The following is a 144,179-nucleotide window of genomic DNA, read 5'->3' as shown; positions in this document are numbered from 1 at the left end:
ACGTATCGTTCCAATAGAATTCTAATGCTACTTAGTTCGCGATATCGCATCTCATTTATATGTTTCGTGATAAGATATAATATTCATTGCGCAGTGTCATGTATAACTCGCATTCACTTCAAAAGAATGTAAATGCGACTATTCCTTGCCAGGAAATAGCGATTACAGATGCCTACGTATCGTAGCAATAGAGTTCTAATGCTACTTAAATCGCGATATCGCATCTCAATTATATGTTTCGTGATAAGATATAATATTCATTGCCAAGTGTCATGTATACCTCGTATTCACTTCAAAAGAATGTAAGTGCGACACCTCCATGCTAGGAAATAGCGTTTGCAGATGTTTCCGCATCGAGGCCATAGAGTTCTAATGCTTCTTAAAACGCGATATCGCATCTCTCTTCTATGTTTCATGATAAGATGTAATATTCATTGCGAAGTGTCATGTATACCTCGTATTCACTTCAAAAGAATGTAAATGCGACGTTTCCATCCCTGGGAATATCGCTTGCAGATGTTTACGTATCGTAGCAATAGAGTTCTAATGCTACTAAAATCGCGATATCGCATCTCATTTATATGTTTCGTGATAAGATGTAATATTCATTGCGAAGTGTCATGTACACCTCGTATTGACTTCAAAGGAATGTAAATGCGACACTTCCATGCTAGGAAATAGCGTCTCTAGACGTCTACGCGTCGAGGCCATAGAGATCTAGTGCTTCTTAAAACGCGATATCGCATCTCACTTCTATGTTTCATGATAAGATATAATATTCATTGCGAAGTGTCATGTATACCTCGTATTCGCTTCAAAAGAATCTAAATCTGACTATTGCTTGCTAGGAAATAGCGTTTGCAGATGTCTACGTATCGTAGCAATAGCGTTCTAATGCTACTTAAATCGCGATATCGCATCTCATTCATATGTTTCGTGATAAGATGTAATATTCATTGCGAAGTGTCATGTACACCTCGTATTGACTTCAAAGGAATGTAAATGCGACACTTCCATGCTAGGATATAGCGTTTGCAGATGTCTCCGCATCGAGGCCATAGAGTACTAATGCTTCTTAAAACGCGATATCGCATCTCTCTTCTATGTTTCATGATAAGATATAATGTTCATTGCGAAGTGTCATGTATACCTCGTATTCACTTCAAAAGAATGTAAATGCGAATCTTCCTTGCTAGGAAATAGCGTTTGCAGATGTCTACGTATCGTAGCAATAGCGTTCTAATGCTTCACAAAATGCCATATCGCATCTCATTTCCATTTTCGTGATAAGATATAATATTCATTGCGAAGTGCCATGTACACCTCGCATTCACTTCAAAAGGAAGTAAATGCGACTATTGCTTGCTAGGATATAGCGATTGCAGATGTCTACGTATCGCAGCAATAGAGTTCTAGTGCTACTTAAATCGCGATATCGCATCTCATTTATATGTTTCGTGATAAGATGTAATATTCATTGCGAAGTGTCATGTATACCTGGTATTCACTTCAAAAGATGTAAATGCGACACTTCCTTGCTAGGAAATAGCGTTTCCAGATATCTACGTATCGAAGCAATAGAGTTCTAATACTTCTGAACACGAGACATCGCATCTCATTTCTATGTTTCATGAAAAGATATAATATTCATTGCGAAGTGCCATGTATACCTCGTATTCACTTCAAGAGAATGTAAATGCGACACTACCTTGCTATTAAATAGCGTCTGCGGATGTCTACGAATCGTAGCAATAGAGATCTAACGCTTCATAAAACGCGATATCGCATATCAATTCTATGTCTCATGATAAGATGTAATATTCATTGTGGAGTGTTATGTATATCTCGTTATCGCTTCAAAACAATGTAAATGCGACACTTCCTTGCTAGGAAATAGCGTTTCCAGATATCTACGTAGCGTAGCAGTAGAGTTCTACTGCTTCTCAAAATGCAATATCGCATCTCATTTCCATGTTTCATGATAAGATATATTATTCATTGTGTTTTGTTGTGTATAGCACGTATTCACTTCAAAAGATTGTAAATGCGACACTTGCTTGCTAACAAGTAGCGTTTGCAGATGTCTCCGTATCGTAGCAATAGAATTCTAATACTTCTTAAATCGCGATATCGCAACTCACTTCTATGTTTCATGATAAGATATAATATTCATTGCAAAGTGTCATGTATACCTCGTATTCACTTCAAAAGAATGTAAATGCGACACTTCCTTGCCAGGAAATAGCAATTGCAGATGTCTACGTATCGTAGCAATAGAGTTCTAATGCTACTTAAATCGCGATATCGCATCTCATTTATATGTTTCGTGATAAGATATAATATTCATTGCGAAGTGTCATGTACACCTCGTATTCACTTCAAAAGAATGTAAATGCGACGTTTCCATCCTTGGGAACATCGTTTGCAGATGTGTACTTATCGTAGCAAAAGATTCCTAATGCTTCTTAAAACGAGATGTCGCATTTCATTTCTATGTTTCGTGATAATATATAGTATTCACTGCGAAAAGTAATGTATATCTCGTATTCACTCCAAACGAATGTAAATGCGACACTTCCTTGCTAGGAAATAGCGTCTACATATATCTACGTATCGAAGCAATAGTGCTCTAATGCTTCTTAAAACGCGATACCGCATCTCATTTCTATGTTTCATAATAAGATATAATATCCATTCCGAAGTGTCATGTATACCTCGTATTCACTTCAAAAGAATGTAAATGCGAATCTTCCTTGCTAGGAAATAGCGTTTGCAGATGTCTACGTATCGTAGCAATAGAGTTCTTATGCTTCTCAAATCGAGATATCGCATCTCATTCCTATGCTTCACGATAAGATATAATATTATTGCGAAGTGTCATGTATACCTCGTAATCACTTCAAAAGGAAGTAAATGCGACTATTGCTTGCAAGGAAATAGCGTTTGCAGATGTCTACGTATCGTAGCAATAGAGTTCTAATGCTACTTAAATCGCGATATCGCATCTCAATTATATGTTTCGTGATAAGATATAATATTCATTGCCAAGTGTCATGTATACCTCGTATTCACTTCAAAAGAATGTAAGTGCGACACCTCCATGCTAGGAAATAGCGTTTGCAGATGTTTTCGCATCGAGGCCATAGAGTTCTAATGCTTCTTAAAACGCGATATCGCATCTCTCTTCTATGTTTCATGATAAGATGTAATATTCATTGCGAAGTGTCATGTATACCTCGTATTCACTTCAAAAGAATGTAAATGCGACGTTTCCATCCCTGGGAATATCGCTTGCAGATGTTTACGTATCGTAGCAATAGAGTTCTAATGCTACTAAAATCGCGATATCGCATCTCACTTCTATGTTTCATGATAAGATATAATATTCATTGCGAAGTGTCATGTATACCTCGTATTCGCTTCAAAAGAATCTAAATCTGACTATTGCTTGCTAGGAAATAGCGTTTGCAGATGTCTACGTATCGTAGCAATAGCGTTCTAATGCTACTTAAATCGCGATATCGCATCTCATTCATATGTTTCGTGATAAGATGTAATATTCATTGCGAAGTGTCATGTACACCTCGTATTGACTTCAAAGGAATGTAAATGCGACACTTCCATGCTAGGATATAGCGTTTGCAGATGTCTCCGCATCGAGGCCATAGAGTACTAATGCTTCTTAAAACGCGATATCGCATCTCTCTTCTATGTTTCATGATAAGATATAATGTTCATTGCGAAGTGTCATGTATACCTCGTATTCACTTCAAAAGAATGTAAATGCGAATCTTCCTTGCTAGGAAATAGCGTTTGCAGATGTCTACGTATCGTAGCAATAGCGTTCTAATGCTTCACAAAATGCCATATCGCATCTCATTTCCATTTTCGTGATAAGATATAATATTCATTGCGAAGTGCCATGTACACCTCGCATTCACTTCAAAAGGAAGTAAATGCGACTATTGCTTGCTAGGATATAGCGATTGCAGATGTCTACGTATCGTAGCAATAGAGTTCTAGTGCTACTTAAATCGCGATATCGCATCTCATTTATATGTTTCGTGATAAGATGTAATATTCATTGCGAAGTGTCATGTATACCTGGCATTCACTTCAAAAGAATGTAAATGCGACACTTCCTTGCTAGGAAATAGCGTTTCCAGATATCTACGTATCGTAGCAGTAGAGTTCTACTGCTTCTCAAAATGCAATATCGCATCTCATTTCCATGTTTCATGATAAGATATATTATTCATTGTGTTTTGTTGTGTATAGCACGTATTCACTTCAAAAGATTGTAAATGCGACACTTGCTTGCTAACAAGTAGCGCTTGCAGATGTCTCCGTATCGTAGCAATAGAATTCTAATACTTCTTAAATCGCGATATCGCAACTCACTTCTATGTTTCATGATAAGATATAATATTCATTGCAAAGTGTCATGTATACCTCGTATTCACTTCAAAAGAATGTAAATGCGACACTTCCTTGCCAGGAAATAGCAATTGCAGATGTCTACGTATCGTAGCAATAGAGTTCTAATGCTACTTAAATCGCGATATCGCATCTCATTTATATGTTTCGTGATAAGATATAATATTCATTGCCAAGTGCCATGTATACCTCGTATTCACTTCAAAAGAATGTAAGTGCGACACCTCCATGCTAGGAAAGAGCGTTTGCAGATGTTTTCGCATCGAGGCCATAGAGTTCTAATGCTTCTTAAAACGCGATATCGCATCTCTCTTCTATGTTTCATGATAAGATGTAATATTCATTGCGAAGTGTCATGTATACCTCGTATTCACTTCAAAAGAATGTAGATGCGACGTTTCCATCCCTGGGAATATCGCTTGCAGATGTCTACGTATCGTAGCAATAGAGTTCTAATGCTACTAAAATCGCGATATCGCATCTCATTTATATGTTTCGTGATAAGATGTAATATTCATTGCGAAGTGTCATGTACACCTCGTATTGACTTCAAAGGAATGTAAATGCGACACTTCCATGCTAGGAAATAGCGTCTCTAGACGTCTACGCGTCGAGGCCATAGAGTTCTGATGCTTTTAAAAACGCGATATCGCATCTTACTTCTATGTTTCATAATAATATAATAGAGTTCTAATGCTTCTTAAAACGCGATATCGCACCTCTCTTCTATGTTTCATGATAAGATATAATGTTCATTGCGAATTGTCATGTATACCTCGTATTCACTTCAAAAGAATGTAAATGAGAATCTTCCTTGCTAGGAAATAGCGTTTGCAGATGTCTACGTATCGTAGCAATAGAGTTCTTATGCTTCTCAAAACGAGATATCGCATCTCATTTCTATGCTTCACGATAAGATATAATATTCATTGCGAAGTGTCATGTATACCTCGTAATCATTGCGAAAGAATGTAAGTGCGACACTTCCATGCTAGGAAATAGCATTTGCAGATGTCTCCGCATCGAGGCCATAGAGTTCAAATGCTTCTTAAAACGCGATATCGCATCTCTCTTCTATGTTTCATGATAAGATATAATATTCTTTGCGAAGTGCCATGTATACATCGTATTCACTTCAAAAGAATGTAAATGCGACTATTGCTTGCTAGGAGACAGCGTTTGCAGATGCCTACGTATCGTAGCAATAAAGTACTAATGCTACTTAAATCGCGATATCGCCTCTCATTTCTATGTTTCGTGATAAGATATAATATTCATTGCGAAGTGTCATGTATATCTCGTATTCACTTCAAAGGAATGTAAATGCGACACTTCCATGCTAGGAAATAGCGTTTGCAGATATCTCCGCATTGAGGCAATAGTGTTCTAATGCTTCTTAAACGCGATATCGCATCTCACTTCTATGTTACGTGATAAGATATAATGTTCAATGCCAAGTGTCATGTTTACCTCGTATTCACTTCGAAAGAATGTAAATGCGTATCTTTCTTGCTAGGAAATAGCGTTTGCAGATGTCTACGTATCGTAGCAATAGCGTTCTAATGCTTCTCAATATGCCATATCGCATCTCATTTCCATTTTCGTGATTAGATATAATATTCATTGCGAAGTGTCATGTATACCTCGTATTCGCTTCAAAAGAATGTAAATGCGACTATTCCTTCCTAGGAAATAGCGTTTGCAGATGTCTACGTATCGTAGCAATTGTGTTCTAATGCTTCTTAAATCGCGATATCGCATCGCATTTCTATGTTTCGTGATAAGTTATAATATTCATTGCGAAGTGTCATGTATACTTCGTATTCACTTCAAGGGAATGTAAATGCGACACTTCCTTGCTAGGAAATAACGTTTGCAGGTGTCTACGGATCGTAGCAATAGAGTTCTAATGCTACTCAAATCGCGATATCACATCTCATTTCTATCCTTCATGATAAGATATAATACTCATTGCGAAGTGTCTTGTATACCTCTTATTCACTTCAAAAGAATGTAGATGCGACACATCCATGCTAGGAAATAGCGTTTGCACATGTCTACGTATCGTAGCAATAGAGTTCTAATGCTTCTTATAACGAGATGTCGCATTTCATTTCTATGTTTCGTGATATGATATAATATTTATTGCGAAGTGTCATGTATACCTCGTATTCACTTCAAAGGAATGTAAGTGCAACACTTCCATCCGAGGAAATGCGTTTCCTGTTGTCCACGTACCGAAGCAATGGTGAAATATTTCCCAGCAAGGAAGTGTGGCATTTATTTTCATTCGGAGTATAGACGAAGAATACATAATACTTCGCAATGAATATTATATCTTATCATGAAACATCGAAGTATGGTGCGATGTCGCGCTTTAAGAAGCATTATAACACTAATGCTTCGATTCGTAGACATCTGCAAACGTTTCTTCCTCGTAAGGAAGTGTCGCATTTACATTCTTTTTAAGTGATATACATAACACTTCGCAATGAATATTATATCTTATCATGAAACATAGAAATGAGGTGCGACATTTCGTTTTAAGAAGCATTAGAGCTCTATTGTTTCGGTACGCAGACAACTGGATACGCTATTTCCTAGCAGGGAAGTGTCGCATTTACGTTCTTTTGAAGTGAATACGAGGTATACATGACAGATCGCAATGAATGTTACATCTTATCATGAAACATGAACCTGAGATACGATATCGCATTATAAGACGCACTGCAACTCTATTGCTTCGATACGTAGACATCTGGGAACGCTATTTCCAAGCAAGGAAGTGTGGCATTTACATCCTTTTGAAGTGCCGACGAGGTATACATAACACTTCGCAATGAATATTATAACTTATCACGAAACTTAGAAATGAAATGCGATATCGGGATTTAAGAAGCATTAGAACTCTGCTGCTTTGATACGGTGACATCTGCAAGCGCTATTTCCTAGCAGCGAATATTCGTATTTTCATTCTTTTGGAGTGAATACGAGGTATACATGACACTTCGCAATGGATATTATATCTTATCATGAAACATAGAAATGAGATGCGATATCGCGTTTCAAGAAGCATTAAAGTTCTATTGCTTTGATATGTAGAGATCTGCAAACGCTATTTCCTAGCAAGGAAGTGTCGCATTTACATTCTTTTGAAGTGAATACGAGGTATACATGACACTTCGCAATGAATATTATATTTTATCATGAAAATTGGAATGAGATGCGATATCGCGTTTTAAGAAGCATTAGAACTTTATTGATTCAATACGTCGACATCTGCAATCGCTATTCCCTAGCACGGAAGGGTCACATTTACATTCTCTTGAAGTTAATACGTGGTATACGTGACACTTCGCAATGAATATTATATCTTACCATGACACATAGAAATGAGATTTGATATCGCGATTTAAGAAGCATTAGAACTCTATTGCTAAGATACGTAGACATCTACAAACGCTATTTCCTAGCAAGGTATAGTCGCATTTACATTCTTTTGAAGTGAATACGAGGTATACATGACACTTCGCAATGAATATTATATCTTACCTAGAAACATAGGAATGAGATGGGATATCGCGTTTAAAGAAGCGTTAAAACTCTATTGCTACGATACGTAGACATCTGGAAACGCTATTTCCTAGCAAGGAAGTGTCGCATTTACATTCATTTGAAGTGAATACGAGGTATACACAACAATCCACAATGTATATTATACCTGAACATAAACATAGAAATGAGATGCGACATCGCGTTTTAAGAAGCATTAGACTTCCATTGCTACGATACGTAAACATCTGCAACCGCTATTTCCTAGCAAGGAAGTGTCGTATTTACAGTCTGTTGAAGTGTATGCGAGGTATGTATGACACTTCGCAATGAACATTATATCTCATCATGAAACACAGAAATGAGATGCGATATCGTGTTTTAAGAAGCTTTAGAACTCTGTTGCTTTGATACGTAGACATTTGCAAACGCTATTACCTAGCAAGGAAGTGTCGCATTTACATTCTTTAGATGTGTATACGAGGAATGCATGACACTTCGCAATGAAAATTATATCGTGACATGAAACATGGAAATGAGATGCGATATCCCGTTTTAAGAAGCATTAGAACTATTGCTACGATACGTAGAACACTGCAAACGCTATTTACTAGCAAGGAAGTGTCGCATTTACATTCTTTAGATGTGAATACAAGGTACACATAACACTTCGCAATGAATATTATATCTTATCACGAAACATATAAATGAGATGCGATATCGCGTTTTAAGAAGCATTAGAACTCCATTGCTACGATACGTAGACATCTGAAAACGCTATTTCCTAGAAAGTAAGTGTCGCATTTACATTCGTTTGGAGTGAATACGAGGTATACATGACACTTCGCAATGAAAATTATATCTTATCACGAAACATATAAATGAGATGCGATATCGCGTTTTAAGAAGCATTAGAACTCCATTGCTACGATACGTAGACATCTGAAAACGCTATTTCCTAGAAAGTAAGTGTCGCATTTACATTCGTTTGGAGTGAATACGAGGTATACATGACACTTCGCAATGAAAATTATATCTTATCATGATGCATAGAAATGAGATGCGATATCGCGTTTTGAGAAGCATTAGAACTCTATTGCTACGATACGTTGACATCTGCAAACGCTATTTCCTTGCAAGGAAGATTCGCATTTTCATTCTTTTGAAGTGAATTCGAGGTATACATGACACTTCGGAATGAATATTATAACTTATCACGAAACATAGAAATGAGATGCGATATCGCGATCTAAGAAGCATTATAAATCTATTGCTACGATACGTGGACATCTGAATACGCTATTTCCTAGCATGGAAGTGTCGCATTTACATTCTTTTGAAGTGAATACGAGGTGTACATGACACTTCGCAATGAATATTATAACTTATCACGAAACATAGGAATGAGATGCGATATCGCGATCTAAGAAGCATTAGAAATCTATTGCTACGATACGTGGACATCTGAATACGCTATTTCCTAGCATGGAAGTGTAGCATTTACATTCTCTTGAGAGGAATACGATGTATACATGACACTTCGCAATGAATATCATATCTTATGATGAAACATAGAAATGAGATGCGATATGGCGATTCAAAAAGCATTAAAGCTCTACTTCTTCGATACGTAGATATCTGCAAACCTTATTTCCTAGCAAGGAAGTGTCGCATTTACATTCTTTTGAGGTGAATACGAGGTATCACTTCCGGTGAAACTATTTTCAGTTGCTACGGAGGCTTTACGACACGAGCCTATTTTCCGGTAATTCGGTCCGCGGGAACGCGTTAAGACCGGGTCCGACAATTTCGGCTGACGCGACACTAGCGAAAACACTCGCGATAATAAGGGAATGACCCTACCTTTCGATGATTTCTCTCTCGATTTGTACGTAGAAACGGCGTGGAGGGATCGTTTGCTGGGATCGTAGCGGATTACGTTCTGTTGGCTGCTACGGAAATCTCGATCAGTCGCCAGCGAAGAGGAGGACGGCGGTTGGAATTCAGCGATGATGCTGAATGTGACATAATCGGCGTGATGTGTCGTGGTGTCTGGATCGGAAGCGTCGACTGTCGCTTGGGAAAGGGGCGGCTGAGCTAGTGCGAATTCAGGTCGCTGGTATACGAGGACTCTCGGAACGTCCTCCAAATATTCAGGCACAAGTGATCGTAAGAAATTCTTCCTACCCGCACGTCGCGTTCTTCACAAACCGGAAGCACGATTCATTTCACCAGGTTTTTCTGTACTTTCGACTATGATCTGAAGGATAAGCGGTGATCCGCTCTATCTCAACGTCACAAAGCCGTTTTCTATACTCCTTCAATTTGATGTAGATCAACCCCAGTTGTATGGAAGAACCCGTGGAAGAATTCGTAGCTAAATGTAATGTTAAAAGTAGAACTAGTATTATAGACACTTGATAAAATTAATGGATGTGGAAATAGTAGACTTGGTAAAAGAACTTGTACTTGGATATAGTAAAAGTAAAAATAAAATATATTCTAGGTTTAAAGTATACAAGAACTGTAATCTAGAACTAGAGGTATCGACTCCTCGGTAGGAGATCTCGAGTCAGAGTGTGTGTTCTGGAGACGCGTCTCTGACCTCCTCGGTTAGCGCGGCGCTACGGTCGCGGACGCACGTGGCAGGGAGATCGGAGGAATTCTTATATACGAGTCATGATATGGTATGTATGTCCTAGCTTAGAAGTAATATATAGGTTCTAGCAGATCCTGTTCCCGGAATTGGAAAGGACCCCATTCAGGTGATGGGCTGCGGCTACGTCTTCCTGCAGGACGGAATCCTCGGTGCGAGGGAGATAGGGCTGCCCGTCCTTGGTTCGGGCGAGACAGGCATACTCGGTGGAGCGAGTGAGACACTGGTGCCCGGTACGAGCGAGACAGGTATACTCGGCGGTGCGAGTGAGGCAGCGGAACACGGTGTGAGTGAGACACCGCTCTGTTCCAGTTGCTGGTTCTGCAGGTAGGTTTGGCTGGTTGCATGCGTCCAGGGGTTGATGCTGGGGGGTGCGAAGAGGTTGATGGGTGGCAGGCGGTACGCCAGACGTCACAAAATGCGACACTTCCTTTCTAGGAAATTACGTTCCCAGATATCTCTGTATCGAAGCTATAGAGTTCTAATTCTCCTTAAAACGCGATATCGCACCTCATCTCTATGTCTCATGATAAGATATAATATTCATTGCGAGGTGTTATGTATTCCTCGTCTACACTTTAAATAAATGTAAATACGACACTTCCTTGCTAGAAAGTAGCGTTTGCAGATATCTACGTTTCGAAGCAATAGAGTTCTAATGCTTCCTAAAACGAGATAACGCATCTCATTCCTATGCTTCATGTTAAGGTGTAATATTCTTAGCGATGTGTCATGTATACCTCGTATTTACTTCAAAAGAATGTAAATGCGACACTTCCTTGCTAGGTAATAGCATTTACAGATGCATACGTATCGTTGCAATAGGCTTCTAATGCTTCTTAAAACGCAATATCGCATATCATTTCTATTTTTCATGATAAGGTATAATATTCATTGCGATGTGTCATGTATACCTCGTATTCACTTCAAAAGAATGTAAATCCGACACTTCCTTGCCGGGAAGTTGCGTTTGCAGATGTCTACGTATAGAAGCAATAGAGTTCTGATGCTTCTCAAAACGCGATATCGCATCTCATTCCTATGTTTCATGATAAGGTATAATATTCGTTGCGAAGTGCTATGTACTCCTCGTCTACACTTGCAATGAATGTAAATGCGACACTTCCTTGCTAGGAAATAGCGTTCGCAGATGTCTACGTATCGAGGTAATAGTGTCCCAATGCTTCTTATAGCGCGATATCGCATCTCATTTCTATGTCTCATGATAAGATATAATATTCGTTGCGAAGTGCTATGTACTCCTTGTCTACACTTCCAATGAATGTAAATGCGACACTTCCTTGCTAGGAAGTAGCGTTTGCAGATGTCTACGTATCGTAGCAATAAAGTTCTAATGCTACTTAAATGGCGATATCGCATCTCATCTATATGTTTCGTGATAAGATATAATATTCATTGCGAAGTCTTATGTATACCTCGTATTCTTTTCAAAAGAATGTAAGTGCGACACTTCCATGCTAGGAAATAGCGTTTGCAGATGTCTCCGCATCGAGGCCACAGAGTTCTAATGCTTCTTAAAACGCGATATCGCATCTCCCTTCTATGTTTCATGATAAGACATAATATTCATTCCCAAGTGTCATGTAAACCTCGAATTCACTTCAAAGGAATGTAAATGCGACTATTACTTGCTAGGAAATAGCGTTTGCAGATGTCTACGTATCGTAGCAATAGAGTTCTAATGCTTCTCAAAACGCGATACCGCATCACATTTCTATGCTTCAAGATAAGATATAATATTCATTACGAAGTGTCATGTATACATCGCATTCACTCCAAAAGAATGTAAATGCGACTATTGCTTGCTAGGAAATAGCGTTTGCAGATGTCTACGTATAGTAGCAATAGAGTACTAATGCTACTTAAATCGCGATATCGCATCTCATCTATATATTTCGTGATAGGATATAATATTCATTGCGAAGTGTCATGTATACCTCGTATTCACTTCAAAAGAATGTAAATGCGACGTTTCCATGCTAGGAAATAGCGTTTTCAGATGTCTACGTATCGTAGCAAAAGAGTCCTAATGCTTTTTAAAACGAGATGTCGAATTTCATTTCTATGTTTCATGATAAGATATAATATTCATTGCGAAGTGTCACTTATACCTCGTATTCACTTCAAATGTATGTAAATGCGACACGTCCTTGATAGGAAATAGCGTCTGCAGATGTCTCCGTATCGAAGCAATAGTGTTCTAATGCTTCCTCAAACGAGATGTCGCATCTCATTTCTCTGCTACATGATAAGGTACAATATTCATTGCGAAGTGTCATGTATACCACCTATTCACTTCAAAAGAATGTAAATGCGACACTTCCTTGGCAGGAAATAGCGTTTGCTGATGTCTTCGTATCGTAGCAATAGAGTTCTAATGCTTCTTAAAGCGCGATATCGCATCTCATTTCTATGTTTCATAATAAAATAAGATATTCATTGCGAAGTGTTATGTATACCGCGTCTACAGTTTAAAAGAATGTAAACGACACACTTCCTTGCTACGAAATAGCGATTCCAGATGTCTTCGTATCGAAGCAATAGAGTTCTAATGCTTCTTAAAACGCGATATCGCATCTCATTCCTTTGTTTCATGATACGATATAACATTCAGTGCGAAGTGTTACGTATACCTGGTCAACACTTCAAAAGATTGTAAATGCCACAATTCCTTGCTAGGAAATGCACTTCTATGTGTCTACGTATTGAAGCAATAGAGTTCTAATGCTTGTTTAAACGCGATATCGCATCTCATTACTATGTATCATGATAAGATATAATGTTCATTGCGAAGTGTTATGTATGCGTCGTCTACACTTCAAAAGAATGTAAGTGCGACACTTTCTTGCTGGGAAATAGTGTTTCCTGATGTCTACGCATCGAAGCAATAGATTTCCATAGCTACTTAAATCGCGATATCGCATTTCATTTCTATGTTTCATGATATGATATAATATTCATTACGAAGAGTCATGTATACCTCGTCTACACTTCAAAAGAATGTAAATGCTACACATCCTTGCTAGAAAATGCATTTCCAGATGTCTAGGTATCGGAGCAATATAGCTCTAATGCTTCTTAAAACGCCATATCGTATCTGATTTCTATGTTTCATGATAAGATACAATATCCATTGCGAAGTGTTATGTATACCTCGTCTGCCCTTCAAAAGAATGTAAATGCCACACTTCCTGGCTAGGAAATAGCGTTTCCGGATGTCTACGTACCGAACCGATAGAGTTGTAATGCTTCTTAAAACACAATACCGAAACTCATCTCTGTCTCATGATAAGATGTAATATTCATTACAAAGTTTTACATTACACTTATGTATATAATACCTCATCTGCACTTCAAAGGAATGTAAATGCCACACTTCCTTGCTAGGAAATAGCGTTTTCAGATGTCTACGTATGGAAGCAATATAGTTCTAATGGTTCTTAAAACGCGATATCGCATCCCATTTCTATGTTTCATGATAAGATATAATATTCATTGCGAAGTGTTATGTTTTCCTCGTCTACACTTCAAATCAATGTAAATGCGACACTTCCTTGCCAGGAAATAGCGTTTGCAGATGTCTCCGTATCGAGGCAATAGAGTTCTAATGCTTCTTAAAATGAGATGTCACCTCTCATTTCTATGTTTCATGATAAGATATAATATTCATTGCGAAGTGTTATGTTTTCCTCGTCTACACTTCAAATGAAAGTAAATGCGACACTTCCTTGCTAGGGTATAGCGTTTGCAGATTTCTACGTATCGTAGCAATAGATTTCTAATGCATTTTAAATCGCGATATCGCATCTAATTTCTATGTTTCATGATAAGATATAATATTCATTGCGAAGTGTCATGTATACCTCGTATTCACTTATAAAGAATGTAAATGCGACACTTCCTTGCTAGGAAATAGCGTTTGCAAATGTCTACGTATCGTAGCAATAGAGTCATAATGCTTCATATATCGCGATATCGCATCTCATTTCTATGTTTCATGATAAGATATAATATTCATTGTGCAGTGTTATGTTTCCTCGTCTACACTTCAAGAGAATGTAAATGCGACACTTCCTTGCTAGGAAATAGCGTTTGCAGATGTCTGCGTATCGAAGCAATAGAGTTATAATGCTTCATATATCGCGATATGGCATCTCATATCTATGTTTCATGATAAGATATAATACGCATTGTGGAGTGATATGTATACCTCGTATTCACTTCAAAAGGATGTAAATGCGACACTTCCTTGCTAGGAAGTAGCGTTTCCAGATGTCTACGTATCGAAGCAATAGAGTTCTAATGGGGAGGGGTAGAGGTCCTTCTCACACCCGAGAACCATCCTGTTTGTCTCCATGGACTATGGCAGCGGTCTTATCGTTGTAGAGCTCTGGATCCTATCTTTCGGGCTTCAGGGTCTCTTCTTGCTCACTTCCCGACACCTCCACCGTCGAGCTCGTCACGCTACCTCGGCGCACAGCCCTTCCGCGAACCTGCGGTCTTATTATCCGCCGAAGAGGCGTCTTATGGGTCGCTTCTTCCATCAGCTCGCCAGTCTAATCCGTAGAACGGTGAGAGAGAAACGAACGGGGGGGGGGGGCAGGAAGGTTCTAGCATCGTGTATTTGACGCTCCTCGCAAATACAGCTATCGCGATGGTCCGTGTCGCGCTTCTCGCATGGGTGGTGATCTGCCAGCTAGTCTAACCGAAGCAGGGGGGGGGGGGGTGAGCGAGCCTTGTGACTTCACCACGTCACAGTACATACAAATTTGCGATTAAGTAGCTATGTGTTCAAATTCAATTCCGAATAATGCACTAAAAAGCATCCCAGATTACAAACGGCAAGATGGTATCGACACCATGCCGGCACTATATTGCCACTTCCGAGGAGTGTCAACTGATTCGTAGTCATCTGTGACCGGATTCGTTGACTAAAATGCCAGAACGTGATACCAGCACGTTCTAGACAAGCGAATCGCGCAGCACCAGCACCATGGTGACACGCGTATCATCGCTCCATTCATGAATCTCCTCAGCAATGACGCAGGATCACATTTGGCAATGGGGAACCTGTGCTTTCATACAAATTAGAACCGTTAGATGTCAGTAGATGTTCAGCATATGAGTATTGATAGACATTTTGATGGTCGTTTTCCTATATTTATAGTTATTGAGCGAGTCGTATATATTTCTTTCAATCCATCATAGACTAAAAATATTATTTATAAAAAAATATTACTTATAAAATAAAAATTCATGCTGTTGCGTCCCTAACTTCGCCTTGTGTAATTTTTTAAATAACATGCTCTCCTCGTATTTAATGTAACCCTCTATTGCATGAATTTGTAACAATAAATTGAAGAAAATATATATAAAATAAGTGTATATATTTTTATGACAAAGTAATTATCGACTTTATGGAAAAAATCGCCCTATCGAGCTAGTTTATAGAAAATAATAAAATCGAGTTCTTATATCTTTGTTTTGTGCCGGTGTATCTATTTTGGAATCAAAATAAATAAATTGCACAGTTTAGTCATTTTTCATATTTGCTTATAATTTTTATGGAAGCAGCTTCCCCATTAGTAAATGTCAGCCTACGCCACAACGACGCGTGTAGCTATGGTGAGCTGATAGTGTCATTGTCACGGCCGTGTAGCCCGTGTGGTATATCTCGGTGCTTTAATAGTGCCGTGATACGAATGCCGCCCCAGTACTAACAGTATGCCATTTCGAAAGCTGAGTAGGAGCACTTTGTTAGCACAGTTCTGTCACGGAATTCGTTCCATCCGTTGTCATTGGCGTGCCAATCGCTGGCTGTTTGGGATATTGTAGTGCGTGAGGCAGACTTGTTCCTTATCATCGTCAAGGAGATGGATTTTCACTCCCGCCTTTTTGAATTTTTTAAATTATTGTTTGGAATTTTTGCCGTTTCTGTATCTCTATGACCGCATTGTGGATTCAACTTATGTACGATCTTTTTGGTCTTCATCTTTTCTTACATGTAATATTATATATGTGATGCACGTTTGTTATGTAATGCTCCGATTTGTAAGCCTCAGATACTTTTATTCTTTGGTAAAGCAACTTATTCGATTAATATATATTTATTAGACATAGATATAAACAATTAGAAAAATGTTAATAAAACGCTATTAAATATGTTGTTGCAATTATATATTTAAGGTCTGAAGATGTAGATGCAATTAATGTCCGATATTTTTACGTGATCCAATCGACGTATCAAGTGAGGCTATGAAATATAAAAATCTTTTACTATTCTTCGACCCCTTTACATGTTACATGAATGATAAGTTCTGCAAGACAAGAAGCCTGAATTAGTGAGATATCTAGGAACATAAGTAATTTGTAAGTAACACATCTTTACTCTCTGAAATATTTGCCTTTGCATAGAATAGAACGTATAGATATAATTGCCTGTTTTGTACCCATTTCGTTCCAATTCTATTATAGCCTTTGAGCAGAAGTAATATTGATTATACTTGATTTTTGCAATAGTTCTTTAATTAACAGATTTTATTAACCTAGAATCATCATTTGACGGATGTATCAATCTACTTTGTAGCTCCATCAGTTTCTTTTTCTGCTCGCTACTTTCCATTTTCAGTTCCGTATACTTATCCTTTATCACCATCATATATGTTGCGTAAAATTACAATAACCTTTTGTCCTCAAATTTTGCGGATATTTCAATTAAATTTCCTTTGATTAAATAAACGGAAATTAAAAAACAGTGGCACGTACCATTTCTTGGAAACGTTGTATCGTAATTTGCATCTGACTGTTTTGAAAGGCACGCACTTTACTTAACGTTTGCAATGATTCGGTTAGCGAAGTAAAGTAATATTCTACTTTCGAAATTGTTGGCTCTTGTAATTGTAAGGCAAATATATTCATCTGTCGACATCGTGAACATTGTTTTTTGGCAAAATTCCAGAAAAACAAATATACTATAAGTAAAATAATAAACATCATAATGTTAGATTTAACTCTGTTCATCGTTGCCTTGTTGGACACATCCATAACAATATAGCACCTCAGATATCCACGAAACTATAAGTTTCATAGAAGTTTTTGCTAATATAAAATTGCATAGTACAAAGGGGCCATCCGTTGATGAAAATAGTTTTTTTGTAAGTGAAGTTATGTTGGACATATGAAGGTTACCTTCATTTTTTATAATGAATTGGTATGTCCATTCTTCCGTAATACGATAGAGCATTTTAAAGCAAGTTTAACGATCTGTAGCATGAAAGCATTGAAGGTTACAAAAAGTAAAGAAAGGCGATAATACTCACGGTTTTGATAGTAAATGAAACATACGTATTGTAAACAGTGGTGGAAGGCGTAATACTTACCGTTTACTTCACTGTGAATAAACACTTTTCGAAGGGCATTTCAATAGTTTGCAGCATAAGTTAAACATGATAAGATTAGTATTGAAAAATCGGTTCGAATACGTTTGGTTAGGCTGTTCTTTGTGTCGTTCATTTTATAAGTACTGAGCTGCGGATTCCTGAGGACAGCTTACAAAATTGTTGTACTATGGAAGATTATCATTGTGAATTTGAATCAAAAGGTAATTAAATTCCATTAGATTGTAAACAGATCTCAATGTTTCATTTTAGATAGTAAGATTAAACACTCTTTACAAAACTACAAGAATGGATACATACCTTTCTGTTATTATTACTTCATAAAGAATTATAATTGCAATTATATAGTTCATTACGATAAAAAGTATTTCTCAGAAAATTCTAAATATTAAATAAAAGAATCAAGTAAAACATTTTTAATAATTACGAATATGAAAAATACTTGAACATTCCAATAGAAAGATGTCTAAACAGGAGCTAGAAAAGTCAAACATTCAATTTCAATTGCAGAATTCATCTATAAGAGGTAAAATGTTTCGAAAGCTTTAATTACAGTCTTTAATGCAAGCAGTTGGGCAGTATTTCAATTTTTAAGAAAATTGATGAAAGTCAACCATTTTGAAGTGGTCAGAATCTTTGTCGTTTGAGCAATAAGTGAATAACAAATAACTGCATAAATTCCAGACTTAAAAACTTATGGATTAAACCCTATGCAGACTCGTTTATGAGCGAGTTACTAAATTATAATCCACACTAAGTAATCATTTTAAAACTTAAACGATTACATCTCGCGAACTTTCAAAGATATCAGAAGCGTGAAAAGTATGTGGTTTATCAAAAACTCTTCTAAAAGAACGGACGAAGCCAATAGAAATATTTGTTGAAGTAAGCAAGTACTAAAGTCCTAAGCAACGCGATGGCCCTTATCTGCCTATGTTTCATAGCAAGTAAGTTCTGAATTTCTATGAAATCCGATGGAATTTCTCACTACTAACGTTTCAAAGTAAGTTCTCAAATTCTCAGTTCTACGTTTAAAACTATGTGTGTTCTATATATCTTTGTAAAGTGATGGTTCCTATTAGTTGTGACGGAAACCTATATATAGTAAGTCAGGGAAGCTCGAAGGGGTTAATTATCTAAATGCTTTAAGGTGTAAAACGTACTATAATCTAAAGCGATCTATCGTTCCAAGGTATCCGCTCACGTACAACTTTTCTTGGGCGCCAGCTGCTCAAAAAGTAGCAAAGGGATAGACTACACGACCCCGGGAACCCTGGGGCGGAACAACCCTTGAAACTCCGAAATGCTCCTCCTCTCGACTACGCCTAGCCAAGTACACACACTCAGGTCGCGAGATACTGAAGTCACGGCATGTTTATTTATGGTCTCGACGTGGGTTTAACTAACAAGGGCTACGCAACTCGCCGCAAATTACCGGGTATCATAACTCGCTTCACGATATAAGATACAATATACAATATGCGACACCAGATATGGGACGCTTAAGCGAATAAGCTCTCACGTTCTCTTCTTCAGGTTCCTTGAATTCGCTGGTGGTCCTCGGGTCTCCTGCATCCTCCTCGGGGCTCCTTGGTGAGGTGGGCTGTAGGCTTCGGTATTTTTCGAGTCCATCGATCAGTGGATTTCGGCGATTTCCTCTTCTCGCCCCCTTGGGTGTCCCTGAGGGGATCCTCCTGATCATTTAAATTGCGTAGCGCCTCGCGCGCCGCGCTCCCATGGCCCACCTGCAGGACCGCTGGACTTTTGAATTCTCTTTAGGGGGTTAAGGATGGTTGAGGACCTTCTCACATCCCAGAGCATTATAAAGCACAAAAGCAGATAAGCATAATGCGATGCATAGAGCTTTACAACCTTCTAACTTACTTTGAACTGTTTATATGAAATGCAATATTGAGGTGCATGAAGCATGACAAATAAAATGCTTCGGCACCTGGACATCTAGAAACGCTATCCCCGGGCAAGAAAGTATATATATATGTGAACCCTATCACACTCAATTCATATGCAGAAGCAGATAAGCATAACGCGATGCTATGAATATTACATCTTATCATGAAATATACAAGTACGATGCGCAGCCGCGTTTTAGGAAGCATTACAACTCTAATGCTTCGATACGTGGACGTCTGGAGTCCCTATTTCCTAGCAAGGATGTGAGGCATGTACATTCTTTTGAAGTGCAGACGAGGTATACACAACACTTCGCAATGACTATTACATCTTATCATGAAACATAGAAATTAGGTGCAATATCGCGTTTTAAGAAGCGTTACAACTCTAGCGCTTCGATACGTAGGCATCTGGAAACGCTATTTCCTTGCAACGAAGTGTGGCATTTACGTTCTTTTGAAGTGCACACGTGGTGTACATAACACTTCGTAATGAATATTATATCTCAAAATAAAACATAGAGATGCGATGCAATATTGCGTTTTAAGAAGCATTAGAACTCTATTGCTTCGATACGTACGCATCTGGAAATGCTATTTCCTAGCAACAAAGCGTGGCATTTGCGTCTTTTCAAGTGTCGACGAGGTATGCATAGCACTTCGTAATGAATGTTATATCATTTAATGAAACATAGAAATGAGATGCGATATCGCGTTTTAAGAAGCATTAGAACTATACTGCTTCGATACGTAGACATCTGGAAACGCATTTCCTAGGAAGGAAGTGTGGCATTTACATTCTTTTATAGTGTAGACGAGGTATAGATAGCACTTCGCAATTAATATTATATCTTTTCATGAAACATAGAACTGCGATGCGATATCGCGTTTTAAGGAGCATTACAACTCTATTGCATCGATACGTAGACATGTGGAAACGCATTTCCTAGCAAGGATGTGTGGCATTTACATTCTTTTATAGTGTAGAAGAGGTATACATAACACTTCGCAATGAATATTATATCTCATCACGAAACATTGAAATGTGATTCGATATCGCGTTTTAAGAAGCGTTTGAGCCGAATTGCTTCGATACGTAGACATTTGAAAACGCATTTCCTAGCAAAGGATGTGTGGCATATACATTATCTTGAAGTGTATACGAAGTATACATATAACTTCGCATTGAATATTATATCTTATCATGAAACATAGAATTGAGAAGCGATATCGCGTTTAAAGAAGCATTAGAAATCTATTGCTCCGATACGTACACATCTGGGAACGATTTTCCTAGCAAGAACATGTGACATTTACATTCATTTGAAGTGTAGACGTGGAATACACAACACTTCGCGATGAAAATTATATCTTATCATGAAACATAGAAATGAAATGCGACATCGGGTTTTAAGAAGCGTTAGATCTCTATTGCTTCGATACGAAGACTTGTCGAAGCGCATTTCCTAGCAAGGAAGTGGGGAATTTACATTCTTTAGTAGTGTGGACAAGGTATACATAACACTTCACAATGAATATTATATTTTATCATGAAACATAGAACTGCGACGCGATATCGCGCGAAAAGGAGCATTAGAACCCTATTGCTTCGATACGTAGACATCTGGAAACGCTATTTTCTAGCAAGGACGTGTGGCATTTACATTCTTTTGAAGTGTAGACGAGGTATACATAACACTTCGCAATGAATATTATATCTTATCTTGAAACATAGAAATGAGATGCGATATCGCGTCTTACGAAGCATTAGAACCCTATTGCTTCGATACGTAGACAACTGGAATCGCATTTCCTAGCAAACAAGTGTGGCATTTATATTCATTTGAAGTGTAGAAGAGCTATACATAACACTTCGCAATGAATATTCTATCTCATCGAGAAACATATAACTGAGATGCTATATCGCAATTTAAGAAACATTACAACTCTATTGCTTCGATACGTAGATATCTAGAAACGCTATTTCCTGGCGAGGAAGGGTGGCATTTACATTCGTTTGAAGTTCAGACGAGGTACACAAGGAAGTGTGGCATTTACAAACTTTTGAAGTGCAGTCGAGGTATACACATACCACTTTGCAATGAATATTACTTCTTATCATGAAACACAGAAATGAGATGCGATATCGCGTTCTAAATAGCATTAGAACACTATTGCTTCGATACGTAGACATCTGGACACGCTTTACCTAGCAAGGATGTGTGGTATTTACATTCTTTTGAAGTATGGACAAAGTATACATAACACTTCGCAATGAATATTGTATCTTATCATGAAACATAGAACTGCCATGCGATTTCGCCTTTTAAGAGGCATTAGAACTTCATTGCTTCGACACGTAGACATCTGGAAACGCCTTTTCTAGCAAGGAAGTGTGGCAGTTACATTCTTTTGAAATGTAGATGTGGTATACATTACACTTTGCAATGAATATTATATCTTAACTTGAAACACAGAAATGAGATGCGATAACGCGTTTTTAGAAGCCTTACAACTCTATTGCTTGGACACGTAGAGATCTGCAAACTGATTTCCTGGCAAGGAAGAGTGGCATTTACATTCTTTTGAAGTGCAGACGGTATACATAACACTCCGCAATGAATATTATGTCTAATCGTGAATCATGGAAATGAGATGCGTTATCGCGTTTTAAGGAGCACTAAAACTTCATTGCTTCGATACGTAGACATCTGGAAACGCATTTCCTAGCAAGCATGTGTGGCATTTACATTCTTTTGAAGTGCAGACGAGGTATACATAGCACTTCGCAATGAATATTATATCTTATCGTGAAACATAGAACTGCCATGCGATTTCGCGTTTTAAGAGGCATTAGAACTTCATTGCTTCGATACGTAGACACCTAGAAACGCATTTCCTAGCAAGGAATTGTGGCATTTGCATTCTTTTGAAGTATAGACGATGTACACATGACACTTCGTAATGGATATTATATCTTATCATGAAACACAGAATTGAGATGCGATATCGCGTTTAAAGAAGAATTAGAACTCTATTGCTTCGAAACGTAGACATCTGAAAACGCATTTCCTAGCAAGGAAGTGTGTCATTCACATTCCTTTTAAGTATAGACGAGGTATACATAACACTTTGCAAAGAATATTATATTTTATCATGCAACAAAGAACTGAGATGCGATATCGCGTTTTAGGAAGCATTACAACTCTAATGCTTCGATACGTGGACATCTGGAGTCCCAATTTCATGGCAAAGAAGTGTGGCCTTTACAATCTTTTGATGTGTAGACGAGGTATACGTAACACTTCGCCATGAATATTATATCTTATCATGATGCTTAGAACTGACATGCAATATCGCGTTAGGAAGCATTAGAACTCTATTGCTTCGATAGGCAGACATCTGGAAACGCACATCCTAGCAAGGAAGTGTGGTATTTAAATTCTTTTGAAGTGTATACGAGGTAAACATAACACTTCGCAATCAGTATTATATCATATCATGAAACATAGAAGTGAGATGCGATATCGCGTTTTAAGAAGCATTATATCTCTATTGCTACGATGCGTAGGCATCTGGAAACGCTATTTCCTAGCAAGGAACTGTGGCATATACATTCTTTTGAAGTATGACGAAGGTACACATAATGTGACGAGGTACACATAACACTTCGCAATGAATATTATATCATATCATGAAACATAGAAATGATATGCGATATCGCGTTTTAAGAAGCACTAGATCTCTATTGCTTCGATACGTAGGTATCTTGAAACGCAATTTACAAGCACGGAAGTGTGGGAGTTACATTCTTTTGAAGGGTAGACGTGGCATACATAACACTTCGCAATGAAAATTATATCATATCACGAAACATAGAAGTGAGATGCAATATTACGTTTTAAGTAGCATTAGAACTCCACTGCTTCCATATGTAGACATAACGAAACCATTTCCTAGTAAGGGTGTGTGGCAATTACAGACTTTTGATGTGTAGACGAGGAGTACGCAACGCTTTCCAGTGAATATTATATCTTACCATGAAACATAGTATTGAGATGCGATATCCCGTTTTGTAGAAGCATTAGCACTTTACTGCCTCGATACCTAGACATCTGGAAACGCTAAATCCTAGCAAGGAAGTGTGGTATTTACTTTCTTTTGAAGTGCAGACGAGGTGTTCATGACACTTCGCAATGAATATCATATCATATCATGAAACATAGAAATGAGATGCGATATCGCGTTTTAGGATGCATTAGGACACTATTGCTTCGATACGTAGACATCTGGAAACGCTATTTCCTAGCAAGGAAGTGTGGCAATTATATTCTCTTCACGTGTAAACGGGGTACACATAACACTTCGCAATGAATATTATATCATATCTCGAAACATAGAAATGAGATGCAATATCACGTTTTAAGTAGCATTAGAACTCCACTGCTTCCATATGTAGACATATCAAAACGTATTTCCTAATAAGGGTGTGTGGCAATTACACTCTTTTGAAGTGTAGACGTGGAATACGTAACGCTTTCCAGTGTATGTTATATCTTCCCATGAAACATAGAATTGAGATGCGATATCGCGTTTGAAGAAGCATAAGAACTTTATTGCTTCGATTTTTAGACATCTGGAAACGCTATTTCCTTGCAAGGAAGTGTGGCATTTACATTCTTTTCATGTGAAGACGTGGTATACATAACACTTCGCAATGAATATTATAACTTATCACAAACATAAAAATGAGATGCGATTTTGCGTTTTAAGAAGAACTAGAACTCTATTGCTTCGTTACGTAGATATCTGGAAACGCTATTTCCTAGCAAGGAAGTGTGGCATTTACATTCTTTTGAAGTGTAGACAAGATGTACATAACACTTCGCTATGAATATTATATCTTATCATGAAACACTGAAATGAGATGCGACATCGCGATTTAAGGAGCATTAGAACACTATTGCTTCGCAACGCAGACATGTGGAAACGCTATTTCCTAGCAAGGACGTATGACATTAACATTCATTTGAAGTGTAGACGAAGTATACATAATACTTCGCGATGAATATTATATCTCATCATGAAACATAGAAATGAGGTGCGTTATCGTGTCTTAAGAAGCAATAGAACTCTTTTGCTCCGATACGTAGATATCTGGATACGCTTTACCTAACAAGGATGCGTGGCATTTACAATCTTTTGAATTGAATACGAGGTATACATAACACTGCACAATGAATATTATATCATATCATGAAACATATAATTGAGATGCGATATCCCGTTTTAAAAAGCATTAGAACTTTACTGCTTCGTTTCGTAGACATCTTCAACCGCTATTTCCTAGCATGGAAGTGTCGCATTTACATTCATCTGAAGTGAATACGCGGTATACGTGACACTTCGCAATGAATATTACATCTTACCACGAAACATAGAAATGAGATGCGATAACGCGATTTAAAAAGCATTAGAAAACGTTTGCCACGATACCCAGACATCTGCAACCGCTATTTAATAGCATGGGAGTGTCGCATTTACATTCTTTTGAAGTGAATACAAGGTATACATAACACTCCACAATGAAAATTTTACCTTCTCATGTACCATAGAAATAAGTAGCGATATCGCGTTTTAAGAAGCATTAGAACACAATTGCTACGATACATAGATATTTGGAAACGCTATTTCCTAGCAGGGAAGTGTCGCATTTACATTCTTTGGAAGTGAATACGAAGTATACATAACACTCCACAATGAATATTATATCATATCATGAAACATAGGAATGAGATGCGATATCGCGTTTTGAGAAGCACTAGAACTCTATTGCTACGATACGTAGACATCTGCAAACGCTATTTCGTAGGAAGGAAGTGTCGCATTTACATTCATTTGAAGTAAATACGAGGTATACATGACACTTCGCAATGAATTTTATATCTTATCATGAAACATAGAAGTGAGATGCTATATCGCGATTTAAGAAGCACTAGAACTCTATTGCTACGATGCGTAGACATCTGCAAACGTTATTTCCTATCAAGGGAGTGTCGCATTTACATTCTTTTGAAGTGAATACGAAGTATACATAACATTCCACAATGAATATTATACCTTATTACGAAACATAGAAATGAGATGCGATATCGCTATTTAAGAAGCATTAGAACTCTATTGCTACGATACGTGGACATCTGTAAACTCTATTTCCTAGCATGGAAATGACGCATTTACATTCTTTTGAGGTTAATACGATGTATACATGACACTTCGCAATGAATATTATATCTTATCATGAAACATAGAAGTGAGATGCGATATCGCGTCTTAGGAAGCATTAGAACTCTATTGCTACGATAGGTAGACATCTGCAAACGCTACTTCCAAGCAAGGAAGTGTCGCATTTACATTCATTTGAAGTGAATACGAGGTATACATGATACTTCGAAATGGATATTATATCTTATCATGAAATATAGGATTGAGATGCGATATCGCGTTTTAGGATGCATTAGAGCACTATTGCCTCGATACGTAGATACCTGCAAACGCTATTTCCTAGCAAGGAAGTGTCGCATTTACATTCATTAGGAGTGTAGGCAGGTATACATGCTACTGCACAATGAATATTATATCTTATCATGAAACATAGAAATGAGATGCGATATTGCGTTTTAAGAAACATTAGAACTCTGTTTCTTCGATACGTAGACATCTGGAAACGTAATTTCCTATAAAGGAAGTGTCGCATTTACATTCTCTTGAGAGGAATACGATGTATACATGACACTTCGCAATGAATATTATATCTTATGATGAAACATAGAGATGAGATGCGATATGGCGTAGATATCAGATACGTAGATATCTGCAAACCTTATTTCCTAGCAAGGAAGTGTCGCATTTACATTCTTTTGAAGTGAATACGAGGTGTCATGTCCGGCGAAACTATTTTCCGTTGCTCCGGAGGCTTTACGACACGAGCCTATTTTTCGGTAATTCGGTCCGCCGGAACGCGTTAAGACCGGGTCCGACAATTTCGGCTGACGCGACACTAGCGAAAACACTCGCGATAATAAGGGAATGACCCTACCTTTCGATGACTTCTCTCTCGATTTGTACGTAGAAACGGCGTGGAGCATCGTTCGCTGGGATCGTAGCGGATTTCGTTCTGTTGGCTGCTACGGAAATCTCGATCAGTCGCCAGCGAAGAGGAGGACGGCGGTCGGAATTCAGCGATGATGCTGAATGTGGTAGAATCGGCGTGATGCGTCGTGGTGTCTGGATCGGAAGCGTCGACGGTCGCTTCGAAAAGCGGCGTCTGGACTGGTGCGAAGGCAGGTCGCTGGTATACGAGGACTCTCGGAACGCCCACCAAATATTCGCGCACAAGTGATCGTATGAAATTCTTCCTACTCGCACGTCGCGTTCTTCGCAAACCGGAAGCACGATTCATTCACCAGGTTTTTCTGTACTTTCGACTAAGATCTGAAGGATAGGCGGCGGTCTCAACGTCACAAAGCCGATTTCTATACTCCTTCAATTTGATGAAGAGCAACCCCAGTTGTATGGAAGAACCCGTGGAAGAATTCGTAGTTAAATGTAATGTTAAAAGTAGAACTAGTATTGTAAGCACTTGATAAAATTAATGGATGTGGAAATAGTAGACTTGGTAAAAGAACTTGTACTTGGATATAGTAAAAGTAAAAATAAAATATATTCTAGGTTTAAAGTATACAAGAACTGGAATTACTCTAAGACTAAGACTAAGTTAAAATGGAAATAGAAATACGATGCCTGAACCCCACATTGAGGTGGCTAACGATCTAGAACTAGAGGTTTCGACTCCTCGGTAGGAGATCTCGAGTCAGAGTGTGTGCTCTGGAGACGCGTCTCTGACCTCCTTGGTTCGCGGGGCGCTACGGTCGCGGACGCTCGCGGTAGGGAGATCGCGGTCCCGCGAATGGGGGACTCGCGTCTCGAGGCGGAGAGCGCGCGGTCCAGCGAGTGGGGACCCGCGGCTCGTGGTGGGGCTAGCCGCGCATGCCGCGGGCCGGACGCATCTTACTTAGTGTAACTTAGATCTAGGAATTCTTATGTATGCGTCATGATATGGTATGTATGTCCTAGCTTAGAAGTAATATATAGGTTCTAGCAGATCCTGTTCCCGAAATTGGAAAAGACCCCATTCAGGTGATGGGCTGCGGCTACGTCTTCCTGCAGGACGGAATCCTCGGTGCGAGGGATATAGGGCTGCCCGTCCTTGGTGCGGGCGGTGACAGGTATACTCGGTGGTGCGAGTGAGACACTGGTGCCCGGTACGAGCGAGACAGGTATACTCGGCGGTGCGAGTGAGGCAGCGGAACTCGGTGTGAGTGAGCGCGTGCAGGTATGCGCGCGCGAACACTTCCAGTTGCGGGTTCAGCAGGCGAATTTGGCTGGTTGCATGCGTCCAGGGGTTGATGCTAGGGGGTGCGAGGAGGTTCCTTTCTAGAAAATTACGTTTCCAGATATCTCTGTAGCTAAGCTATAGAGTACTAATGCCCCTTAAAACGCGATACCGCATCTCATTTCTATGTTTCATGATAGGATATAATATACATTGCGAAGTGTCATGTATACCTCGTATTCACAACAACTGAATGTAAATGCGACACTTCCTTGCTAGGAAATAGCGTTTCCATATGTCTACGCATCGTAGCAATAGAGTTCTAATGCTTCTTAAATCGCGATATCGCATCTCACTTCTATGTTTCGTGATATAATATAATATTTATTGTGGAGTGTAATGTATACCTTGTATTCACTTAAAAGAATGTAAATGAGACACTTCCTTCCTAGGAAATAGCGTTTTCAGATGTCTGCGTATCGATGCAATAGAGTTCTAATGCTTGAAAAAACGCGATATCGCAACTCACTTCTATGCTACATGATAAGATATAATATTCATTGCGAAGAGTCATGTACACCTCGTATTCACTTCAAATGAATGTAAATGCGACACTTCCTTGCTTGGAAGTAGCGTTTGCAGATGTCTACGTATCGTAGCAATAGTGTTCTAAAGCTTCTTAAAACACGATATCGCATCTCATTTCTATGCTTCATGATAAGATATAATATCCATTCCGATGTGTCATGTATACCTCGTATTATCTTCAAATGAATGTAAATGCGACTCTTCCTTGCTGGGAAATAACGATTGCATATGTCTACGTATCGAAGCAATAGAGTTATAATGCACCTTATAACGAGATGTCGCATAGTATTTCTACGTTTTATGATAAGATATAATATTCATTGCGAAGCGCCATGTATACATCGTATTCCATTCAAAAGAATGTAAATGAGACACTTGCTTGCTAGGAAATAGCGTTTGCAGATGTCTCCGTACCGAAGCAATAGAGTTATATTACTTCTTAAAACGGGATATCGCATCTCATTTCTATGTTTCATAACAAGATATAATATTCATTGCGCAGTATCATGTATTCCTCGTATTCACATCTAAAGAATGTAAATGCGACACTTCCTTGCTAGGAAATAGCGTTTCCCGGTGTCTACGTATCGAATGAATAGAGATGTAATGCTTCTTAAAACGCGATATCGCATCTCAATTCTATGTTTCATGATAACATGTAATATTCACTGCGAAGTGTTATGTACACCTCGTCTACACTTCAAAAGAAGGTAAATGCCACACTTCTCTGCTAGGAAATGCGTTTACAGACGTCTACGTATCGAAGCAATATAGTTCTAATACTTCTTAAAACGCGATACCCCAACTCATTTTAGTGTTTCATGATATGATATAGTGTACATTGCGAAGTGTTATGTATGCCTGGTCTATACTTCAAAAGAATGTAAATGCGACACTTCCTTGCTAGGAAATGCGTTTCCATATGTCTACGTATCGTAGCAATAGTTCTAATGCTAGTTAAAACGTGATATCGCATCTCATTTCTATGTCTCATGATAAGATATAATATTCATTGCGAAGTGTCACGTATTCTCGTCTACACGGCAAAAGAATGTAAATGCGACACTTCCATGCTAGGAAATAGCGTTTGCAGATAGCTACTTATCGTAGCATTAGAGTTCTCATGCTTCTTAAAACGGGATATCGCATGTCATAACTATGTTTCATGGTAAGATATAATATTCATTGCGAAGTGCTATGTATACCTCGTATTCGTTTCAAAAGAATATAAATGCGACACTTCCATGCTAGGAAATAGCGTTTGCGGATGTCTACGTATCGTAGCAATAGAGTTCTAATGCTTCTTAAAACGCGATATCGCATCTCATTTCTTTGTTTCATGATATGACATAATATTCATTCCGAAGTGTTATGTATACCGCGTCTACACTTCAAGAGAATGTAAATGCCCCACTTCCTTGCTAGGATATAGCGTTTCCAGGTATCTACGTATCGATGCAAAGGAATTCTAATGCCTCTTAAAACGCGATATCGTATTTCAGTTCTATGTTTCATGATAAGATATAATATTCGTTGCGAAGTGTTATGTATACGTCGTCTACACTTCAAAAGAATGTAAGTGCGACACTTTCTTGCTGGGAAATAGTGTTTCCTGATGTCTACGCATCGAAGCAATAGATTTCTATAGCTACTTAAATCGCGATATCGCATCCCATTTCTATGTTTCATGATAAGATATAATATTCATTGCGAAGTGTTATGTTTTCCTCGTCTACACTTCAAATCAATGTAAATGCGACACTTCCTTGCCAGGAAATAGCGTTTGCAGATGTCTCCGTATCGAGGCAATAGAGTTCTAATGCTTCTTAAAATGAGATGTCACCTCTCATTTCTATGTTTCATGATAAGATATAATATTCATTGGGAAGTGTCACTTATACCTCGCATACGCTTCAAATGAATGTAAATGCGACACTTCCTTCCAAGGAAATAGCGTTTGCAGATGTCTACGTATCGAGGCAATAGTGTTCTAATGCTTCTTAAAACGCGATATCGCATCTCATTTCTATGTCTCTTGATAAGATATACTATTCATTGCGAAGTGTTATGTTTTCCTCGTCTACACTTCAAAAGAAAGTAAATGCGACACTTCCTTGCTAGGGTATAGCGTTTGCAGATTTCTACATATCGTAGCAATAGATTTCTAATGCATTTTAAATCGCAATATCGCATCTAATTTCTATGTTTCATGATAAGATATAATATTCATTGCGAAGTGTCATGTATACCTCGTATTCACTTATAAAGAATGTAGATGCGACACTTCCTTGCTAGGAAGTAACGTTTGCAAATGTCTACGTATCGTAGCAATAGATTTATAATGCTTCATATATCGCGATATCGCATCTCATTTCTATGTTTCATGATAATATAATATTCATTGTGCAGTGTTATGTTTTCTCGTCTACACTTCAAAAGAATGTAAATGCGACACTTCCTTGCTAGGAAATAGCGTTTGCAGATGTCTACGTATCGAGGCAATAGAGTTATAATGCTTCATATATCGCGATATCGCATCTCATTTCCATGTTTCATGATAAGATATAATACGCATTGTGGAGTGATATGTATACCTCGTATTCACTTCAAAAGGATGTAAATGCGACACTTCCTTGCTAGGAAGTAGCGTTTGCAGATGTCTACGTATCGAAGCAATAGAGTTATAATGCTTCATATATCGCGATATCGCATCTCATTTCTATGTTTCATGATAAGATATAATATGCATTGTGGAGTGATATGTATACATCGTATTCACCTCAAAACAATGTAAATGCTACACTTCCTCTCTAGGAAATTACGTTTCCAGATGACTACTTATCGAAGCAATAGAGTTCTAATGGGGAGGGGTAGAGGTCCTTCTCACACCCGAGAACCATCCTGTTTGTCTCCATGGACTATGGCAGCGGTCTTATCGTTGCAGAGCTCTGGATCCTATCTTTCGGGCTTCAGGGTCTCTTCTTGCTCACTTCCCGACACCTCCACCTTCGAGCCCGTCACGCTACATCGGCGCACAGCCCTTCCGCGAACCTGCGGTCTTATTATCCGCCGAAGAGGCGTCTTATGGGTCGCTTCTTCCATCAGCTCGCCAGTCTAATCCGTAGAACGGCGAGAGAGAAAGGAACGGGGGGGGGGGGCGGTAAGGTTCTACCATCGTGTATTTCACGCTCCTCGCAAATACAGCTATCGCGATGGTCCGTGTCGCGCTTCTCGCATGGGTGGTGATCTGCCAGCTAGTCTAACCGTTGCAGGGGGGGGGGGGTGAGCGAGCCTTGTGACTTCACCACGTCACAGTACATACAAATTTGCGATTAAGTAGCTATGTGTTCAAATTCAATTCCGAATAATGCACTAAAAAGCATCCCAGATTACAAACGGCAAGATGGTATCGACACCATGCCGGCACTATATTGCCACTTCCGAGGAGTGTCTACTGATTCGTAGTCACCTGTGACCGGATTCGTTGACTAAAATGCCAGAACGTGATACCAGCACGTTCTAGACAAGCGAATCGCGCAGCACCAGCACCATGGTGACACGCGTATCACATCGCTGTGTGACATCGCTCCATTCATGAATCTCCTCAGCAATGACGCAGGATCACATTTGGCAATGGGGAACCTGTGCTTTCATACAAATTAGAACCGTTAGATGTCAGTAGATGTTCAGTATATGAGTATTGATAGACATTTTGATGGTCGTTTTCCTATATTTATAGTTATTGAGCGAGTCGTATATATTTCTTTCAATCCATCATAGACTAAAAATATTATTTATAAAAAAAATATTACTTATAAAATAAAAATTCATGCTGTTGCGTCCCTAACTTCGCCTTGTGTAATTTTTGAAATAACATGCTCTCATCGTATTTAATGTAACCCTCAATTGCATGAATTTGTAACAATAAATTGACGAAAATATATATAAAATAAGTGTATATATTTTTATGACAAAGTAATTATCGACTTTATGGAAAAAATCGCCCTATCGAGCTAGTTTATAGAAAATAATAAAATCGAGTTCTTATATCTTTGTTTTGTGCCGGTGTATCTATTTTGGAATCAAAATAAATAAATTGCACAGTTTAGTCATTTTTCATATTTGCTTATAATTTTTATGGAAGCAGCTTCCCCATTAGTAAATGTCAGCCTACGCCACAACCACGCGTGTAGCTATGGTGAGCTGATAGTGTCATTGTCACGGCCGTGTAGCCCGTGTGCTATATCTCGGTGCTTTAATAGTGCCGTGATACGAATGCCGCCCCAGTACTAACAGCATGCCATTTCGAAAGCTGAGTAGGAGCACTTTGTTAGCACAGTTCTGTCACGGAATTCGTTCCATCCGTTGTCATTGGCGTGCCAATCGCTGGCTGTTTGGGATATTGTAGTGCGTGAGGCAGACTTGTTCCTTATCATCGTCAAGGAGATGGATTTTCACTCCCCCCTTTTTGAATTTTTTAAATTATTGTTTGGAATTTTTGCCGTTTCTGTATCTCTATGACCGCATTGTGGATTCAACTTATGTACGATCTTTTTGGTCTTCATCTTTTGTTACATGTAATATTATATATGTGATGCACGTTTGTTATGTAATGCTCCGATTTGTAAGCCTCAGATACTTTTATTCTTTGGTAAAGCAACTTATTCGATTAATATATATTTATTAGACATAGATATAAACAATTAGAAAAATGTTAATAAAACGCTATTAAATATGTTGTTGCAATTATATGTTTAAGGTCTGAAGATGTAGATGCAATTAATGTCCGATATTTTTACGTGATCCAATCGACGTATCAAGTGAGGCTATGAAATATAAAAATCTTTTACTATTTTTCGACCCCTTTACATGTTACATGAATGATAAGTTCTGCAAGACAAGAAGCCTGAATTAGTGAGATATCTAGGAACATAAGTAATTTGTAAGTAACACATCTTTTCTCTTTGAAATATTTGCCTTTGCATAGAATGGAACGTATAGATATAATTGCCTGTTTTGTACCCATTTCGTTCCAATTCTATTATAGCCTTTGAGCAGAAGTAATATTGATTATACTTGATTTTTGCAATAGTTCTTTAATTAACAGATTTTATTAACCTAGAATCATCATTTGACGGATGTATCAATCTACTTTGTAGCTCCATCAGTTTCTTTTTCTGCTCGCTACTTTCCATTTTCAGTTCCGTATACTTATCCTTTATCACCATCATATATGTTGCGTAAAATTACAATAACTTTTTGTCCTCAAATTTTGCGGATATTTCAATTAAATTTCCTTTGATTAAATAAACGGAAATTAAAAAACAGTGGCACGTACCATTTCTTGGAAACGTTGTATCGTAATTTGCATCTGACTGTTTTGAAAGGCACGCACTTTACTTAACGTTTGCAATGATTCGGTTAGCGAAGTAAAGAAATATTCTACTTTCGAAATTGTTGGCTCTTGTAATTCTAAGGCAAATATATTCATCTGTCGACATCGTGAACATTGTTTTTTGGCAAAATTCCAGAAAAACAAATATACTATGAGTAAAATAATAAACATCATAATGTTAGATTTAACTCTGTTCATCGTTGCCTTGTTGGACACATCCATAACAATATAGCACCTCAGATATCCACGAAACTATAAGTTTCATAGAAGTTTTTGCTAATATAAAATTGCATAGTACAAAGGGGCCATCCGTTGATGAAAATAGTTTTTTTGTAAGTGAAGTTATGTTGGACATATGAAGGTTACCTTCATTTTTTATAATGAATTGGTATGTCCATTCTTCCGTAATACGATAGAGCATTTTAAAGCAAGTTTAACGATCTGTAGCATGAAGGCATTGAAGGTTACAAAAAGTAAAGAAAGGCGATAATACTCACGGTTTTGATAGTAAATGAAACATACGTATTGTAAACAGTGGTGGAAGGCGTAATACTTACCGTTTACTTCACTGTGAATAAACACTTTTCGAAGGGCATTTCAATAGTTTGCAGCATAAGTTAAACATGATAAGATTAGTATTGAAAAATCGGTTCGAATACGTTTGGTTAGGCTGTTCTTTGTGTCGTTCATTTTATAAGTACTGAGCTGCGGATTCCTGAGGACAGCTTACAAAATTGTTGTACTATGGAAGATTATCATTGTGAATTTGAATCAAAAGGTAATTAAATTCCATTAGATTGTAAACAGATCTCAATGTTTCATTTTAGATAGTAAGATTAAACACTCTTTACAAAACTACAAGAATGGATACATACCTTTCTGTTATTATTACTTCATAAAGAATTATAATTGCAATTATATAGTTCATTACGATAAAAAATATTTCTCAGAAAATTCTAAATATTAAATAAAAGAATCAAGTAAAACATTTTTAATAATTACGAATATGAAAAATACTTGAACATTCCAATAGAAAGATGTCTAAACAGGAGCTAGAAAAGTCAAACATTCAATTTCAATTGCAGAATTCATCTATAAGAGGTAAAATGTTTCGAAAGCTTTAATTACAGTCTTTAATGCAAGCAGTTGGGCAGTATTTCAATTTTTAAGAAAATTGATGAAAGTCAACCATTTTGAAGTGGTCAGAATCTTTGTCGTTTGAGCAATAAGTGAATAACAAATAACTGCATAAATTCCAGACTTAAAAACTTATGGATTAAACCCTATGCAGACTCGTTTATGAGCGAGTTACTAAATTATAATCCACACTAAGTAATCATTTTAAAACTTAAACGATTACATCTCGCGAACTTTCAAAGATATCAGAAGCGTGAAAAGTATGTGGTTTATCAAAAACTCTTCTAAAAGAACGGACGAAGCCAATAGAAATCTTTGTTGAAGTAAGCAAGTACTAAAGTTCTAAGCAACGCGATGGCCCTTATCTGCCTATGTTTCATAGCAAGTAAGTTCTGAATTTCTATGAAATCCGATGGAATTTCTCACTACTAACGTTTCAAAGTAAGTTCTCAAATTCTCAGTTCTACGCTTAAAACTATGTGTGTTCTATATATCTTTGTAAAGTGATGGTTCCTATTAGTTGTGACGGAAACCTATATATAGTAAGTCAGGGAAGCTCGAAGGGGTTAATTATCTAAATGCTTTAAGGTGTAAAACGTACTTTAATCTAAAGCGATCTATCGTTCCAAGGTATCCGCTCACGTACAACTTTTCTTGGGCGCCAGCTGCTCAAAAAGTAGCAAAGGGATAGACTACACGACCCCGGGAACCCTGGGGCGGAACAACCGTTGAAACTCCGAAATGCTCCTCCTCTCGACTACGCCTAGCCAAGTACACACACTCAGGTCGCGAGATACTGAAGTCACGGCATGTTTATTTATGGTCTCGACGTGGGTTTAACTAACAAGGGCTACGCAACACGCCGCAAATTACCGGGTATCATAACTCGCTTCACGATATAAGATACAATATACAATATGCGACACAAGATATGGGACGCTTAAGCGAATAAGCTCTCACGTTCTCTTCTTCAGGTTCCTTGAATTCGCTGGTGGTCCTCGGGTCTCCTGCATCCTCCTCGGGGCTCCTTGGTGAGGTGGGCTGTAGGCTTCGGTATTTTTCGAGTCCATCGATCAGTGGATTTCGGCGATTTCCTCTTCTCGCCCCCGTGGGTGTCCCTGAGGGGATCCTCCTGATCATTTAAATTGCGTAGCGCCTCGCGCGCCGCGCTCCCATGGCCCACCTGCAGGGCCGCTGGACTTTTGAATTCTCTTTAGGGGGTTAAGGATGGTTGAGGACCTTCTCACATCCCAGAGCATTATAAAGCACAAAAGCAGATAAGCATAATGCGATGCATAGAGCTTTACAACCTTCTAACTTACTTTGAACTGTTTATATGAAATGCAATATTGAGGTGCATGAAGCATGACAAATTAAATGCTTCGGCACCTGGACATCAAGAAACGCTATCCCAGGGCAAGAAAGCATAGGGTTCACACTCAATTCATATGCAGAAGCAGATAAACATAACGCGATGCTATGAATATTACATCTTATCATGAATTATAGAAGTAAGATGCGCAGCCGCGTTTTACGAAGCATTAGAACTCTACTGCTTCTAAACTTTCAGATATAGAAACGATATTCCGTAGCAAGGAAGTGTAGAGGAGATATACATAACGCGTTGCATTGAAATTACATCTTATCATGTGACTTAGAATTGATATGCGATATCGCGTTTTATAAAGAGTTAGAAATCCATTGCTTCGATGCGTAGACATTTAGAAACGCAATTTCCTAGCCAAGAAGTGTGGCATTTGCATTCTTTTGAAGTGTAGACGAGGTATACATAACACATCGCAATGAATATTATATCTTATCATGAAACATACATGAGATGCGATATCGCGTTCTAGGAAGCATTAGAACTCCATTGCTTCGATACGTAGACATCAGGTAACGCTATTTCCTAGCAAGGAAGCGTGGTGTTTGCAATGTTTAGATGTATAGTCGAGGTATACATAACACTTCCCAATGAATATTATAGCTTATCTTGAAACCCAGAAATGAGATGCGATATCGCGTTTTAAGAAGCAGTGGAACCCTATTGCTTGGGTACGTAGATATCAGAGAACACTATTTCCTAGCAAGGAAGTGTGGCCATCACATTTTTTTGAAGTGTATCTTTGTAGTGCTCTTCGCAAAGAACATTGCATCTTATCATGATACGTAGAAATGAGATGCGATATCGCATTTTAAGCAGCATTAGAACTCCATTGCTTTGTACGCAGACATCTGGAAACGCTATTTCCTAGCAAGGAAGTATGGTATTTGCAATCTTTGGAAGTGTAGTCGAGGTATACATAATACTTCGCAATGAATAATATAACTTATCCTGAAACCCAGAAATGAGATGCGATATCGCGTTTTAAGAACCATTGGAACTCTATTTCTTCGATTCGTAGACATATGGGAACGCTATCTCTTAGAAAGGAAGTGTGTCATTTACATTCCTTTGAAGTGCAGACGAGGTATACATAACATTTCGCAATGAATATTGTAGCTTATCGTGAAACATAGAAATGAGGTGCGATATTGCGTTTTAGAGGCATTAGAACTCTAATACTTCGATACGTAGATATCTGGAAACGCTATTTCCTAAGAAGGAAATGTCGCATTTACATTCCTTCGAAGCGTAGACAAGGTATTCATTACACTTCCCAATGAATATTATATCTTATCATGAAGCATAGAAATGAGATGCGATATCGTGTTTCAAGAAGCATTGGAGCCCTATTGCTTCGATAAGCAGACATCTGGAAACGCATTTGCTATGAAACATGTGTGGCATGAACATTCGTTTGAAGCGTAGACGAGGTATACATAACACTTCGCAATAAATATTATAACTTATAATGAAACATAGAACTGAGATGCGATATCGCGTTTTAAGAAGCATTACAACTCTATTGCTTGGACACGTAGACATGTGGAAACGCTATTTCCTAGCAAGGAAGTGTGGAATTTACATTCTTTTGAAGTGCAGACGAGATATACATAACACTTCGCAATGAATTTCATATCTTATCATGAAACATGGAAATGATATGCGTTATCGCGTTTTAAGGAGCATTAAATCTTTATTGCTTCGATACGTGGAAATGTGGAAACTACTTTTCTAGCAAGGAAGTGTTGCAGTTACATTCTTTTGGAGTGCACACGTGGTAAACACAACACTTTGCAATGAATATTATATCTTATCATGAAACATAGAACTGCGATGCCATATCGCGTTTTAAGACGCATTAGAACTCCATTGTTTCGGTACGTAGATACCTAGAAACGCATTTCCTAGCATGGAAGTGTAGCATTTACATTCTTTTGAAGTATAGACGATGTACACATGACACTTCGCAGTGAATATTATATCTTATCATGAAACATAGAAATGAGATGCGTTATCGCGATTTACGCAGCATTAAAACTTTATTGCTTCGATACGTAGACATCTGAAGACGCATTTCCTTGCAAGGGAATGTGTGGCATTTACATTCTTCTGAGTGTAGACGAGGTATGCATAGCACATCGCAAAGAATATTATCCTTATCATGTAACATAGAACTGCTATGCGATTTCGCGTTTTAAGAAGCATTAGAACTTCATTGCTTCGACACGTGGACATCTGGAAACGCCTTTTCTAGCAAGGAAGTGTGGCAGTTGCATTCTTTTGAAGTGAATACGAGGTACACGTAACACTCCACAATGAATATTATACCTTATCATGAAACATAGAAGTAAGATGCGATATCGCGTTCTAAGAAGCATTAGAACTCAATTGCTACGATACGTAGACATCAGCAAACGTTATTTCCTAGCATGGAAGGGTCGCATTTACATTCTTTTGAAGTGAATACAAGGTATACATAACACTCCATAATGAATATTATATCTTATCATGAAACATAGCAGTGAGATGCGATATCGCGTTCTAAGAAGCATTACAACTCTATTGCTTGGACACGTAGACATGTGGAAACGCTATTTCCTAGCAAGGAAGTGTGGAATTTACATTCTTTTGAAGTGCAGACGAGGTATACATAACACTTCGCAATGAATTTCATATCTTATCATGAAACATGGAAATGATATGCGTTATCGCGTTTTAAGGAGCATTAAATCTTTATTGCTTCGATACGCGGAAATGTGGAAACTACTTTTCTAGCAAGGGAAGTGTTGCAGTTACATTCTTTTGGAGTGCACACGTGGTAAACACAACACTTTTGCAATGAATATTATATCTTATCATGAAACTTAGAACTGCGATGCCATATCGCGTTTTAAGACGCATTAGAACTCCATTGTTTCGGTACGTAGATACCTAGAAACGCATTTCCTAGCATGGAAGTGTAGCATTTACATTCTTTTGAAGTATAGACGATGTACACATGACACTTCGCAGTGAATATTATATCTTATCATGAAACATAGAAATGAGATGCGTTATCGCGATTTACGCAGCATTAAAACTTTATTGCTTCGATACGTAGACATCTGAAGACGCATTTCCTTGCAAGGATGTGTGGCATTTACATTCTTCTGAAGTGTAGACGAGGTATGCATAGCACATCGCAAAGAATATTATCCCTTATCATGTAACATAGAACTGCTATGCGATTTCGCGTTTTAAGAAGCATTAGAACTTCATTGCTTCGACACGTGGACATCTGGAAACGCCTTTTCTAGCAAGGAAGTGTGGCAGTTGCATTCTTTTGAAGTGAATACGAGGTACACGTAACACTCCACAATGAATATTATACCTTATCATGAAACATAGAAGTAAGATGCGATATCGCGTTCTAAGAAGCATTAGAACTCAATTGCTACGATACGTAGACATCAGCAAACGTTATTTCCTAGCATGGAAGGGTCGCATTTACATTCTTTTGAAGTGAATACAAGGTATACATAACACTCCATAATGAATATTATATCTTATCATGAAACATAGCAGTGAGATGCGATATCGCGTTTTAAGAAGCATTAGAACTCTATTGCTACGATACGTAGACATCTGCAAACGCTATTTCCTAGCATGCATGTGTCGCACTTACATTCTTTTGAAGTGAATACGAGGTATACATGACACTTCGCAATGAATATTATATCTTATCATGAAACATAGAAGTGACATGCGATATCGCGTTTTAAGAAGCATTAGAACTTTATTGCTACGATACGTAGATATCTGCAAACCTTATTTCCTAGCAAGGAAGTGTCGCATTTACAATCTTTTGAAGTGAATACGAGGTGTCACGTCCGGTGAAACTATTTTCCGTTGCTCCGGAGGCTTTACGACACGAGCCTATTTTTCGGTAATTCGGTCCGCGGGAACGCGTTAAGACCGGGTCCGACAATTTCGGCTGACGCGACACTAGCGAAAACACTCGCGATAATAAGGGAATGACCCTACTTTTCGATGACTTCTCTCTCGATTTGTACGTAGAAACGGCGTGCAGGATCGTTCGCTGGGATCGTAGCGGATTTCGTTCTGTTGGCTGCTACGGAAATCTCGATCAGTCGCCAGCGAAGAGGATGACGGCCGTCGGAATTCAGCGATGATGCTGAATGTGGCAGAATCGGCGTGATGCGTCGTGGTGTCCTGGATCGGAAGCGTCGACGGTCGCTTCGGAAAGCGGCGTCTGGGCTGGTGCGAAGGCAGGTCGCTGGTATACGAGGACTCTCGGAACGCCCTCCAAATATTCACGTACAAGTGATCGTATGAAATTCTTCCTACTCTCACGTCGCGTTCTTCGCTAACGGAAGCACGATTCATTCACCAGGTTTTTCTGTACTTTCGACTAAGATCTGAAGGATAAGCGGCGGTCTCAACGTCACAAAGCCAATTTCTATACTCCTTCAATTTGATGAAGAGCAATCCCAGTTGTATGGAAGAACCCGTGGAAGAATTCATAGTTAAATGTAATGTTAAAAGTAGAACTAGAATTATAAACACTTGTTAAATTTAATGGATGTGGAAATAGTAGACTTGGTAAAAGAACTTGTACTTGGATATAGTAAAAGTGAGAATAAAATATATTCTAGATTTAAAGTATACAAGAGCTGGAATTATTCTAAGACTAAGACTAAGTTAAAATGGAAATAGAAATACGATGCCTGAACCCCACATTGAGGTGGCTAACGATATAGAACTAGAGGTTTCGACTCCTCGGTAGGAGATCTCGAATCAGAGTGTGTGCTCTGGAGACGCGTCTCTGACCTCCTCGGCTCGCGGGGCGCTACGGTCGCGGAAGCTCGTGGTAGGAGATCGCGGTCCCGCGAGTGGGGGACTCGCGTCTCGAGGCGGCGAGCGCGCGGTCCAGCGAGTGGGGACTCGCGGCTCGTGGTGGTGCTAGCGGCGCATCCCTCTGGCCGGACGCATCTTACTTAGTGTAACTTAGATCTAGGAATTCTTATATATGCGTCATGATATGGTACGTATGTCCTAGCTTAGAAGTAATATATAGGTTCTAGCAGATCCTGTTCCCGGAATTGGAAAAGACCCCATTCAGGTGATGGGCTGCCGGCTACGTCTTACTGCAGGACGGAATCCTCGGTGCGAGGGAGATAGGGCTGCCCGTCCATGGTGCAGGTATACCCGGTGGTGCGAGTGAGACACTGGTGCCCGGTACGAGCGAGACAGGCATACTCGGCGGCGCCAGTGAGGCAGCGGAACTCGCTATGCGCGCGCGAACACTTCCAGTTGCTGGTTCTGCAGGCGAGTTTGGCTGGTTGCATGCGTCCAGGGGTTGATGCTGGGGGGTGCGAGGAGGTTGATGGGTGGCAGGCGGTACGCCTGACGTCACAAAATACGACACTTTCTTTCTAGGAAATTACGTTCCCAGATATCTCTGTATCGAAGCTATAGAGTTCTAATTCTCCTTAAAACGCGATATCGCACCTCATCTCTATGTCTCATGATAAGGTATAACATTCATTACGAAATGTCATGTATACATCGTAGTCACTTCAAATCAATGTAAATGCGACACTTCCTGGCTAGGAAATAGCGTTTTGAGATATCTACGTATCGTAGCACTAGAGTTCTAACGCTTCTTTAAACGCGATATCGCATTTCATTTCTATGTTTCATGATAAGATATAATATTCAATGCGTAGTGTCATGTATACCTCGTCTTCACTTCAGAAGAAAGTAAATGCGACACTTCCTTTCAAGGAAACAGCGTTTGCAGATGTCTACGCATCGAAGCAATAGAGTTCTAATGCTTCCTAAAACGGTATATCGCATCTCATTTCTATTTTTCATGATGAGATATAATATTCATTGCGAAGTGTTATGTATACCTCGTCTACACTTCAAAAGAATGTTAATGCCACACTTCCATGCTAGGAAATGCGTTTCTAGGTGTCTACGTATCGAAGCAATGAAGTTCTAATGCCTCTTGAAACGCGAAATCGCATGGCAGTTCTATGTTTCATGATAAGATATAATATTCATTGCGAAGTGTTATGTATACCTCGTCTGCACTTGAAAAGAATGTAAATGCCACACATCCCTCCTAGGAAATGCGTTTCCAGATGTCTACATATCGAAGCAATGAAAATTTAATGCTCCTTAAAACGCGATAACGCATCTCATTTCCATGTTTCATGATAGGACATAATATTCATTGCAAAGTGTTATGTATACTTCGTCTATACTTCAAAAGAATGTAAATGCCACACTTTCTTGCTAGGAAATGCATTTCTAGATGTCTACGTACGAATCAAAGGTGTTCTAATGCTTCGTAAAACGCGAAATCGCATCGCACTTCTATGTTTCATGATAAGATATATTATTAATTGCGAAGTGTCATGTGTACATCGTCTATACTTCAAAAGAATGTAAATGCCACACATCCATGCTAGGAAATGTTTCTAGGTGTCTACGTATCGAAGCAACAGTTCTTATGCTTCTTAAAAAGCGATATCGCATCGCAGTTCTATGTTTCATGATAAGATATTATTATTCATTGCGAAGTGTTATGTATACCTCGTCTACATTTTCAAAGAATGTAAATGCCACACATCCTTGCTAGGAAATATCGATTCCAGATGCCTACATATCGAAGCAATAGAGTTGTAATGCTTCTTAAAACGCGATAACGCATTTCAGTTTTGTGTTTCACGATAAGATATAATATTCATTGCGAAGTGTTACGTGTACCTCGAATACACTTCAAAAGAATGTAAATGCCACACTTCCTTGCTAGGAAATGCGTTTCCAGATGTCTACGTATCGAAACAATAGTTATTGTAATGCTTCTTAAAACGCGATATCGCGTCTCATTTCTATGTTTCATGATATGGTAGAAAATTCATTGTAAAGTGTTATGTATAGCTCGACAACACTTCAAAAGCATGTAAATGCCACACTTCCTTGCTAGGAAATGCGTTTCCAGATGTCTACGTATCGAAGCAATAGAGTTGTAATGCTGCTCAAAACGCGATATCGCATCTCATTTGTATGTTTCATGATAAGATATAATATTCATTGCGAAGTGTTATGTACACCTCGTCTACACTTCAAAAGGATGTAAATGCCACACCTCCTTTCAAGGAAATTCGTTTCCAGATATCTACGTATAGAACCAATAGTGTTCCAATATTTCTTAAAACGCGATATAGAATCTCGTTTCTATGTTCCATGATATGATATAGTATTCATTACGAAGTGATATGTATAGCTCGTCTACACATCAAAAGAATGTAAATGCCACACTTCCATGCAAGGAAATGCGTTTCCATATGTCTACGTATCGAAGCAACAGTTCTTATGCTTCTTAAAAAGCGATATCGCATCGCAGTTCTATGTTTCATGATAGGATATAATTATTCATTGCGAAGTGTTATGTGTACCTCGTCTACATTTCCAAAGAATGTAAATGCCACAGATCCTTGCTAGGAAATATCGTTTCCAGATGCTACATATCGAAGCAATAGAGTTGAAATGCCTCTTAAAACGCGATATCGCATCTCATATCTATGTTTCATGATATGACATAATATTCATTGTAGAGTGTTATGTATACCTCGTCTACACTTCAAATGAATGTAAATGTCACACGTCCTTGCTCGGAGATAGCGTTTCAGATGTCTACGTATTGAAGCAATTGATTTCTAATGCTTCTATAAACGAGATATAACGTCTCAGTTCTATGTTTTACGATACGATATAATATTCATTGCGAAGTGTTATGTATAACTCGTCTACACTTCAAAATAATGTAAATGTTGCACGTCCTAGCTAAGAAATAGGGTTCTAATGCATCGTAAAACGGGATCTCGATTCTCAAATCTATGTTTCATGATAAGATACACGATTCATTGCGATGTCTAATTTATACCTTGTCTACACTTCAAAAGAATGTAAATGCCACACTTTCTTGCCAGAAAGTAGCGTATGCAGATATCTATGTATCGAAGCAGTAGAGTTCTATTGCTTCTTAAAACGAGATGTCGCATCGCAATTCTATGTTTCATGATATAATACAAGATTCATTACGAAGTGTTATTTATACCTCGTCGACACTTCAAAAGAATGTAAATGCACACTTCCTTGCTAGGAAATGCGTTTCCAGATGTCTACGTATCGAAGCAATGTATTTCTATTGCTTTTTAAAACGCGATATCGGATCTTATTTCTATGTTTCATGTTATGATATAATATTCATTGCGATCTGTTATGTATACCTCGTCTACACTTCAAAAGATTGTAAATGCCACACATCCTTGCTAGGAAATGCGTTTCCAGATATCTACGTATCGAAGCACTAGCATCTCATTTCTGTTTCATGATAAGATATAATATTCATTGCGAAGTGTTATGTATACCTCGTCTACACTTCAAAAGAATGCAAATGCCACACTTCTTGGATAGGAAATTGCGTTTCTAGATGTCTACGCATCAAAGCAATAGATTTCTAACTCTTTATAAAACGCGATATCGCATATCAGTTCTAAGTCACATGATAAGATGTAATTTCAATGCAACGCGTTATGTATATCTCCTCTACACTTCAAATGAATGTAAATGCATCACTTCCTTGCTACGGAATTTCGTTTCTATATCTGAAGGTTTAGAAGCAATAGAGTTCTAATGCTTCGTAAAACGCGGCTGCGCATCTTACTTCTATATTTCATGATAAGATGTAATATTCATAGCATCGCGTTATGTTTGTCTGCTTCTGCACTTGAATTGAGTGTGAACCCTACACTTTCTTGCCCGGGGATAGCGTTTCTAGATGTCCAGGTGCCGAAGCATTTAATTTGTCATGCTTCATGCACCTCAATATCGCATTTCATATAAACAGTTCAAAGTAAGTTAGAAGGTTGTAAAGCTCTATGCATCGCATTATGCTTATCTGCTTTTGTGCTTTATAATGATCTGGGATGTGAGAAGGTCCTCAACCATCCCTAACCCCCTAAAGAGTAGTCAAAATTCCAGCGGCCCTGCAGGTGGTCCATGGGAGCGCGGCGCGCGTGGCGCTACGCAATTTAAATGATCAGGAGGATCCCCTCAGGGACACGCAATGGGGTGAGAAGAGGAGATCGCCGAAATCCACTGATCGATGGACCCGAACAATACCGAAGCCTACAGCCCACTCCACCAAGGAGCCCCGAGGAGGATGCAGGAGACCCGAGGACCACCAGCGAATTCGAGGAACCTGAAGAAGAAAACGTGAGAGCTTATTCCCTAAAGCGTCCCATTTCTTGTTTCGCATATTGTATATTGTATCTTATATCGTGAAGCGAGTTTTGATGCCCGGTAATTTGCGGCGCGTTGCGTAGTTTCCCGTAGCCCTTGTTAGTTAAACCCACGTCGAGACCATAAATAAACATGCCGTGACTTCAGTATCTCGCGACCTGAGTGTGTGTACTTGGCTAGGCGTAGTCGAGAAGAGGAGCATTTCGAAGTTTCAAGGGTTGTTCCGCCCCAGGGTTCCCGGGGTCGTGTAGTCTATCCCTTTGCTACTTTCTGAGCAGCTGGCGCCCAAGAAAAGTTGTACGTGAGCGGATACATTGGAACGATAGATCGCTTTAGATTAATGTACGTTTTACACCTTAAAGCATTTAGATAATTAACCCCTTCGAGCTTCCCTGACTTACTATATATAGGTTTCCGTCACAACTAATAGGAACCATCACTTTACATAGATATATAGAACACACATAGTTTTAAACGTAGAATTGAGAATTTGAGAACTTACTTTGAAACGTTAGTAGTGAGGAATTCCATCGGATTTCATAGAAATTCAGAACTTACTTGCTATGAAACATAGGCAGATAAGGGCCATCGCGTTGTTTAGAACTTTAGAACTTGCTTACTTCAACAAAGATTTCTATTGGCTTCGTCCGTTCTTTTAGAAGAGTTTTTGATAAACCACATACTTTTCACGCTTCTGATATCTTCGAAAGATCGCGAGATGTAATCGTTTAAGTTTTAAAATGATTACTTAGTGTGGATTATTATTTAGTAACTCGCTCATAAACGAGTCTGCATAGGATTTAATCCATAAGTTTTTAAGCCTGGAATTTATGCAGTTATTTGTTATTCACTTATTGCTCAAACGACAAAGATTCTGACCACTTCAAAATGTTTGACTTTCATCAATTTTCTTAAAAATTGAAATACTGCCCAACTGCTTGCATTAGAGACTGTAATTAAAGCTTTCAAAACATTTTACCTCTTATAGATGAATTATGGAATTGAAATTGAATGTTTGACTTTTATAACTCCTGTTTAGACATCTTTCTATTGGAATGTTCAAGTATTTTTCATATTCGTAATTATTAAAAATGTTTTACTTGATTCTTTAATTTAATATTTAGAATTTTCTGAGGAATATTTTTTATCGTAATGAACTATATAATTGCAATTATAATTCTTTATGAAATAATAATAACAGAAAGGTCCATTCGTGTAGTTTGGAAAGAGTATTTAATCTTACTATCTAAAATGAAACATTGAGATCTGTTTACAATCTAATGGAATTTAATTACCTTTTGATTCAAATTCACAATGATAATCTTCCATAGTTCAACAATTTTGTGAGCTGTCCTCAGGAATCCGCAGCTCAGTACTTATAAAATGAACGACAGAAAGAACAGCCTAACCAAACGTATTCGAACCGATTTTTCAATACTAATCTTATCATGTTTAACTTATGCTGCAAGCTATTGAAATGCCCTTCGAAAAGTGTTTATTCACAGTGAAGTAAACGGTAAGTATTACGCCTTCCACCACTGTTTACAATACGTATGTTTCATTTACTATCAAAACCGTGAGTATTATCGCCTTTCTTTACTTTTTGTAACCTTCAATGCCTTCATGCTACAGATCGTTAAACTTGCTTTAAAATGCTCTATCGTATTACGGAAGAATGGACATACCAATTCATTATAAAAAATGAAGGTAACCTTCATATGTCCAACATAACTTCACTTACAAAAAAACTATTTTCATCAACGGATGGCCCCTTTGTACTATGCAATTTTATATTAGCAAAAACCAACAAGGCAACGATGAACAGAGTTAAATTTAATATTATGATGTTTATTATTTTACTCATAGTATATTTGTTTTTCTGGAATTTTGCCAAAAAACAATGTTCACGATGTCGACAGATGAATATATTTGCCTTAGAATTACAAGAGCCAACAATTTCGAAAGTAGAATATTTCTTTACTTCGCTAACCGAATCATTGCAAACGTTAAGTAAAGCGCGTGCCTTTCAAAACAGTCAGATGCAAATTACGATACAACGTTTCCAAGAAATGGTACGTGCCACTGTTTTTTAATTTCCGTTTATTTAATCAAAGGAAATTTAATTGAAATATCCGCAAAATTTGAGGACAAAAAGTTATTGTAATTTTACGCAACATATATGATGGTGATAAAGGATAAGTATACGGAACTGAAAATGGAAAGTAGCGAGCAGAAAAAGAAACTGATGGAGCTACAAGGTAAATTGATACATCCGTCAAATGATGATTCTTGGTTAATAAAATCTGTTAATCAAAGAACTATTGCAAAAATCAAGTATAATCAATATTACTTCTGCTCAAAGGCTATAATAGAATTGGACCGAAATGGGTACAAAACAGGCCATTATATCTATACGTTCTATTCTATGCAAAGGCAAATATTTCAAAGAGAAAAGATGTGTTACTTACAAATTACTTATGTTCCTAGATATCTCACTAATTCAGGCTTCTTGTCTTGCAGAACTAATCATTCATTTAACATGTAAAGGGGTCCAAGAATAGTAAAAGATTTTTATATTTCATAGCCTCACTTGATATGTCGATTGGATCACGTAAAATATCGGACATTAATTGCATCTACATCTTCAGACCTTAAATATATAATTGCAACAACATATTTAATAGCGTTTTAATAACATTTTTCTAATTGTTTATATCTATGTCTAATAAATATATATTAATCGAATAAGTTGCTTTACCAAAGAATAAAAGTATCTGAGGCTTACAAATCGGAGCATTACATAACAAACGTGCATCACATATATAATATCACATGTAACAAAAGATGAAGACCAAAAAGATCGTACATAAGTTGAATCCACAATGCGGTCATAGAGATACAGAAACGGCAAAAATTCCAAACAATAATTTAAAAAATTCAAAAAGGGGGGAGTGAAAATCCATCTCCTTGACGATGATAAGGAACAAGTCTGCCTCATGCACTACAATATCCCAAACAGCCAGCGATTGGCACGCCAATGACAACGGATGGAACGAATTCCGTGACAGAACTCCGTGCTAACAAAGTGCTCCTACTCAGCTTTCGAAATGGCATACTGTTAGTACTGGGGCGGCATTCGTATCACGGCACTATTAAAGCACCGAGATATAGCACACGGGCTACACGGCAGTGGCAATGACACTATCAGCTCACCATAGCTACACGCGTGGTTGTGGCGTAGGCTGACATTTACTAATGGGGAAGCTGTTTCCATAAAAATTATAAGCAAATATGAAAAATGACTAAACTGTGCAATTTATTTATTTTGATTCCAAAATAGATACACCGGCACAAAACAAAGATATAAGAACTCGATTTTATTATTTTCTATAAACTAGCTCGATAGGGCGATTTTTTCCATAAAGTCGATAATTACTTTGTCATAAAAATATATACACTTATTTTATATATTATTGTTACATATTCATGCAATTGAGGGTTACATTAAATACGATGACAGCATGTTATTTCAAAAATTACACAAGGCGAAGTTAGGGACGCAACAGCATGAATTTTTATTTTATAAGTAATATTTTTTTTATAAATAATATTTTTAGTCTATGATGGATTGAAAGAAATATATACGACTCGCTCAATAACTATAAATATAGGAAAACGACCATGAAATTGTCTATCAATACTCATATGCTGAACATCTACTGACATCTAACGGTTCTAATTTGTATGAAAGCACAGGTTCCCCATTGCCAAATGTGATCCTGCGTCATTGCTGAGGAGATTCATGAATGGAGCGATCATACGCGTGTCACCATGGTGCTGGTGCTGCGCGATTCGCTTGTCTAGAACGTGCTGGTAACACGTTCTGGCATTTTAGTCAACGAATCCGGTCACAGATGACTACGAATCAGTTGACACTCCTCGGAAGTGGCAATATAGTGCCGGCATGGTGTCGATACCATCTTGCCGTTTGTTATCTATGATGCTTTTTAGTGCATTATTCGGAATTGAATTTGAACACATAGCTACTTAATCGCAAATTTGTATGTACTGTGACGTGGTGAAGTCACAAGGCTCGCTCACCCCCCCCCCCCCCTGCTTCGGTTAGACTAGCTTGCAGATCACCACCCATGCGAGAAGCGCGACACGGACCATCGCGATAGCTGTATTTGCGAGGAGCGTGAAATACACGATGGTAGAACATTCCCCCCCACCCCCCGTTCGTTTCTCTCTCTCCGTTCTACGGATTAGACTGGCGAGCTGAGGGAAGAAGCGACCCATAAGACGTCTCTTCGGCGGATAATAAGACCGCAGGTTCGCGGAAGGGCTTTGCGCCGAGGTAGCGTGACGGGCTCGACGGTGGAGGAGTCGGGAAGTGAGCAAGAAGAGCCCTGAAGCCCGAAGGATAGGATCCAGAGCTCTGCAACGATAAGACCGCTGCCATAGTCCATGGAGACAAATAGGATGGTTCTCGGGTGTGAGACGGACCTCTATCCCTCCCCTGAGCCCATGTGGAGGAAAACTCAAGATGCGCAGCGGAATTGCAGGTGAGCCGTGGAAATCGCGGCGCGCGACACGCGCCGCAGTTCAAATAATCCAGAGGACCCCCTCTAGACACACCAGAGGGGGCGATCAGGGAAGATCGCCGAAATCCACCGATCGATGCCCCGAACAATACCGAAGCGTATGGCCCTACCCCACCAAGGAGCCCTAAGGAGGATCTAAGGGGATCCGAAGACCCCCAGCAAACCTATATAATGAGCTAGCCAGCACGAAGACAGCCTTTTATTCTTCTCAACGACTTAGCGACTACTTAGCGAGCAACCGAGCAAGCGATTATACGGAGCGATTCGGAGGAGAGAGAGAGAGAGAGGGAGAGAGAGAGGTAGACGGACTGAACGAGATCCATACTTGTTGGAAACGAGAACGTGAGTCCTTATACGCTAAAGCGTCCCATTTGTTTCCTGCCGCAATTGTGATATCGCGTATTGTAATTTGTATTGTATAACAGGTGGTGATCCCCGGTCATTCGCGGCGTGTCGTATACTCTTTTGTAATACCGCGTCGAGGCAATCTAGAAAGAAGCCGTGAGTTCAGTATCCCGCGACCCTAATTTGCGCACTCGGCTAGAAGCAGTCGAGCGAAAGAGTATTTCCAAATTTCGAGGGTTATCTTGAACCGGGTTTCCCCGGGTTGCGTGGTTTACTAGTTTTTGCTACTTTTTGAGTAGCTGGCGCCCAAAAAGTCCCAGCCTCGCAGCTTCGAAATACTCGCTGGATAGGAAATTTATTTTTCTGTACTTCGCGTTGCCGAATCACGCGGATATTCTGTACCCCGATATAACCCCGGATTAAACTTCTGGATACCCCGTTATTATTGGTTCTATATACCCTTTTCTTGAGGATTGAAACGGGAAAAACCGTCACAGTATATAATTATACATGACTGCATAAGAAGGATATCATATACTTTTATAATGAATGCGATATAAGAATATAAAGCGAAGAACTATCCACTCCCATCAGGAGTAAAAACAATGTTTGGTACGCAAAGTTCATTGCAAAATATAATCAAGCAGTTAATATATCAAATCACAGCACACAATAAATCACTGAATGTATAATGATATGAATAGTAAGAAAAACATATTTACCTGTTAGATGTTTATAAATTCAAATTTAAAAGTCCAAGTCACATTTAATATATTATTGTATAACAAGGTGATTTAATGTTGTTTCAAATAGGCGTGCAGAACTAGCTCGTACCTCTGTCAATGTAATTTCATTCGAAAAATACAAAGGATAAGAGGAAATATTCTCCAATATATAACATATATAAATCAACGGATGCAAGAGAGAACACTCGATCTCGATGTAACGAGACCGGGGCGTCATCCTGCAGTAATCGTATAATGCCTGTTCCGAGATGGTGTAGAGAGGGAATGTGGAGGGTGAAAAGCATAAAATAACAACAATGTAACTAAAGAGAAAGAGAAAGAAAATATGTGGAAGCATTGCATTTATTAAGAGAAAATGCTAGAAATATCAAACAACAGATTATATACCATACTGTAAGGGTAAGGTACAACGAAATAGACGATATCGTGAGAGAAACTAAAAAAATCGAGAAACTTAAAAAGAAAATAATAATTTAGATTGAGCGAATCAATATCACTGATCCCGGCAAGCTTAATGGAAAACGCATAACGATGAATCGGTTAGAGTATAAGATAGATGTAGGTCGCGGTTTGAGTGGCCCTGGGAATCCTTTGCCCGCATCAGGGCAGGCAGTAGGATGGTGGAGGGCCTGCCCTCCTGTTGCTTGGATCTATAGAATTCACATTCTATTGTAGAGTAGAAGCAGATAATTATAATGCTTTTCATAGAAGATTACAGCTTACTTAATTCGAAACGTTGAAATGAGATGAGTCATGGCATTGTATAGTGCATTAGTACTCTATTGTCTCGACATGTAGACACTACGAAGGGCAATCCTGTTGCATGGAGCTGTAGAATTTACATTCTTATGAAGTTTTAAAGCAGATAAGCATAGAGCTATGCATAAGAGATGACAGCATTCTTACTTTCAAACGATGAAATGGGATGCGCCAGCGCATTGCACGGAGAATTCTAGCTCGATTGCTTTAACAGACAGACACTACGGAGCGCCATGCCGTTGCATGGAATTATATAGTTCACATTCTATTGAAGACCTCTAACAGTTAAGCATAATGTTATGGATATATGATTACAGATTCTTTGCTTTGAAACGTTGAAATGAGATGCGACATTGCGTTGCATGAAGTACTATAAATGTCTTGCTTGGACACGTAGAGATCTGGAAAAGATATTCTGTTGCAAGTAACTATAGGATTCACATCCTTCTAAGGTCTAGATGCAGACAAATGTAACATATTGCATAGAACAATGCAATTTACCATGAATCATTGAAATGCCTTGAGACATCGTGTTGAATGAAGCAATAGAACTCTATTGCTCCGATAAGTGAACAACTGGAAACGCTATTTCCTAGCAAGGAAGTGTGGCATTTACATCCTTTTGAAGTGTAGACGAGGTATGCATAACACTTCGCAATGAATATTACATCTTATCATGCAACATAGAAATGAGATGCGATATCGCGTTCTAAGAAGCATTAGAACTCTATTGCTCCGATAAGTAAACAACTGGAAACGCTTTTTCCTAGCAAAGAAGTGTGGCATTTACATCCTTTTGGAGTGTAGACGAGGAATACAAAACACTTCGCAATGAATAATATATCTTATCATGAAAAATAGAAATTATATGCGATATCGCGTTTTAAGAAGCAGTAGAACCCTATTGCTTCTATACGTAGACATCTGCAAACGCTATTTCCTAGCAAGGAAGTGTCGTATTTACATTCCATTTAAGTGTAGACGCGGTATACATAACACTTCGCAATGAACATTATATCTTATCACGAAACATAGAAATGAGGAGCGATATCGCGATTGAAGAAGCATTAGAACACTATTGCTTCGATACGCAGACATCTGGAAACGCTATTGCATAGCAAGGAAATGTTGCGTTTACATTCTTTTGAAGTGTAGACGAGGTATGAATAACACTTCGCAATGAATATTACATCTTATCATGCAACGTAGAAATGAGATGCGATATCGCGTTTTAAGAAGCATTAGAACTCTATTGCTCCGATAAGTAAACAACTGGAAACGCTTTTTCCTAGCAAAGAAGTGTGGCATTTACATTCCATTTAAGAGTAGACGCGGTATATATAACAATTCGCAATGAACATTATATCTTATCACGAAACATAGAAATGAGGTGTGATATCGCGATTGAAGAAGCATTAGAACACTATTGCTTCGATACGCAGACATCTGGAAACGCTATTCCCTAGCAAGGAAGTGTTGCATTTACATTCTTTTGAAGTGTAGACGAAGTATGCATAACAATTCGCAATGAATATTACATCTTATTATGCAACATAGATATCAGATGCAATATCACGTTTTAAGAAGCGTTAGAAATCTATTGCTACGATACGTACACATCTGCAAACGCTATTTCCTAGCAGGGAAGTGTCTCATTTACATTCATTTGAAGTGAATGCGAGGTATAAGTGACACTTCGCAATGGATATTATATCTTATCGTGAAACATAGAATTGAGATGCGATATCTCGATTTGAGAAGCATTTGAACTCCATTGCTTCGATACGTAGACATCTGGAAACTCTATTTCCTAGGAAGGAAGTGTCATATTTACATTCTTTTGAAGTGAATACGAGGTATACATAACACTCCACAATGAATATTATATCTTATCGTGAAACATAGAATTGAGATGCGATATCTCGATTAGAGAAGCATTAGAACTCCTTTGCTTCGATACGTAGACATCTGGAAACGATATTTCCTAGAAGGGATGTGTCGCATTTACGTTCATCTGAGGTGTAGACGAGGAATACAAAACACTTCGCAATGAATATTATATCTTATCATGAAAAATAGAAATTATATGCGGTATCGCGTTTTAAGAAGCATTAGAACCCTATTGCTCCTTTACGTAGACATCTGCAAACGCTATTTCCTAGCAAGGAAGTGTCGTATTTACATTCACTTGAAGTGTATGCGAGGTACATTTGACACATCGCAATGAATATTATATCTTATCATGAAACATAGAAATGAGATGCGATATCGCGATTTGAAAAGCAGTAGAACTCTAATGCTACGATACGTAGACATCTGCAAACGCTATATCCCAGCAAGGATGTGTCGCATTTACATTCTTTTGAAGTCAATACGTGGTATACATGATACATCGCAATGAGTATTATGTCTTATCATGGAACATAGAAGTGGGATGCGATATCGCGATTTAAGAGGCATTAGAAATCTATTGCTACGATACGTAAACATCTGCAAACGTTATTTCCTAGGAAGGTAGTGTCGCATTTACATTCTTTTGAAGTGAATACGAGGTATGCATGACACTTCGCAATAAATATTATGTCTTATCATTAAACATAGAAATACGATTCAATATCGCGTTTTAAGAAGCGTTAGAACTCCATTGCAACGATACGTAGACATCTGAAAAACGCTATTTCCTAGGAAGCAAGTGTCGCATTTACATTCCTTTGAAGTGAATACGAGGTATACATGACACTTCGCAATGAATATTATATCTTACCATGAAACACAGAAATGAGATGCGACATCTCGTTTTAAGAAGCATTAGAACTCTACTGCTACGATACGTAGACATCTGCAAACGCTATTTCCTAGCATGGAAGTGTCGCACTTACATTCCATTGAAGTGAATACGAGGTATGCATGACACTTCGCAATGGATATTATATCTTATCATGAAACATAGAAATGAGATGCGACATCTCGTTTTAAGTAGCATTGGATCTCTATTGCTACGATACGTAGACATCTGCAAACGCTACTTCCTAGCAAGGAAGTGTCGCAATTACATTCTTTTGAAGTGAATACGAGGCATACATGACACTTCATAATGAATATTATATCTTATCATGAAACATAGAAATGAGATGCGATATTGCGTTTTAAGAAGCATTAGAACTCTAATGCTACGATACCTAGACACCTACAAACGCTATTTCCTAGCATGGATGTGTCGCATTTACATTCCTGTGATGTCAATACGAGATATACATGACACTTCGCAATGAATATTATATCTCATCATGAAACATAGTAATGGGATGCGATATCGCTATTTAAGAAGCATTAGAACTATATTGCTTCGATACGTAGACATCTGGAAACGCTATTTCCTAGAAAGGAAGTGGCGCATTTACATTTAATTGAAGTGTAGACGAGGAATACATAACACTTAGCAATGAATATTATATCTTATCATGAAACATAGAAATGAGATGCGATATCGCGTTTTAAGAAGCATTAGAACACTATTTCTACGATACGTAGACATCTGCAAACGCTTTTGCCTAGCATGGAAATGCCGCATTTACATTCTTTTGCAGTTAATACGAGGTACACATGACACTTCGCAATGAATATTATATCTTATCTCGAAACATAGAAGTGAGATTCGATATCGCGTTTTAAGAAGCATTAGAACTCTATTGCTTCGATACGTAGACATCTGCAAACTCTACTTCCTAGCGGGGAAGTATCGCAATTACATTCTTTTGAAGTGAATACGAGGTATACAAAACACTCCACAATGTATATTATATGTTATCACGAATCATAGAAATGAAATGCGACATCTCGTTTTAAGAAGCATTAGAACTCTACTGCTACGATACGTAGACATCTGCAAACAATATTTCCTAGGAAGGAAGTGTCGTATTGACATTCATTTGAAGTGAACACGAGGTATACATAACACTCCACAATGAATATTATATCTTATCACGAAATATAGAAATGAAATGCGACATCTCGCTTTAGGAAGCATTAGAACTCTGTTGCTATGATAGGCGAACATCAGCAAAGGCTATTTCCTAGCATGGAAGGGTCGCATTTACATTCTTTTGCAGTGAATACGAGGTATACATAACACTCCATAATGAATATTATATCTTATCATGAAACATAGCAGTGAGATGCGATATCGCGTTTTAGGAAGCATTAGAACACTATTGCTACGATACGTAGACATCTGCAAACGCTATTTCCTAGCATGGAAGTGTCGCATTTACATTCCATTGAAGTGAATACGAGGTATGCATGACACTTCGTAATGGATATTATATCTTATCATGAAACATAGAAATGAGATGCGGCATCTCGTTTTAAGAAGTATTAGAACTCTATTCTTTCGATACGTGGTCATCTGGAAACGCTATTTCCTAGCAAGGAAGTGTCGCATTTACATTCTTTTGAAGTGAATACGAGGTATACATGACACTTCGCATTGAATATTATATATTATCATGAAACATAGAAGTGTGATGCGATATTGCGTTTAGGAAGCATTAGAACTCTATTGCTACGATAGGCAGACATCTGCAAACGCTATTTCCTAGCATGGAAGTGTCGCATTTACATTCTTTTGAAGTGAATACGAGGTATACATAACACTCCACAATGAATATTATATCTTATCACGAAATATAGAAATGAAATGCGACATCTCGTTTTAAGAAGCATTTGAACACTCTTGCTACGATACGTATACATCTGCAAACGCTATTTCCTAGCAAGGAATAGTCGCATTTACATTCTTTTGAAGCGAATACGAGGTATACATGACGCTTCGCAATGAATATTATATCTTATCATGAAACATAAAGTGAGATGCGATATCGCGTTTTAAGAAGCATTAGAACTCTATTGTTTTCATACGTAGTCATCTGGAAACGCTATTTCCTAGCAAGGAAGTGTCGCTTTTACATCCTTATGAAGTGAATACGAGGTATACATGACACTTCGCAATGAATATTATATCTTATCATGAAACATAGGAATGAGGTGCGATATCGCGTTCTAAGAAGCATTAGAACTCTATTGCTACGATACGTAGACATCTGCAAGCGCTATTTCCTAGCATGGAAGGGTCGCACTTACATTCTTTCGGCGTGAATACGAGGTATACATAACACTCCATAATGAATAATATATCATATCATGATACATAGATGTGAGATGTGATATCGCGTTTTGAGAGTCATTAGATCCCTATTGTTACGACACGTAGTCATCTGGAAACGCTATTTCCTAGCAAGGAAATGTCGCATTTACATCCTCTTGAAGTGAATACGAGGTATACATGACACTTCGCAATGAATATTATATCTTATCATGAAACATAGAAGTGAGATGCGATATCGCGTTTTAAGAAGCATTAGAACTCCACTGCTACGATACGTAGACATCTGCAAACAATATTTCCTAGCAAGGAAGTGTCGCATTTACATTCTTCTGACGTGAATACGAGGTATACATAACACTCCATATTGAATAATATATCTTATCATGAGACATAGAAGTGAGATGTGATATCGCTTTTTATGAATCATTAGAACTCTCTTGCTACGATACGTAGACATCTGCAAACGCTATTTCCTAGCAAGGAAGTGTCGCATTTACATTCTCTTGACGTGAATACGAGGTATACATAACACTCCATAATGAATAATATATCTTATCATGAGACATAGAAGTGAGATGTGATATCGCTTTTTAAGAATCATTAGATACCTATTGTTTCGACACGAAGTCATCTGGAAACGCTATTTCCTAGCAAGGAAGTGTCGCATGTACATCCTCTTGAAGTGAATACGAGGTGTACATGAGACTTCGCAATGAATATTATAGCTGATCATGAAACATAGAAATGAGATGCGACATCGCGTTTTGAGAAGCTTTAGAACCCTATTGCTAATATACGTAGACATCTGCAAACTCTATTTCCTAGCAAGGAAATGTCGCACTTACATTCCACTGAAGTGAATACGAGGTATACATAACACTCCACAATGAATATTATATCTTATCACGAACCATAGAAATGAAATGCGACATCCCGTTTTAAGAAGCATTAGAACTCTCTTGCTACGATACGTAGAAATCTGCAAACGCTATTTCCTAGCATGGAAGTGTCGCATTTACATTCCATTGAAGTGAGTACGAGGTATGCATGACACTTCGCAATGGATATTACATCTTATCATGAAACATAGAAATGAGATTCGACATCTCGTTTTAAGAAGTACTAGAACTCTATTTCTTCGATACCTAGATATCTGCAAACCTTATTTCCTAGCAAGGAAGTGTCGCAGTTACATTCTTCTGAAGTGAATACGAGGTATACATGACACTTCGCAATGAATATTATATCTTATCATGAAACATAGAAATGAGATTCGACATCTCGTTTTAAGAAGTATTAGAACTCTATTTCTTCGATACCTATATGTGTGCAAACCTTATTTCCTAGCAAGGAAGTGCCGCAGCTACATTCTTTTGAAGTGAATACGAGGTGTCACGTCCGACGAAACTATTTTCCGTTGCTCCGGATGTTTTACAACACGAGCCTATTTTTCGGTAATTCGGTCGGCGGGAACGCGTTAAGACCGGGTCCGACAATTTCGGCTGACGCGACACTAGCGACAACACTCGCGATAATAAGGGAATGACCCTACCTTTCGATGACTTCTCTCTCGATTTGTACGTAGAAACGGCGTGGAGGATCGTTCGCTGGGATCGTAGCGGATTTCGTTCAGTTGGCTGCTACGGAAATCTCGATCAGTCTCCAGCGAAGAGGAGGACGGCGGTCGGAATTCAGCGATGATGCTGAATGTGGCAGAATCGGCGTGATGCGTCGTGGTGTCTGGATCGGAAGTGTCGACTGTCGCCTCGGAAAGCGGCGTCTGGGCTGGTGCGAAGGCAGGTCGCTGGTATACGAGGACTCTTGGAACGCCCTCCAAATATTCACGCACAAGTGATCGTATGAAGTTCTTCCTACTCGCACGTCGCGTTCTTCGCAAACCGGAAGCACGATTCATTCACCAGGTTTTTCTGTACTTTGGACTAAGATCTGAAGGATAGGCGGCAGTCTCAACGTCACAAAGCCGATTTCTATACTCCTTCAATTTGATGTAGAGCAATCCCAGTTGTATGGAAGAACACGTGGAAGAATTCGTAGTTAAATGTAATGTTAAAAGTAGAACTAGTATTGTAAGCACTTGATAAAATTAATGGATGTGGAGATAGTAGACTTGGTGAAAGAACTTGTACTTGGATATAGTAAAAGTAAAAATAAAATATATTCTAGGTTTAAAGTATACAAGAACTGGAATTATTCTAAGACTAAGACTAAGTTAAAATGGGAATAGAAATACGATGCCTGAACACCACATTGAGGTGGCTAACGTTCTAGAGCTAGAGGTTTCGACTCCTCGCTAGGAGATCTCGAGTCAGAGTTTGTGCTCTGGAGACGCGTCTCTGACCTCCTCGGTTCGCGGGGTGCCACGCCCGCGGAGGCTCGTGGTAGGGAGATCGCGGTCCCGCGAGTGGGGGACTCGCGTCTCGAGGCGGCGAGCGCGCGGTCCAGCGAGTGGGGACTCGCGGCTCGTGGTGGGGCTAGCGGCGTATGCCCCTGACCGGACGCATCCTACTTAGTGTAACTTAGATCTAGGAATTCTTATATATGCGTCATGATATGGTATGTATGTCCTAGCTTAGAAGTAATATAATATATAGGTTCTAGCAGATCCTGTTCCCGGAATTGGAAAAGGCCCCATTCAGGTGATGGGCTGCGGCTACGTCTTCCTGCAGGACGGAATCCTCGGTGCGAGGGAGATAGGGCTGCCCGTCCTTGGTGCGGGCGAGACAGGTATACTCGGTGGTGCGAGTCAGACACTGGTGCCCGTTACGAGCGAGACAGGTATACTCGGCGGTGCGAGCGAGGCAACGGAACTCTGTGTGAGTGAGCGCGTGCAGGTATGCGCGCGCGAACACTTCCAGTTGCTGGTTCTGCAGGCGAGTTAGGCTGGTTGCATGCGTCCAGGGGTTGATGCTGGGGGGAGCGAGGAGGTTCCATTCTAGGAAATTACGTTCCCGGATATCTCTGTATCGAAGCCATAGAGTACTAATGCCCCTTAAAACGCCATATCGCATCTCATTTCTATGTTTCGTGATAAGATATAATATTCATTGTTGATTGTTATCTATACCTCGCATTCACTTCAAATGAATGTAAATGCGACACTTCCTTGCTAGGAAATAGCGTCTGTAGATGTATCGTCTATGTATCGTAGAAATAGAGTTCTAAAGCTTCTTAAAACGCGATATCCCATCTCATTTCTATGATTCATGATATGATATAATATTCATGGCGAAGTGTCATGTATGCCTCGTCTACACTTCAAATGAGTGCAAATGCGACACTTCCTTGCTAGGAAATAGCGTTGGCAGATGTCTACGTATCGAAGCAACAGAGATCTAATGCTTCTTAATACGAGATATCGCATCTCACTTCTATGTTTCATGATAAGGTATAATATTCATTGCGAAGTGTCATGTATACATCGTATTGATTTCAAGTGAATGTAAGTGCGACATTTCCCTGCTAGGAAATATCGTTTGCAGATGTCTACGTATCGTAGCAATAGAGCTCCAATTCTTCTTAAAACGCGATATCGCATCTCACTTGTATGTTTCCTGATAAAGTATAATGTTCATTGCGAAGTGTCATGTATACCTCGTTTTCACTTCAAAAGAATGTAAATGCGACACTTAGTTGCTAGGAAATAGCGTTTGCAGATATCTTCGTATCGTAGCAATAGTGTTCTAATGCTTCTTAAATCGCAATATCGCACCACATTTCTATGTTTCGTTATAAGATATAATATTCATTGCGAAGTGTCATGTATGCCTCGTATTCACATCAAAAGAATGTAAATGCGACACTTCCTTGCTAGGAAATAGCGTTTGCAGATGTTTCCGCATCGTAGCCATAGAGTTCCCATGGTTCTTAAATCGCGGTATCGCATCTCATTTCTATGTTTCGTGATAAGATATAATGTTCATTGCGAAGTGTCATGTATACCACGTATTCACATCAAAAGAATGTGAATGCGACACTTCCATGATAGGAAATAGCGTTTGCAGATGTCTCCGCATCGAGGCAATAGGGTCCTAATTCTTCTTAAAACGCGATATCGCATCTCACTTGTATGTTTCCTGATAAGGTATAATGTTCATTTTGAAGTGTCATGTATACCTCGTTTTCACTGCAAAAGAATATAAATGCGACACTTAGTTGCTAGGAAATAGCGTTTGCAGATCTCTACGTATAGAAGCAATAGAGTTCTAATGCTTCTAAAAACGCGATATCGCAACTCATATATGTTTCATGATAAGATATAATATTCATAGCGAAGTGTTATGCATACCTCGTCCACACTTCAATAGAATGTAAATGCTACACTTCCTTCGTAGAAAATGCGCATCCAGATGTCTACGAATCGAAGCATTAGACTCATAATGACTATTATATCCTATCATGAGAGGCAGAACTGAGATGGGATATCGCGTTTTAAGATGCAATTGGTCTCTATTGCTTCGATACGTAGACATCTGGAAACGCTATTTCCTAGGATGGAAGTGTGGCATTTACATTCATTTGATGCGAAGACGAGGCATACATAATATTTCGCAATGAATATTATATCTTATCATGAATCGTTGAAAAGAAATGCGATATCGCGTTTTAAGAAACATTAGAACTCTATTGCTTCGATACGCTGACATCTGAAAACGCTATTTCCTATAAAGGACGTGTAGAATTTACATTGTTTTGAAGTGTAGACGAGGTATACATAGCACTACGGAATGAATATTGTGCCTTATCATGAAGCATAGAAATGAGAGGCGATATCGCGTTCTAAGAAGCATTAGAACTGTACTGCTTCGATACGCAGACATCTGGAAACGCTATTTCCAGCAAGGGAGTGTGGTATTCATATTCTTTTGAAGTGTAGACCAGGTATACATAATACTTCGCAATGAATACTTTATCTTATCATAAAACATAGAAATGAGATGCGATATCGCGGCTTAAGAAGGATTGCAACTCTATTGCTTCGATACTTCGATATCTGGAAACGCTACTTCCTAGCAAGGAATTGTGGCATTTACATTCTTCTGGAGTGTAGACGAGGTATACATAACTCTTCGCAATGAATATTATATTTTATCATGCAACATAGAACTGAGATGCGATATCGCGTTTTAGGAAGCACTACTACTCTATTGCTTCGATACGCAGACATCTGCGAACGCTATTTCCTAGCAGGGAAGTGTCGCATTTACATTCTTTTGAAGTGTCACGTCCTGAAGTCGCGAAAGCGCTCGTCACGTGGACACTTTTCGTAGCCGTTCCCGAAATCGACGCGAATTGCGCGGAGCTGGGTTCGTCTGCGGACAAGACTCGTTTTACCGGGTACAAAGACGTGCAACTTACCTTTCGATGCTCTTGATTCATTGACTTCTTTCTCGGTCCAGGTAGCGTAGGCGCCGAGGATCGGTGACCCGGATAACGGTGGCGTACGGCTGGAACGGCGAAATGGAGACTGGAATCAGGCGCCAGGTAGGCAGATCCCGGCTAACCGGTATTGAAGCTGGAATCGGGCGCTCGGAGGCTCGTTCGGGACGTACGGCGGCGAAGACTTCCTTGGTAGGATACGGAAGAGCTCTGCGACGGTCCGGATATTTGGGTGCATCACCCACGTATTCACGCGCAAGCCGACGGATGAATTCCTTCCTCCCCGCGCGTCGTGTACGCTTTACCCGAGAATCGAAGCTCATCGAAAGTCCTTGCACATCGGTAAAGCACGGCACGGCAAAGCGCTGGTTCGCTCTAGCTTACCGGATCCGCCTAGGCGCAATATACCCTGACACAACAGAAATAAAGTAAGAGCGGCTAAGCGTTGGTTCGCTCTAACCGTCCAGCCATAAAACCGTTGAGGATGATTTAATAGAAATAGTAACTAATCGCGAACGTACCCGTGGAATGGAATGTAAAAGGAACTTGTGATTGAAACAGAATAAACACTTTGACTTGTTATAAACTAAGACATATTCTTACTTGAATACCCTATCTATCTAATACCCTATCTAAATCTAAGTTACTACGTAATGTATAATAAGAGAAATGGAAGTTGAATAAAATAAAGACTCCACTATGGGAGATGCGAATGAGTTCGGTGCATTGAGCTGCGAGCTCGTATGCCTGAGAGCCAATTGCTCTGTTCGGATCGAAGAATGACACTGATGTCGGATCGGCGCGTCCGCGACCTCCACGGGTCGCGCGGCGCGCGAGTCGCTGGGCCCCAGGGTGAGGACGGCGCGTGGGTGGAATGCGGGGAGAATGCACGTGGTGGGGTCGCCCGCGTTACGCGGTGAGCCACGCGCGTGAGCCGCAAGCACGAGCGCGAGCGCGTCTTAATCTATATCGCATTTATAAATACATATTTACAGATCATTGCTTATTTCGATGTGACTGTGGTTTATGTATGTACATGAATGTGTAGTGTGCTTATCCAAATATCGTCGGTACGAGAATAGCGTGTACGGATACGTGATTGCAGGAGAATCCAGTTCGTAGGCGTCGTAGCTCTCCTCATCCTCGTAGCGTGGAGTGGAATCCTCCCTCGCGTATGTGTGGCGTCGCCTCCCCGTTCCGTGGCGGCGAGTATGCGGGTTGCCAGCGTGTAGGGGATCCGGATGCTGGAGGAGATGCGGATGCTGATCTGTGGCCATCGAGGGTGGCGGGCGGCGTCTGAGGGCGGCAGGCGGTACGCCTGACGTCACAAAAGGCGACACTTCCTTGCTAGGCGTTTGCAGATATCTAGGTTTCGAAGCAATAGAGTTCTAATGCTTCTTAAAACGGGGTATCGCATCTCACTTCTATGTCTCATGATAGGATATAATATTCATAGTGGAGAGTTATGTATACCTCCTATTCGCTTCAAAAGAATGTAAATGCGACACTTCCTTTTAGGAAATTACGTTTCCATATGTCTACTTATCGAAGGAATAAAGTTCTAATGATTCTTAAAACGGGATATCGCATCTCACCAATATGTCTCATGATAAGATATAATATCCATTGCGCAGTGTTATTGTATACCTCGTAGTCACTTCAAATGAATGTAAATGCGACACTTCCTTGCTAGGAAATAGCGTTTGCATATGTCTACGTATCGTAGCAATAGAGTTCTAATGCTTCTTAAAACGCGATATCGCATCTCATTTCTATGTTTCATGATAAGATATACTATTCATTGCGAAATGCCACTTATAACTCGCATACACTTCAAATGAATGTAAATGCAGCACTTCCTTCCTAGGAAATAGCGTTTGCAGACGTCTACGTATCGAAGCAATAGAGTTCTAGTGCTTCTTAAAACGCGATATCGCATCTCATTACTATATTTCATGATAAGATGTAATATTCATTGCGATGTGTCATGTATACCTCGTATTCCTTTCAAAAGAATGTAAATGCGACACTTCCTTGCTAGGAAATAACGTTTGCAGATGTCTACGAATCGAAGCAATAGAGTTCTAACGCTTCTTAAATTGCGATATCGCATCTCATTTCTATGTTTCATGATAAGATATAATATCCATTGTGCAGTGTTATGTATACCTCGTATTCACCTCAAAAGAATGTAAATGCGACACTTCCTTGCTAGGAAACAGCGTTTGCAGATGTCTACGCATCGAAGCAATAGACATCTAATGCTTCATAAATCGCCATATCACATCTCATTTCTATGTTTCATGATAAGATATAATATTCATTGTGCAGTATTATGTATATCTCGTCTATACTTCAAATGAATGTAAATGCGACACTTCCTTGCTAGGAAATAGCGTTCGCAGATGTCGACGTATTGTGGGATTAGAGATCCAATGCTTCTCAAAACGTGATATCGCCTCTCATTTCTATGTTTCATGATAATATATAATATTCATTGGGAATTGTCATGTATACCTCGTATTCCTATCAAAAGAATGTAAATGCGACACTTGCTTCCTAGGAAGTAGCGTTTGCAGATGTCTACGTATCGAGGCAATAGAGTTCTAAACTTGTTAATTCGCGATATCGCATCTCATTTCTATGTTTCATGATAATATATAATATTCATTGCGAAGTGCCATGTATACCTCGCATTCACTTCAAATGAATGTAAATGGGACACTTCCTTGCTAGGAAATAGCGTTTGCAGATGTCTACGAATCGAAGCAATAGAGTTCTAAAGCTTGCTAATTCGCGATATCGCATCTCATTTCTATGTTTCATGATAAGATATAATATTCATTGTGCAGTATTATGTATATCTCGTCTATACTTCAAATGAATGTAAATGCGACACTTCCTTGCTAGGAAATAGCGTTTGCAGATGTCGACGTATTGTGGGATTAGAGATCCAATGCATCTCAAAACGCGATATCGCCTCCCATTTCTATGTTTCATGATAATATATAATATTCATTGCGAATTGTCATGTATACCTCGTATTCCTATCAAAAGAATGTAAATGCGACACTTGCTTCCTAGGAAGTAGCGTTTGCAGATGTCTACGTATCGAGGCAATAGAGTTCTAATCTTGTTAATTCGCGATATCGGATCTCATTTCTATGTTTCATGATAATATATAATATTCATTGCGAAGTGCCATGTATACCTCGCATTCACTTCAAATGAATGTAAATGCGACACTTCCTTGCTAGGAAATAGCGTTTGCAGATGTCTACGAATCGAAGCAATAGAGTTCTAAAGCTTGCTAATTCGCGATATCGCATCTCATTTCTATGTTTCATGATAATATATAATATTCATTGCGAAGTGTTATGTATACCTCGCATACACTTCGAATGAATGTAAATGCGACAGTTCCTCGCTAGGAAATAGCGTTTGCAGATATCTACGTATCGAAGCAAAAGAGTTCTAATGCTTCTTAAATCGCGATATCGCATCTCATTTCTATGTTTCATGATAAGATATAATATTCATTGCGAAGTGTCATGTATACCTCGTATTCACTTCAAAAGAATGTAAATGCGACCCTTCCTTGCAAGGAAATAGCGTTTGCAAATGCCTACATATCGTAGCAATAGAATTCTAATGCTTCTTAGATCGCGATATCGCATCTCATTTCAATGTTTCGCGATAAGTTATAATATTCATTCCGAAGTGTCATGTATACCTCGAATTCATTTCAAAGGAATGTAAATGCGACACTTCCATGCGAGGAAATAGCGTCTGCATAAGTCTACGCGTCGGAGAAATACTGTTGTAATGTTTCTTAAAACGCGATATCGCATCTCTTTTCTATGCTTCATGATAAGATATAATATTCATCGCGAAGTGTCATGTATACCTCGTATTCACTTCAAAAGAATGTAAATGCGACTATTCTTTGCTAGGAAATAGCGTTTGCAAATGCCTACGTATCGTAGCAATAGAGTTCTAATGCTTCTTAGATCGCGATATCGCATGTCATTTCCATGTTTCGTGATAAGTTATAATATTCATTCTGAAGTGTCATGTATACCTCGAATTCACTTCAAAAGAATCTAAATGCGACACTTCCATTCTAGGAAATAGCGTTTGCAGATATCTGCGCGACGAGGCAATAGGGATCTAATGCTTCTTAAAACGCGATATCGCATCTCACTTCTATGTTTCATGATAAGATATAATATCCATTGCGAAGTGTCACTTATTCCTCGTATTCACTTCAAATGAATGTAAATGCGACACTTCCTTGCTAGGAAATAGCGTTTGCAGATGTCTACGTGTCGATGCAATAGAGTTCTAATGCTGCTTAAAACGCGATTTCCCATCTCATTTCTATGTTTCATGATAAGATCTATTATTCATTGCGAAGATTCACTTATACCTTGTATTCACTTCAAACGAATGTAAATGCGACACTTCCTTGCTAGGTAATAGCGTTTGCAGATGTCTATGTATCGAAGCAATAGAGTTTTATTACTTCTTAAAACGGGATATCGCATCTCATTTCTATGTTTCATAACAAGATATTATATTCATTGCGGAGTGCCATGTATTCCTCGTATTCACATCTAAAGAATGTAAATGCAACACTTCCTTGCTAGGGAATTGCGTTTCCAGCTGTCTACGTATCGAAGCAATACAGTTCTAATGGGGAGGGGTAGAGGTCCTTCTCACACCCGAGAACCATCCTGTTAGTCTCCATGGACTATGGCAGCGGTCTTATCGTTGCAGAGCTCTGGATCCTATCCTTCGGGCTTCAGGGTCTCTTCTTGCTCACTTCCCGACTCCTCCATCGTCGAGCCCGTCACGCTACCTCGGCGCACAGCCCTTCCGCGAACCTGCGGTCTTATTATCCCCCGAAGAGGCGTCTTATGGGTCGCTTCTTCCATCAGCTCGCCAGTCTAATCCGTAGAACGGAGAGAGAGAAACGAACTGGGGGAGGGGGGGGGGGGGGGGGTTCTACCATCGTGTATTTCACGCTCCTCGCAAATACAGCTATCGCGATGGTCCGTGTCGCGCTTGTCGCATGGGTGGTGATCTGCGAGCTAGACTAACTGAAGCAGGGGGGGGGGGGTATGTGTGAGCGAGCCTTGTGACTTCACCACGTCACAGTACATACAAATTTGCGATTAAGTAGCTATATGTTCAAATTCAATTCCGAATAATGCACTAAAAAGCATCCCAGATAACAAACGGCAAGATGTATCGACACCATGCCGGCACTATATTGCCACTTCCGAGGAGTGTCAACTGATTCGTAATCATCTGTGACCGGATTCGTTGACTAAAATGCCAGAACGTGTTACCAGCACGTTCTAGACAAGCGAATCGCGTAGCACCAGCACCATGGTGACACGCGTATCATCGCTCCATTCATGAATCTCCTCAGCAATGACGCAGGATCACATTCGGCAATGGGGAACCTGTGCTTTCATACAAATTAGAACCGTTAGATGTCAGTAGATGTTCAGTATATGAGTATTGATAGACATTTTGATGGTCGTTTTCCTATATTTATAGTTATTGAGCGAGTCGTATATATTTCTTTCAATGCATCATAGACTAAAAATATTATTTATAAAAAAAATATTACTTATAAAATAAAAATTCATGCTGTTGCGTCTCTAACTTCGCCTTGTGTAATTTTTGAAATAACATGCTGTCATCGTATTTAATGTAACCCTCAATTGCATGAATTTGTAACAATAAATTGAAGGAAATATATATAAAATAAGTGTATATATTTTTATGACAAAGTAATTATCGACATTATGGAAAAAATCGCCCTATCGAGCTAGTTTATAGAAAATAATAAAATCGAGTTCTTATATCTTTGTTTTGTGCCGGTGTATCTATTTTGGAATCAAAATAAATAAATTGCACAGTTTAGTCATTTTTCATATTTGCTTATAATTTTTATGGAAACAGCTTCCCCATTAGTAAATGTCAGCCTACGCCACAACCACGAGTGTAGCTATGGTGAGCTGATAGTGTCATTGTCACGGCTGTGTAGCCCGTGTGCTATATCTCGGTGCTTTAATAGTGCCGTGATACAAATGCCGCCCCAGTACTAACAGTATGCCATTTCGAAAGCTGAGTAGGAGCACTTTGTTAGCACAGTTCTGTCACGGAATTCGTTCCATCCGTTGTCACTTACGTGCCAATCGCTGGCTGTTTGGGATATTGTAGTGCATGAGGCAGACTTGTTCCTTATCATCGTCAAGGAGATTGATGTTCACTCCCCCCTTTTTCAATTTTTTAAATTATTGTTTGGAATTTTTGCCCATTCTGTATCTCTATGACCGCATTGTGGATTCAACTTATGTACGATCTTTTTGGTCTTCACCTTTTGTTACATGTAATATTATATATGTGATGCACGTTTGTTATGTAATGCTCCGATTTGTAAGCCACAGATACTTTTATTCTTTGGTAAAGCAACTTATTCGATTCTATTTCTTCGATCGTAGACATATGGAAACGCTATCTCTTAGAAAGGAAGTGTGTCATTTACATTCCTTTGAAGTGCAGACGAGGTATACATAACATTTCGCAATGAATATTGTAGCTTATCGTGAAACATAGAAATGAGATGCGATATTGCGTCTTAGAAGCTTTAGAACTCTAATGCTTCGATACGTAGATATCTGGAAACGCATCTTCCTAGCAAGGAAGTGTGGCGTTTTCATCCTTTTGTAGTGTAGACGAGGTATACACATCACTTGTCACCGAATATTATATCATAGCATGAAACATAGAAATGAGATGCGATATCGCGTCTAAGAAGCATTAGAACTCTAATGCTTCTTTACGTGGACATCTGGAAACGCTATTTCCTAAGAAGCAAGTGTCGCATTTACATTCATTCTAATTGTAGACGAGGTATACATAACACTTCGCAATGAATATTATGTCTTATCCTGACACATAGAAATGAGTTGCGATATGGCGTTTTAGGAAGCATTGGAACTCTATTGATTCGATACGTAGACGTCTGGAAACACTATTTCCTAGCAAGGAGGTGTGACATTTACAATCTTTTGAAGTGTAGACGAGGTATACATAACACTTCGCAATGAATATTATATCTTATCATGAAACAGAGAAATGAGATGCGATATCGCGTTTTAAGAAGCATTGGAACTCTATTGATTCGATACGTAGACATCTGGAAACACCATTTCCTAGCAAAGAAGTGTGGCATTTACATTCTTTTGATGTGCAGTCGAGGTATACGTATCACTTCGCAATGACTATTATCTCTTCTCATGAAAAATAGAAGTCAGATGCGAAATCGCGTTTTAGGAATCATTATAACTCCATTGCCTCGATACGTAGACAACTGGAACCGCTAGTTCCTAGCAAGGAAGTGCCGCATTTACATTCTATTGAAGTGTAGACGAGACATACATAACACTTTGCAAAAAATATTATGTCGTATCACGAAACATAGAAATGAGATGCGAATTCGCCATTGAGAAGCACTAGAACACTATACCTTCGACAGGTGGACTTCTGAAAACGCTATTTCCTAGCAAGGATGTGTGCCATTCACATTCATTTAAAGGGTAGACGAGGTATACGTAACACTTCGCAATGAATATTATATCTTATCATGAAACACAGAAATGAGATGCGATATCGCGTTCTAAAAAGCATTAGAACACTATTGCTTCGATACGTAGACATCTGGACACGCTTTACCTAGCAAGGATGTGCGGCATTTACATTCCTTTGTAGTGTAGACGAGGTATACATAACACTTCGCAAATCATATAATATCTTACCATGAAACATAGAAATGAGATGCGATATCGCGTTTTGAGAATCATAAGAACTCTATTGCTACGATACGTAGACCTGCAAACGCTATTTCCTAGCGAGGAAGTGTCGCATTCACATTCATTTGAAGTGTAGGCGAGGAGTACATAACACTTCGCAAATCATATTATATCTTACCATCAAACATAGAAATGAGATGCGATATCGCGTTTTAAGAAGCATTAGAACTCTATTCCTACGATACGTAGACATCTGCAAACGCAATTTCCTTGCAAGGAAGTGTCGCATTTACATTCATTTGAATCGTAGACGAGGAATGCATAACACATCGCAATGAATATTATATCTTATCATGAAACATAGATATGAGATGCAATATCTTGTTTTAAGAAGCATTTGAACCCTATTGCTACGATACCTAGACATCTGCAGACGCTATTTCCTAGCGAGGAAGTGTCGCATTTACATTCATTTGAAGTGTAGACGAGGAATACATGACACTTCGCAAATCATATTATATCTTACCATGAAACATAGAAATGAGATGCGATATCGCGTTTTAAGAAGCATTAGAAATCTATTGCTACGATACGTAGACATCTGCAAACGCCATTTCCTAGCGAGGAAGTGTCGCATTCACATTCATTTGAAGTGTAGACGAGGAATACATAACTCTTCGCAAATCATATTATATCTTACCATGAAACATAGAAATGAGAAGCGATATCGCGTTTTAAGAAGCATTAGAACTCTATTGCTACGATACCTAGACATCTGCAGACGCTATTTCCTTGCAAGGAAGTGTCGCATTTACATTCTTCTGAAGAGAATGCGAGGTATACATAACACTTTACAATGAATATTATATCCTATCATGCAACATAGAAATGAGATGCGATATCGCGTTTTAAGAAGAATTAGAACTCTACCTCTACAATACGTAAACATCTGCAAACGCTATTTCCTAGCAAGGAAGTGTCGCATTTACATTCATTTGAATCGTAGACGAGGAATGCATAACACTTGACACATCATATTATATCTTACCATGAAACATAGAAATGAGATGCGATATCGCGTTTTAAGAAGCATTAGAACACTATTGCTACGATACGTAGACATCTGCAAACGCTATTTCCTTGCAAGGAAGTGTCGCATTTACACTCATTTGAAGTGTAGACGAGGAATACATAACACTTCGCAAATCATATTATATCTTACCATGAAACATAGAAATGAGATGCGATATCGCGTTTTAAGAAGCATTAGAACTCTATTGCTACGATACCTAGACATCTGCAGACGCTATTTCCTAGCAAGGAAGTGTCGCATTTACATTCATTTGAAGTGTAGACGTGGAATACATAACACTTCGCAAATCATATTATATCTTACCATGAAACATAGAAATGAGATGCGATATCGCGTTTTAAGAATCATGAGAACTCTATTGCTACGATACGTAGACATCTGCAAACGCTATTTCCTTGCAAGGAAGCGTCGCATTTACATTCATTTGAAGTGTAGACGAGGAATACATGACACTTCGCAAATCATATTATATCTTACCATGAAACATATAAATGAGATGCGATATCGCGTTTTAAGAATCATAAGAACTCTATTGCTACGATACGTAGACATCTGCAAACGCTATTTCCTTGCAAGGAAGTGTCGCATTTACATTCATTTGAAGTGTAGACGAGGAATATATAACACTTCGCAAATCATATTGTATCTTACCATGAAACATAGAAACGAGAAGCGATATCGCGTTTTAAGAATCATGAGAACTCTATTGCTACGATACGTAGACATCTGCAAACGCTATTTCCTAGCGAGGAAGTGTCGCATTCACATTCATTTGAAGTGTAGGCGAGGAGTACATAACACTTCGCAAATCATATTATATCTTACCATCAAACATAGAAATGAGATGCGATATCGCGTTTTAAGAAGCTTTAGAACTCTATTCCTACGATACGTAGACATCTGCAAACGCAATTTCCTTGCAAGGAAGTGTCGCATTTACATTCATTTGAATCGTAGACGAGGAATGCATAACACATCGCAATGAATATTATATCTTATCATGAAACATAGATATGAGATGCAATATCTTGTTTTAAGAAGCATTTGAACCCTATTGCTACGATACCTAGACATCTGCAGACGCTATTTCCTAGCGAGGAAGTGTCGCATTTACATTCATTTGAAGTGTAGACGAGGAATACATAACACTTCGCAAATCATATTATATCTTACCATGAAACATAGGAATGAGATGCGATATCGCGTTTGAAGAAGCATTAGAACTCTATTGCTACGATACCTAGACATCTGCAGACGCTATTTCCTAGCAAGGAAGTGTCGCATTTACATTCATTTGAAGTGTAGACGGGGAATACATGACACTTCGCAAATCATATTATATCTTACCATGAAACATAGAAATGAGATGCGGTATCGCGTTTTAAGAAGCATTAGAAATCTATTGCTACGATACGTAGACATCTGCAATCGCTATTTCCTAGCGAGGAAGTGTCGCATTCACATTCATTTGATGTGTAGACGAGGAATACATAACACTTCGCAAATCATATTATATCTTACCATGAAACATAGAAATGAGATGCGGTATCGCGTTTTAAGGATCATAAGAACTCTATTGCTACGATACGTAGACATCTGCAAACGCTATTTCCTTGCAAGGAAGTGTCGCATTTACATTCGTTTGAAGTGTAGACGAGGAATACATAACACTTCGCAAATCATATTATATCTTACCATGAAACATAGAAATGAGATGCGATATCGCGTTTTAAGAATCATGAGAACTCTATTGCTACGATACGTAGACATCTGCAAACGCTATTTCCTTGCAAGGAAGTGTCGCATTTACATTCATTTGAAGTGTAGACGAGGAATACATGACACTTCGCAAATCATATTATATCTTACCATGAAACATATAAATGAGATGCGATATCGCGTTTTAAGAATCATAAGAACTCTATTGCTACGATACGTAGACATCTGCAAACGCTATTTCCTAGCAAGGAAGTGTCGCATTTACATTCATTTGAAGTGTAGACGAGGAATACATAACACTTCGCAAATTATATTATATCTTACCATGAAACATAGAAATGAGATGCGATATCGCGTTTTGAGAATCATAAAAACTCTATTGCTACGATACGTAGACATCTGCAAACGCTATTTCCTTGCAAGGAAGTGTCGCAATTACATTCATTTGAAGTGTAGACGAGGAATACATAACACTTCGCAAATCATATAATATCTTACCATGAAACATAGAAATGAGATGCGATATCGCGTTTTGAGAATCATAAGAACTCTATTGCTACGATACGTAGAAATCTGCAAACGCTATTTCCTTGCAAGGAAGTGTCGCATTTACATTCATTTGAAGTGTAGACGAGGAATATATAACACTTCGCAAATCATATTGTATCTTACCATGAAACATAGAAACGAGAAGCGATATCGCGTTTTAAGAAGCCTTAGAAATCTATTGCTACGATACGTAGACATCTGCAAACGCTATTTCCTAGCGAGGAAGTGTCGCATTCACATTCATTTGAAGTGTAGACGAGGAGTACATAACACTTCGCAAATCATATTATATCTTACCATCAAACATAGAAATGAGATGCGATATCGCGTTTTAAGAAGCATTAGAACTCTATTCCTACGATACGTAGACATCTGCAAACGCAATTTCCTTGCAAGGAAGTGTCGCATTTACATTCATTTGAATCGTAGACGAGGAATGCATAACACATCGCAATGAATATTATATCTTACCATGAAACATAGAAATGAGATGCGATATCGCGTTTTAAGAATCATGAGAACTCTATTGCTACGATACGTAGACATCTGCAAACGCTATTTCCTTGCAAGGAAGTGTCGCATTTACATTCATTTGAAGTGTAGACGAGGAATACATGACACTTCGCAAATCATATTATATCTTACCATGAAACATATAAATGAGATGCGATATCGCGTTTTAAGAATCATAAGAACTCTATTGCTACGATACGTAGACATCTGCAAACGCTATTTCCTAGCAAGGAAGAGTCGCATTTACATTCATTTGAAGTGTAGACGAGGAATACATAACACTTCGCAAATTATATTATATCTTACCATGAAACATAGAAATGAGATGCGATATCGCGTTTTGAGAATCATAAAAACTCTATTGCTACGATACGTAGACATCTGCAAACGCTATTTCCTTGCAAGGAAGTGTCGCAATTACATTCATTTGAAGTGTAGACGAGGAATACATAACACTTCGCAAATCATATAATATCTTACCATGAAACATAGAAATGAGATGCGATATCGCGTTTTGAGAATCATAAGAACTCTATTGCTACGATACGTAGAAATCTGCAAACGCTATTTCCTTGCAAGGAAGTGTCGCATTTACATTCATTTGAAGTGTAGACGAGGAATATATAACACTTCGCAAATCATATTGTATCTTACCATGAAACATAGAAACGAGAAGCGATATCGCGTTTTAAGAAGCCTTAGAAATCTATTGCTACGATACGTAGACATCTGCAAACGCTATTTCCTAGCGAGGAAGTGTCGCATTCACATTCATTTGAAGTGTAGACGAGGAGTACATAACACTTCGCAAATCATATTATATCTTACCACCAAACATAGAAATGAGATGCGATATCGCGTTTTAAGAAGCATTAGAACTCTATTCCTACGATACGTAGACATCTGCAAACGCAATTTCCTTGCAAGGAAGTGTCGCATTTACATTCATTTGAATCGTAGACGAGGAATGCATAACACATCGCAATGAATATTATATCTTATCATGAAACATAGATATGAGATGCAATATCTCGTTTTAAGAAGCATTTGAACCCTATTGCTACGATACGTAGACATCTGCAAACGCTATATCCTTGCAAGGAAGTGTCGCATTTACATTCATTTGAAGTGCAGAAGAGGAATACATAACACTTCGCAAATCATATTATATCTTACCATGAAACATAGAAATGAGATGCGATATCGCGTTTTAAGAATCATAAGAACTATATTGCTGCGATACGTAGACATCTGCAAACGGTATTTCCTTGCAAGGAAGTGTCGCATTTACATTCATTTGAAGTGTAGACGAGGAATACATAACACTTCGCAAATCATATTATATCTTACCATGAAACATAGAAATGAGATGCGATATCGCGTTTTAAGAAGCATTAGAACACTATTGCTACGATAGGTAGACATTTGCAAACGCTATCTCCTTGCAAGGAAGTGTCGCATTTACATTCATTTGAAGTGTAGACGAGGAATACATAACACTTCGCAAATCATATTATATCTTACCATGAAACATAGAAATGAGATGCGATATCGCGTTTTAAGAAGCATTAGAACACTATTGCTACGATAGGTAGACATTTGCAAACGCTATCTCCTTGCAAGGAAGTGTCGCATTTACATTCATTTGAAGTGTAGACGAGGAATACATTACACTTCGCAAATCATATTATATCTTACCATGAAACATAGAAATGAGATGCGATTTCGCGTTTTAAGAAGCATTAGAACTCTATTGCTACGATACCTAGACATCTGCAGACGCTATTTCCTAGCAAGGAAGTGTCGCACTTACATTCATTTGAAGTGTAGACGAGGAATACATAACACTTCGCAAATCATATTATATCTTAACATGAAACATAGAAATGAGATACGATATCACGTTTTAAGAAGCATTAGAACTCTATCCCTACGATACGTAGACATCTGCAAACGCTATTTCCTAGCAAGGAAGTGTCGCATTTACATTCATTTGAAGTGTAGACGAGGAATACATAACACTTCGCAAATCATATTATATCTTACCATGAAACATAGAAATGAGATGCAATGTCGCGTTTTAAGAAGCATAAGAACTCTATTGCTACGATACGTAGACATCTGCAAACGCTATTTCCTTGCAAGGAAGTGTCGCATTTACATTCTTCTGAAGAGAATACGAGGTATACATAACACTTTACAATGAATATTATATCCTATCATGCAACATAGAAATGAGATGCGATATCGCGTTTTAAGAATCATGAGAACTCTATTGCTACGATACGTAGACATCTGCAAACGCTATTTCCTTGCAAGGAAGTGTCGCATTTACATTCATTTGAAGTGTAGACGAGGAATACATGACACTTCGCAAATCATATTATATCTTACCATGAAACATATAAATGAGATGCGATATCGCGTTTTAAGAAACATAAGAACTCTATTGCTACGATACGTAGACATCTGCAAACGCTATTTCCTTGCAAGGAAGTGTCGCATTTACATTCATTTGAAGTGTAGACGAGGAATACATGACACTTCGCAAATCATATTATATCTTACCATGAAACATAGAAATGATATGCGGTATCGCGTTTTAAGAATCATAAGAACTCTATTGCTACGATACGTAGACATCCGCAAACGCTATTTCCTTGCAAGGAAGTGTCGCATTTACATTCGTTTGAAGTGTAGACGAGGAATACATAACACTTCGCCAATCATATTATATCTTACCATGAAACATAGAAATGAGATGCGATATCGCGTTTTAAGAATCATGAGAACTCTATTGCTACGATACGTAGACATCTGCAAACGCTATTTCCTTGCAAGGAAGTGTCGCATTTACATTCATTTGAATCGTAGACGAGGAATGCATAACACTTCGCAATGAATATTATATCTTATCATGAAACATAGATATGAGATGCTATATCCCGTATTAAGAAGCATTTGAACTCTATTGCTACGATACCTAAACATCTGCAGACGCTATTTCCTAGCAAGGAAGTGTCGCATTTACATTCATTTGAAGTGTAGACGAGGAACACATAAGACTTCGCAAATGATACTATATCTTACCATGAAACATAGAATTGTGATGCGATATCGCGTTTTAAGAATCATAAGAACTCCATTGCTACGACACGTAGACATCTGCAAACGCTATTTCCTCGCCGGGAAGTGTCGCATTTACATTCATTTGAAGTGTAGACGAGGAATACATAACACTTCGCAAATTATATTATATCTTACCATGAAACATAGAAATGAGATGCGATATCGCGTTTTGAGAATCATAAAAACTCTATTGCTACGATACGTAGACATCTGCAAACGCTATTTCCTTGCAAGGAAGTGTCGCAATTACATTCATTTGAAGTGTAGACGAGGAACACATAACACTTCGCAAATCATATAATATCTTACCATGAAACATAGAAATGAGATGCGATATCGCGTTTTGAGAATCATAAGAACTCTATTGCTACGATACGTAGACATCTGCAAACGCAATTTCCATGCAAGGAAGTGTCGCATTTACATTCATTTGAATCGTAGACGAGGAATGCATAACACATCGCAATGAATATTATATCTTATCATGAAACATAGATATGAGATGCAATATCTTGTTTTAAGAAGCATTTGAACCCTATTGCTACGATACCTAGACATCTGCAGACGCTATTTCCTAGCGAGGAAGTGTCGCATTTACATTCATTTGAAGTGTAGACGAGGAATACATGACACTTCGCAAATCATATTATATCTTACCATGAAACATAGAAATGAGATGCGATATCGCGTTTTAAGAAGCATTAGAAATCTATTGCTACGATACGTAGACATCTGCAAACGCCATTTCCTAGCGAGGAAGTGTCGCATTCACATTCATTTGAAGTGTAGACGAGGAATACATAACTCTTCGCAAATCATATTATATCTTACCATGAAACATAGAAATGAGAAGCGATATCGCGTTTTAAGTAGCATTAGAACTCTATTGCTACGATACCTAGACATCTGCAGACGCTATTTCCTTGCAAGGAAGTGTCGCATTTACATTCTTCTGAAGAGAATGCGAGGTATACATAACACTTTACAATGAATATTATATCCTATCATGCAACATAGAAATGAGATGCGATATCGCGTTTTAAGAAGAATTAGAACTCTACCTCTACAATACGTAGAAATCTGCAAACGCTATTTCCTAGCAAGGAAGTGTCGCATTTACATTCATTTGAATCGTAGACGAGGAATGCATAACACTTGACACATCATATTATATCTTACCATGAAACATAGAAATGAGATGCGATATCGCGTTTTAAGAAGCATTAGAACACTATTGCTACGATACGTAGACATCTGCAAACGCTATTTCCTTGCAAGGAAGTGTCGCATTTACACTCATTTGAAGTGTAGACGAGGAATACATAACACTTCGCAAATCATATTATATCTTACCATGAAACATAGAAATGAGATGCGATATCGCGTTTTAAGAAGCATTAGAACTCTATTGCTACGATACCTAGACATCTGCAGACGCTATTTCCTAGCAAGGAAGTGTCGCATTTACATTCATTTGAAGTGTAGACGAGGAATACATGACACTTCGCAAATCATATTATATCTTACCATGAAACATACAAATGAGATGCGGTATCGCGTTTTAAGAATCATAAGAACTCTACTGCTACCATACGTAGACATTTGCAAACGCTATTTCCTTGCAAGGAAGTGTCGCATTTACATTCATTTGAAGTGTAGACGAGGAATACATAACACTTCGCAAATCATATTATATCTTACCATGAAACATAGAAATGAGATGCGGTATCGCGTTTTAAGAAGCATTAGAAATCTATTGCTACGATACGTAGACATCTGCAATCGCTATTTCCTAGCGAGGAAGTGTCGCATTCACATTCATTTGATGTGTAGACGAGGAATACATAACACTTCGCAAATCATATTATATCTTACCATGAAACATAGAAATGAGATGCGGTATCGCGTTTTAAGGATCATAAGAACTCTATTGCTACGATACGTAGACATCTGCAAACGCTATTTCCTTGCAAGGAAGTGTCGCATTTACATTCGTTTGAAGTGTAGACGAGGAATACATAACACTTCGCAAATCATATTATATCTTACCATGAAACATAGAAATGAGATGCGATATCGCGTTTTAAGAATCATGAGAACTCTATTGCTACGATACGTAGACATCTGCAAACGCTATTTCCTTGCAAGGAAGTGTCGCATTTACATTCATTTGAAGTGTAGACGAGGAATACATGACACTTCGCAAATCATATTATATCTTACCATGAAACATATAAATGAGATGCGATATCGCGTTTTAAGAATCATAAGAACTCTATTGCTACGATACGTAGACATCTGCAAACGCTATTTCCTAGCAAGGAAGTGTCGCATTTACATTCATTTGAAGTGTAGACGAGGAATACATAACACTTCGCAAATTATATTATATCTTACCATGAAACATAGAAATGAGATGCGATATCGCGTTTTGAGAATCATAAAAACTCTATTGCTACGATACGTAGACATCTGCAAACGCTATTTCCTTGCAAGGAAGTGTCGCAATTACATTCATTTGAAGTGTAGACGAGGAATACATAACACTTCGCAAATCATATAATATCTTACCATGAAACATAGCAATGAGATGCGATATCGCGTTTTGAGAATCATAAGAAATCTATTGCTACGATACGTAGAAATCTGCAAACGCTATTTCCTTGCAAGGAAGTGTCGCATTTACATTCATTTGAAGTGTAGACGAGGAATATATAACACTTCGCAAATCATATTGTATCTTACCATGAAACATAGAAACGAGAAGCGATATCGCGTTTTAAGAAGCCTTAGAAATCTATTGCTACGATACGTAGACATCTGCAAACGCTATTTCCTAGCGAGGAAGTGTCGCATTCACATTCATTTGAAGTGTAGACGAGGAGTACATAACACTTCGCAAATCATATTATATCTTACCATCAAACATAGAAATGAGATGCGATATCGCGTTTTAAGAAGCATTAGAACTCTATTCCTACGATACGTAGACATCTGCAAACGCAATTTCCTTGCAAGGAAGTGTCGCATTTACATTCATTTGAATCGTAGACGAGGAATGCATAACACATCGCAATGAATATTATATCTTATCATGAAACATAGATATGAGATGCAATATCTCGTTTTAAGAAGCATTTGAACCCTATTGCTACGATACCTAGACATCTGCAGACGCTATTTCCTAGCGAGGAAGTGTCGCATTTACATTCATTTGAAGTGTAGACGAGGAATACATAACACTTCGCAAATCATATTATATCTTACCATGAAACATAGGAATGAGATGCGATATCGCGTTTGAAGAAGCATTAGAACTCTATTGCTACGATACCTAGACATCTGCAGACGCTATTTCCTAGCAAGGAAGTGTCGCATTTACATTCATTTGAAGTGTAGACGGGGAATACATGACACTTCGCAAATCATATTATATCTTACCATGAAACATAGAAATGAGATGCGGTATCGCGTTTTAAGAAGCATTAGAAATCTATTGCTACGATACGTAGACATCTGCAATCGCTATTTCCTAGCGAGGAAGTGTCGCATTCACATTCATTTGATGTGTAGACGAGGAATACATAACACTTCGCAAATCATATTATATCTTACCATGAAACATAGAAATGAGATGCGGTATCGCGTTTTAAGGATCATAAGAACTCTATTGCTACGATACGTAGACATCTGCAAACGCTATTTCCTTGCAAGGAAGTGTCGCATTTACATTCGTTTGAAGTGTAGACGAGGAATACATAACACTTCGCAAATCATATTATATCTTACCATGAAACATAGAAATGAGATGCGATATCGCGTTTTAAGAATCATGAGAACTCTATTGCTACGATACGTAGACATCTGCAAACGCTATTTCCTTGCAAGGAAGTGTCGCATTTACATTCATTTGAAGTGTAGACGAGGAATACATGACACTTCGCAAATCATATTATATCTTACCATGAAACATATAAATGAGATGCGATATCGCGTTTTAAGAATCATAAGAACTCTATTGCTACGATACGTAGACATCTGCAAACGCTATTTCCTAGCAAGGAAGTGTCGCATTTACATTCATTTGAAGTGTAGACGAGGAATACATAACACTTCGCAAATTATATTATATCTTACCATGAAACATAGAAATGAGATGCGATATCGCGTTTTGAGAATCATAAAAACTCTATTGCTACGATACGTAGACATCTGCAAACGCTATTTCCTTGCAAGGAAGTGTCGCAATTACATTCATTTGAAGTGTAGACGAGGAATACATAACACTTCGCAAATCATATAATATCTTACCATGAAACATAGAAGTGAGATGCGATATCGCGTTTTGAGAATCATAAGAACTCTATTGCTACGATACGTAGAAATCTGCAAACGCTATTTCCTTGCAAGGAAGTGTCGCATTTACATTCATTTGAAGTGTAGACGAGGAATATATAACACTTCGCAAATCATATTGTATCTTACCATGAAACATAGAAACGAGAAGCGATATCGCGTTTTAAGAAGCCTTAGAAATCTATTGCTACGATACGTAGACATCTGCAAACGCTATTTCCTAGCGAGGAAGTGTCGCATTCACATTCATTTGAAGTGTAGACGAGGAGTACATAACACTTCGCAAATCATATTATATCTTACCATCAAACATAGAAATGAGATGCGATATCGCGTTTTAAGAAGCATTAGAACTCTATTCCTACGATACGTAGACATCTGCAAACGCAATTTCCTTGCAAGGAAGTGTCGCATTTACATTCATTTGAATCGTAGACGAGGAATGCATAACACATCGCAATGAATATTATATCTTATCATGAAACATAGATATGAGATGCAATATCTCGTTTTAAGAAGCATTTGAACCCTATTGCTACGATACCTAGACATCTGCAGACGCTATTTCCTAGCGAGGAAGTGTCGCATTTACATTCATTTGAAGTGTAGACGAGGAATACATGACACTTCGCAAATCATATTATATCTTACCATGAAACATAGAAATGAGATGCGATATCGCGTTTTAAGAAGCATTAGAAATCTATTGCTACGATACGTAGACATCTGCAAACGCCATTTCCTAGCGAGGAAGTGTCGCATTCACATTCATTTGAAGTGTAGACGAGGAATACATTACACTTCGCAAATCATATTATATCTTACCATGAAACATAGAAATGAGATGCGATATCGCGTTTTAAGAAGCATTAGAACTCTATTGCTACGATAGGTAGACATCTGCAGACGCTATTTCCTAGCAAGGAAGTGTCGCATTTACATTCATTTGAAGTGTAGACGAGGAATACATGACACTTCGCAATGAATATTATATCTTACCATGAAACATAGAAATGAGATGCGATATCACGTTTTAAGAAGCATTAGAACTCTATCCCTACGATACGTAAACATGTGCAAACGCTATATCCTAGCAAGGAGGTGTCGCATTTACATTCATTTGAATCGAAGACGAGGAATGCATAACACTTAGCAATGAATATTATATCTTATCATGAAACATAGATATGAGATGCGATATCTCGTTTTAAGAAGCATTTGGACTCTATTGCTTCGATACGTAGACATCTGTAAATGCTATTTCCTTGCAAGGAAGTGTCGCATTTACATTCTTCTGAAGTGAATACGAGGTATACACAACACTTTACAATGAATATTATATCTTATCATGCAACATAGTAATGAGATGCGATATAGCGTTTTAAGAAGCATTAGAACTCTATTGCTACGATACCTAGACATCTGCAGACGCTATTTCCTTGCAAGGAAGTGTCGCATTTACATTCATTTGAAGTGTAAGCAAGGAATACATAACACTTCGCAAATCATATTATATCTTACCATGAAACATAGAAATGAGATGCGATATCGCGTTTTAAGAAGCATTAGAACACTATTGCTACGATAGGTAGACATTTGCAAACGCTATTTCCTTGCAAGGAAGTGTCGCATTTACATTCATTTGAAGTGTAGACGAGGAATACATTACACTTCGCAAATCATATTATATCTTACCATGAAACATAGAAATGAGATGCGATATCGCGTTTTAAGAAGCATTAGAACACTATTGCTACGATAGGTAGACATTTGCAAACGCTATCTCCTTGCAAGGAAGTGTCGCATTTACATTCATTTGAAGTGTAGACGAGGAATACATTACACTTCGCAAATCATATTATATCTTACCATGAAACATAGAAATGAGATGCGATTTCGCGTTTTAAGAAGCATTAGAACTCTATTGCTACGATACCTAGACATCTGCAGACGCTATTTCCTAGCAAGGAAGTGTCGCATTTACATTCATTTGAAGTGTAGACGAGGAATACATAACACTTCGCAAATCATATTATATCTGAACATGAAACATAGAAATGAGATACGATATCACGTTTTAAGAAGCATTAGAACTCTATCCCTACGATACGTAGACATCTGCAAACGCTATTTCCTAGCAAGGAAGTGTCGCATTTACATTCATTTGAAGTGTAGACGAGGAATACATAACACTTCGCAAATCATATTATATCTTACCATGAAACATAGAAATGAGATGCAATGTCGCGTTTTAAGAAGCATAAGAACTCTATTGCTACGATACGTAGACATGTGCAAACGCTATTTCCTTGCAAGGAAGTGTCGCATTTACATTCTTCTGAAGAGAATACGAGGTATACATAACACTTTACAATGAATATTATATCCTATCATGCAACATAGAAATGAGATGCGATATCGCGTTTTAAGAATCATGAGAACTCTATTGCTACGATACGTAGACATCTGCAAACGCTATTTCCTTGCAAGGAAGTGTCGCATTTACATTCATTTGAAGTGTAGACGAGGAATACATGACACTTCGCAAATCATATTATATCTTACCATGAAACATATAAATGAGATGCGATATCGCGTTTTAAGAATCATAAGAACTCTATTGCTACGATACGTAGACATCTGCAAACGCTATTTCCTCGCCGGGAAGTGTCGCATTTACATTCATTTGAAGTGTAGACGAGGAATACATAACACTTCGCAAATTATATTATATCTTACCATGAAACATAGAAATGAGATGCGATATCGCGTTTTGAGAATCATAAAAACTCTATTGCTACGATACGTAGACATCTGCAAACGCTATTTCCTTGCAAGGAAGTGTCGCAATTACATTCATTTGAAGTGTAGACGAGGAACACATAACACTTCGCAAATCATATAATATCTTACCATGAAACATAGAAATGAGATGCGATATCGCGTTTTGAGAATCATAAGAACTCTATTGCTACGATACGTAGAAATCTGCAAACGCTATTTCCTTGCAAGGAAGTGTCGCATTTACATTCATTTGAAGTGTAGACGAGGAATATATAACACTTCGCAAATCATATTGTATCTTACCATGAAACATAGAAACGAGAAGCGATATCGCGTTTTAAGAATCATGAGAACTCTATTGCTACGATACGTAGACATCTGCAAACGCTATTTCCTAGCGAGGAAGTGTCGCATTCACATTCATTTGAAGTGTAGGCGAGGAGTACATAACACTTCGCAAATCATATTATATCTTACCATCAAACATAGAAATGAGATGCGATATCGCGTTTTAAGAAGCATTAGAACTCTATTCCTACGATACGTAGACATCTGCAAACGCAATTTCCTTGCAAGGAAGTGTCGCATTTACATTCATTTGAATCGTAGACGAGGAATGCATAACACATCGCAATGAATATTATATCTTATCATGAAACATAGTTATGAGATGCAATATCTTGTTTTAAGAAGCATTTGAACCCTATTGCTACGATACCTAGACATCTGCAGACGCTATTTCCTAGCGAGGAAGTGTCGCATTTACATTCATTTGAAGTGTAGACGAGGAATACATGACACTTCGCAAATCATATTATATCTTACCATGAAACATAGAAATGAGATGCGATATCGCGTTTTAAGAAGCATTAGAAATCTATTGCTACGATACGTAGACATCTGCAAACGCCATTTCCTAGCGAGGAAGTGTCGCATTCACATTCATTTGAAGTGTAGACGAGGAATACATAACTCCTCGCAAATCATATTATATCTTACCATGAAACATAGAAATGAGAAGCGATATCGCGTTTTAAGAAGCATTAGAACTCTATTGCTACGATACCTAGACATCTGCAGACGCTATTTCCTTGCAAGGAAGTGTCGCATTTACATTCTTCTGAAGAGAATGCGAGGTATACATAACACTTTACAATGAATATTATATCCTATCATGCAACATAGAAATGAGATGCGATATCGCGTTTTAAGAAGAATTAGAACTCTACCTCTACAATACGTAAACATCTGCAAACGCTATTTCCTAGCAAGGAAGTGTCGCATTTACATTCATTTGAATCGTAGACGAGGAATGCATAACACTTCGCAATGAATATTATATCTTACCATGAAACATAGAAATGAGATGCGATATCACGTTTTAAGAAGCATTAGAACACTATTGCTACGATACGTAGACATCTGCAAACGCTATTTCCTTGCCAGGAAGTGTCGCATTTACACTCATTTGAAGTGTAGACGAGGAATACATAACACTTCGCAAATCATATTATATCTTACCATGAAACATAGAAATGAGATGCGATATCGCGTTTTAAGAAGCATTAGAACTCTATTGCTACGATACCTAGACATCTGCAGACGCTATTTCCTAGCAAGGAAGTGTCGCATTTACATTCATTTGAAGTGTAGACGAGGAATACATGACACTTCGCAAATCATATTATATCTTACCATGAAACATACAAATGAGATGCGGTATCGCGTTTTAAGAATCATAAGAACTCTACTGCTACCATACGTAGACATTTGCAAACGCTATTTCCTTGCAAGGAAGTGTCGCATTTACATTCATTTGAAGTGTAGACGAGGAATACATAACACTTCGCAAATCATATTATATCTTACCATGAAACATAGAAATGAGATGCGATATCGCGTTTTGAGAATCATAAGAACTCTATTGCTACGATACGTAGACATCTGCAAACGCTATTTCCTTGCAAGGAAGTGTCGCATTTACATTCATTTGAAGTGTAGACGAGGAATACATAACACTTCGCAAATCATATTATATCTTACCATGAAACATAGAAATGAGATGCGATATCGCGTTTTAAGAATCATGAGAACTCTATTGCTACGATACGTAGACATCTGCAAACGCTATTTCCTTGCAAGGAAGCGTCGCATTTACATTCATTTGAAGTGTAGACGAGGAATACATGACACTTCGCAAATCATATTATATCTTACCATGAAACATATAAATGAGATGCGATATCGCGTTTTAAGAATCATAAGAACTCTATTGCTACGATACGTAGACATCTGCAAACGCTATTTCCTTGCAAGGAAGTGTCCCATTTACATTCATTTGAAGTGTAGACGAGGAATACATAACACTTCGCAAATCATATTATATCTTACCATGAAACATAGAAATGAGATGCGATATCGCGTTTGAAGAAGCATTAGAACTCTATTGCTACGATACGTAGACATCTGCAAACGCTATTTCCTTGCAAGGAAGTGTCGCATTTACATTCATTTGAAGTGTAGACGAGGAATACATGACACTTCGCAAATCATATTATATCTTACCATGAAACATATAAATGAGATGCGATATCGCGTTTTAAGAATCATAAGAACTCTATTGCTACGATACGTAGACATCTGCAAACGCTATTTCCTTGCAAGGAAGTGTCGCATTTACATTCATTTGAATCGTAGACGAGGAATGCATAACACTTCGCAATGAATATTATATCTTATCATGAAACATAGATATGAGATGCTATATCTCGTATTAAGAAGCATTTGAACTCTATTGCTACGATACCTAAACATCTGCAGACGCTATTTCCTAGCAAGGAAGTGTCGCATTTACATTCATTTGAAGTGTAGACGAGGAACACATAAGACTTCGCAAATCATATTATATCTTACCATGAAACATAGAAATGAGATGCGATATCGCGTTTTAAGAAGCATTAGAACTCTATTGCTACGATAGGTAGACATCTGCAGACGCTATTTCCTAGCAAGGAAGTGTCGCATTTACATTCATTTGAAGTGTAGACGAGGAATACATGACACTTCGCAATGAATATTATATCTTACCATGAAACATAGAAATGAGATGCGATATCACGTTTTGAGTATCATAAGAACTCTATTGCTACGATACGTAGAAATCTGCAAACGCTATTTCCTTGCAAGGAAGTGTCGCATTTACATTCATTTGAAGTGTAGACGAGGAATATATAACACTTCGCAAATCATATTGTATCTTACCATGAAACATACAAATGAGATGCGGTATCGCGTTTTAAGAATCATAAGAACTCTACTGCTACCATACGTAGACATTTGCAAACGCTATTTCCTTGCAAGGAAGTGTCGCATTTACATTCATTTGAAGTGTAGACGAGGAGTACATAACACTTCGCAAATCATATTATATCTTACCATCAAACATAGAAATGAGATGCGATATCGCGTTTTAAGAAGCATTAGAACTCTATTGCTACGATACCTAGACATCTGCAGACGCTATTTCCTAGCAAGGAAGTGTCGCATTTACATTCATTTGAAGTGTAGACGAGGAATACATGACACTTCGCAAATCATATTATATCTTACCATGAAACATACAAATGAGATGCGGTATCGCGTTTTAAGAATCATAAGAACTCTACTGCTACCATACGTAGACATTTGCAAACGCTATTTCCTTGCAAGGAAGTGTCGCATTTACATTCATTTGAAGTGTAGACGAGGAATACATAACACTTCGCAAATCATATTATATCTTACCATGAAACATAGAAATGAGATGCGATATCGCGTTTTGAGAATCATAAGAACTCTATTGCTACGATACGTAGACATCTGCAAACGCTATTTCCTTGCAAGGAAGTGTCGCATTTACATTCATTTGAAGTGTAGACGAGGAATACATAACACTTCGCAAATCATATTATATCTTACCATGAAACATAGAAATGAGATGCGATACCGCGTTTTAACAATCATGAGAACTCTATTGCTACGATACGTAGACATCTGCAAACGCTATTTCCTTGCAAGGAAGTGTCGCATTTACATTCATTTGAAGTGTAGACGAGGAATACATGACACTTCGCAAATCATATTATATCTTACCATGAAACATATAAATGAGATGCGATATCGCGTTTTAAGAATCATAAGAACTCTATTGCTACGATACGTAGACATCTGCAAACGCTATTTCCTTGCAAGGAAGTGTCGCATTTACATTCATTTGAAGTGTAGACGAGGAATACATAACACTTCGCAAATCATATTATATCTTACCATGAAACATAGAAATGAGATGCGATATCGCGTTTTGAGACTCATAAGAACTCTATTGCTACGATACGTAGACATCTGCAAACGCTATTTCCTTGGAAGGATGTGTCGCATTTACATTCATTAGAATTGTAGACGAGGAATATATAACACTTCGCAAATCATATTATATCTTACCATGAAACATGGAAATGAGATGCGATATCGCGTTTTAAGAAGCCTTAGAAATCTATTGCTACGATACGTAGACATCTGCAAACGCTATTTCCTAGCGAGGAAGTGTCGCATTCACATTCATTTGAAGTGTAGACGAGGAGTACATAACACTTCGCAAATCATATTATGTCTTACCATGAAACATAGAAATGAGATGCGATATCGCGTTTTAAGAATCATAAAAACTCTATTGCTACGATACGTAGACATCTGCAAACGCCATTTCCTTGCAAGGAAGTGTCGCAATTACATTCATTTGAAGTGTAGACGAGGAATACATAACACTTCGCAAATCATATAATATCTTACCATGAAACATAGAAATGAGATGCGATATCGCGTTTTGAGTATCATAAGAACTCTATTGCTACGATACGTAGAAATCTGCAAACGCTATTTCCTTGCAAGGAAGTGTCGCATTTACATTCATTTGAAGTGTAGACGAGGAATATATAACACTTCGCAAATCATATTGTATCTTACCATGAAACATACAAATGAGATGCGGTATCGCGTTTTAAGAATCATAAGAACTCTACTGCTACCATACGTAGACATTTGCAAACGCTATTTCCTTGCAAGGAAGTGTCGCATTTACATTCATTTGAAGTGTAGACGAGGAGTACATAACACTTCGCAAATCATATTATATCTTACCATCAAACATAGAAATGAGATGCGATATCGCGTTTTAAGAAGCATTAGAACTCTATTGCTACGATACCTAGACATCTGCAGACGCTATTTCCTAGCAAGGAAGTGTCGCATTTACATTCATTTGAAGTGTAGACGAGGAATACATGACACTTCGCAAATCATATTATATCTTACCATGAAACATACAAATGAGATGCGGTATCGCGTTTTAAGAATCATAAGAACTCTACTGCTACCATACGTAGACATTTGCAAACGCTATTTCCTTGCAAGGAAGTGTCTCATTTACATTCATTTGAAGTGTAGACGAGGAATACATAACACTTCGCAAATCATATTATATCTTACCATGAAACATAGAAATGAGATGCGATACCGCGTTTTAAGAATCATGAGAACTCTATTGCTACGATACGTAGACATCTGCAAACGCTATTTCCTTGCAAGGAAGTGTCGCATTTACATTCATTTGAAGTGTAGACGAGGAATACATGACACTTCGCAAATCATATTATATCTTACCATGAAACATATAAATGAGATGCGATATCGCGTTTTGAGAATCATAAGAACTCTATTGCTACGATACGTAGACATCTGCAAACGCTATTTCCTTGCAAGGATGTGTCGCATTTACATTCATTTGAATTGTAGACGAGGAATATATAACACTTCGCAAATCATATTATATCTTACCATGAAACATGGAAATGAGATGCGATATCGCGTTTTAAGAAGCCTTAGAAATCTATTGCAACGATACGTAGACATCTGCAAACGCTATTTCCTAGCAAGGAAGAGTCACATTTACATTCATTCGAATCGTAGACGAGGAATGCATAACACTTCGCAATGAGTATTATATCTTATCATGAAACATAGATATGAGATGCCATATCACGTTTTAAGAAGCATTAGAACTCTATTGCTACGATACGTAGACATCTGCAAACGCTATTTCCTAGCAAGGAAGTGTCGCATTTACGTCCGTTTCAATCGTAGACGAGGAATGCATAACACTTCGCAATGAATATTATATCTTATCATGAAACATAGATATGAGATGCAATATCTCGTTTTAATAAGCATTTGAACTCTATTGCCTCGATACGTAAACATCTGCAAACGCTATTTCCTGCAAGGAAGTGTCGCATTTATATTCTTCTGAAGTGAATGCGAGGTATACATAACACTTTACAATGAATATTATATCTTATCGTGCAACATAGTAACGAGATCCGATATCACGTTTTAAGAAGCATTAGAACTCTATTGGAACGATACGTAGACATCTGCAAACGCTATTTCCTAGCAAAGAAGTGTCGCATTTTCATTCATTTGAAGTGTAGACGAGGAATACATGACACTTCGCAAATCATACTATATCTTACCATGAAACGTAGAAATGAGATGCGATATCGCGTTTTAAGAAGCATTAGAACACTATTGCTACGATAGGTAGACATCTGCAAACGCTATTTCCTTGCAAGGAAGTGTCGCATTTACATTCATTTGAAGTGTAGACGAGGAATACATAACACTTAGCAAATCATATTATATCATACCATGAAACATAGAAATGAGATGCGATATCGTTTTTTAAGAATCATAAGAACTCTATTGCTACGATACGTAGACATCTGCAAACGCTATTTCCTTGTAAGGAAGTGTCGCATTTACATTCATTTGAATCGTAGGCGAGGAATGCATAACACTTCGCAATGAATATTATATGTTATCATGAAACATAGATATGAGATGCGATATCTCGTTTTAAGAAGCATTTGAACTCTATTGCTTCGAATTGTAGACATCTGCAAACACTATTTCCTTGCAAGGAAGTGTCGCATTTACATTCTTCTGAAGTGAATACGAGGTATACATAACACTTTACAATGAATATTATATCTTATCATGCAACATAGTAACGAGATGCGATATCGCGTTTTAAGAAGCATTAGAACTCTATCCCTACGATACGTAAACATCTGCAAACGCTATTTCCTAGCAAGGAAGAGTCACATTTACATTCATTCGAATCGTAGACGAGGAATACATGACACTTCGCAAATCATATTATATCTTACCATGAAACATAGAAATGAGGTGCGATATCACGTTTTAAGAAGCATTAGAACTCTATCCCTACGATACGTAAACATCTGCAAACGCAATTTCCTAGCAAGGAAGTGTCGCATTTACATTCATTTAAATCATAGATGAGGAATGCATAACACTTCGCAATGAATATTTTAGCATATCATGAAACATAGATATGAGATGCGACATCCCGTTTTAGGAAGCATTTGAACTCTATTGCTTCGATACGTAGACATCTGCAAACGCTATTTCCTTGCAAGGAAGTGTTGCATTTACGTCCATTTCAACCGTAGAAGAGGAATGCATAACACTTCGCAAATCATATTATATCTTACCATGAAACATAGAAATGAGATGCGATATCGCGATTTAAGAAGCATTAGAACACTATTGCTACGATACCTAGACATCTGCAGACGCTATTTCCTAGCAAGGAGGTGTCGCATTTACATTCATTTGAATCGTAGACGAGGAATGCATAACAATTCGCAATGAATATTATATCTTATCATGAAACGTAGATATGAGATGCAATATCTCGTTTTAAGAAGCATTCGAACTCTATTGCTAGGATACGTAGACATCTGCAAACGCTATTTCCTTGCAAGGAAGTGTCGCATTTACATTCATTTCAAGTGTAGACGAGGAATACATAACACTTCGCAAATCATATTATATCTTACCATGAAACATAGAAATGAGATGCGATATCGCGTTTTGAGAATCATAAAAACTCTATTGCTACGATACGTAGACATCTGCAAACGCTATTTCCTTGCAAGGAAGTGTCGCAATTACATTCATTTGATGTGTAGACGAGGAATACATAACACTTCGCAAATCATATAATATCTTACCATGAAACATGGAAATGAGATGCGATATCGCTTTTTAAGAAGCATTAGAACTCTATTGCTACGATACGTAAACATCTGCAAACGCTATTTCCTTGCAAGGAAGTGTCGCATTTACATTCATTTGAATCGTACACGAGGAATGCATAACACTTCGCAATGAATATTATATCTTATCATGAAACATAGATATGAGATTCAATATCTCACTTTAAGAAGCATTTGAACCCTATTGCTACGATACGTAGACATCTGCAAACGCTATATCCTTGCAAGGAAGTGTCGCATTTACATTCATTTGAAGTGCAGAAGAGGAATACATAACACTTCGCAAATCATATTATATCTTACCATGAAACATAGAAATGAGATGCGGTATCGCGTTTTAAGAATCATAAGAACTCTATTGCTACCATACGTAGACATCTGCAAACGCTATTTCCTTGCAAGGAAGTGTCGCATTTACATTCATTTGAAGTGTAGACGAGGAATACATAACACTTCGCAAATCATATTATATCTTACCATGAAACATAGAAATGAGATGCGATATCGCGTTTTAAGAATCATAAGAACTATATTGCTGCGATACGTGGACATCTGCAAACGGTATTTCCTTGCAAGGAAGTGTCGCATTTACATTCATTTGAAGTGTAGACGAGGAATACATAACACTTCGCAAATCATATTATATCTTACCATGAAACATAGAAATGAGATGCGATATCGCGTTTTAAGAAGCATTAGAACACTATTGCTACGATAGGTAGACATTTGCAAACGCTATCTCCTTGCAAGGAAGTGTCGCATTTACATTCATTTGAAGTGTAGACGAGGAATACATTACACTTCGCAAATCATATTATATCTTACCATGAAACATAGAAATGAGATGCGATTTCGCGTTTTAAGAGGCATTAGAACTCTATTGCTACGATACCTAGACATCTGCAGACGCTATTTCCTAGCAAGGAAGTGTCGCACTTACATTCATTTGAAGTGTAGACGAGGAATACATAACACTTCGCAAATCATATTATATCTTAACATGAAACATAGAAATGAGATACGATATCACGTTTTAAGAAGCATTAGAACTCTATCCCTACGATACGTAGACATCTGCAAACGCTATTTCCTAGCAAGGAAGTGTCGCATTTACATTCATTTGAAGTGTAAACGAGGAATACATAACACTTCGCAAATCATATTATATCTTACCATGAAACATAGAAATGAGATGCAATGTCGCGTTTTAAGAAGCATAAGAACTCTATTGCTACGATACGTAGACATCTGCAAACGCTATTTCCTTGCAAGGAAGTGTCGCATTTACATTCTTCTGAAGAGAATACTAGGTATACATAACACTTTACAATGAATATTATATCCTATCATGCAACATAGAAATGAGATGCGATATCGCGTTTTAAGAATCATGAGAACTCTATTGCTACGATACGTAGACATCTGCAAACGCTATTTCCTTGCAAGGAAGTGTCGCATTTACATTCATTTGAAGTGTAGACGAGGAATACATAACACTTCGCAAATCATATTATATCTTACCATGAAACATAGAAATGAGATGCGATATCGCGTTTTGAGAATCATAAGAACTCTATTGCTACGATACGTAGACATCTGCAAACGCTATTTCCTTGCAAGGAAGTGTCGCATTTACATTCATTTGAAGTGTAGACGAGGAATACATAACACTTCGCAAATCATATTATATCTTACCATGAAACCTAGAAATGAGATGCGATACCGCGTTTTAACAATCATGAGAACTCTATTGCTACGATACGTAGACATCTGCAAACGCTATTTCCTTGCAAGGAAGTGTCGCATTTACATTCATTTGAAGTGTAGACGAGGAATACATGACACTTCGCAAATCATATTATATCTTACCATGAAACATATAAATGAGATGCGATATCGCGTTTTAAGAATCATAAGAACTCTATTGCTACGATACGTAGACATCTGCAAACGCTATTTCCTTGCAAGGAAGTGTCGCATTTACATTCATTTGAAGTGTAGACGAGGAATACATAACACTTCGCAAATCATATTATATCTTACCATGAAACATAGAAATGAGATGCGATATCGCGTTTTGAGACTCATAAGAACTCTATTGCTACGATACGTAGACATCTGCAAACGCTATTTCCTTGGAAGGATGTGTCGCATTTACATTCATTAGAATTGTAGACGAGGAATATATAACACTTCGCAAATCATATTATATCTTACCATGAAACATGGAAATGAGATGCGATATCGCGTTTTAAGAAGCCTTAGAAATCTATTGCTACGATACGTAGACATCTGCAAACGCTATTTCCTAGCGAGGAAGTGTCGCATTCACATTCATTTGAAGTGTAGACGAGGAGTACATAACACTTCGCAAATCATATTATGTCTTACCATGAAACATAGAAATGAGATGCGATATCGCGTTTTAAGAATCATAAAAACTCTATTGCTACGATACGTAGACATCTGCAAACGCTATTTCCTTGCAAGGAAGTGTCGCAATTACATTCATTTGAAGTGTAGACGAGGAATACATAACACTTCGCAAATCATATTATATCTTACCATGAAACATAGAAATGAGATGCGATATCGCGTTTTAAGAAGCATTAGAACACTATTGCTACGATAGGTAGACATTTGCAAACGCTATCTCCTTGCAAGGAAGTGTCGCATTTACATTCATTTGAAGTGTAGACGAGGAATACATTACACTTCGCAAATCATATTATATCTTACCATGAAACATAGAAATGAGATGCGATTTCGCGTTTTAAGAGGCATTAGAACTCTATTGCTACGATACCTAGACATCTGCAGACGCTATTTCCTAGCAAGGAAGTGTCGCACTTACATTCATTTGAAGTGTAGACGAGGAATACATAACACTTCGCAAATCATATTATATCTTAACATGAAACATAGAAATGAGATACGATATCACGTTTTAAGAAGCATTAGAACTCTATCCCTACGATACGTAGACATCTGCAAACGCTATTTCCTAGCAAGGAAGTGTCGCATTTACATTCATTTGAAGTGTAAACGAGGAATACATAACACTTCGCAAATCATATTATATCTTACCATGAAACATAGAAATGAGATGCAATGTCGCGTTTTAAGAAGCATAAGAACTCTATTGCTACGATACGTAGACATCTGCAAACGCTATTTCCTTGCAAGGAAGTGTCGCATTTACATTCTTCTGAAGAGAATACTAGGTATACATAACACTTTACAATGAATATTATATCCTATCATGCAACATAGAAATGAGATGCGATATCGCGTTTTAAGAATCATGAGAACTCTATTGCTACGATACGTAGACATCTGCAAACGCTATTTCCTTGCAAGGAAGTGTCGCATTTACATTCATTTGAAGTGTAGACGAGGAATACATAACACTTCGCAAATCATATTATATCTTACCATGAAACATAGAAATGAGATGCGATATCGCGTTTTGAGAATCATAAGAACTCTATTGCTACGATACGTAGACATCTGCAAACGCTATTTCCTTGCAAGGAAGTGTCGCATTTACATTCATTTGAAGTGTAGACGAGGAATACATAACACTTCGCAAATCATATTATATCTTACCATGAAACCTAGAAATGAGATGCGATACCGCGTTTTAACAATCATGAGAACTCTATTGCTACGATACGTAGACATCTGCAAACGCTATTTCCTTGCAAGGAAGTGTCGCATTTACATTCATTTGAAGTGTAGACGAGGAATACATGACACTTCGCAAATCATATTATATCTTACCATGAAACATATAAATGAGATGCGATATCGCGTTTTAAGAATCATAAGAACTCTATTGCTACGATACGTAGACATCTGCAAACGCTATTTCCTTGCAAGGAAGTGTCGCATTTACATTCATTTGAAGTGTAGACGAGGAATACATAACACTTCGCAAATCATATTATATCTTACCATGAAACATAGAAATGAGATGCGATATCGCGTTTTGAGACTCATAAGAACTCTATTGCTACGATACGTAGACATCTGCAAACGCTATTTCCTTGGAAGGATGTGTCGCATTTACATTCATTAGAATTGTAGACGAGGAATATATAACACTTCGCAAATCATATTATATCTTACCATGAAACATGGAAATGAGATGCGATATCGCGTTTTAAGAAGCCTTAGAAATCTATTGCTACGATACGTAGACATCTGCAAACGCTATTTCCTAGCGAGGAAGTGTCGCATTCACATTCATTTGAAGTGTAGACGAGGAGTACATAACACTTCGCAAATCATATTATGTCTTACCATGAAACATAGAAATGAGATGCGATATCGCGTTTTAAGAATCATAAAAACTCTATTGCTACGATACGTAGACATCTGCAAACGCTATTTCCTTGCAAGGAAGTGTCGCAATTACATTCATTTGAAGTGTAGACGAGGAATACATAACACTTCGCAAATCATATAATATCTTACCATGAAACATAGAAATGAGATGCGATATCGCGTTTTGAGTATCATAAGAACTCTATTGCTACGATACGTAGAAATCTGCAAACGCTATTTCCTTGCAAGGAAGTGTCGCATTTACATTCATTTGAAGTGTAGACGAGGAATATATAACACTTCGCAAATCATATTGTATCTTACCATGAAACATACAAATGAGATGCGGTATCGCGTTTTAAGAATCATAAGAACTCTACTGCTACCATACGTAGACATTTGCAAACGCTATTTCCTTGCAAGGAAGTGTCGCATTTACATTCATTTGAAGTGTAGACGAGGAGTACATAACACTTCGCAAATCATATTATATCTTACCATCAAACATAGAAATGAGATGCGATATCGCGTTTTAAGAAGCATTAGAACTCTATTGCTACGATACCTAGACATCTGCAGACGCTATTTCCTAGCAAGGAAGTGTCGCATTTACATTCATTTGAAGTGTAGACGAGGAATACATGACACTTCGCAAATCATATTATATCTTACCATGAAACATACAAATGAGATGCGGTATCGCGTTTTAAGAATCATAAGAACTCTACTGCTACCATACGTAGACATTTGCAAACGCTATTTCCTTGCAAGGAAGTGTCTCATTTACATTCATTTGAAGTGTAGACGAGGAATACATAACACTTCGCAAATCATATTATATCTTACCATGAAACATAGAAATGAGATGCGATACCGCGTTTTAAGAATCATGAGAACTCTATTGCTACGATACGTAGACATCTGCAAACGCTATTTCCTTGCAAGGAAGTGTCGCATTTACATTCATTTGAAGTGTAGACGAGGAATACATGACACTTCGCAAATCATATTATATCTTACCATGAAACATATAAATGAGATGCGATATCGCGTTTTGAGAATCATAAGAACTCTATTGCTACGATACGTAGACATCTGCAAACGCTATTTCCTTGCAAGGATGTGTCGCATTTACATTCATTTGAATTGTAGACGAGGAATATATAACACTTCGCAAATCATATTATATCTTACCATGAAACATGGAAATGAGATGCGATATCGCGTTTTAAGAAGCCTTAGAAATCTATTGCTACGATACGTAGACATCTGCAAACGCTATTTCCTAGCGAGGAAGTGTCGCATTCACATTCATTTGAAGTGTAGACGAGGAGTACATAACACTTCGCAAATCATATTATGTCTTACCATGAAACATAGAAATGAGATGCGATATCGCGTTTTAAGAAGCATTAGAACTCTATTGCTACGATACGTAGACATCTGCAAATGCTATTTCCTTGCAAGGAAGTGTCGCAATTACATTCATTTGAAGTGTAGACGAGGAACACATAAGACTTCGCAAATCATATTATATCTTACCATGAAACATAGAATTGAGATGCGATATCGCGTTTTAAGAATCATAAGAACTCCATTGCTACGATACGTAGACATCTGCAAACGCTATTTCCTCGCCGGGAAGTGTCGCATTTACATTCATTTGAAGTGTAGACGAGGAATACATAACACTTCGCAAATCATATTATATCTTACCATGAAACATAGAAATGAGATGCCATATCGCGTTTTGAGAATCATAAAAACTCTATTGCTACGATACGTAGACATCTGCAAATGCTATTTCCTTGGAAGGAAGTGTCGCAATTACATTCATTTGAATCGTAGACGAGGAATGCATAACACTTCGCAATGAAAATTATATCTTATCATGAAACATAGATATGAGATGCAATATCTCGTTTTAAGAAGCATTTGAACTCTATTGCCTCGATACGTAAACATCTGCAAACGCTATTTCCTGCAAGGAAGTGTCGCATTTATATTCTTCTGAAGTGAATGCGAGGTATACATAACACTTTAGAATGAATATTATATCTTATCATGCAACATAGTAACGAGATGCGATATCGTGTTTTAAGAAGCATTAGAACACTATTGCAACGATACGTAGACATCTGCAAACGCTATTTCCTAGCAAGGAAGAGTCACATTTACATTCATTCGAATCGTAGACGAGGAATGCATAACACTTCGCAATGAATATTATATCTTATCATGAAACATAGATATGAGATGCCATATCACGTTTTAAGAAGCATTAGAACTCTATTGCTACGATACGTAGACATCTGCAAACGCTATTTCCTAGCAAGGAAGTGTCGCATTTACGTCCGTTTCAATCGTAGACGAGGAATGCATAACACTTCGCAATGAATATTATATCTTATCATGAAACATAGATATGAGATGCAATATCTCGTTTTAATAAGCATTTGAACTCTATTGCCTCGATACGTAAACATCTGCAAACGCTATTTCCTGCAAGGAAGTGTCGCATTTATATTCTTCTGAAGTGAATGCGAGGTATACATAACACTTTACAATGAATATTATATCTTATCGTGCAACATAGTAACGAGATCCGATATCACGTTTTAAGAAGCATTAGAACTCTATTGGAACGATACGTAGACATCTGCAAACGCTATTTCCTAGCAAGGAAGTGTCGCATTTTCATTCATTTGAAGTGTAGACGAGGAATACATGACACTTCGCAAATCATACTATATCTTACCATGAAACGTAGAAATGAGATGCGATATCGCGTTTTAAGAAGCATTAGAACACTATTGCTACGATAGGTAGACATCTGCAAACGCTATTTCCTTGCAAGGAAGTGTCGCATTTACATTCATTTGAAGTGTAGACGAGGAATACATAACACTTAGCAAATCATATTATATCATACCATGAAACATAGAAATGAGATGCGATATCGTTTTTTAAGAATCATAAGAACTCTATTGCTACGATACGTAGACATCTGCAAACGCTATTTCCTTGTAAGGAAGTGTCGCATTTACATTCATTTGAATCGTAGGCGAGGAATGCATAACACTTCGCAATGAATATTATATGTTATCATGAAACATAGATATGAGATGCGATATCTCGTTTTAAGAAGCATTTGAACTCTATTGCTTCGAATTGTAGACATCTGCAAACACTATTTCCTTGCAAGGAAGTGTCGCATTTACATTCTTCTGAAGTGAATACGAGGTATACATAACACTTTACAATGAATATTATATCTTATCATGCAACATAGTAACGAGATGCGATATCGCGTTTTAAGAAGCATTAGAACTCTATCCCTACGATACGTAAACATCTGCAAACGCTATTTCCTAGCAAGGAAGAGTCACATTTACATTCATTCGAATCGTAGACGAGGAATACATGACACTTCGCAAATCATATTATATCTTACCATGAAACATAGAAATGAGGTGCGATATCACGTTTTAAGAAGCATTAGAACTCTATCCCTACGATACGTAAACATCTGCAAACGCAATTTCCTAGCAAGGAAGTGTCGCATTTACATTCATTTAAATCATAGATGAGGAATGCATAACACTTCGCAATGAATATTTTAGCATATCATGAAACATAGATATGAGATGCGACATCTCGTTTTAGGAAGCATTTGAACTCTATTGCTTCGATACGTAGACATCTGCAAACGCTATTTCCTTGCAAGGAAGTGTTGCATTTACGTCCATTTCAACCGTAGAAGAGGAATGCATAACACTTCGCAAATCATATTATATCTTACCATGAAACATAGAAATGAGATGCGATATCGCGATTTAAGAAGCATTAGAACACTATTGCTACGATACCTAGACATCTGCAGACGCTATTTCCTAGCAAGGAGGTGTCGCATTTACATTCATTTGAATCGTAGACGAGGAATGCATAACAATTCGCAATGAATATTATATCTTATCATGAAACGTAGATATGAGATGCAATATCTCGTTTTAAGAAGCATTCGAACTCTATTGCTAGGATACGTAGACATCTGCAAACGCTATTTCCTTGCAAGGAAGTGTCGCATTTACATTCATTTCAAGTGTAGACGAGGAATACATAACACTTCGCAAATCATATTATATCTTACCATGAAACATAGAAATGAGATGCGATATCGCGTTTTGAGAATCATAAAAACTCTATTGCTACGATACGTAGACATCTGCAAACGCTATTTCCTTGCAAGGAAGTGTCGCAATTACATTCATTTGAAGTGTAGACGAGGAATACATAACACTTCGCAAATCATATAATATCTTACCATGAAACATGGAAATGAGATGCGATATCGCTTTTTAAGAAGCATTAGAACTCTATTGCTACGATACGTAAACATCTGCAAACGCTATTTCCTTGCAAGGAAGTGTCGCATTTACATTCATTTGAATCGTACACGAGGAATGCATAACACTTCGCAATGAATATTATATCTTATCATGAAACATAGATATGAGATTCAATATCTCGTTTTAAGAAGCATTTGAACCCTATTGCTACGATACGTAGACATCTGCAAACGCTATATCCTTGCAAGGAAGTGTCGCATTTACATTCATTTGAAGTGCAGAAGAGGAATACATAACACTTCGCAAATCATATTATATCTTACCATGAAACATAGAAATGAGATGCGGTATCGCGTTTTAAGAATCATAAGAACTCTATTGCTACCATACGTAGACATCTGCAAACGCTATTTCCTTGCAAGGAAGTGTCGCATTTACATTCATTTGAAGTGTAGACGAGGAATACATAACACTTCGCAAATCATATTATATCTTACCATGAAACATAGAAATGAGATGCGATATCGCGTTTTAAGAATCATAAGAACTATATTGCTGCGATACGTAGACATCTGCAAACGGTATTTCCTTGCAAGGAAGTGTCGCATTTACATTCATTTGAAGTGTAGGCGAGGAATACATAACACTTCGCAAATCATATTATATCTTACCATGAAACATAGAAATGAGATGCGATATCGCGTTTTAAGAAGCATTAGAACACTATTGCTACGATAGGTAGACATTTGCAAACGCTATCTCCTTGCAAGGAAGTGTCGCATTTACATTCATTTGAAGTGTAGACGAGGAATACATTACACTTCGCAAATCATATTATATCTTACCATGAAACATAGAAATGAGATGCGATTTCGCGTTTTAAGAGGCATTAGAACTCTATTGCTACGATACCTAGACATCTGCAGACGCTATTTCCTAGCAAGGAAGTGTCGCACTTACATTCATTTGAAGTGTAGACGAGGAATACATAACACTTCGCAAATCATATTATATCTTAACATGAAACATAGAAATGAGATACGATATCACGTTTTAAGAAGCATTAGAACTCTATCCCTACGATACGTAGACATCTGCAAACGCTATTTCCTAGCAAGGAAGTGTCGCATTTACATTCATTTGAAGTGTAGACGAGGAATACATAACACTTCGCAAATCATATTATATCTTACCATGAAACATAGAAATGAGATGCAATGTCGCGTTTTAAGAAGCATAAGAACTCTATTGCTACGATACGTAGACATCTGCAAACGCTATTTCCTTGCAAGGAAGTGTCGCATTTACATTCATTTGAATCGTACACGAGGAATGCATAACACTTCGCAATGAATATTATATCTTATCATGAAACATAGATATGAGATTCAATATCTCGTTTTAAGAAGCATTTGAACCCTATTGCTACGATACGTAGACATCTGCAAACGCTATATCCTTGCAAGGAAGTGTCGCATTTACATTCATTTGAAGTGCAGAAGAGGAATACATAACACTTCGCAAATCATATTATATCTTACCATGAAACATAGAAATGAGATGCGGTATCGCGTTTTAAGAATCATAAGAACTCTATTGCTACCATACGTAGACATCTGCAAACGCTATTTCCTTGCAAGGAAGTGTCGCATTTACATTCATTTGAAGTGTAGACGAGGAATACATAACACTTCGCAAATCATATTATATCTTACCATGAAACATAGAAATGAGATGCGATATCGCGTTTTAAGAATCATAAGAACTATATTGCTGCGATACGTAGACATCTGCAAACGGTATTTCCTTGCAAGGAAGTGTCGCATTTACATTCATTTGAAGTGTAGGCGAGGAATACATAACACTTCGCAAATCATATTATATCTTACCATGAAACATAGAAATGAGATGCGATATCGCGTTTTAAGAAGCATTAGAACACTATTGCTACGATAGGTAGACATTTGCAAACGCTATCTCCTTGCAAGGAAGTGTCGCATTTACATTCATTTGAAGTGTAGACGAGGAATACATTACACTTCGCAAATCATATTATATCTTACCATGAAACATAGAAATGAGATGCGATTTCGCGTTTTAAGAGGCATTAGAACTCTATTGCTACGATACCTAGACATCTGCAGACGCTATTTCCTAGCAAGGAAGTGTCGCACTTACATTCATTTGAAGTGTAGACGAGGAATACATAACACTTCGCAAATCATATTATATCTTAACATGAAACATAGAAATGAGATACGATATCACGTTTTAAGAAGCATTAGAACTCTATCCCTACGATACGTAGACATCTGCAAACGCTATTTCCTAGCAAGGAAGTGTCGCATTTACATTCATTTGAAGTGTAGACGAGGAATACATAACACTTCGCAAATCATATTATATCTTACCATGAAACATAGAAATGAGATGCAATGTCGCGTTTTAAGAAGCATAAGAACTCTATTGCTACGATACGTAGACATCTGCAAACGCTATTTCCTTGCAAGGAAGTGTCGCATTTACATTCTTCTGAAGAGAATACTAGGTATACATAACACTTTACAATGAATATTATATCCTATCATGCAACATAGAAATGAGATGCGATATCGCGTTTTAAGAATCATGAGAACTCTATTGCTACGATACGTAGACATCTGCAAACGCTATTTCCTTGCAAGGAAGTGTCGCATTTACATTCATTTGAAGTGTAGACGAGGAATACATAACACTTCGCAAATCATATTATATCTTACCATGAAACATAGAAATGAGATGCGATATCGCGTTTTGAGAATCATAAGAACTCTATTGCTACGATACGTAGACATCTGCAAACGCTATTTCCTTGCAAGGAAGTGTCGCATTTACATTCATTTGAATCGTAGACGAGGAATGCATAACACTTCGCAATGAATATTATATCTTATCATGAAACATAGATATGAGATGCTATATCCCGTATTAAGAAGCATTTGAACTCTATTGCTACGATACCTAAACATCTGCAGACGCTATTTCCTAGCAAGGAAGTGTCGCATTTACATTCATTTGAAGTGTAGACGAGGAACACATAAGACTTCGCAAATCATACTATATCTTACCATGAAACATAGAATTGTGATGCGATATCGCGTTTTAAGAATCAGAAGAACTCCATTGCTACGACACGTAGACATCTGCAAACGCTATTTCCTCGCCGGGAAGTGTCGCATTTACATTCATTTGAAGTGTAGACGAGGAATACATAACACTTCGCAAATTATATTATATCTTACCATGAAACATAGAAATGAGATGCGATATCGCGTTTTGAGAATCATAAAAACTCTATTGCTACGATACGTAGACATCTGCAAACGCTATTTCCTTGCAAGGAAGTGTCGCAATTACATTCATTTGAAGTGTAGACGAGGAACACATAACACTTCGCAAATCATATAATATCTTACCATGAAACATAGAAATGAGATGCGATATCGCGTTTTGAGAATCATAAGAACTCTATTGCTACGATACGTAGACATCTGCAAACGCTATTTCCTTGCAAGGAAGTGTCGCATTTACATTCATTTGAAGTGTAGACGAGGAATACATAACACTTCGCAAATCATATTATATCTTACCATGAAACATAGAAATGAGATGCGATATCGCGTTTTGAGAATCATAAGAACTCTATTGCTACGATACGTAGACATCTGCAAACGCTATTTCCTTGCAAGGAAGTGTCGCATTTACATTCATTTGAATCGTAGACGAGGAATGCATAACACTTCGCAATGAATATTATATCTTATCATGAAACATAGATATGAGATGCTATATCCCGTATTAAGAAGCATTTGAACTCTATTGCTACGTGACCTAAACATCTGCAGACGCTATTTCCTAGCAAGGAAGTGTCGCATTTACATTCATTTGAAGTGTAGACGAGGAACACATAAGACTTCGCAAATCATACTATATCTTACCATGAAACATAGAATTGTGATGCGATATCGCGTTTTAAGAATCATAAGAACTCCATTGCTACGACACGTAGACATCTGCAAACGCTATTTCCTCGCCGGGAAGTGTCGCATTTACATTCATTTGAAGTGTAGACGAGGAATACATAACACTTCGCAAATTATATTATATCTTACCATGAAACATAGAAATGAGATGCGATATCGCGTTTTGAGAATCATAAAAACTCTATTGCTACGATACGTAGACATCTGCAAACGCTATTTCCTTGCAAGGAAGTGTCGCAATTACATTCATTTGAAGTGTAGACGAGGAACACATAACACTTCGCAAATCATATAATATCTTACCATGAAACATAGAAATGAGATGCGATATCGCGTTTTGAGAATCATAAAAACTCTATTGCTACGATACGTAGACATCTGCAAACGCTATTTCCTTGCAAGGAAGTGTCGCATTTACATTCTTCTGAAGTGAATACGAAGTATACATAACACTTTACAATGAATATTATATCTCATCATGCAACATAGTAATGAGATGCGATATCGCGTTTTAAGAAGCATTAGAACTCTATTGCTACGATACGTAGACATCTACAAACGCTATTTCCTAGCAAGGAAGTGTCGCATTTACGTCCATTTCAACCGTAGAAGAGGAATGCATAACACTTCGCAAATCATATTATATCTTACCATGAAACATAGAAATGAGATGCGATATCGCGATTTAAGAAGCATTAGAACACTATTGCTACGATACCTAGACATCTGCAGACGCTATTTCCTAGCAAGGAGGTGTCGCATTTACATTCATTTGAATCGTAGACGAGGAATGCATAACAATTCGCAATGAATATTATATCTTATCATGAAACGTAGATATGAGATGCAATATCTCGTTTTAAGAAGCATTCGAACTCTATTGCTAGGATACGTAGACATCTGCAAACGCTATTTCCTTGCAAGGAAGTGTCGCATTTACATTCATTTCAAGTGTAGACGAGGAATACATAACACTTCGCAAATCATATTATATCTTACCATCAAACATAGAAATGAGATGCGATATCGCGTTTTAAGAAGCATTAGAACACTATTCCTACGATACGTAGACATCTGCAAACGCAATTTCCTTGCAAGGAAGTGTCGCATTTACATTCATTTGAATCGTAGACGAGGAATACATAACACTTCGCAAATCATATTATATCTTACCATGAAACATAGAAATGAGATGCGATATCGCGTTTTGAGAATCATAAAAACTCTATTGCTACGATACGTAGACATCTGCAAACGCTATTTCCTTGCAAGGAAGTGTCGCAATTACATTCATTTGAAGTGTAGACGAGGAATACATAACACTTCGCAAATCATATAATATCTTACCATGAAACATGGAAATGAGATGCGATATCGCTTTTTAAGAAGCATTAGAACTCTATTGCTACGATACGTAAACATCTGCAAACGCTATTTCCTTGCAAGGAAGTGTCGCATTTACATTCATTTGAATCGTACACGAGGAATGCATAACACTTCGCAATGAATATTATATCTTATCATGAAACATAGATATGAGATTCAATATCTCGTTTTAAGAAGCATTTGAACCCTATTGCTACGATACGTAGACATCTGCAAACGCTATATCCTTGCAAGGAAGTGTCGCATTTACATTCATTTGAAGTGCAGAAGAGGAATACATAACACTTCGCAAATCATATTATATCTTACCATGAAACATAGAAATGAGATGCGGTATCGCGTTTTAAGAATCATAAGAACTCTATTGCTACCATACGTAGACATCTGCAAACGCTATTTCCTTGCAAGGAAGTGTCGCATTTACATTCATTTGAAGTGTAGACGAGGAATACATAACACTTCGCAAATCATATTATATCTTACCATGAAACATAGAAATGAGATGCGATATCGCGTTTTAAGAATCATAAGAACTATATTGCTGCGATACGTAGACATCTGCAAACGGTATTTCCTTGCAAGGAAGTGTCGCATTTACATTCATTTGAAGTGTAGACGAGGAATACATAACACTTCGCAAATCATATTATATCTTACCATGAAACATAGAAATGAGATGCGATATCGCGTTTTAAGAAGCATTAGAACACTATTGCTACGATAGGTAGACATTTGCAAACGCTATCTCCTTGCAAGGAAGTGTCGCATTTACATTCATTTGAAGTGTAGACGGGGAATACATTACACTTCGCAAATCATATTATATCTTACCATGAAACATAGAAATGAGATGCGATTTCGCGTTTTAAGAGGCATTAGAACTCTATTGCTACGATACCTAGACATCTGCAGACGCTATTTCCTAGCAAGGAAGTGTCGCACTTACATTCATTTGAAGTGTAGACGAGGAATACATAACACTTCGCAAATCATATTATATCTTAACATGAAACATAGAAATGAGATACGATATCACGTTTTAAGAAGCATTAGAACTCTATCCCTACGATACGTAGACATCTGCAAACGCTATTTCCTAGCAAGGAAGTGTCGCATTTACATTCATTTGAAGTGTAGACGAGGAATACATAACACTTCGCAAATCATATTATATCTTACCATGAAACATAGAAATGAGATGCAATGTCGCGTTTTAAGAAGCATAAGAACTCTATTGCTACGATACGTAGACATCTGCAAACGCTATTTCCTTGCAAGGAAGTGTCGCATTTACATTCTTCTGAAGAGAATACTAGGTATACATAACACTTTACAATGAATATTATATCCTATCATGCAACATAGAAATGAGATGCGATATCGCGTTTTAAGAATCATGAGAACTCTATTGCTACGATACGTAGACATCTGCAAACGCTATTTCCTTGCAAGGAAGTGTCGCATTTACATTCATTTGAAGTGTAGACGAGGAATACATAACACTTCGCAAATCATATTATATCTTACCATGAAACATAGAAATGAGATGCGATATCGCGTTTTGAGAATCATAAGAACTCTATTGCTACGATACGTAGACATCTGCAAACGCTATTTCCTTGCAAGGAAGTGTCGCATTTACATTCATTTGAATCGTAGACGAGGAATGCATAACACTTCGCAATGAATATTATATCTTATCATGAAACATAGATATGAGATGCTATATCCCGTATTAAGAAGCATTTGAACTCTATTGCTACGATACCTAAACATCTGCAGACGCTATTTCCTAGCAAGGAAGTGTCGCATTTACATTCATTTGAAGTGTAGACGAGGAACACATAAGACTTCGCAAATCATACTATATCTTACCATGAAACATAGAATTGTGATGCGATATCGCGTTTTAAGAATCATAAGAACTCCATTGCTACGACACGTAGACATCTGCAAACGCTATTTCCTCGCCGGGAAGTGTCGCATTTACATTCATTTGAAGTGTAGACGAGGAATACATAACACTTCGCAAATTATATTATATCTTACCATGAAACATAGAAATGAGATGCGATATCGCGTTTTGAGAATCATAAAAACTCTATTGCTACGATACGTAGACATCTGCAAACGCTATTTCCTTGCAAGGAAGTGTCGCAATTACATTCATTTGAAGTGTAGACGAGGAACACATAACACTTCGCAAATCATATAATATCTTACCATGAAACATAGAAATGAGATGCGATATCGCGTTTTGAGAATCATAAGAACTCTATTGCTACGATACGTAGAAATCTGCAAACGCTATTTCCTTGCAAGGAAGTGTCGCATTTACATTCATTTGAAGTGTAGACGAGGAATATATAACACTTCGCAAATCATATTGTATCTTACCATGAAACATAGAAACGAGAAGCGATATCGCGTTTTAAGAATCATGAGAACTCTATTGCTACGATACGTAGACATCTGCAAACGCTATTTCCTAGCGAGGAAGTGTCGCATTCACATTCATTTGAAGTGTAGGCGAGGAGTACATAACACTTCGCAAATCATATTATATCTTACCATCAAACATAGAAATGAGATGCGATATCGCGTTTTAAGAAGCATTAGAACTCTATTGCTACGATACGTAGACATCTGCAAATGCTATTTCCTTGCAAGGAAGTGTCGCAATTACATTCATTTGAAGTGTAGACGAGGAACACATAAGACTTCGCAAATCATATTATATCTTACCATGAAACATAGAATTGAGATGCGATATCGCGTTTTAAGAATCATAAGAACTCCATTGCTACGATACGTAGACATCTGCAAACGCTATTTCCTCGCCGGGAAGTGTCGCATTTACATTCATTTGAAGTGTAGACGAGGAATACATAACACTTCGCAAATCATATTATATCTTACCATGAAACATAGAAATGAGATGCCATATCGCGTTTTGAGAATCATAAAAACTCTATTGCTACGATACGTAGACATCTGCAAATGCTATTTCCTTGGAAGGAAGTGTCGCAATTACATTCATTTGAATCGTAGACGAGGAATGCATAACACTTCGCAATGAAAATTATATCTTATCATGAAACATAGATATGAGATGCAATATCTCGTTTTAAGAAGCATTTGAACTCTATTGCCTCGATACGTAAACATCTGCAAACGCTATTTCCTGCAAGGAAGTGTCGCATTTATATTCTTCTGAAGTGAATGCGAGGTATACATAACACTTTAGAATGAATATTATATCTTATCATGCAACATAGTAACGAGATGCGATATCGCGTTTTAAGAAGCATTAGAACACTATTGCAACGATACGTAGACATCTGCAAACGCTATTTCCTAGCAAGGAAGAGTCACATTTACATTCATTCGAATCGTAGACGAGGAATGCATAACACTTCGCAATGAATATTATATCTTATCATGAAACATAGATATGAGATGCCATATCACGTTTTAAGAATCATTAGAACTCTATTGCTACGATACGTAGACATCTGCAAACGCTATTTCCTAGCAAGGAAGTGTCGCATTTACGTCCGTTTCAATCGTAGACGAGGAATGCATAACACTTCGCAATGAATATTATATCTTATCATGAAACATAGATATGAGATGCAATATCTCGTTTTAATAAGCATTTGAACTCTATTGCCTCGATACGTAAACATCTGCAAACGCTATTTCCTGCAAGGAAGTGTCGCATTTATATTCTTCTGAAGTGAATGCGAGGTATACATAACACTTTACAATGAATATTATATCTTATCGTGCAACATAGTAACGAGATCCGATATCACGTTTTAAGAAGCATTAGAACTCTATTGGAACGATACGTAGACATCTGCAAACGCTATTTCCTAGCAAGGAAGTGTCGCATTTTCATTCATTTGAAGTGTAGACGAGGAATACATGACACTTCGCAAATCATACTATATCTTACCATGAAACGTAGAAATGAGATGCGATATCGCGTTTTAAGAAGCATTAGAACACTATTGCTACGATAGGTAGACATCTGCAAACGCTATTTCCTTGCAAGGAAGTGTCGCATTTACATTCATTTGAAGTGTAGACGAGGAATACATAACACTTAGCAAATCATATTATATCATACCATGAAACATAGAAATGAGATGCGATATCGTTTTTTAAGAATCATAAGAACTCTATTGCTACGATACGTAGACATCTGCAAACGCTATTTCCTTGTAAGGAAGTGTCGCATTTACATTCATTTGAATCGTAGGCGAGGAATGCATAACACTTCGCAATGAATATTATATGTTATCATGAAACATAGATATGAGATGCGATATCTCGTTTTAAGAAGCATTTGAACTCTATTGCTTCGAATTGTAGACATCTGCAAACACTATTTCCTTGCAAGGAAGTGTCGCATTTACATTCTTCTGAAGTGAATACGAGGTATACATAACACTTTACAATGAATATTATATCTTATCATGCAACATAGTAACGAGATGCGATATCGCGTTTTAAGAAGCATTAGAACTCTATCCCTACGATACGTAAACATCTGCAAACGCTATTTCCTAGCAAGGAAGAGTCACATTTACATTCATTCGAATCGTAGACGAGGAATACATGACACTTCGCAAATCATATTATATCTTACCATGAAACATAGAAATGAGATGCGATATCACGTTTTAAGAAGCATTAGAACTCTATCCCTACGATACGTAAACATCTGCAAACGCAATTTCCTAGCAAGGAAGTGTCGCATTTACATTCATTTAAATCATAGATGAGGAATGCATAACACTTCGCAATGAATATTTTAGCATATCATGAAACATAGATATGAGATGCGACATCTCGTTTTAGGAAGCATTTGAACTCTATTGCTTCGATACGTAGACATCTGCAAACGCTATTTCCTTGCAAGGAAGTGTCGCATTTACATTCTTCTGAAGAGAATACGAGGTATACAGAACACTTCGCAATGAATATTATATCTTATCACGAAACATGGAAATGAGTTGCGATATCGCGATATAATAAGCAATAGAACTCTATTGCTTCGATAGGTAGACATCTGGAATTGCATTTCCTAGCAAGGAAGTGTGGCATTTACATTCTTTCGAAGTGTAGACGAGGTATACATAACACTTCGCAATGAATATTATATCTTATCTATTGTTATATCTTACGCATATAAGTATGCCTTGTCTACACATCAAAAGAATATAAATGCCACACATCCTTGCTGGGAAATGCATCTCTAGATGTCTGCATATCGAAGCAATAAAGTTCCAATGCTTCTTAGAACGCGATATCGCAACACAATTCCTATGTTTCATTTATGAGGTATAATATTCTTTGCGAAGTGTTATGTATACCTCATTTACACTTCAAAAAAATGTAAATGCCACTCTTCCTTGCTAGGAAATAGTGTTTCCAGATGTCTACGTATCGAAGCAATAGTGTTCTGATGCATCATAAAACGCGATATCGCATCTCATTTCTATGTTTCATGATAAGATGTAATATTCAATGCAACGCGTTATGTATATCTCGCTCATACCTCAAAGGAATGTAAATGCATCTCTTCCTTGCAACGGAACAGCGTTCCTAGATGCCTACGTATCGAAACAATAGGCTTTTATCATTTTATAAAATGCGATATCTCATCTAATCTCTATGTTTCATGATAAGATGTAATATACAACGCAACGCGTTATGTATATCTCGTATACATTTCAAAAGAATGTAAATCCCACACTACATTGCGATGGAATAGCTTTTCTAGATGTCTACGTATCGAGATATGAGCTGTGATATCGCATTTTATGAAGCATTAGAACTCTATTGCTTCGTAACGTAGACATCTAGAAGCGCTGTTCCCTAGCGAGGATGTGCGGCATTTACATTCTTTAGTAATGTAGATGAGATATACGTATTGTGTTGCATTTTTATTACATTTTATCATGCGGCATTGAAATATGATGCGACATCGCGTTGCATGAAATATTCGTAATCTAATTCTTCTAAAGAGGAGTAGCAGATGAGTATATTGCATTGCATAGGGCATTACTACTTACTTACTTTGAAACGTTGGATTGAAATGTGTCATCGTGATGCATGAATCGTTAGAACTCTATTTCTTCGATACTTACGAATCCCATGAATTCTAATGTTGCATGAAATGTGATGGTGTTTCATAATGTTTGGGTGCCAATGCATGAGAGTTCTAATGCTTTATGCAACGCGAGTGCCAATCTCAGTTGAACATTTCAAGGTAAGTTATTTGTAATGTTCTATGCATTGCATTATACTTATCTGCATCTGCTCTTGAAAGGCATGTGAGTTCTACAAATTCATGCAATGGAATAGCGCTTCTAAGTGTACTGTCATGCGTAACTCGTGCCACCCATTCTACACATGAGTCTTCTCGCACTTCCATCATCGACCCCTGGATTCAGGGAACCTGCCGTGCTCGCATACAGCTCCGGCAATCGCAGCGTTCGCGCGCGCACACCTGCACGCGCTCACACGCACCAAGTACCGCTGTGTTACTCGAACTGACCGACCGGTACACATGGCTCGTACACACCAGGCATCGCTGATTCAATCTCACCGGCGAGGACTACTGTCTCACTCCCACTGTCGAGTATATCTGCGTTCGGACTAACGACGAACACCCTTGACTACCTTGCACCAGTGATTTCGTTCTGCTAAAAGGCGCAGTCGCAGCCCATCACCTCAATGGGGATTCTTCCAATTCAGGGAGCCGACTTTAGCAGAATAATATACATATATATACTATAATGACTTTAGCAGAATATATATATATATATATATACTATATCCGGACTAATGTATTGCAGCATATAAGAATTCATAAATCCAAGTTACACTCGTTAAGAATCCAAGACACGAACAACACACGCGTAACTGTAAGTTCATGCTATACTTACTTCATTATACAATTTCATAAGTTAAACGCGAAAGGCGCGCCGCTAGTCCCACCACGATACGCGAGTCCACACTCACTGGACCGCATGCTCCTCGCAACGATCCGTTAATCTCCCACTCGTTGAACCACATGCTTTCATGATTTGTCAAGTAAATGTTTCAAACTGGTATAAATATTAATACATATTTTATATTTTAGTTAATTCTGAATACAATATCTCCTTAAGATACTCCATTACATCTAAAATCCTATCTAATTTCATATCATTTCATGATGTTTTAATTAAATATATGAAATTGGTTTATATAATTACATTTATCATATATTTTAGTCACTTAAATATAGATCATCCCCTCTAAATAAAAATAAATATCTATATATTATATAAGTCGATCATTTATTTGTATCGTTCGAGTTCGCTGTCTTTCCAACGAGGCTTGCAAATCCTTCAACGTTATTCTTGTAATTCGTACTTTAGAAGGTATGTAGTACGTATTGATGGTTCAACGCTGAAAATATCTCAAGCACTTCTGCTATACTCAATTTAGCGTATATGCAACCTCCTGTCAACGTTATATCTATTTTTTATCTGTTTCGGTTCTTAAAGTATGTATAGCCTTCTTTCGGATTGGTCGTGATTAGATCGTTTCTTAGAGCCATTTTGATGATCTTTTCCTCTCTATGGTTGTTCGTTTTACTACCCCAAATTACCGATTTTTCGTTCAGGTCACCCCACGATTATTATTCTGTTTGCTTTCTCTCCCTTTTCCATGTTATCCTCAGCTTGGTTTATATATTCTTCGATTTCTTTCCGTTCCTGTTAAGCGAGAAGTAGCAGCTTATAGATTTTGTTCCTTCGACCATTGCATGAACGATTCCGGTCGAGGAATATGTGGTGCCATATGTGAAACATTTTCGATTAACACCGGTTATCCATATCGCAGCGTCACCGTTCTCGTCTTGCAGTCAGTATTGTTCCATTCTGTGTGCTTCCGATATTATTACCACGTCTGTCTCTTGAATTATTCGCAATTGCTGCATGATATTTCGCGAGATTCGGCATCTGTTCAGATAGATTTGTAGGACTTTCAATTCCATATTCGTTTCTCTTTCTTTTCTATCAACGCCTTTCTGTAGGCCGGACAATTAAAGCTCTGGTAACGTGACTGATGTATGGATTCTTTCTTCCTTCCTCGCTGCAGATGATACATTTCGGTTTATTCGCGATACAACCGATCATCGTATAAATCTGAGATCCGCGTCTTCTGCAGATTCCCTTATTATCTTTGACTTCTTCGTAATTTCTACCGATATGTCCCACATTATGGCATTTGAAGCATCTCTCTATTCTCGGTAGCACTTTGCAGAGACAAGGTGTTAATGGTATTCTGAGTCGTTTGACCTTTTCCAGCTCTTTACTGTATTCCTGCCCAAATTCAGCTAACGCGACTCGATTGACTCTCCACGTTTGTTTTAACAACTTGACGTTTATACCGCTATCCTTTCCTTCGATTATTTTCAGTGTTCGTTTTATGTAATCATTCATTTCTTCTCTGGTCACCTAACGGGTATATGTCCCATAGTTGGAGCATTATACTCGCACTCGTATGATTTTCTTCGAATTCTTTTTCTAGAGTTCCTTTTATCTCCTTTATTTTGTTCTCTATACCTGTTTTCTTGTTAAATTCCAGGATTATATCTCCCGCTCTCGATTTTCTTGCGTCATCTTTTCGTATATCTGTCGTTTCTCCTGCTTCTCCTCATCCCGTTGTTTGTCCTCGAATGCTTATTGCTCCTTTAATTGCTTCAATTTTCCCTGTACCGTTCGCCACAAGTTCGATCAAGTGTTCAATCTCAGTTTTTTTATATGCCTGATGTTTCCCATTAACGTTTTCTAATATGTCATTACCTTCGTCGTATCCTCGCCCATAATATCTATCATTACGTCTGATGTGTGACTGCCTATTCTTCTATGTGAAAGTGAGGACGTTATTCTCATCGGTAGCTTCTCCATTATCCTGATCTTTCTTTTTGGTTCCCTTACTTCGGCTCCTGATGCTTTTCCTTTCGTGCCTGTGTTTTCCGAGGCTTTCTTTTTCTCCTCTATATTTTCCTATCCTTTGCTGTCATCAACAGCGAGCTCCGAACTGCCTGCCCAACAATTAATTTTCTACCAGGACCCGATGGGACTGATTCCGAAACGCGAGCCAGCAGCACCTTTCGTGGGGGTTAGGGGGGGCTGCAGGCTCCCCACCATCCTACTGCCTGCCCTGATGTGGACGAGGAACGCAGGGCCACTTGAACCGCGACCAGCATCTATCTTATACCCTAACCGATTCGTAGTCGCGTTTTCCATTAAGCTTGCCGGAATCAATGATATTGATTCGTTCAATCTAAAGTATTATTTTCTTTTTAAGTTTCTCGATATTTTTATTTTCTCTCGCGATATCGTCTATTTCGTTGTGCCTTGCCCTGACGGTATGGTATATAATCTGTTGTTTGATATTTGTAGGATTTCCTCTTAATAAATGCAATGTTTTCACAGATCTTCTTTTTCTTTCTCTTTAGTTACGTTGTTGTTATTTTATATTCTCTATCCTCCACATTTCCTCTCTGCACCATCCCAGATCCGGCGTCGTACGATTACTTCATGATGGCGCCCCGTTCTCGCTACCCCGAGATCGAGTGTTCTCCCTTGCATCCGTTGATTTGTATATGTCACATATTGGAGAATATTTCCGCTTATTCTTTGTATTTTTCGAATTACGTTTTTGTTAGATGTATATTGGATATGCGTCGAAATATCTGATTTCCGTACGATTTGTTAGTAAAGTTTTATTCTTTTCGGACTGTTTGTTTTCATTTAGCCGAAGGCGTTCCTGTATTCAATGCGAACCCACTCCGATTGAACCCATCGATTATTATATTATATTACGTGAATAAACGTTCAATCGGAGCGGATTTCTGCCACTCCGTAACTGCGGACTGTCTTACTGCATAGCTTCTTCCATGGGAATGTTGCGGAGGCTGCTTCCGTCCCGAGATGGAAGTGTGATTGTGTTAGATTTAGTTAGGTTACGCTAGGTTAGGTTAGGTTGAAATATGTTTGGGTATATTTGTACATTGCTCAGTTATGTTGGGTCAGATTTAAGAAAGAGTAGGTTCGATTTGTTTATGTTTAAGGAAGGTAATGTTAGATTGTGTGAGGTTGACTTAGATTTGGGTGCAGGCAGGGTAAGTCACCTTAGGTGTAACTGAGGTTAGCTTGGTTTAAATTAAGTTTCGAGGATGTTAGATTAAGTTAAGCCAAGTAAGAGATTGATAACCGATAGCTGGCAATGCCATTCTTCGATAGTTCTCGAATTCCCGACTATTGGCAATATCAGCCGTTATTATATCATAAGTTATCAACCGCAGTCATTACCCACTGTCGATATATCGTATGTTACCGACCGCAGGCAACACCAGTCTTTGATAAGTCTTGAATTACCTACTATTAGTTGCACCAGCTGTTTGTGTAAGCATGCGCTATCGACTGTTGGTTACACCAGTCGTCGGCAATTTATGGATCATTAAGCACATGCAGCATCACTCGTCGGTCGATTGTGAGTAACCGACCACCAGCAGCACCATCCATCGGTAACTTATAAGTTATTCTTAATGGGAACATCCATCCGTAGGCATGTATTGACTCGTTTCGCCATCCCTTCAATCTGTGCTGAAACAGAATTGCGAACAGCTTGAGCAGTTTTCACACAGATGACTTCATCTTGCCTGTGGCAACAACGGGTGCCACATATAGGTTCTCACAAAACCATGTGCCACGCAACTCAGTGCTGAAAGGGTTAATAATGCTAGCGCTATTTCTTTAACCAGGCGTAGAATCCATAGGTATGAAAAATTATGTCCTGGTGAATAATATCAATTTTAGAGGACCATTTCTAATGTAAGTATAAGAGTTCTGTTTTAGTTGTAGAAATAAAATTCTCTGATATGACACTATACTTATTTTCAGATCCAAAGTATCCTTACCATGTTTAAAGAAAGGTACAAATCCTCATATAGTAAACATCAGCCCATCACTAAGTGTAAAAATTAAACGAATATGGTTTCAAACTCGTGTCGATTGTATAATATCCAAGTTTGGAATCTTAATGTGTGCTCTTGGATGGACTGATGAATATGAAAATGATGGTATTGCTGTGAATGCACTCTTGTCAAAGACTGTACTAACTTATATATATTTCTAATTTCATTGTTAAGAAAAATAATTCTCTCAATTTGAGATTGCCTTACGCACGCGTTGTTTCAGGTATACATATGGCTGCAATAGAGAGTTCATTGATTCAGAATCAGAAAATTATAGTGGGAAGCTAAAAATAATGTGTGATGCAATGTACGCTTTTGTTTTACAAAGACAGTAAATCTGTTACTACTTAATCTTTAATGGATGAGGCAATATTAAAAAACTGAAGGAATGTCAGATTTTACCCATTATGCATATAATCCAGGTGTGAATAATTAACTAAAGGTTTACAATTAATACATGAACGTATAATATATATTTTAGTAAACAAATCAATTTATTCTATAGAATACAAATATTATTGATAAGATAAATTGTTGCCTGATTCCTTCCTAGAGGAGAATTTGAAACAGATAGATTTGGATAATTATATATAACAATTGAAAAGAACGAACAAATTATACAGATAATTGAGAGGAAAAGATCATGTAAGTATCAATCGTTATCCAAACTAATTTAAACAGCGAGTTTGTTAACAAGACTGTAAGCACAAATACTATATTGTTCATTATGTTAAAAAAAATTTATTAGAACTCGTACATTACAGCACATCATAGATCAGTCTGATTAATTGCCCGAGCAATCATAATTCAAGAGTTAATTAACATCACTTTTGCAAAAATTTACAATATGTAAATTTCGTAAATTTTAATGGTGACGAAGCTGGTACACGGTTTTTACATCTTAAAAATGGTGGAAAGATGCGGCAGGGAGAGGAGAACCTAGTTAACCACTAGGTACAACATTAAAAATGGATTCTCAAAATTTGCTCGCAATGCTTTCTCATAAAAAAAATATATCTTTTACGTTCAACTTAATTGGAAATGCAAAATAATTTTACTAATAACATAATATTATATATCTTTCGGAGAATTAAAACTTGCATCGACAAAGCCGTAGTGGGAAAGTTGAAAATTAGCGGTGATCTACGATAACCAATGAAATTAGAGAAATTAATGGTCAATTTAATGTCGAAACTTACTTTGAAAAATTACATACCGTCTCCTTAAAATGAACCGACATATTAACTGATTAAGGGAAAGTTATTCCTACTTATAAAAATGTTCTTACACTTTCTAAACGTTTAATATGATAATATAAAATATTTAAAATATTAAAAAATCTAAAGTAAAATATATTTTTATGTATATACTATATTATATTTTGTAATACATTTTGTAACACTAAATGATAAAAATTAAATAAATTACGCTTGAATATATTTATTTATGTAGATTGAACTTTACACATACATTTATAATAAAATGAACATAATTATTCATATTTAATATTTTCTTTGGAAACAATGAGCAAAGATATAAAGTACTTTGTTATTATAGTTCTAGCTGCTTCATAAGTTCCGAAAATGATAAAATAGACCAACGCCAGCAAAAAGGCTGGCTAATATCTCATAATTATTTTATAGTTGAAAGATTATTAAGCTTTATGCATGAATGGATGCTTATATATAAGTATAACTGCCAAAATGAAATAACATAGCAAAGTGATATTTACACACCTGAGTGCTGCAATTTTGACGTATTTAAATTTCTAATAACAGCATAAAAATGTTTATAATCTAATTATCAATTATAAATGGAATTCTACAATTTATCCATGTAATAGTCCTTTCTCTTTGTACGTATTCCCTAATACATACACAGTATCTTTAATCTTGATGGATTTCGCGCCCGCGTGTGTGTGTGTGTGTGTGTGTGTGTGTATGGTAGCACCTAAATACCACCTAATACCACCTAATAGGTTTCATACTTTCGATTCTAGTAAATCGAGTAAAATGGCATAAGAATTTCTGTAGAATATCAAGGAGATCTGAAGCTGCTATTGCACTGCGTACAGAATTTTTCACTGGAAGAATTTTTCTTCCAATTTGTCGACACCAGATTTATTTGAATTGTTCTTGTTTAGAAAATTAAAACTGAATGACATATCCCTTACCACAGCGCGTCGGTAACCACGATACCCAACAAATACAAGTTTACTTTATCTGAGATTAAGGTCTGCTTTCCTTGTTTCCATACTTCTTTACATGGCGTTACATTCTTAATACTCTTTGTAAATTACAAAGAACAGAAGCGCTACATGGATTATAAAAGTGTAATAGTTTAATTTATATAATCTTGACCATTTTAAATCCGTTTACGTTGCTTTGCTTGTTGTACATGTTTATCACTTGGCGCTGAACCAACTACTACTACCATCATCCCTTTCTAAAATTTGGAAAATCCACCAGATCTAAGGAAACCTTGCTTAGGTTGCAAATGTGTTTTTAATGTATCCAGCAGAAATGAAATTACATTGACAGAAGTACCAGCTAGTTCTCCACACCTATTTGAAACAATATTAAATAACCTTATTAAACAAGAATGTATTAAATGTGACTTGGACTTTTAAATTTGAATTTATAAATATCTAACATATAAATATGTTTTTCTTACTATTCATATCATTATACTTTCAGTGATTTATTATGTGCTGTGATTTGATATATTAACTGCTTGATTATATTTTACAACGAACCTTGCGTACCAAACTTTGCTTTTACGCCTGATAAGAGCGGATAACCCTTCGTTTTATATTCTTATATCGCATTGGTTATAAAAGTATATGTTATTGTATTTATGCAGTCATGTATAATTATGTACATACAAATTCGCGATTAAGTAGCTATATGTTGAAATTCAATTCCGAATAATGCTCTAAAAAGCATCCCAGATAACAAAGGGCAAGATGGCGGCGACAACATACCGGCACTATATTGCCACTTTCGAGGAAAGTCAGCTGATCCATAGCCATCTGTGGCCGGATTCGTTAGCTAAAATGCCAGAACGTGTTACCAGCACTTTCTAAACAAGCATAACACGCCGTGTGAATCGCGCATTACCAGCACTATCGTGACACACGTGTCATCGCTCCATTCATGAATCTTTTCAGCAATGACGTAGGGTCACATTTGGTAATGGGGAACCTGTGCTTTCATACAAATTAGAACCATTAGATGTCACGAGATGTTCAACATATGAGCACTGACAGACATTTTGATAGTCGCTTTCGTATATGTATAGTTATTGAGAGAGTCGTATATATTTCTTTCAACCCGTCATAAACTAAAAATATAATTTATAACAACAATATTACTTACAAATTCATGCTGTTACATCCCTAACTTCGCCTTGTGTAATTTCTTAAATGACATGCTGTCGTCGTATTTAATATAACCCTCAATTGCATGAATTTGTAACGATGAATTGAAGAAAATATATATAAAGTGAATGTGTATATTTTTATGATAATGTAATTATCATCTTTATGGAAAAAGTCGCCGTATCGAGCTAGTTTATAGAAAATAGTAAAATCGAGTTCTTATATCTTTGTTTCATGCCGTTGTATCTATTTTGGAATCAAAATAAATAAACTGCTTAGGTCAGTCATTTTTCATATTCCATTATAATGTTTATGGAAATAGCTTCCTCATTGGTAAATGTCAGCCTACGCCACTACCACGCTTGTAGCCATGGTGAGCTGATAGTGTCATTGCCACGGCCGTGTAGCTCGTTTGCCATATCGCGGTGCATTAATAGTGCCGTGATACGAGTGTCGCCCCAGTACTAAGAGTATGCCGTTACGAGAGCTGCGTAGGAGCACTGTCTTTGCACAATTCTGCCACGGAATTCGTTCCATCCGTTGTCATTGGTGTGCCAATCGCTGGTTGCTTGGGATATTGTAGTGCATGGGGCCTTGTTTCTAATCGTTGTCAAGGAGATGGATATTCACTCCTCCCTTTTTGAATTTTGTTAATTATTGTTTGGAATTTTTGCCGTTTCTGTATCTCTATGACCGCATTGTGGATTCAACTTATATACGATCTTTTTGGTCTTCATCTTTTGTTACATGTAACATTATATATGTAACGCACTTTTGTTATGTAATGCTCAGATTTGCAATCCTCAGATTTTTTATACTTTGGCAAAGCAACTTATTCGAATAATATATATTTATTAGGCATAGATATAAATAATTAGAAAAATGTTATTAAAACAATATTAAATATGTTGTTGTAATTATATATTTAAGGTCCGAAGGTGTAGATGCAATTGGTATCCGATGTTTTATGTGATCCAATCGACGTATCGAGTGAGACTATGAAATATGAAAACCTTTTACTATTCCTCGACCCCTTTCCATGTTAAATGAATGATTAGTTTTGCAAAACAAGAAGCCTGAATTAGTGAGATCTCTGCGAACAAAAGTAAATTTTAAGTAATACATTTTTTTTATTTGAAATATTTGCCTTTGCATAGAACAGAACGTACAGATATAATTGCCTGTTTTATATCCATTTCGGTTCAATCCTATTATAGCTTTCGATCATTTGTTTGATCATTGATATAGATTTTATATCAACAGTTCGAAGTATGTAAGCAGATTTTAATGCTCTATAAATCTCATTATGCTTATCGGCTTCTACGCTTCAAATGAATGAGATTTCTACACTTCCTTACAAGGGAATAACGTGTCTAGATATCAACATATCGAAGCAATAGAAATCTAATACTTCATAAAACGTGATATCGCATCTTAGTTCTGTGTCTCATGATAAGATGTAATATTCAATGCAACGTTACTAGATGTCTACGTATCGAAGAAATACAGTTCTAATGCCTCATAAAACACGATATCGTAACTCATTTCTATGTCTCAAGATAAGATGTAACATCAATGCAACGCATTATGTATGTCTCGTCAACACTTCATAAGAATGTAAATCCCACACTTCCTTGCTACAGAATAGCTTTTCTAGATGTCTACGTTTCGGAGCAATGGAGTTCTAATGCTTCATAAAACGCGATGCTGCATCTCAGTTGCATGACGATTGATAAGAAGTAATATTTAATGCCACGCGTTATGTATATCTCGTCAGCACTTCAAAAGAATGTAAAGTCCACACATCCTTGCGACGGAATAGCTCTACTGGATATGTACATATCGAAGCAATTGTGTTGCAATGCTTCATAAAATGCGAAATCGCATTAAATTTCTATGTCTCATGATAAGATGTAATGTTCAATGAAGCACGTTCCGTGGAACTGCGTCTACACTCGAACAGATTGTAAATCCCACACTTCCTTGTTACGGAATAGTGTGTTTAGATGTCTACATATCGAAGCAACAGAGTTATAGTACTCCATTCATCGCGATGTCGCATCTCATTTCAATCCTTAACGTACGGACTAGCATTCACTGCAACGCGTTGCGTTTATCTCTTCTACATTTGAAAGGAATGTGAACTCTACACAGCCATGCAAGGGGATTCAGTTTTTAGATGTCTACCTTCCGAAGCAATAGAGTTTTGTTTGCTTCATTCAACGCGATGTCGCATGTCATTTCAATCCCGCATGAAATGCTATTCCACACTTCCTCGCTACGGGATAGCATTTCCACATGTCTACATATCGATATATCATTCGACGCAATGACGCATCTTATTTCAGTGTTTCGTGATAAGATGTAATGAGAATGTAATTAGAAATAACTGAGAATTTGAGAACTTACTTTGAAACGGACGACACAAAGAACAGCCTAACCAAACGTAACCAAACCGATTTTTCAATACAAATCTTATCATGCTTTACTTATCCTGTAAACTATTAAAATGCCTATCGAACAGTGTTTATTCACAGTGAAAATCCATTTAAAATGCTCTATCGTGTTACGGAAGAATGAACATACCAATTCATTTTTTAAAATGAAGGTAACCATCAAGTGTCCAACATATCTACACTTACAAAAAAACTATTTTCATCAATGAATGGGCCCTCTGTACTGTAAAATTTTATATCAGCAATGATGAACAAAGTTAAATTTAATATTACGATGTAATGTAATGTATATGTTAATATTGTGACGGTGTTCCCGTTACAATAGAACAGTTTTAATCCGGTGTTATGTAGATGTACAAAATATCCGCGTGCTTACACTTTCCGCGGATTCGCCAACGCAAAGTAAAAGAACAAGATAATTGCCTAGCCAAGGAGTACTTCGAAGCTGCGAGGCTGGGACTTTTTGGGCGCCAGCTACTCAGGAAGTAGCAAAAACTAATGGACTACGCAACCCGGGGAAACCCGGGGCAGAACAACCCTCGAAACTTCGAAATGTTCCTTCTTTCGGTTACGTCTAGCCGAATGCGCAAATTCGGGTCGCGGGATACTGAACTTACGGCTTCTTTTTACATTGCCTCGACGCGAAATTATTAATAAGGACTACTAACTATTACGCGGTACGCCGCGAATGACCGGGGATCACCACCCGTTATACGATATGAAATACAATACACAATATCAAAAATGCGGCAGAAAAAATGGGATGCTTTAGCGTATAAGGACTCACGCACTCTTTTCCAGGTTCCTGAATGTTGATCCTCTCTCACTCTCTCTCTCTCTCCTTTACTTTCTCTCGTTCTCAAAACCGCTCGCTTATCAAATCCGGCTTGCCGCTTGCTAACTCGCTCGCTCAATGAATCCGCTGATGGTCTTCGGATCTCCTAGATCCGCCTTAGGGCTCCTTGGTGGGGGTAGGCTGTACGCTTCGGTATTGTTCGGGGCATCGATCGGTGGATTTCGGGGATCTTCTCTTTTCGGCCCCTTGGGTGTCTCTAGGGGGGGAGGGGGTCCTCCTGATCATTTGAATTGCGGCGCATATCGCGCGCCGCGCTTTCCATGGCTCACTTGCAGGTCCGCTGTACTCTTGAACTTCTCTTTTAGTGTGTTCCCCTGGGGGGGGGGGGGGGGGGCCGGTTCTGCTCACACACAAAAGCCATCCTATGCGTCTCCATCGACGACGGCAGCGGTCATATCTGCGCAGGGCCTTGGATAATATCCCATGGATTTAAGTGTCTTCTTCTCTTACTCACTTTCCGACTCCTCCACCGTCGAGCCCGTCCCGCTACTTTGGCGCACAGCCTTTCCGCGATGCCGCGATTTGCTTATCCGAAGGGACGTCTTCTGGGTCGTTTCTTCCATCAGCTCGCCAGTCTAATCCTTAAGATAGAGAGAGAAGAGAAAAAGGGGGAAGGGGGAATGGTTCTACCATCGCGTACCTCACGCTTCTCGCAAATACAGCTATCGAAATGGTCCGCATCACGCTTCTCGCATGGGTGGTGATCAGGGAGTTAAGCTAACCGAAGCTGAGGGGGGGTTTGAAGCGAGCCTTGTGATGTCACCACGTCACAATATATTTCTTATAATATATTTGGTTTTCTGTAATTTAGCCAAGAAAGAGTGTTCACGATATCGGCAGATGAATGTACTTGCCTTAGAATTACAAGACCCGACAATACCGAAAATAGAATATTTTTTGCTCTGCTGACCGAATCACTGGAAACGTTAAGTAAAGTGCGTGCCTTTCAAAACAGTCAGATGCAAATTACGATACAACTTTTCCAAGGAATGGTACGTGTCACTCTTTTTGCATGTCCGTTTTTTTAATCAAAGGAAATTTAATTGAAATATCCGCAAAATTTAAAGACAAAAAAGTTATTATAATCTTATGCAACATATATGATGGTGATAAAGGATAAGTATATGGAACTGAGAATAGAAAGTAGCGAGCAGAAAAAGAAACTGATAGAACTGCAAAGTAGATCGATACATTCCTCAAATGATGCTTCTGCGTCTATAAAATCTGTTAAATAAACAACTATTGTAAAAATCAGGTATAATCAATATTATTCCTGCTCAATAGCTATAATAGAATTGGATCGAAATGGATATAAAACAGGAATTTATATCTATACATTCTATTCGATGCAAAGGCAAATATTTCAAACAGAAAAAATGTATTACTAACAAATTACTTATGTCCGTAGAGATCTTACTAATTCAGGCTTCTCGTCTTGCAGAACTAATCATTCCTTTAACATGGAAAGGGGTTGTGGAATAGGGAAAGTTTTTCATATTTCATAACCTTACTCGATATGTCGATTGGATCATATAACACGGGATACTAATTCCATCTACACCTTTAGACATTAAATATATAATTGCAAAAACATATTTAATACCGTTTTAATAGCATTGTCTAATTACTTACATCTATGCCCAATAAATATATGTTAATAAAATAGGTTGCTTTACCAAAGAGTAAAAGAATCTGAGGATTACAAATTTGAGCATTACGTAGCAAAAGTGCATTACATATATAATGTTATATAATGTTTTGTATAACAAAAGATAAAGATCAAAATATCATACGTAAGTAGAATCCATAATGCGGACATAGAGATACTGAAACGGCAAAAATTCCAAACAGTAATTAACAAAATTCAAAAAGGAGGAGTGAAAATCCATCTCCTTGACGATGATAAGAAACAAGTCTGCCTCATGCACTACAATATCCCAAACAACCAGCGATTGGCAAGGACAACAGATGGAACGAATTCCGTGACAGAACTGTGCAAAGACAATGCCCCTACTCAGTTCTCGTAACGGCATACTCTCAGTACTGTGGCGACACGCGTATCACGGCACTATTAATGCACCCCGATATAGCACACGGGCTACACGGTCATGGCAATGACACTATCAGCTGACCATAGCTACATGCGTGGTAGTGGCGTAGGCTGACGTTTACCAATGGGAAAACTGATTCCACAAAAATTATAAGCGAATATGAAAAATGACTAAACCAAGCAATTTATTTATTTTGATTCCAAAATAGATACACCGGCACGAAACAAAATTGTAAGAACTCAATTTTATTATTTTCTGTAAACTAGCTCAATACGGCGATTTTATCGATAAAGTCGATAATTACTTTATCATAAAAATATATACATTTATTTTATATGTGTTTTTACACGTTCTCACATTTTAACTAACGAATTCGGTCACAGATGGTTACGGATCAACTGACACTCCTCGGAAGTGACAATATAGTGCTGGTATGGTGTCGCCACCATTTTGCCGTTTGTTATCTTGGATGCCTTTTAGAGCATTACTCGGAATTGAATTTGAACACATAACTACTTAATCGCGAATTTGTACGAATGCGTACAATAAGAAAAGACTATTACATGGATAAATTGTGGAATTCCATTTGTGATTGATAAGTAGATTATAAACATTTATATGCTTTTATCAGAAATTTAAATACATCAAGATTGCAGCACGCAGGTGTGTAAATATCACTTTGCGATCTCTTTCAATGAGATCAATTATCTCTTGCGATAATCTTTCAACTATAAAATAATTATAAAACATTAGACCCTTTCCTGGTATAGGTCTATTTTATCATTTTCGGAACTTGTGAAGCAGCTAGAACTATAACAACAAAATACTTTATATCTTTGCTCATTGTTTCAAAAAAAATATTATATATGAATAACTATGTTCATTTTATTATAAATATATGAGTAAAGATCAATCTACATAATTAAGTATTTTGAAACCTAATTTGTTTAATTTTTATCATTTAACGTTACAAAATATATTAGAAAAATGTATAAAAATATATTTCACTTTAGTTTTTTATATTTTAGTTAGTATATAATAGTTTAAATATTTAATATTATCATATTAAACTTTTACGAAAAGCAACAAAATTTTGATAAGTAGGAATAATTTTTCCTTAATTAGTTAATATGTCGGTGTTTTTTAAGAAGACGGTATTCAATTTTTCAAAGTAAGTTTCGACTTTAAATTGACCATTAATTTCTCTTATTGCATTGTTTTTCGTAGATCACCGCCAATTTTCAACTTTTCCATTACAACATTGCCGATGAAAGTATTAATTCTCCGAAAGATATATAATATTATATTACTAGTAAACTTATTTTGCATTTCTAATTAATTTGAACGTAAAAAATATATTTCTTTCATGAGAAAGCATTGCGTGAAAATTTTGAGAATTCATTGTTAATGTTGTACCTAGTGGTTGACTAGGTTCTCCTCTCCTTGCCGCACCTTTTTACCATTTTTAAGATCCATTATTAAAATTTACGAATTTTACATATTGTAAATTTTTGCAAATGTGATATTAATAAACTTCTGAATTATGGTTGCTTGGACAATAAAGCAGACTGATCTATGACATGCTGTAATGTACGAAGACCAATAAACTTTTTTTAACATAATGAACAATAGATAATATTTGAGCTTACAGTTTTGTTAACGAACTAGCTGTTTAAATTAATTTGGATGACAAGTAATATTTGCATGACCATTTTCTCTGATTTATCTGTACAATTTGTTTGTTCTTTTAAATTGTCATACATAATTATCCAAATCTATCTGTTTCAAATTCTCCTCTAGGAAGAAATCAGGCATCAATTTATCTTATCAATAATATTGATATTCTGGAAAACAAATTAATTTGTTTACTAAAATATAAATTATACGTTCATATATTAATTGTAAACCTTTATTTAATTATTCACATTTAGATTACACGCATAATGGGTAAAATCAGACATTACTTCAGTCTTTTGATATCGCCTCATCGATTAAAGACTGATTAGTAACAGATATACTGTCTTCGCAAAATAAAAGTGTACATTGCATCACCCATTATTTCCAGCTTCCCACAATAATTTTGTGATTCTTGCTGGTGTTGCTTGCGATTAATAGTCCATAAATTATCGACGACTGGAGTTACCAACAACCGATAACGTATGCTATCACACACGAGTGGTATAACCAATAGTAGGTAACTCAAGACTTACCAACGACTGGAGTTTCCTGCGGTCGATAACTCACGATATATCGACATTAGGTGATGCGTGAGGGCGATAACTCATGGTATTATAACGGCTGGAAATGCCAATAGTCGGTAATTCATGAAGTGTCGACAGATGGCATTGCCAGCTATCGGTAATCCATCTCTTAGTTGTCTTAACTTAGTCTAACATCCTCCAAACTTAATTTAAACCAACCCAAACTTAATTTAAAGCTAACCCTAGTTACACCTAATCTGACTTAACCTGCCTTCACTCAAATCTAACCCAATCTAACACAATCGAACTTTCCCTCTTTTAAACATAAACAAATCAAACCTACGCTTTCTTAAATCGAACCCAACATAACCGAGCAACCTAACAATCAGTCCCAAACATAACCCAACCTAAACTAACCTAGCGTAACTTAACTAAATCTAACGTAACCACACTTCCATCTCGGGACGGAAGCAACCTTCGGAACTTTCCCATGGATGAGGCTTTGCAGTAAGCCTTCCGCAGTTTTGGAGTGGCAGAGATCCGATCCGATTGAACGCTTATTCACGTAATGTAATGTAATGATTGGCGGGTTCAATCGGAGCGGATCCGCATCGAATAGTTGGAAGAGAATAAAACTTTACTAAAAAATCGTACGGAAATCCGATATTTCGACGCGTTTATAATATACATCTAACTAAAACGTAATTCGAAAAATACAAAGGATAAGCGGAAATATTCTCCAATATGTGACATATACAAATCAACGGATGCAAGGGAGAACACTCGATCTCGGGGTAGCGAGACCGGGGCGCCATCAGGATGTAATCGTATAACGCCGGTTCCGGGGTGGTGTAGAATGGGAATGTGGAGGGTGGGAACCATAAAATAACAACAATGTAACTAAAGAGAAAGAAAAAGAAAATCTGTGGAAACATTGCATTTATTAAGAAGAAATCCTAGTAATGTCAAACAACAAATTATATACCCTACCGTATGGAGGAGTCCCCATTGAGGTACGAGGTAGACAAGGGTGTTCGATTTTGGTCCGAGCGAGGTAGATATACTCGTTAGTGGGAGTGAGGCAGTAGTGCTCGTCGGTGAGATTGAAACAGCGATGACTGGTGTGAACGAGCCATGTATACCGATAGGTTCGAGTGACACAGCGGTACTTGGTGCGTGTGAGCGCGTGGAGGTGTGCGCGCGCGAACGCTGCGATTGTCGGTGCTGTATCCGAGCACGGCAGGTTCCCTGAATCCAGGGATTGATGATGGAAGTGCGAGAAGGCTCATGTTTAGAATGGGTGGCAGAAGCTACGCACGACATTACACTTGGAAGAGCCATCCAATTGCATGAATTTGTAGAACTCACATTCCTTTCAAGAGTAGATGCAGGTAAATATAATGCAATGCATAGAACATTACAAATAACTTACGTTGAAACATTGAAATGAGATGGGCTCTCGTGTTGCATAAAGCATTAGAACTCTCATGCATTGGCACGCAGACACTATGAAACACCATCACATTGCATGTAACCGTAAGATTCATAGGATTCGGAAGTATCGAAGAAATAGAGTTCTAACGCTTCATGTATCACGAAGACACATTTCACTCCAACGTTTCGAAGCAAGTATGTTGTAATCATCTAAGCATATTATTATGCTTATATATTCCTACGCTTCAAAGGAAAGTGAATTCTACAGTTCCATGCAATCCCATGTATAGCATTATGCTTATCTACTTGTATATTGTAAAATTTTCTTTTTTTCCAAACACCAACTGCTTACATTGGTTGTATCGCCTCTTCCTGAAATTAGATTATATTGGTTTCAAAAGGAAATGTATACAAACGATCGAATAAAAAACGCGGTGAAGCGCAATCGGTATATATCGATACTTAAATATCGATACTTTTCATTTCAGCATTATTTCCACGGCTACGACTGAGGATCGTTTGTATAAACTCAGAATTATTGTTAACGCAATTCTCTACACTTTCGAAAATACTATTAACACGTTGAGTGCAACGCCGATCTTGCTGTACTTCTCGCTCAGGCGACAGCGCGTGAGCACTTGATGCCGAACGCTTGACTAATGGGTATAAACAAACGTTAACTTTGATACACTGTATCTGTTTCGTTTGGACTGTCGGAATGATATAAGCAATGAATTTGTATACAAGGTATGAACATAAAATAATGGGATGGGAATGCCAGAGAGGCAAAAGAGCAACTACAAGGCGAGTGTCATTCTGAAAAAGCCACAAAAGTACAAAGACCTATTGCAGCAGAGAGAATTCAGTTTTACAGTGACTATTTTGAAAAAGTTTTAGTATCCATCAACTAAAAACGTTGAGAGGACGAACAGATAGTGACACGTCGAGTGAGCCATTTGTACCACGCAAATGTCGGCGTGTAATACCATTACTATCTTCAGATAGTGACAATTCATCTAGTAGGTCACTAAAGAATACTGAAACAAGTGATCCAAATGATTGGTTTGATCCGCGAGACAGCAAGCCAAACATTATACCTTTCTCAAGTCCCCATAGTGCCAAACTCGCTAATGAAGAAATGGAAAATTGTAGCACAGTGGAAGATTTTTACGGCCTATATGTGACGGATAAACTATTTTAACATATAACCGAACAAACAAATATTTATGCGACACAAAGAATAATCGCTTCCGAACGTGTTGAAAAGTGGGTGCAGTTAATTAAATGTGCAGTTTAAAATGTTTTAATAAACTTCTTTAAATATTAGCATAAATTTTTTAATTGTCATTATGAATTTAACCCTTTACAATGCCGGCCTGATGCACCGATGTCGACCAAACAAGAAGTTCGCTGTCAGTCCCTAGAATCCACGTTGTCGAAACGAAAAGTCGATTGTCTCTCCCTAGGGACTGACGCCGCCTGAACGGAAAGTTCACTGTCAGTCCTTGGGGACTGACGTAGCACTCAACGTGTTAAGCCCGGTAAAAATATTGTAATCGACGAAATCATGGTTCCATGGCGAGGACGCCACAGTTTTTCTTAGTATATCCCACGAAAGCGGAATAAATATGGTATAAAACTTTGTAAACTGTGCCTTTCGGAAGGATACACACATAATATTCTGATTTACGCCGGAAATAATGCAACCAGAATAGCGAAAGCACATGCGCATGCTGTAGTTATGACGTTGGAGGGTGAATTTTTATTCGAAAGCCGCATATTATAGGCAAATAATTTATATACTTGTGTCCCTTTGGCCGAGAAACTTCTGCAAAAAGTAACATTTATTTATGGTACAGTAAAAGTTAATACAGAATTTCTTCCGCTGCAGGCAAAACGGGTACTGCAATGGGGTAACTTTATGTATTTTCAAAATCGGAGCGGCTTTAAATTTTTAAAGTGGGCGGATAAGAGGCTGGTATGCATGCTAGCCACTTCTGAAAACCACAAATGTGTTGTTGTCCAGGGTAGTATTAATAAGTTAAAGCTGGTCACAGTGCTCCTTTATAACAAAGTTAAGAAGGGGTTTGACCATCCGACCAGATGTCTTCTTATCACAGTTGATTACGCAGAACAGTAAAGTGGTATAGGAAAATAGTTATCGAATTAGTATGCGGGACTTCTCTCGTCAATGCCTGTTGTATACATAGAAAATGGAGTACCACAGGTATGAAAATATTAAACATCCGCGAAAAACTTATTGATTATCTCCTCAGTACAGTGGATCGTCGCAGTGAACAAACGTCATCTGAAACTGAAGCAGTGCCCAAGAAACATATATATTTTCTGCGGTCGTTCCAAGGATGCGCGAGAAAAACGAGATAACGATGTAAAGAATGTTATAGGCGTATGTCTAGAATAAATGATAGCCAGTATGCCACGAATAAGACGATAAAAGTAAAAACCTGTTTTAACAGAGGTAAGGGCCAACCGGAACTCTACCCAACATGTTTTGAAAAATTACATAAGAAAATTAAATAATTATGTTAGGTTTATAATATTGATTTGTTATGTTTTAAATATTAATTATATAATTAATGTTAAATATTAATTATAATGTCCGTTTATAATGCTGAGAATCGAAGAATAAACCTATTTTGTACTATGTACTTTGTGAAATATAAGTTCGACCCATCGTGATGTACGCCGGCCCACGAAATAGACGCGCGTGTAACTCACCGGAGATGCACACTGCTTCACGGAACAGACACGTGTGACCTACCTGTGGTGCACGCCGGCGTCAACGTGCTAAACGTAGAAATCAGATGTGCCATTGCATTGTGTGGAGCATTAGATCACTACAGCTTTGACAAGCAGACAATATGAAACCCCAGCCCGGTGTAAGGTATAGTCGAATTTACATTTGTTTGAAGTGTAGAAGCAGATAAGCATAATGTTCTGCGTAGACAATACAGCTTACTTACTTTGAAACGTTGACATAAAATGCGAAATTGTATTGCATGGAGCAATAAGACTCTACTCAAGAAACTGCAGAATTCACATATCTTTGAAGTATAAAAGCTGACAAGCGTAATCCTACTCATAGAATGTTTGCGCTTACTTATTCGGAAACATTGATGTGAGATTCGCCAGCGCATGTCATGGAGCACTAGGACCCTGCTGTGCCAACAGATAGACTGTATGAAGGGACATCTTCTTGCATGGACATGTAGAATTAACATTCTTTTGAAGTGTAGTAGCAGGTAAGTATAAGGTAAGTATAACACCATGCACAGAAGAATACAAATAACTCATTTTGACATGATGAAATGGGATGTGCCATTGGAGCAACAGTGCTATAATTGTTTCGCGCTCAGACACTATGAAGCGCCAGTCCATTGCATGGATCTGTAGAATACACGTTCTTTAGTATTGAATTATTGGTAACAATAATAAATGAAAAGCTGCCCAGAGTTCTTTACAGTCTTCAGAATTATTCTTAAAGTTTGAAGGCACGTCCGTACGTTTTGAAAGCTCTACTAATTTTGCGGACTCTGCATAGGAAATTTAGGGTCCTCCCTACCAAGAAAGAATTGACAACGCAAAGTCTGCACGTGTTATTCTTTCAAGCCTCTAGGTATAAACAGTCGGGAACCCTAATCGAACTGATAAAACTATTCTACAGTTTATATACTGGATTCTATTTCTTAACACAAAATTCACTTTCGTTCCGTCGTTGGCATGTGAAATAATGCAACACAGACAACCATAGAATCACATTCTTTTCAAATGTAGAAGCACATAAGCATAATGCGATACATAGAGGATTACAGCTTACTTACTATGATCCGTTGAAAAGAGATGAGCCATCGTTTTGCATGGAGCATTATAAATCTATCATTTTGAGACGCAGACACTGTGAAGCGTCATCCTGTGGCATGGATATGTAGAATTTACAAACTTATATAGTACAGAAGTAGATAACCGTAATTTTATGCATGGATTACAGCTTACGTACTTTGAAACGTTGGCATGACATCCGCCATCGCGTTGCATGGAGATTAGATCTCCATTGCTTTAAATCACAGAAACTATGAAGCGCCATCCCATTCCAAAAAACTGTAGAATTCACATTCCTTTGAAGTTTGAACACGATAAGCATAATACCATGCTTAGAAGATTACAGCTTACATACTCTGATACGTTGGCATGGGATGCGCCTTCGCAATGCATAAAGCAATAGAGCTCCATCGCTTTTACAGGCAGACTTTATGAAGCGCCATCCTGTTGGATGGAACTGTAGAAATCACTTTATTGCGAAGTGCAGAAGCAAACAAGCATAATGTTATGCATAGAAGAATACAGATTACTTACTTCGATACGATTGTATTTGTAGAATTCACATTCTTTTGTACTGTAGACGCAGATGATTATAATGCTATGTATAGAAGATTACAGCATACTTACTTTGAAACGATGAAATGGGATAAGCCATTGCGTTGCATGGGGAATTCTAGCTCTATTGCTTTAACAGACACTACGGAGCGCCATGCCGTTGCATGGAATTATAAAATTCACATTCTATTGAAGACCTCTAGCAGTTAAGCATAATGCTATGGATAGATGAGTACAAATTCTTTGCTTTGAAACGTTGAAATAAGAGCGAACATCGCGCTGCATGAAGTATTAGAAATGTGCTACTTGAACACGTAGAGATCTGGAAACGATATTCCGTTGCAAGCAAGTGTAGGATTCACATCCTTCTAAAGTCTAGAGATGACAAATATAACATATTGCATAGAATATTGCAATTTAGCATGATTCATTGAAATGAGTTGTGACATCACGTTGAATGAAGCATTAGATCTCTATTTCATCGACACGTAGACATCCAGATATGCTATCCCTTGAAAGAAACTTTAGGATTTTTATGATTCAATCAATCATCGTATGATTTTGGAATCCGCATCTTCTGTAGGTTTCCTTTTTATCCTTGCAATTTCTGCCGATATGTCCCAGTTTATTGCATATGAAGCATCTATCTACTCTTGGTAGCACTTACCAGGGACAAGAGGTCAATGCTGTTCTGAGTCGTTTTACCTTCTCCAGCTCTTTGCTGTACTCCTGTTCACATTCAACTAACGCGACTTGGTTGCCTCTCTACATTTGTTTTAACAACTTGACATTTATACCGCTACCCTTTCCTTCGATTTCATTCAATGTTCGTCTTGTGTCCTCCTTTATTTCTTCTCTGGTAATCCAACGGGTATTTGTCCCTTAGTTGGGGCATTATACTTGCACTCGTATATTTTACTTCAAATTCTTTTTCCGGAGTTCCTTTTATCCCCTTTATGTCGTTCTCTATACCTGTTTTCTTGTTAAATTCCAGGATTATATCTCCCGTTCTCGATTTTTTTGCATCATCTTTTCATATTTTTGTCATTTTTCCTGCTTTTCCTCATCTCGTTGCTTATCCTCGAATACTTTCTGCTCTTTTAGTTGCTTAATTTTTCTCTGTAATGTTCGCCACTAGGTCAACCAAGTGTTCAATGCCAGTTCTTTTTATATGCCTGATGTTTCCCTTTAACATTTTCTAATATGTCATTAGCTTCGCCGTATCCTCGCTCAGAATATCTGTGATTACGTCTGACGTGTGGCTGCTTATTCTTCTATTTGAGAATTTAGACGTTATTCTTAACGGTAGCTTTTCCATTATCCTGCTCTTTCTTTTTGATTCCCTTACTTCGGCTCTTGATGCTTCTCCTTTCCTGTCTGTGCTTCCTTCCGAGGCTTTCTTTTTCTCCTTTATATTACGTATACTTTTCTATTTCCCTATCCTTTCGTGTCATCGACAGGGGGCTCCTAACCGCCTGCCCAACCTTTAATCTTCTGCAAGGACCCGATGAGGCTGATTTCGAATCATGATTCGCATCCTCCAATACATACACAGTGTCTTTAATCTTGATGGATTTCGTGTGTGCGTTCGCGCGTGTGTGCGTGAGTGCGCGTGTGTGTGTATAGTAGCGTTCGCAGAAATACCACCTAATAGGTTTCGTAGTTTCAATTCTAGTCAATCGAGTAAAATGGCATAACATTTTCTGTAGAAAATCAAGCGGATGTGAAGCTGCTACTTCACTGCATACAGCATTTTACACTGGAAGAATTTTTCTTCCAATGTGTTGATCCAGATTTTTTTTTAATTGTTCTCGTTTGGATAATTAAAACTGATATCATATACCTTAACACAGCACGCCGGTAACCACGATACCACAGATCCAAGGTTCCTTTATTTAAGATTAAGGACTGCTTTCTTTTTTTCCAAACTTCTTTACATTGCGTTTCATTCTTAACACTCTTTTTAAGTTACAAAGAACAGAAACGCTACATGGATTATAGAAGTGTAATAGTTTAATTTATATTATCTTGAACATTTTAAATCAGATTACGTTGCTTTGCTTGTTGTATATGTTTATCACTTGGCGCTGAATCAACTACTACTCGCAGCATCCCATTCTAAAGTTTGGAAAATCTACCAGATCTAATGAAACCTTGCTTAGATTGCAAATGTGTTTTTACTGTATTCAGCAGAAATGAAATTACAGTGACAGAAATACCAGCTAGTACTTCACGCCTATTTGAAACAACATTAAATCACCTTGTTAAACAATAATTTATATAATGTGACTTGGACCTTTAAATTTGAATTTATAAACATCTAACAAATAAATATGTTTTTCTTGCTATTCATATCATTATACTGTCAGTAATGTATTACGTGCTGTCATTTGATATATTAACTGCTTCATTGTATTTTACAACGAACCTTGCATACCAATATGCAATGCATAATGCAGAACTATGCATAGTTCTTCGTCTTATATTCTTATAGCCGATTGATTATAAAAGTGTATGATATTGTTTTTATGCAGTCATGTATAATTATCTACATACAAATTTGCGATAAAGTAATTTGTAAGTAATACATTTTTTTTTCGTTGAAATATTTGCCTTTCCATAGGATAGAACGTTTAGATATTATTGCCTGTTTTATATCCATTTCGGTCCAATTCTATTATAGCTTTTGAGCAGAAGTAATATTTATTATACCTGATTTTTGCAATAGTTTTTTATTTAACAGATTTTATAGACGTAGAAGCATCATTTGAGGGATGTATCGATCTACTTTGCAGTTTTATCGATTTCTTTTTCTGCTCGCTACTTTCTATTCTCAGTTCCATATACTTATCCTTTATCACCATCATATATGTTGCGTAAGATTATAATAACTTTTTGTCTTTAAATTTTGAGGATATTTCAATTAAGTTTGCTTTGATTACAAAAACAGAAATTAAAAAAGAGTGACATGTACCATTTCTTGGAAACGTTGTATGGTAATTTGCATCTGACTCTTTTGAAAGGCACGTACTTTACTTAACGTTTGCAATGATTCAGTTAGCGCAGAAAATAAATATTTTACATTCTAAACTGTCCGCTCTTGTAATTGTAAGGCAAATACATTCATCTGTCGACATCGTGAACACTGTTTTTTGGCCAAATTCCAGAAAAACAAATATAAGTATTATAATAAACATCGTAATATTAAATTTAACTTTGTTCATCGTTGCCTTGTTGGGTACATCCATAGTAATATACAGGGTTGCGCAGTGATAATTAGCACCTCAGATATTCTCGAAACAATAAGTTTCGTAGAAATTTTTGCTGATATGAAATAGTACCAAGGGCCTAGACGTTGATGAAAATAGTTTCTTTGTAAGTGGAGGTATGTTGGATATTTGAAGATCACCTTCATTTTTTAAAATGAAATGATATGTTCATTCTTGCACAATACGATAGAGTATTTCAAAATGAGTTTAACGACCTGTAACATGAAGCCATTAAAGGTTACAAGAAGTAAAGAAAGACGATAATGCTCACGGTTTTGATAGTAAATGAAACATACGTATTGCAAACAGTGGTGGAAGGAAGTGAGTAAACATTGTTCGAAGGGCATTTTGATAGTTTGCAGAATAAGTTAAACATGATAATATTAGTATTGAAAAATCGGTTTGATTACAATTGGTTTGGCAGTTCGATTGTCGTCCATTTTATAAGTACTGAGCTGCGATTCCTGAGGACAGTTCACACAATTGTTGAACTACGGAAGATTAACATTGTGAATTTGAATCAAAAGGTAATTAAATTCCATTAGATTGTAAACAAATGTTAATGTTTCATTTTAAATAGTGAGATTAAATACTCTTTACAAAACTACAAGAATGGAGACATTCCTCTGTTATTATTATTTCATAAAGAATTATAATTGCAATTATATAGTTCATTACGATAAAAAATATTTCTCAGGAAATTCTAAATATTAAATTAAAGAGCCAAGCAAAACATTTTCAATAATTACGAATATGAAAAATAATTGAACATTCCAATGGAAGGATGTTCTAAACAGGAGTTAGAAAAATCAAATAATCACCTTCAATTCCAGAATTCATCTATATGAGGTAAAATATTTTGAAAACTTTAATTACAGTCTTTAATGCAAGCAGTTGGACCGTATGTCGATTTTAAGAGAATTAATGAAAGTCAACTATTTTGAAGTGGTCAGAATCTTTGTCGTTTGAGCAATAAGTGACTAAGAAATGACTGCATAAATTTCAGACCTATAAACATATGGATTAAATCTTATGTAGACACGTTTATGACTGATTTACTAAATAATAATCAACACTAAGTAATCATTTTAAAACTTAAACGATTACACCTCGCATACATTTAAAAGTATTGCAAACGTGAAAAGTAAGTGGCTTATGAAAAACTCTTCTAAAAGAACGGACGAAGGCAATAGAAATCTTTCTTGGAGTTAGCAAGTTCTAAAGTTCTAAGTAACGCGATGGCCCTTATCTGCCTACGTTTCATAGCAAGTGAGTTCTGAAATTCTATGAAATCCGATGGAGCTCTTCACTATCAACGTTTCGAAGGAAGTTCTCAAACCCTCAGTTCTGCGTTTAAAGCTATGTGTGTTCTATATATCTATGTAAAGTGATGTTCCCTATCAGTTGTGACGGATACCTATCTACAGTAAGTCAGAGAAGCTCGAAGTAGTTAATTACTCAAATGCCTTAAAGTGTAATACGTACCTTAGTCTAAAGCAATCTATCGTTACAATATTCACCGAAACGAGGGGTATTTCGAAACTGAGAGACTATAGTTTCTTAGGCGCCAGCTGCTCATAAAGCAGCAAAGAAATAGACTACACGACCCTGGGAAACAAGGGGCGGAACAACCCTCGAAACTTCGAAATGCTCCACCTCTAGCCTACGCCTAACCGAATACACGCATTCGGGTCGCGGGATACTGAAGTCACGGCTTCTTTATTTATGGCCTTGACGTGGGTTTAACTAACAAGGGCTGCGGGAAACTCCGCAACACGCCGCGAATGACCGGGGATCACCACCCGCTTCACGATATAAGGTACAATACACAGTATGTGATACAAGAAATGCGGCATGAAAATGGGATGCTTTAGCGAATAAGCTCCTCGAGGCTCCTTGGTGGGGTGGGCTGTACGCTTTGGTATTGTTCGGGGCCCGAATTTTGTTTCGTATTCTCGCCCCTTCGGGTGTCTCTGAGGGGGGTCCTCCTGATCATTTGAATTGCGAAGCGCCTCGCGCACAACGCTCCCATGGCTCTCCTGCAGGGACGATGGACCTTTGACTTCCCTTTAGGCGGTTAAAGGGGGTTCGACGTTCTTCTTACATCCAAAAGCATTATAAAGCATAGAAGCAGAAAAGCATAATGCCATGCACAATTGGTTACAGTTTATTTACTTTGAATCCTTGAAATGAAATGCGCAAACGCATGGTGTAATGCTTTAGGTATCTACTGCTTTGAGACGCAGACAATATAAAATCCCATTCCGCTGGAAGAAACAGCAGAATTCACAATCGATTGCTGTGTAGGAGCAGACAAGCGTAATGACATGAATATAACATAACATGGTAAATGCTTTACCACATTCATAATAAATTCGCCACCTTATTGCATAGACCTAAGGAAATACGTTTGTTTGACACGTAGAAACTATAAAGCGCGAACCAGCTTACGGAGTCCCTTCTATTGACATTCACTAAAACTGTAGAAGCATATTTCTATGCATAGAAGATTACAGGTTACTTACCTTGAAACGTTGAAATGAGTTGGGCTATCGCATTGAATGTAGCAACAAAACAGAATTACCATGACACGTACAAAATATGAAGCGCTATCGCGTTGCACGAAACAGCAGAATTCACATACTTTTGAAGTGTAGAAGCATAATGAGATGTATAGAGCATGAAAATTCACTGACATACATCGAAGCATTAGAACTCTATTGCTTCAAAAAGTAGACATCTAAAAACGCTAACACGTAGCAGGAAAGTGTGGGACTGACATTCCTTTGAAGCGCTGACGAGATATGCATAACGCGTTTCACCGATATTACATCTTATCATGAAGTATCGAAATGAGATGCGATATCGCATTTTAAGAAGCATTACAACTCTATTGCTTCGGTACGTGGACATCTGGAGACGCTACTTCCTAGCAAGGAAGTGTGGCATTTACATTCTTTTGAAGTCTAGACGAGATATACATAACACTTCGCAATGAATATTATATCTTAACATGAAACATAGAACTGAGATGCGAAATCACGATTTAAGAAGCATTACAACTCCATTGCTTCGATATGCAGAAATCTCGAAACGCTATTTCCTAGCAAGGAAGTGTAGCATTTACATTCTTTTGAAGTGTAGACGAGGTATAAATACACTTCGCAATGAATATTATATCTTGTCATAAAACATAGACATGAAATGCGATATCGAATTTTAAGAAGCATTACAACTCTATTGCTTCAATACGCAGACAACTGGAAACGCTATTTACTAGCAAGGACGGGTGACATTTCCATTCTTTTGAAGAGTAGACGAGGTATACATAACACTTCGCAATGAAGATTATGTCTTATCATGAAACATAGAAATGAGATTCGATATCGCGCTTTAAGAAGCAGTAGAACTATATTGCTTCGATACAAGACATCTGGAAACGCTATTTCCTAGCAAGGAAGTGTGGCGTTTACATTCTTCTGAAGTGTAGACGAGCTACACATAACACTTCGTTGTGAATATTATATATTATCATGAAACATTGAAATGAGATGCTATATCCCATTTTAAGAAGAATTAGAACTCAATTGCTTCGATAGATAGACATCTGGAAACGCTATTTCCTAGCAAGGAAGTGTGGCATTTACACTCTTTAGAAGTGTAGACGAGGTATACATAACACTTCGCAATGAATAAATATATTTTTATCATGAAACATAGAACTAAAATGCGATATCGCGTTTTAAGAAGCATTTCAAGTCTATTGCTACGATACGTAAACAACAGGAAACGCTATTTTCTTACAAGGAAGTGGGGCATTCACATACTTTTGAGGTGTATACGAGGTATACGTGACACTTCGCAATGAACATTATATCTTATCATGAAACAGAAATGAGATGCGATATCGCGTTTCAAGAAGCATTAAATCTCTATTGCTTCGATACCTAGACATCCGGAAACGCTATTTCCTAGCAAGGAAGTGTCGCATTTACATTCCTTCGAAGTGTGTACGAGGTATACATAACACTTCGCAATGAATATTATATCTAATCATGAAACACAGAATTGAGATGCGATATCGCGATTAAAGGAGCATTAGAACTCCATTGCTTCGATTCGTAGACATCTGGAAACGCTACTTCCTAGCAAGGAAGAGTCGCATTTACATTCTTTTGAAGTGTATACGTGCTATACATAACACTTCGCAATGAATATTATATCTTATCATGAAACATGGAAATGAGATGGGATACCGCTTTTTAAGAAGCATTAGAACTCTGTTGCTTCGATACGTAGAAATCTGGAAACGATATTTCCTATCAAGGAAGTGTGGCATTTACATTTTTTTGAAGTGTAGCCGAGAGGTATACATGACATTACGCAATGAACATTATATCTTGTCATAATACATCGAAATCAGTTGCGATATCACATTTTAAGAAGCATTGGAACTCTATAGCTTCGATACGTTGACATCTGCAAACGCTGTTTCCTAGCAAGCAAGCGTCGCATTTACATTCATTTGAAGTGTAGACGAGGAATACGTAACACTTCGCAATGAATATTATATCTTATCATGAAACATAGAAATGAGATGCGATATCGCGATTTAAGAAGCATTAGAACTCTATTGCTTCGATACGTTGACATCTGCAAACGCTACTTCCTAGCAAGGAAGTAGCGCATTTACATTCATTTGACGTGTATACGAGGTATACATAACACTTCGCAATGAATATTATACCTTATCATGAACCATAGAAATGTGATGCGATATTGCGTTTCAAAAAGCATTAGAACTTTATTGCTTCGATACGTAGACACCTACAAACGCTATTTCCTTGCAAGGAAGTGCGGCATTTACATTCATTTGAAGTGTATACGAGGTATAAATGATACTTCGCAATGAACATTAGATCTTATCATGAAACATCGAAATAAGATGCGTTATCGCGTTTAGGAAGCATTAGAACACTATTGCTTCGATACGTACACATCTGGAAACTTATTTCCTAGCAAGGAGGTGTGGCATTTACTTTCTTTTGAATTGTAGATGAGGTATACATAAAACTTCGCAATGAATATTATACCTTATCATGAACCATAGAAATGTGATGCAATATCGCGTTTCAAGGAGCATTAGAACTCCATTGCTTCGATACGTAGACATCTGGAAACGGATATCCTAGCAAGGAAGTGTGGCATTTACATTCTTTTAATGTGTAGACGTGGTATACATAACACTTCGCAATGAATATTATATCTTATCATGATACCTAGAAATGAGATGCGATATCGCGTTTTTAAAGCTTTAGATCTCTAGTGATTCGATGCGTACACATCTGGAAGCGCTGTTACTTAGCAAGGTAGCGTGGCACTTACATTCTTTTGGAGTGTAGACGAGATATACATAACGCGTGACATTGATATTACGTCTTATCATGTATCATAGAAATGAGATGCAATATGTCACATTATAAGGCGTAATGTTAATGCAACGCGTTATGTTCATCTCGTCAACACTTCAAAAGGATGCAATTCCCATATTTACTTGCAACGAATTGGCGTTTCTAGATGACTACGTTTCGAAGCAATAGTGATCTAATCCTTCATAGAACGCGATATCGCATCTCATTTCTATG

This window comes from Xylocopa sonorina, unplaced genomic scaffold (genome assembly GCF_050948175.1).
Source record: "Xylocopa sonorina isolate GNS202 unplaced genomic scaffold, iyXylSono1_principal scaffold0071, whole genome shotgun sequence".
NCBI lineage: Eukaryota > Metazoa > Arthropoda > Insecta > Hymenoptera > Apidae > Xylocopa > Xylocopa sonorina.
The sequence above is the reverse complement of the archived record's forward strand: the minus strand, read 5'-3'. Positions refer to the sequence as shown.